General features: G+C 56.5%; 6 protein-coding genes and 2 long non-coding RNA genes across 24 annotated transcripts; 4 read left to right on the forward strand and 4 right to left on the reverse strand.

Annotated features, from left to right (window-relative positions):
• Positions 1–18,397: 18,397 nt before the first annotated feature.
• Positions 18,398–38,602, reverse strand: DCAKD (dephospho-CoA kinase domain containing). 5 transcript variants are annotated; one of them, XM_036034036.1, is made up of 6 exons: positions 38,507–38,602; positions 28,133–28,197; positions 27,976–28,102; positions 27,345–27,548; positions 23,685–23,772; positions 19,429–19,720 (listed from the first exon to the last, which is right to left on the reverse strand). In XM_036034036.1, the coding sequence occupies exons 3-6, from the start codon at positions 28,085–28,087 to the stop codon at positions 19,429–19,431; spliced, it is 696 nt and encodes a 231-aa protein (XP_035889929.1). In that variant the 5' UTR covers positions 28,088–28,102; positions 28,133–28,197; positions 38,507–38,602. The 5 variants fall into 5 exon arrangements, with proteins under 5 accessions (XP_028375995.1, XP_035889929.1, XP_035889930.1 ...); XM_036034037.1 differs by having other exon boundaries at positions 27,976–28,096; positions 28,127–28,197; XM_036034039.1 differs by having other exon boundaries at positions 28,133–28,200; positions 38,507–38,600.
• Positions 38,603–42,386: 3,784 nt separating this feature from the next.
• Positions 42,387–47,008, reverse strand: LOC118502229. Its single transcript, XR_004904938.1, has 2 exons — positions 46,908–47,008; positions 42,387–44,567 (listed from the first exon to the last, which is right to left on the reverse strand). It is a non-coding gene; the product is annotated as an uncharacterized LOC118502229 (long non-coding RNA).
• A 116-nt stretch (positions 47,009–47,124) lies between these two features.
• On the forward strand, positions 47,125–81,562 carry NMT1 (N-myristoyltransferase 1). Of its 4 annotated transcripts, XM_036034029.1 has the most exons (13): positions 47,294–47,462; positions 47,707–47,760; positions 61,664–61,772; positions 64,860–65,004; positions 69,717–69,835; positions 70,363–70,454; positions 71,261–71,377; positions 72,137–72,307; positions 73,122–73,230; positions 75,503–75,673; positions 76,268–76,435; positions 77,449–77,586; positions 78,175–81,562. In XM_036034029.1, exons 2-13 carry the CDS (start codon positions 47,747–47,749, stop codon positions 78,193–78,195), a joined length of 1,374 nt encoding a protein of 457 aa, XP_035889922.1. In that variant the 5' UTR covers positions 47,294–47,462; positions 47,707–47,746; the 3' UTR covers positions 78,196–81,562. The 4 variants fall into 4 exon arrangements, 3 of the variants coding, with proteins under 3 accessions (XP_028376683.1, XP_035889922.1, XP_035889921.1); XM_028520882.2 differs by lacking the exon at positions 47,707–47,760 and having other exon boundaries at positions 47,125–47,462; XR_004904937.1 differs by lacking the exons at positions 47,707–47,760; positions 78,175–81,562 and adding an exon at positions 76,669–76,790 and having other exon boundaries at positions 77,449–77,558.
• Positions 58,226–71,976, reverse strand: LOC118502230. The gene is made up of 3 exons (XR_004904939.1): positions 71,620–71,976; positions 69,391–69,399; positions 58,226–58,238 (listed from the first exon to the last, which is right to left on the reverse strand). It is a non-coding gene; the product is annotated as an uncharacterized LOC118502230 (long non-coding RNA).
• PLCD3 (phospholipase C delta 3) lies at positions 80,943–101,776 on the reverse strand. 3 transcript variants are annotated; one of them, XR_004904936.1, is made up of 16 exons: positions 101,473–101,776; positions 91,620–91,781; positions 91,291–91,519; positions 90,858–90,987; positions 89,688–89,916; positions 89,167–89,368; positions 88,851–88,995; positions 88,047–88,199; positions 86,631–86,774; positions 86,373–86,523; positions 85,525–85,641; positions 84,386–84,552; positions 84,079–84,214; positions 83,830–83,979; positions 83,275–83,624; positions 80,943–81,537 (listed from the first exon to the last, which is right to left on the reverse strand). XR_004904936.1 is itself a non-coding variant. In XM_028520252.2 (15 exons), exons 1-15 carry the CDS (start codon positions 101,627–101,629, stop codon positions 83,536–83,538), a joined length of 2,361 nt encoding a protein of 786 aa, XP_028376053.1. In that variant the 5' UTR covers positions 101,630–101,776; the 3' UTR covers positions 82,921–83,535. The 3 variants fall into 3 exon arrangements, 2 of the variants coding, with proteins under 2 accessions (XP_028376053.1, XP_035889920.1); XM_028520252.2 differs by lacking the exon at positions 80,943–81,537 and having other exon boundaries at positions 82,921–83,624; XM_036034027.1 differs by lacking the exons at positions 80,943–81,537; positions 101,473–101,776 and adding an exon at positions 97,754–97,843 and having other exon boundaries at positions 82,921–83,624.
• A 178-nt stretch (positions 101,777–101,954) lies between these two features.
• ACBD4 (acyl-CoA binding domain containing 4) lies at positions 101,955–109,498 on the forward strand. 6 transcript variants are annotated; one of them, XM_036034031.1, is made up of 11 exons: positions 101,955–102,099; positions 103,490–103,642; positions 103,761–103,896; positions 104,142–104,262; positions 104,333–104,417; positions 104,699–104,819; positions 105,134–105,220; positions 105,521–105,591; positions 105,680–105,758; positions 106,446–106,582; positions 107,765–109,073. In XM_036034031.1, exons 3-11 carry the CDS (start codon positions 103,803–103,805, stop codon positions 107,939–107,941), a joined length of 972 nt encoding a protein of 323 aa, XP_035889924.1. In that variant the 5' UTR covers positions 101,955–102,099; positions 103,490–103,642; positions 103,761–103,802; the 3' UTR covers positions 107,942–109,073. The 6 variants fall into 6 exon arrangements, with proteins under 6 accessions (XP_035889924.1, XP_035889926.1, XP_035889927.1 ...); XM_036034033.1 differs by lacking the exons at positions 101,955–102,099; positions 107,765–109,073 and adding exons at positions 103,279–103,389; positions 109,082–109,498; XM_036034034.1 differs by lacking the exons at positions 101,955–102,099; positions 107,765–109,073 and adding exons at positions 103,279–103,389; positions 109,082–109,498 and having other exon boundaries at positions 105,683–105,758.
• A 4,066-nt stretch (positions 109,499–113,564) lies between these two features.
• On the forward strand, positions 113,565–117,207 carry HEXIM1 (HEXIM P-TEFb complex subunit 1). The gene has a single exon (XM_028520137.2). The coding sequence runs from the start codon at positions 114,375–114,377 to the stop codon at positions 115,452–115,454; it is 1,080 nt and encodes a 359-aa protein (XP_028375938.1). The 5' UTR covers positions 113,565–114,374; the 3' UTR covers positions 115,455–117,207.
• Positions 117,208–122,254: 5,047 nt separating this feature from the next.
• HEXIM2 (HEXIM P-TEFb complex subunit 2) lies at positions 122,255–127,747 on the forward strand. 3 transcript variants are annotated; one of them, XM_036034042.1, is made up of 3 exons: positions 122,255–122,679; positions 124,211–124,323; positions 126,736–127,747. In XM_036034042.1, exon 3 carries the CDS (start codon positions 126,814–126,816, stop codon positions 127,519–127,521), a length of 708 nt encoding a protein of 235 aa, XP_035889935.1. In that variant the 5' UTR covers positions 122,255–122,679; positions 124,211–124,323; positions 126,736–126,813; the 3' UTR covers positions 127,522–127,747. The 3 variants fall into 3 exon arrangements, with proteins under 3 accessions (XP_035889935.1, XP_035889933.1, XP_035889934.1); XM_036034040.1 differs by lacking the exon at positions 122,255–122,679 and adding an exon at positions 123,032–123,467; XM_036034041.1 differs by lacking the exon at positions 122,255–122,679 and adding an exon at positions 123,032–123,375.
• Positions 127,748–135,885: the final 8,138 nt, after the last annotated feature.

A 135,885-nucleotide genomic window follows, 5' to 3' on the forward strand; every position in this document is an offset into this window, starting at 1 on the left:
TCCCCAGGGGACCCTGGGTAGGTGAGCCTGGTCCCTGCCTCAGGGCAGAGTGCCCCTGCCCCCTCCCACTGCACTTTGGGGGGCCATGACCCCCATCTCACCCATCTCCTGGCTGGTGGGTGAGAGAGGCTTCTCAGGAGGATATGCGAGGGTGGGCTGGACGCCCGGGGGGTGGAGGAAAACCAAACTTGGACTCCCTAGGGACTTCGACCTGCCAGCCAGGTTGCTGCTGGAGGAAGCTGTCAGATGCTTTCCATCGGAGGGGCCTGGGAGCGGCCCGGGAGGGGCCCCAGCGAGAGCTTAGGCACCCCCAGGTGGTGAGTTCCTCCTGTTACAGGGACAGCCACAGAGAGCCTGGGGTATGGGGTGGGGGGAGGGCGATAAGGCAGAGGGAAGCTGGATGCTCCCCGCTGCTGGAGGCGGGTGATCAATGTCAGCGCCACAGCCCCACCCCTTCCTGAAAGGGGCTGGAGGCGCCGGCTACTCACCTGCCACTCCGGAGACCCGGGGCATAAACAGCTCCAGGAGTGGATTTCAGCTCAGCTTACCTGGGTGTCTTTTTCTCTACTGCGTTGAAGTATAATTTACATACAATAATATGCACACATTTTCAGTGTTCAGTGTGATGGATTCTGACAAATTTATACACACACACAAGCACCGCTAAATCAGGACGCAGAACAGCTTCATCATCCCCAAAGGCTCCCTCGCGCCCCTTCCCCGGCGATCCCCACCCTTCTCCCCACCCTTCCCCCCCGGCCCCAGGCAACCACCGATCTGCCTTCTGTCACTACGGGTTAGCTTTGTCTGCTCTGGAGTGTCACAGAAACGGGGCTGTGTGACATGTACTCTGGGCGTCTGGCTGCTCCTCGCTTTCCAGAAAGGGATCCATCCGCGCTGCTGTTTTGTCCGCGCACAACGCTTCAGCGCCGGGGAGGGTCCCATCGTGTGAACACGTGACCGTCTGGCCGACGGTCGGCGGGCACCTGCGCGGTTTCCCGGTTTGGGCCGCTGTGGACAGAGCTGCTGTGAATACGCGTGCACGAGTCTTTACGTGAAAATATGCTTTTTTCCTCTTTCTTGGGGAAATAGCTAAGAGCGGAATGACTGGATCCGCTGGCGAGGGTGTGTCTCGTCGACCCGCTGTTTCCTGAAGCAGCTGCATCGCCGTGCATTTCCACGGCCGGTGTGTGCGAGTTCCCGTGGCTCCCCGGCCTCACCAGCCCTTTGCTCGGTCAGCCTTCTCGCGAGCGTGTCGTGGGAATCGTGGTTTTACTTTGCGTTTCCCTGATGATGAAGGATGTTGCGTATCTTTTTCACAGGCATATTGGCCATTCTATATTTTCTTTTGACCATTCTGAAGATAGATTTTGTCTGCTTATTATCGAGCGGTACGAGGAGTTTGCTGGATACTAGCCCTTTGCCGGATACGTGGATGGCAAGTACGCCCCCCAGGCTTGCCTTGTTATCTCCGCAGCTGTCTAGACCTTGACTGCTTGCTCCGAGAGTGCAGTCTGGAGTTACTGAGTCTTTCTGACTCCTGCATCAGCAGGTGGGGAGAACAGTAGATCCCACACAGAAGTGGCGTGACATTGAACTCAGTTTGTGTCTGTAAAGTGCCTGAACCAAGCAGAGGTTCTCGACTCACGGTGGCCAGTACTGCTGTTATTCTCAGGGAGTTCGAGGCCTCTCCTTCCCCTCTCCTGGATCTGGCCCTGACGGAGTGATCTCTCTGTCATGGTCATCTGGCTCCTGAGGTCCCATGGGCAGCCAAGGCAGGGGCGGGATGGGGGCGGGATGGCCAGTGCCATCATTCTGTGTGACGCTGGGCCTCTAAGTCATCCTGGCTATTGGCCAGACACACAGATTCAGGGACCACAGGGGCTGGGCCCAGGGGTCCCCCACCTTGAAGCTTCAGAGGGAGGAAAAGCATCTCTGGGGACCCACAACTCCCACCCGGGGACCCACAATTGTGCATGCACACCCACAGTCCCTTAGTCTCCAAATCTACACAAGCACACGCGTGCCGTCCCATCACACCCCCCCTGCCACCTGCACACACTCAGACACTCACACCAAAAGCGAAACACAGTGAGCACCTACTCCCAACCCCCGCTGCCACTGATCAAGAGTGGCAGGCTCGCTGGCCAGACCATGTATAATTCAGAGATTTGGCCCAAAATAGTTCTCTTCGGGCTCAGCCTCCTGGATAGGGGAGGCGGGCCGGCGAGAGCAGCAAAAGGAGTGGGGACAGTGACCTCAGCCCTGGGGAAGATCCTAGGGTCTGCCTCTCGCTCCAGGGGCCTGGGCGGAGCCTGGGGAGAGTGGGGAGCTTGAAGAGCCCCCTGCAGGGCTCCCCACCATGTGGAGGGGCCCCTTTGTCTCCTTTCCCCACTCACATCCCCACATCCACCCACCTGGAAAGACAGGGTCCCCTGAGGGGCGGCTGGGAGAGCCACCAGGCGAGCTGCCACCTCCCGGGGCCCAGAGGCCCCACCCGCACATCTCTGGCTCCCCTGACACTCCCACAGGCCCCCGGTGAGAGGGATGCGGCTCGGTCCTCCAGCGTCTTTGTCCCGGGCCTCCCGTCTCCATCTCACCAATCCATTAGTTAAGTCCACAAATATTTACTGAGTACTCACCCGGGCGAGGCTGGGTCGTAGGACAGCGGAGGGCACTCGGGCTGTGTGGACAGAGGCTCACAGCTTGCTGAGGAGGCAGGACATTCACAGAAAGGACAAGCACCGGTCAAGGGAGGGACAGGCCGCAGGGGTCACGGGCAAGGGCTACAGGGAGGCTTCCTGCCAAAGGCCTGCCTTGACCCGGGCCTGGGTGGGTGGAGGGTGTTACTCGGGGAGATAGGCAGGCAGGAGGGGGTGGTGTGAGCTGGGTGAGGGGCTGGGAGGGACGAGGCTGTCTGGGTGTTAATAATACTGGCTGGTCATGCGAGGGCGTCACGGGTCTGGCCTGGTGTGTCCTCCATCCTTCCACAGTCGATAAGACAGTGACTTCGCCATATTCAATCCCTGGGGGTCCCCACCGAGGTTCTCCCCCTCATGGTGGTAACCTCTCTGCCTTCAGTCAGCCTGTGTGGGTTCACATCAGGACGTCGCTGCTGCATCGCCCCATGACCTTGGGTAAGTGACTTACCTGTACCTGTTTCCTCACCTGTTCAGTGGGGTTAATAGTAGTCACTACCTCATGGCCTCGTTGAAGAGATCCGTGAGAAAGGCGCATACGGCCCTCAGCCTTGCAGCCATCCAGAGGGCCTCCCACGTTCTCCCACACACCGCACACAGAGAGAAGGACTATCTTCAGCTAGAAAACAAGAGGGCTTCCTGGCAGAGGAAGGCTTTGAGGGAGGATTTGATTCGTGGTACCTGACTGCAGTCACCTAGCGGCGAAGGGCCACGGCCCGCAGTGGTGTGGGGGCCGCGTCCCGTGGCACCCAACTCTCCCACGATGCCACGGGAGTCCCAAGGGCCTTGATTCCACTTTGCTGTGGTTTCGCCCTGAATAGTCGGTGTATGGGTTGCGTTGATCCGAAGTTCTGGTGGGGCCCTTCCTCCTTTCTGCCTCTGTCCCCCCATCCATCGCTTTGGGCCCCTGTCCCCATCTCTCCATCACTCCCTGCCTCCACCTCTCTTAGTTTTGCTCATTTTGTCTTTCCCGAGTCTCATCCGCCCTCCCTCCCTTCTTCCAAGTCTCTCTCAAGTTGCGATCCCATCTTTCCTCTCTCTGCTTTGCTCTCCAGGGGCCTCGCTCAAAGACTCTGTACTCTCTTCCTGGGACTGGAGGCACCTGGGGCGGGGGCTGGGGGGGGTCCCTGCCCCCGAGGGGCCCACCCCTGGCCGGCCATATCCATCAGGGCTTCCTTCAGGGGGAGGGAGACATCAATGACTCTCCTCCCAGCCTCGAGAGTGCTGCTAATATTAGCCCGGGAAGGCAGCTCACTGATGGATTAGGAGAAATTAAGGATTCAAATTCTGTAATTTGAATCGAAGGGCCTTGCTTGCTGACAGCTCATACTTCCCCAGAAATTAATGAGTGAAGGAGGGACGGGCGGGATGGCAGCGCCGGCTTTCCTCTGTGACAACATCATCTCCTCCCGTGATCCGTGCCTTTGAAACCCCCCTCCCTGAGCAGGCACCTGCCTGGAGGGCCGGGGTCCTATTTGTCAGCAGATCTCGTCCCCAGATCCTCATGGGTCCCAGAAATTCCCAGGCTCCAGGCTCCAGCCTCCTCACACCCAGCACAACCCCGGCTTGGCGCTCCCGCTCAGAGAGAGGCGAGGGGGGAGGCTGGGATGGGCAGGCTGCACGTGGGGCAGGGCAACCCTCGCCTCCCGCTCACCCCGGCTGTGGGTGCGGGCCAGCACGCATCTGAACCTGTCTTCTCCGGACCCCAGTCTGTGACATGGACATAATAACCGCCCCCCACCTTGGGGGTGTTGTGAGGTGCAAGGTGCAAAGGATGGTTACCATCTCTCCCTCTCCCTCCCTGCCTCTTCTCTCTGCGCATCTCCGCTGCACTGCGGGCCTTCAGGGTGCCTGGCAAGGGCCTCACAGCCAAACCACGCCCCGACCTCCACTGGGGATTTGCCCTAGTGCGACGGAGGGCTCCTGGGCCTCCGGGGCCTCGTTTCTTCACCGTCTTTTCCGCCAAGCCTCGAAGTTCCAGGGTATCCCAGCAAGGGGGTGTCCTGTCTCTCAGACCACTTGCCAGCTTCCCCAAGGCCACACGTACTGGCCCTGTGCCTGGCACTCAGTAGGTACCCAATAATTAATAAACAAATTTAATCAACACCTCCTATTCCCTTCGTGCCTACCTCACTGTCCCCCAGCCCATGCCCACCAGGTATCCCGTAAATGCTGGCTGCTGATGGGCAGGCGCTGGAGTCTGCCAGGGCCCAGCCAGGCCCCCCGGGGTCCCCATGCCCGTGTCCTGGTGGGTAGCCACACCTGCTGTAGGTAGCCCCCCAGGGCACCTTCTCTGAAATGGCACCTTTTAAGCAATTTTCTAAAGGGTTGTTGGCACAGGGTTTGTGAGGGTGACTTCACCTTTGGACAAACCCTGTCCCCGCCCTTGCCCTAGTTCCGGGCTTACTCTGTCTACTCGGCACCTGGCTGAACCCCGGCTCACGGGTGAGGAGGGGCATCCTTAGTGGGTGGGGCAGACAGGTGCTGCAAGGTGGGAGCCCACAGGCCCCCACAGGAGTGGCCACTGAGGAGGTGGGGCTGGACTTCCTCCAGCCTCGCGAGAGCCAGGGTACACGGGGAACCAACAGAAATGGCTCCCTTCGGAGCTGGAAGGGGCCTCAGGACCAACTGGCTCTTTGACATGTGGGGAAACTGAGGCTCGGAAAGACTCATCGGCCATTACATCCCAACTGTGTGTCCAGCAGGGAGAAAGCCGGCAGGGTGACCCCCAGAGCAGATAACACCAAATCCCTCGAGAAGGCTCTGCAGAGTTCTGGAAAATCAGATGCTCTTTCCAGTTCTGCATCCTCGGGCTAGTGTCTGAGCAAAGGTTTTCTCCCAGGTGGGCTGGGGCTAGAGGCCGAGGAGGGAGAGTGGCAGAAAAACAGCTTTTTAAGTGACTAAGAGCAGCGTTGGGCAGGAAACACGGCCACTAGAATCCTGTCCCTTCCCCTCTCTGCCCCCTCCCCCCACCATCGTTCTTCCCCACCCTGCTTTCCTGGGAAGCCACCCAGTCAATGTCCCTTTCCCTGCTGAGGCTCGCCCGGATCCAGGCTGACCCCGAGGGAGGGGGCGCTCGGGGGAGCAACTCAGAAGCACCCACTGACCTTCGAGGCTCAGGGGCTGGCGGGCTCCCGCCTGACGTCCCCGTGCCGGCCCCGCGGCCCCCGGGCCCTCCGGTGCCCAGATCACCTTTTCCCGGATTCAATTAAAACGGTGTTGGGAGCAAGGCTGCAATAATTACATAATCATTTTCTCCAGGAAAGTCACTGGCTGGAGCTTGATGTGAAAGCCGGGCTGGAAATTGAATCTGAGGGGCAGCGGCAGGCGGCAAGGGGCCGGGGTGGTGGTGGCTCCTCGGGGGTCGGCTGTTCCCGGCTGCGACCACCTCCCCTGCATGGGCAGTGGGGGTGTCACAGCCCCCACGCCCACTGTCCATCACGTCACCTCCCTCAGGCCCTCAGGTCACACACGTCCTGGGGGCTGCAGGGCTCCCAGGCCACAGGGAGTGGGGTGGGGGTGTGGGGACAACAGGCCCAGAGCCCTAGTGCCCTCAGACTTTCTCAAGTCAAGGACCTAACCCGCCCGGAGGGATTGAGCAAAGCTGGGACTCCAACTAGGCCTTCTTTTTCTTTTTATTTTCTTAAGCTTTTGTTTATTTATTTTTAGACAGAGTGGAAGGAAATCGGTGGGAGGGGGGGAGAGGGAGAAAAACATCAATGTGAGAGAGAAACATTGAGTAGTTGCCCTTTGCAAGCCCCCCGACCGGGGACCGCACCTGCAACCCGGGCCTGCGCCCTGACTGGGAACAGAACTGGCGACCTTTCGCTTTGCTGGTACGATGCTCAGCCCACTGAGCCACACTGGTCAGGGCCAACTCTCGTAACTCTGCAGCCAGCGCTCTGTCTCCACCCCAGGGCTCCTGTCTCCCGTGAGGGGAGCCTAGTACCCACAGGTTCACCCTCTCCTAGTCCCTGCCCACCCTCTCCCGTCCTGTCCACCCCCCATCTCCTGCAGTTTCCTGGGTGGGTCCCCCCACATTCCCCGCATGCAGCGGGAGCCCTGTGCTCCCCCAGCTGAGATGCCCACGCTGGGTCGCACTGTCCTTTGCGGTGTCCTTCCTCCAAGCGCTAGCCTGGGGATCAGAATATCTGCCGCGTGTGGTGGCTCGCTCACTTCTTCCTTCTTTCTTATCTCCAGCAAAGACTCCCTGTGTCCTTATTTCACGTGAGGCCCCGAGGGGCAGACAGAGCAGCAGTGGCCCTCGGGTCCCCGTGGCGGATGGGATCGCGTCGACCACCGAGTCAGCTTGAGAGAAGGGCCCTCACCTGCCTGCAGCTGGGGTGGGTGGGTGGAGGGCTTCTGAGCGCGCTCCAAGCCGAGGCCTCGGAGCCCAGGACGGGTGTGTTTCCCCAAGGAGAGCTCGAAGGCTGGGAAGCAAGGTGCAGCCGGGTGCGATCTAGGGCGAGCTGAGGTCTCCATTTCTTTGACTCGAGAACGGACTCCCGGCTCCGGCGGCCTCACGGGATTCCGGAGACCCATGGATGTGGCTGTGCTCTGAGAGACGGAACATTCTGTTCAGCCGAGCATTGTGAATGGAGGGCGCTTGTCCTCCACCCGAACCAGGGGGCAGAGTCCGAGGGGGGCGTGAGTCGGTGGGCAGGGCTGGGGGGAGGTGGGAGGAACAGGAGCGCAGGATTTGCTCTGAGGACCCCTTGTGTTTCCTTGGGACTGGGCGCCAGTGACCCGGCATGGGGGTGCCTTGACCACAGGACAGGGGGTCCTGTGTGTGGGGGGAGAAACTACAGAGTGGGCAGCTGCTGGCAGGGCTAAGCCTGGCCCCTGTGGCCAGTGTCCAGCTTCCACATACAGTACCTTCTGGGCTCGGGCACGCCCTGAGAGTCAAGGTGAGATTCTGACGGGACCTAGTCCCCTCCCTGAGCCTCCCAGCCAATCAGTACCTGCTCTGCCCTCCCTGCCTTCAGCGGGGACTCTGGAACAGACTGGCTGGCTAAGAGAGAAGCCCCTCTTCCAGCCTGGCAGAACCACCCACCCCCAAGTGGCTCTGGAGGAGACCTAGCCATAGGCAGGCTTCGGGCCTCCCTCTCGAGTGGCACCAACCCCTGGGCATCCGGCCCCTCGGGCCCTGCTCAGCCCATGCGTGTGGCCCCAGTGCCCTTCCTGGCACAGCTGGCCTGGTCAGCAGCTGCAGGGGTGAGTCACAGCTCTCATTAGAGCTTAATTAATCAATTGAGTTAATCAGACAGCTGGGATGTGCTGTGGTTGCAGATGGGGTCAGGAGAGAGAGAGAGAGCCAAAGCATGAAGGGCCGGGTCGGGGGATCTGGGGCTGCCAGGGTCAAGGCTGGCGGCGGAGCACGGTGGGCTGGCGAGAAAGGAGGGTGGTGGCCAGGGCTGCACCTGAGGTCCCTGGAAAGGAGGCCGAATGGGCTCAGCGAAGGCCCACGATGGGCCACTCTGAGAGTGCCCTTTGCTGGGGGCCGGAGGCAGGGCCTCGGGAAGGAGAAAGCAGAACCTCTTCCACCCCCGGCTTCCTCTCTTGTTTTGCTTTTTAAAGATGATTTATTTATTTATTTATTTATAGAGAGAAGCGAAGGGAGGAGAGGGAGAGAAAAATCGATGTGCGAGAGATACATCGAGAAACATTGATGTGCAAGAGATACATCGGTCGGTTGCCTCTTGCACGCCCCTAACTGGGGACCTGGCCTGCAACCCAGGCGTGTGCCCGCCCTGACTGGGAATCGAACCAGCGACCTTTGGGTTCGCAGGCTGGCACTCGATCCGCTAAGCCACACCAGCCAGGGCTCCTCTCTCATTTTTTGCCTGGTCACGTGTGTCTCTGGAAGCTGTCTGAAATCCTTATTTGAATGGAGGGGGGGAAAGAGAGAAAAGAAACCCAAAAAGGTGTGTCTTCACATTCCCCGTGATTCCAGTGATGGAGGAAACCAGATGTCTCCTGGGACTGCGGACAGAGACCCAGACTCAGAGATAGGAGAGACCTCGTCTCTCCGGGTGAGTGGCTCGGGCTCTGGACATCTGGGCGAGGGGGGGGTGGGGGATGGGCAAGGGCCAGAAGGACCGGAGCCAAGGTTGGGCCGGAGCCCAGGAAGAACACGGGGAGGCAGAGAGTACTTGAGTGAAGTTTACACTGTGATTTGCAAAATGTTGTTTCATCTGTTTTTTCTTACACCTGACCTTGGAATTTACTTGGAGGGAGGTGGGGTCGGGGTGTGGACAAGACAGGACAGGACGTGTGAGGGTGGGACAGAGAGGACTTGTGGACATGGACACACCCCCACAGACCCTTCCCTCCAGGGGCTTACAGTTCCCACGGGGCGACAAGCTAAGTGCAGTCTCGAGTGACCCAGAGCCTGAGGCTGTAAGAAATAAGGGTCCAGGGCCTGAGACATGCAAGGAACTATGGGAGATGGATTCAAGGAGGGCAGGTTTTTTTTTTTAAGATTTTATTTATTTATTTTTAGAAAGGGAAGGGAGAGAGAAAGAGAGAGAGGGAGAGAGAGACATCAATGTGCAGTTGCTGGGGGCCATGGCCTGCAACCTAGGCATGTGCCCTGACTGGGAATCGAACCTGTGATGCCTGGTTAGCAGCCTGCACTCAATCCACTGAAATCCACTGAGCTACGCCAGCCAGGGCAAGGAGGGCAATTTTTGAGGAGGCTGTGAAAGGCTTCACAGAGGGGGTGCATGTGAGCCTGGCCTTGCAGATGGGTAGGATTTAATTTTTTTTAATTGATTTGAGAGAGAGAGAGGGGAGAATACGTGTATATATGCGGGTAAATGTATATGTATTTGTGTGTGTGTGTGTGTGTGTGTGAGCGTGTGTGTCTGGAGCAGCGGTTCTTGCTCTTTAAGGAGTCACAGATGCCTCCGAGCCTTGACAAAAGCTTAGACCCCCAGCTTAGAAAAACTCATACTCAGGGGGCATGACACCCGCAATGACAGAAGACAGGAGGTGCATTCACAAATCTTCTAGAGCCCGTTGAGGGACCTCCTAGCACTCAGATCTCTTAAAGCCCCAGCTCTCCCCTAGCTGAAGAGTCTTGCAAATGCTGTAACCGAGGGCTCGCCGTGGTTCCCAGGACCTGGCAGGTGTGCTGAGGGCATGAGATCCGGGGCTTGGTGCCTCTCCCCACACCCTTCCCCTGGCGGGACAGTTCTGCAGCCAGAAGAGAGTAGGGGGTGGGGATTGTGGGTAATAGCAGCTGGGGCCACTTGGGCCCAGGCACGAGAGTTCCAGGATGCCAGGCCCCTTCCTTCCCTGGCTCCCAGCACCAGCAGAAAGCGTCAGCCCAGCCCTGGGAGGTCTGTGTCCCTGTCAGCACCGAGCATCTTTCACCTTGCTCAGAAATAGGCTGCCCTGGCTGGTGTGGCTCAGTGGATTGAGCGCGGGCTGAGAACCAAAGTGTCACAGGTTTGATTCCCAGTTAGGCCACATGCTTGGGTTGCAGGCCACAGCCCCCAGCAACCGCACATTGATGTTTCTCTCTCTCTCTTTCTCTCTCCCTTCCCTCTCTAAAAATAAATAAATAAAATCTTAAAAAACAAGAAAGAAAGGGGAGTGTCCACCCCAGGTCCTGCCCAGCAGAACTAGGGACCTGCAGTGGGCTTGTGGAGGGACCGTCACGACCATCAGTCCGCCCCCCCACCCCGGGGAGTCTGCAGCAAGGCATCATGGGCCCCTTGAGTCGAGGAAATTCACCCCACACACAAAGGGACGCTCTGCCTTGAATTCCACAGGGGCACACTTTGTCCTCTGCCTCCAGGGTCCCCTCCCCGCTGTCGGAGAGGCAGCAGCCCCTTGCCTGTGGGCATCGGATTCCAGATCTCTGCTGGCCCAGCACGGTAGCCAGGCACCACCCGTGGCAACCGAACCCTTGGAATGTGGCTAGTGCCACACATGAAACTGACGGTATTTTAAACATACTGATCACATTAAAAAATAAATTCATTTCCCCTGTTTCTTGTGCTTTTTCGATGTGGCTACCAGAACCCTTAACAGCGCGTGTGTGGCGGGCACTAGGTTTCCATTGGATGGAACCGCTCTAGACACCAGCGGCCCCACCCCCTGTGAGGTGTTTGGTGCAACCTCACAAAACCTCTGAGATGAAACTGAATGTCAAACGCAATTGAAAAAAAAAAGTAAACTTTGTGAGATGAGAGGAATGGGGGTTACGAGCCTTCACGCTGTGGATAAGGAAGGTGGGACTCCGGGAGGTCAAGTGACTTGGTCAGACTCGAGGGGCGGAGGCCGGGTTTTCCTGAATGTGGAATGGAGACCACCTTCCAAGGCGATCCAAGAGGTGCCCCTTTCTCCACACGCTGGCGCCGAGCCGCTCACCTCCCCCGGCCCCTGCCACAGCCCCTCCTCTCCCCTTCACCCGCTCTGGGAACCTGCTGGAAACTTCCCCTGACAACCCTGTTGAGACATGGCCCTTGGCCCTCCGCTAAGGCCAGAGTCTAATCAAAGCCGGTGCCCTTGTCCTGCCAGGACAAGCATGCTCCTTTGTACCTGCTGCCCTTCACGTCGGTGCCCAGGGCAAAAGAAGCCATGGCCACTGCTCCCGGGGACAACCCCGCCCCCACCCCACCCCCATCCTCAGCCTGGGCTCCACCCCTTCTGCCTCCTGCGTATACAGGAGTATGTTCAATGAGGCTAAAGGATTGTTTCTTTAATTTCAACCCCCCCCCCCCTCGCTGTCCTTAGTCCCTGGAACACGATAAAAATACCCAGCATTGATCTTCTTTTCTTCCCCTTCTGCCAGGGTAATGTTTACCCAGGTGTCAATCAGGAGAAGAATTTGGCTTCCTAATTTCTCTTCCCCTCCCCGGGGGCTGCGTGTCTCCCTGCCTCGCATGGACACTGAGCTGGAATCAAGGTTACTAATAATCCCCCAGCACACACAGACACTGAGAGCACATATATTAAAGTCACATATTGATTTATATTTTCAGGTCCCTCTGCCTTTCTGCCCGGCCTCAGCCTTTCTCTCTGCCAAGGAGAAAAAAAGAATTACACAGCTATATTTATCACCAAGATGGTTCGTGTAAAGAGCATTGTGTCCGAAGGTAATGCCCACCCCTCTCCGCCCTCTTCGGGGATATTTTTTAGAACGAGTGTGGCATCGCCTATTCATAAGCATTTATCTTTTGGTGTCCGTTCTTTAACTTTCCCGTGAAGGAAGTGGTGAGAGATTTAAGGTTGGCTGTTGGAAGGACTTTCTGGCCTGACAAGCGGTGCCTGCCACCCCCAAGGAGGCTGGTGGGGTTGTCTTGCCAACAGAGATACCCCTGTTGTCGGTGGGGGTCAGGCTGGCTAGGAAGCTGTGGAGAAGGTGGGGCAATGGACTCAATCACTTTTAGAGGTTCCCCGCCAGGCCACAGAGGTCCTTGTGATTCGTGGCTCGCTGCCCACGGACCCATTCCACAGCTGGGAAAACCAAGAGGCTGGGGAGTGAGTGCACTTCCCCCTGGAGCTCCGTATTCCACGTCAGCCTTGGCATTCCGTCTAGACTCCGAGCTTGTTGGGGAAAAACCAAACGCTTTCCTCCAGGCCTGGGCGGCTCCTGCCCTGAGGAGTGGCGATGGGGCACGGTAGTCTGGGAGCAGGCGGTGGCGGAGGCCAGGAGGAAGCCAGTGCGGAGATTCTTGTTCTTTAAGGTGAGACGGGGGAGGAAGGGCTCCCGGAGCTCTGAGCTCAAACGCCTGCCACTCTGTCGGGCGGAGCTGCTATTTAAAAATGCCCAACTGTTTGACTCTGGTTCCCTCAAGAGGCCCGTGGGATGGAAACAATGTTGAGCGTGGAGACCCACCTGCAACCTCTCACCACCTTCTGAATGCCTCCGGGGGAGTGTCCTTCCCACTCACATGCATCAGCTCCTTTATTATTCATAGCTGCTCTGGGAGGCAGAGGGTGTCGGCCCCATTTTACACACGGGAAAGCTGAGTTTCAAGAACCTGCCCAGCCTCACACGGCTGGGACAAGGCCAGCCCCCACCACTGCCGGGTTTCCTGATCCCCCTGCGGGGGCGCTCAGCCTCACCGATGCGGCAGAGGCCGGCTACGGCGGCCTTCAGGCCCCTGCAGCCTCCGTCCCTGGCCCCGCCCGTGGCCCTGGCTCTGGGCTCACCTCCAGGCCCAGCTAGACTCTCCATCCTTGGTACCGAGGCTCCTCTTCTGGTTGTGCCCAGACTCGCCGGGGAATCCTGACCCCGTCCTGCTGCCTCCCCAGCCTCTGCCAGGCACGCTGGGCGGCCGCCGGGCTGGCTGCCCGCTCCTTTCCCTTTGGTGTGTTCCAGTAACTTGACTGGGTTGCTTCCAACCAGGGTCCCTCACTTCATTCTGGAACCTACTTTACCCCTTGGCCAGGACTGAGAACTGACGTCTGCGGGCGCCACTCTGTGCCGCCCAGGGCAGGGTGATGCCCTGCTCGTTTGTGACCCCACAACAGCCCTGCCAGGGAAAGGTAGAGCCCCGGATTACCAACGAGAAAACCGAGGCCGAGGAGCACAAGGGACTTTTCCTAGGTCACCCAGAGGGTAAAAGGTGTTACAGAGATTCCGTCAAGTCCGTGTGACCCAAAATCCCAAAGTCTTGGCTTTGGAGCTCACTCCCACCGCCGGGCTGTTCCCCTCGGACAGTGCTGGTGAGGGCCACGGAGGGCGGGGGTGCCAGACAGCTCAGGGCGCGGCATGAATCAGCAAGGAGGACCCTCCCGGATAACTTTTCCCATTGAAAATCTGTTTCCCTCGCAGCCACGGGTGATGTATGGCTGGGGCTGATGAGAAACGTGCAGCGGAATGGAGGCAGGCAGCGCGGGCGCCCGGGCAGCCGGGCGGGGGGTGGGGGGGCAGCGCGGCATTGAGATTCCGCGGGACGCGGAGGGGGCGGAGGGGGGCGGGGCGGCGCAAGCCCTGACGCGGGCCGGGTAATTGATCTGGAGGTGCCAATTTGCAGCAACTAAATATTTGGTTTCTGCCTCTGCCTGCTCCGCACTCTGCTCAAACAAACTTCAATTAAAAGTGAAAAGGGAGGGACGCTGGGTGGGGGGTTTCGGCGGGCCCGGTCCCCTGCGGCCTGATCGATGGCATGGAGCCTGCGGGTTGCGGAGCGCTGCGGCGCGCGGGCGGGGGACCGTCGTCGGCCAGGGCGGGGAGGGCGGGGAGGGGCTGGCGCCCTGTTCCGGACCAACGGGCGCCCGGTGCGCCCGGCCCAGGAGAGGCAGCACCTCGAACCTGGGGCAGTGGCTTAACCTCATTTGGCGGAGCAGAGGTGCCCACTGTGTGCCGGGAGCGGGACACACGTAGCGCTAGCCGACACCCCCACTCCGGAGGGCCAGCCCTGTGTGCAGGAAGCGGGGAAGGAGCAAGCCCAGGGCGCTGCACCCCCTCTCCCAACGCGCCCACCACAGGAACTTTGATGGCGGCCTTGCCCTTCACTGAGCGGCCCTCCCGAGAGCTGCAGGGTGCCCAGGGCCCCCGGGTGCTGAGATCCACCCCCTTTCTTGTCTGCTTTCAAGCCGACGGGAAGATTCCAGGAAGAGATTAGTCTACACCGGGTTGGCAAAAGCCATGAGGGTGAGTGGGGCCCAGGCTCCACCCTTGGAGAGGTCTGAGGAGACAGTCTGGGATTGGGGAGGGGCGGTGAGATCCTGGGGATTGGGGGAGGGTGCCTAGAGACGTGGCTGCAGCCCGGAGCAGGGGAAGGGATCTTGGGGTCACAGTTGCCTCTTTTTGGGGCTTCAAGACACAGAGACGATACTCACTCACTGGGTGAAGTCAGTGCACAGGGAAACGACTGTCCCTTGAGAACCCTCCAGTACTTTGAGGGAGAGGCCCCAGGACTGGGGAGGGGAGCTGAACGCTGGTGCAGGGAAGCAGGGGGCATCTCAGGGCCTGCTGGACGGGCAGCTTGGGGGGTAGTTAGGACAGTTCTGAGAAAGATATGATGAGGGGTGGGGTGGGCACGAGGCATCCAGGTGCAGACAGACAGAAAGTGGAGGGCATGTAGAGTCCTTTCATCTGAGAGAGCGTTTCATGAGGGCCGGAGTTGGGAACGAGGCCGAAGAGCTGGGAGGGTGAGTCGGGAGGCCGCTGTTTCCTCTCATGCCTCTATGCCCACGGGCCGGAGTGAAAGAACGGCTTCTACGCTCACCCCCGAGCCACGGGAGGCTGCCGCCGGTGCACTCAGCTGCAGGCTGCAGCCCCTTCCTTCCCTCTCCCCCTTTCAACCCGCTCTACCCTCCCCCAGGGTCCCCTTGGTTCAGGGCTGGGTGTGGGAGCACAGGTCATGCCCCAGAGGGCCCCAGCCTCCAGGTGATCGGACGGCCCTGCACAGCTCCTCTGGACCAGGGAGGCCTGAGGGCGCCCCCGTTCCAAACACAGGGCTCTGGGGGAGACTGGTCTCCCCTTTCTGCCCCCCTTCTACTTCCAGCAGTTGCCTCACAACCCCCCCCCCCAACCTTCCTCACCAGCCCGCAGCCCCCACTTGTCTCTCTTTGTTGCTTGGGGCACCGGTTCATCATCACAGGTACGCTGGATCCGGGAGCCTCCCCGTCCACCACGACTCCCCCTCCCAGCTCCTCCCAGGGGCTGCCGCGTCCCCGGCCTCAAGCCCCTTCCCAGCCGGTGAGCCGGGCGCCTGCTCCCTCACATTCCCGTCCTCCTTCCCGCCCTCCCCCTGGGCGCGGAGCTGTGGAGCAGAATGATTTCCTGTAATTGGCCAGCAATCTGGCTGCCCGACTTGTTCTATCGACATGCTGGTTAGCTGGAAATTGTATTGGAATCTGAGCGACAGGGCGGGGAGGGGCGGGTGGGGAGCAAAGAGAAGAGGCTCTTTGGGCCTCCGCTGGGTGCAGCCTCAGCTCCGTGGGTGGGACGGAGGAGCCACAGCCACACCACCCCTTCCTGGGAGGAGCAGGAATGCAGCCCACAGGACTTCGCCCCTTCACTTTGCTCTTTCTCTCTCGCCATCTCCGAGGTGGAGGCGGGGGGGGGGGGGGCGGGTGAGGAGGGTCTCCCCCACCCCACCACCCCTTTGTGCCCTTTTGCCAGTCATCACGGCCACCCCATTCATTCCCACTCCGGGTTGTAGGGCTGGTTCCTCCTGACCTGCAGTGTCTTGGCAAGAACTAGTAGTGGTGTCCAGCAGGCACGGCTCTCCCTCGCATCTGATTTCCAGCCACAGATGCTCATCATGGAGTGTCCCTAACTTCCCCCTGCCTGTCCCCAAGCAAAGAGAGGCCAGACATCTGGAGAGGTGAGTACTAGATAGAGAGACGGGGTGTCACTAATGGGAGCCGTGCAGGCGGTGGGAGCACTGTATTGGGCATCCAGGAGCTCTGGACCCCGTGGATCAGCCTCTGAGCCTCTGCAAAATTCTAGCTCGGCCTCCTTCACAGAATGGGGAGACTTCAAGTGGATCACCACGTGAACACGCTTTGCAAACTTAGAGCTCTGAGAATTATCCTAGGACCAGCTGGGCCGGGCGAGGGAGGAAGGCTGGAGTGGGGTGGTTTTAGGGCCTGCCTGCCCACTTTGTCCCCAGCAAAAATCCAGTCTGCCTGCCACCCTCACTGGAGTGTCCACTGCTCCGCGGCTGTGTGGGGGTGGTAAGGCCCCGAGTGGAGAACGGAGCGCAGTGCCCAAGCACGAGGCTGCAGGGAGAGAGGGCGGAAGCCAGGGGTCTCTTGTCCTGCGAAGGGGGGGCGGGTAGGGCAGGATGAGGACACCACCCTCTGCCCTGCAGTGCTGGGTGAGCAACACAGCTTAATAAGCACCGGGGGGCCAGGCAGCGCACACCCTTCCCCCAGGGGTCCCGCCACAGCCACTTGGTGGGGGATCAGAGGAGGCTCAGCCAAGAGGGAAGCAGCGGGACACCACAGGGACTGAACAACCATTTCAACAGCTCCCACCGCAGAGGTCGGACCCCCAACCCGGGTGGGTGCTGCCACCTGCCGGCAGGAAGGGACGACGCCCTCCAGGGCGCAGGGGCTGGGGCTCCGGTAGCAGCTTGGCGCTCGCTGCTCCCGGGGCTTCGCAGCCTCACAGGGGGCCTACCCAAGGCGCCACGCCCCGCGGGAAAGTCGGCCGTCTTCTAAGCCCACCTTGGGCCACCGAGCCTGGGAAAGGGAGGCGGCGAGGAAGGCGGCATGAGGAGGCAGGACGGGAGCTCCGGGGGACCGGGGAGCTCTGGATCCCGATTTGGCCGCCCGGGGAAGGTTGGCTGTCCTCTGGCATTCTTGCACCAGACTCGGCGGACTGGGTCAGGAGAGAAATTCTTTGGACCTCTACCGTCTGCAAAAGGTTTTTACTGTCCTGCACGAGGTCCTTTGACGTGAGCGTCACGATGCCCACCTGGTGGAGGAAACGGGGGCCAGGACGCAACCCCAGATCTGCGGCTGCCGGGAGCTTGGGGGTGCAGTGGGCAGAACCCTGAAGCCTGGCTGACCCCAATCAGATCCCCCCCAGCTCCCTGGGCCTGCAGCCGTAACATAACCAATGTTACGTCACCTCTAGGGCGGTGATGTCCAGCTTTTCATCTCATGGAACGCAGATTACTAAAATTCTGTGGCACGCCAAAATATATTTTTTGTCAACCTGACGAAAGTTGGTTGTCATTTGTATGATTCATTCACACCAGACAACTGTTGTTGTGTTGGCTGTGGTCATTTTCTCATTTGACCATCTAAGGGAAAAAAGGTCAGTGTCCCCGACTAAAACAGTCAGGTATTTGCACGTTTTAAAAATCCTGGCAGCAGCCCTGGCTGGCATAGCTCAGTGGATTGAGCGTGGGCTGGGAACCAAAGTGTCCCAGGTTCGATTCCCAGCCAGGGTACATTCCTGGGTTGCAGGCCAGAACCCCTAGCAACCGCACATTGATGTTTCTCTATCTCCCTCCCTTCCCTCTCTAAAAATAAATAAAATCTTTAAAAAAAAAAATCCTGGCAGCGCACCAGGGGAAAGCCGCTGCTCTGGGGTGCTACACACCCAGCGAAGTGTCCCACACACCGCAGGCATCCGTGAGGTCATTTTCTCAGTGACCAGGGTAATAGGACACCCTGTTACCTCAACGGGGGGCCATACCTTTCTTCCTTTCACCCTGCACGCCAGGTCCTGCTAAACCTGGGAAGCAGCACCCGGCCTTTCTCGCCCTGCCCCGGCCCCACCCCGAGGCCCACCCCAGGCCGGCCCAGTCTTTGCACCTGGGGCTTGCAGGGAGTTAATGATCTGGTCTCTGAGGTACGTGAGCAGCTCTGGGAAAGGGGGCACTAACTACAGCCGCCACAGCACTCACATTTGTCACACTCATTTCTGGCCTTAATAGGCTGCTGGCCACAGGACCGCCACATCAGCGGGTCTGCCGGCTCTGGGGGCGGGAGCCGATGTCAGCCCTGGCCTAATTGGGCTGCGGAAGGAAGATGGAGCACGCGGGTGTGACGCTGCCCCAGTGCCTCCACCCGCCTCTCGCAGGGGGCACCTGGGCCTAGCTGGAACCGCCCCCCCCACCCGGGTCCCCAGAAGTCAGAGGGTGACTGCAACTCCGGGAGCCCGGGCTTCAGTGTGGGAGGAGGCCAAGTGTGACCCAAACGGCATCGGCCAAGTCTGTGCGAACTCGAACTGGCCCGCGGCGCTGGGGGAACAGCGGCAGCACAGGGCGCTCCAGATCAACACACTTTATTATTAAGCACCGACGGCGATGCAGGCTCCGCACCGGGAACAGACATAAATAAGACAGTCCCTGCCCGCAACGGGCGCCCAGTCTAGTGAGAGAGACCAGACCAGCAGTGTGGGGCTGATGGCTACACTGCGGACTCAGACGGAACATGGGGATGGCGGTATCCCAGAGCACCTAGCCCAGCCTGGGGCTTCAGGCCACACCTGAGCTGGGAGTCAGCCAGTCACAGGAGGGAGAAAGGGGGATTCCGGGTCAGGGAAGAGCGTGGTGAAGGCACGGAGGTCAGGAACAGTCCGATGCCCGTGGACTACCAACCAAGAGTTCAGGGCTAGGAGTCTGTGGAGGGGAAGGGAGAGAGTGGTGGGAGGTGGCGAGCAGGGCGAGAGGAGTGCCGGACAAACGCCGAGGTGGGACAGTGGGTCCTCCCAGAAGGGGCCGGGCCTCTGCCCACCACTGCATCACCCGCAGGGAACCTCACTGTATCCTGGCCAAGGGCATCAACCCAGGGAAGAGTCAGGTTTGGGGGTGGTAGCCTGTGGTCCAAAATGATCTGCCATGATTCACGAAGGTGGTTTTGGCCACAGTGGGGCGTGTGCTAGAGAGGGTCCAGGCCCAGGGAGCCCCCCACTTTAAACACTGGATGACGGCCAGACAGACAATGTTCCTTACCCCCGCCCACGTGTAACAGTTTCCCATGATTGCTTCCATGTCTCGTTGTGGACACTGTTCCGTAGGTGGTCCCAGAGCGAGGGGTCCCGGGGAAGGTGGGAAGGAGTATCTACCGACAGCTGTCTCTTGGCCTCAAGAGAGAATGCGCCCCGAGGAGGGGGCAGCCCAGTGCAGGGCTCCAGCTGAGACAGAGAGACAGAGAGAGAGAGAGAGAGAGAGAGAGAGAGAGAGAGGGAAGGAGAAAGAGAGTGTGTTGAGGGGGGGTGAGTGGAAACGGGAGGCATTCGTCACCTAGCTTCAGCCTCTGAGGACACTGAGGCTGGGGCTCCCTGCCCTGCCGTGCCCAGCTAGGGGGAAGGCAGGAGGTAGCGGGTGAGCAGGTAGAGGAGGCTGGCGATGCCGGCCAGGCCCGTGAGGACCCCGAGCCGCAGCGGCAGGTACTCCAGAGAGCGCTCCAGCTCGGCGTGCAGAAGGATGACCTGGCGTTTGGTGATGCTCCACTCGCCCGAGTTGTCCAGGACGTGGCGGGCCATGCGGGCTTTGTCCTTCAGGGGCAGCTGGGCGTTGATGCGAGCCTCCGCGTCCTCGCGGTTCAGGTTGTTCCGCCGCATCAGCCGCGCCAGCTGTGTATCCCGGTCACTGCAGACAGGGCAAAAGGGCTGATCAGGCTTTGGAGGCCTCAGCCTCCTCCGCCCCAGCAAGTTACAGGGGTGGGCAGCCCCCCCTCTCAAACCAATTTAGGGTCCCACAGCCAGAGAGGGAAGCCCGCTCCCACCTCACCCTGCTCCTGGAGGCCCTGGTAGCACGACGGGCTCAGTGTGCAGGGGAGGTGGGGAGGCTGCAGAAGCCTCTCCCTGCCAGCTGGGAACTGTGCTTGGCCACCAGACCGGAGACTCCCCAGTTACAGGACGGGAGGGTTTGATCGCCCAGAATCAGCTACACTCTGGGTCCCTGGGTGCCTGACCTTTACCCAGAAAGGCCTGTGCCTGTAAGCTGCGTGCTGCCTGCACTCTCCCGGGGGCCCGGGGCCGCCGCATCAGAAACAGATTCCTGGCCCGCAAAGACCCTCTCTCTCCTGGCCTCCCCACTCCCACGTTTTAGAGTAAAAGGGTCATGATGAAATGGTGGCTGCTGTGCTTGAGGCCACCAATGAGGAGGGACAGGCAAGCCCCAGGATGCTTCTAGGGCAGCAAGGACTTGAGAACGGGGTCCCCTCGGTCCTGGGACAGCAGAAAGCCCTCCCTGCACGAACGCTGAGCAACCCCCGTTTCCCGGTTCCAAAGGAACTTCAAAGGGTGCCCCTTCGGCCCACTCCGATACCACCGCCCGGGTCCTTCCTCTGGGAACTCCCTGTCCCGTCTACGTCCAGAGGAACCGCCCGCTGTGCTCCAGGACAGGGTCGTGTCTAACTTCCCTCCAGCTCCGTGACCACCTAAGCCCCTCAATGGGGACAAGGGGAAAGGGCGGCAGGAGCCACTTTCTGCCATTGGGGCCCCTCTGCTTTGCTGCTGGGCCTGAGATTTCCCAGGTGTAACATGGAACAATAGGTCCCTACCATCTGGTCCTCTTTAGGGGTGGCCTACACCCGAGGGACTCCTGGGATGTAAAGACAGACCTTCTAAGGACAGACATAACCTGAACACCAGCTAGTTCCATTTCAGAACAAAATGCTACAGAAAACCACTTCTGGCTGGCTGATCAGGAGAGACCTTTCAGAAGAGATGGCATTAGAAACGTAAGTAGGACTTCTGATTCCCTTTGTTACAGCGCAGCGTGCTGTGACGGTCACGGGCCAATCCCTGCCTGGCCGAGACAACAACTGTCTCCAGCCTTAGGAACACCTCTGGCCTGGGGCTGGGAGAGCGGGCTGAGAGCAGGGCCGCCCGAGGGTGCACTCCTTAGAGGGTGCAGCCTCGACCAGAGGGCCTCCGGGCTGCGCAGGCAGAGCGCTCCCGCAGGCCTTCCTGGGGCTCAGACACAGGCCCATGTGGCTGCTTAAAGCTTTGATGCTACTTATGGTAATGAGATTTTTAAAGATTTATTCATTCAAGCCCTGGCTGGAGGAGCTCAGTGGATTGAGTGTGGGCTGTGAACCAAAGTGTCGCAGGTTCAATTCCCAGTCAGGCCACATGCCTGGGTTGCAGGCCATAACCCCCAGCAACCGCACATTGATGTCTGTCTGTCTGTCTCTCTCTCCCTTCCTTTCCTCTCTAAAAATAAATAAATAAAATCTAAAAAAAAAAAAAAGATTTAGTCATTCATTTCTAGAGAGAGAGGGAGGAAGAGAAACATCCACGTGTGAGAAAAACATTGATCGGTTGCCTCTTGCACACCCCCAACGGGGCAGGGACCTGGCCCAAAACCCAGGCATGCGCCCTGACTGGGAATCGAACCAGAGACCTTTCAGTTTGCAGGCTGGCACTCAACCCACTGAGGAACACCAGGCAAGGTGGTAATGAGATTTTTATCAACTGCTTATTCCATAATTGGCACATTCCTCGAAAATACGAATTATCACATTTCGGTCTAATCATGCTTTAGTAAATGCCCCATGTCATTTCAAATGCACCGGGGGGCAGTGCGCCAGTTACAGGTGCCCACGAGGAGAACCCCACTTCTGTCCAGTGTGGATCCCTTTTATGAGAAGCAAATCATCACTCACTCATGTCTCTGGCATCCCTCTGGAGTCACATACCCACACGTGCCAAAAGTGGGGGAAAAAAACAGCAACCAGGACTTTGGCAAAGGTCCTCTGGCTGGTGGGTGGGGCTGGAGGGTCTGCCGGAGAAGGGGCAGAATCCACGCAGCCCCAAGCATGCATCTGCCAGGAGCCACGGCTCTCTGTGCCCCTGGCCAGCAGGCCGACCTCGAGGGAGAGGGCCGAGGGAGAGGGCTGGAAGGGGGAGGCGGCGAGGGGAGGTGTGGAGTTCGGGGGAGGGGGGCCGCAGATGCAGCCTGTTCCCTTCTGTCCTCTCCCCTCCACTCAAGACCCATTTTTCTGTCTGCATCCCTTGTTTCCAACTGCATTCAGACTCTTAAGGCTCCAAGGCAAAGAGAATTCCAAGTCTTCACGGAGCGTGCTTGGCCTCAGGTCACAGTCTTTCACAAACGGGGAACAAAGAACCCGGAGAGGCCGCAGTTTTACATGGAGAGACGTGGGGCCGAGCGGGAGCCACGGGAAAGCCTGAATCTCTACGCCAGGCTCAGCAGACTCAGTCAGTGTTTTTCTCTAGTCCTCACCTGAGGGCATTTTTAAATTGATGTGAGAGAGAGAGGAAGGGAGGGAAGGAGGAAGGGGAGGAAGGGGAGAGAGAGACAGAGAGAGGGAGGGAGGGGGAGAGAGAGTGGGGGGAGACAGAGACAGAGAGAGAGAGAGAGAGAGAGAGAGAGAGAGAGAAATTGCCCTGGTTGCCTTCCCATACATGCCCCAACTGGGGCCAGGACCCACGGCCTTTTGGTCTAAGGGATGATGCTCCAACCGAGCCATACCAGGGCCAGACTGGGTTTTATTTTGTTTTAAAGATTTTATTTTTAGAGGGAAGAAAAGAGGGAGAGAAACATCAATGTGTGGCTGCCCCTTATGCAACTCCTGCTGGGGACCTGGGCCTGCAACCCAGGCATGTGCCCTGACTGGGAATTGAACCAGTGACCCTTTGGTTCACAGGATGGTACTCAATCCACTGAGCCACACCAACCAGGGCCAGGCTAGGTTTTAAATGACAGTTTATGACAGGGAGCTGGGGGGCAGGGGAGAGGGAGGGCAGGGCAGGGCAGTGCTCAGGGCCCTGCGCGCCCGGGCCCTGTCTCCAGAGCGCCGGAAACCTCCCCTGCACCTGTCTCCTGAGAGCTGCTGGCGCCCACCTCTGAGCCCACCGCGCTCGTGGGCGGCGCCCAGGGAGTTTCCGGGAAGCAGACACACTGGTTCACGCTCTCACCCCGCTGGGACTGAGACTCATGTTCTATGACAGTTTGATCCTCCTCTGTCTGTCAACCCTGGCTTCTGGTTTGCTTCATGCCCTCGGGGATTCCGAGAACAAAGTCCCTTCCTTAGCTGGGCTCTGACAGTCCCTCCCTGCAACCTTCCGTCCGTAGGTGTTGCCAACGGGAGACCCTGGGCAAATTCAGTTACCTCTCCATAGGCCCCGCCCCCCCGTTTTCCCTTCTCTAGCTCGGGAGTATCAACTAATAATGACCTGAACACCTCATGTGGAAAGGTAAATTCGGCGAAGTAATAATAAGCATGGAGCTGTCTGGAAAGCTGAGCAGTGCCAGAGCAGGGAGGGGGACCCAGCAAGTACAATGTGGCAGCCCAGGGCAGGGCCGGGCACCCGGGGCAGTGCCTCCAACAGCCAGCAGGCGGAGCCCTTCCCAAGCACTAGGGAAGCCTAGGGGTCCTCCCTTTCCATACCTGCACGTGGGCATATCTGGACTGGGCACAGGGGGTGGTTTCTGCAGACTCTGGGTGCTGCTGCCCCAACCCCCCGTGCTTCCTGGCTGCCCTGTGGGGACAGGGCACGGCGGTGTGCGCTGTTTCTCAGGTGCGCGCCTTCCTTCAGGGGTCCTCCTCTCCAGCCTGCCCGGCCAGCGCGTGCCGCTCACTCACCAGTAGACGACCACCGTGTGCTTCATGTATTTAAGCAGTTTCTTGGTCTCAAACAGCAGGGGGATATCCAGAATCACGTAGCGGTACCCTGGGGAAAAGCCGGGAAAGCCACAAGGTCAAGTCTGCAAGTGCAGCGAGGACTACCCATGCGTGGGGCATGGGAGCAGAGCCGAGGCCACTGTCCCCACCACTGAAAGCTCCCAGCGCAGGGGCAGACCTCCCCAGGGTAGGCGTAATTCCAACGCCAGGCAGAAGAGAATGCTGCAGAAAGTCCTTTTGGGCTGGAGGAGCAGGTAAGGCCGTGTACAAGAAATGTCCTTTCTACCGGCCTTGCAAGGCAGGCAGGTAGGACTCCTGACACCTGCAAACGAGTGGGTGAAAGGCAGGGTTTCAGGAACGGGGACCGGCGCGGTCCTACTGCTCTGGCTGAAGTGGGGGCCCTGGGCAGTGTGAGGTGAAACTGGCGAGCTGGTCAGGGGAGGCACAGAGCACTGAGTTCACCTTGACCTTGAACCCAAACAGTTATTTCTTTCTTTTAATTAATTAACTTTTAGAGAGGGAGAAGGGAGGAGGAAAGAGAGGGGGAGAAACATCAATGTGTGGTTGCCTCCCATGCACCCCCCCACTGGGGACCTGGCCCACAACCCAGGCGTGTGCCCTAAGAATCGAACCGGCAACCCTTTGGTTTGCAGTCCGGCGCTCAATCCACTGAGTCAACCAGCTAGGGCCAGAGTTATTTCTGAGCAGGGGAATGACACAGCCAAAATTGTAGGAGACTGAGAAGAGTTTCCAGGAGTGGGGGCCCTTTTCTGCCTTACTTCACCCACCTTTGCTTTAAAAAAAAAAAAAAAAAAGTCTCCCTCAAGAGCCAGCCCAAGCCCGACTCCCTGCTGGAGGAGAGTCCCGTAGGGCTGCCCCCACCAGCTCTCCACGAGGGGCTCACACGGGTGGCAGCGGCAGCCGCAGCCCCAGCAGGAAAGCGCTGCTGCTTGGACAGGCCTGGGGGTGCCGCGGTCGGTATGACCGATACTAAACCACACTGGGGTCAGAGCACTGGCCGCCCCGCACGCGCTGTGAGTGGGCACACCCCTGGGCAGCCCGCCCGGGACTGCCCGGGACTGCCGTGGGCCCCGCTCCCGGTTCCCTGACTGCCGGCGACCCTGCGCAGGGGCAGCCAAGCCGGCGGGTCCCGGAGCAGGAGGAGGAAGGAGCGAGCGCCGCCCCTGCCCGGAGACCCTGCGGTCTGGCCTGGGTGGTGTCCACGGCCAACTCTCAGCCGCAGACCCAGACACACACGACACCAGCTCCAAGACAGTCACAGTGAAACGGGCGCCCTGGGTGATGCGGGGAAGAGGTGCCAGCCGGAGTGGCGGCGGGGTCCCCTGTTCCCCAGAACCTGTCACCGAGAAAGCCTTCCGCTAAGCGAGGGGTCAAGAGAATGCACCTTGATGATGGGCTTGCGGCCCCCATTCTCACCTGTGACTCGGGCCCCTGACAAGCCCCCTCCGTGCGAGTGAAGGCAAGGACTGCCTGCTGCCCGGGAGCATGGGGGGGGGGGGGGGGGGACAACTGCATAGGTGAAGCCAGGCAGCCCACGCAGCGCCCCTCACCCAGACCCTCACTAGGTGCTCCGTAAATGACGGTCGTTATTGCTGCTGGTCCCCGAGGAGGGAGCCTGCAGCGCCAGCACCCCCGCGCCCCCCCCAAACTCGGCGCAGGGGCCAGGGCCGGATCCTCCCGGGGCCGCTTATCTCTCCTCCCGGCTCCGCTCCCGCCCCTCCCTCTGCCCTCACTGTCCTTTCTCCCCGGCCCCCTCGGGAGCCCGTGGCCAGCTCTTCGGTTCACCGGCAAAGGGTATTGGGCTGTCACATCCCTCCCGCCTGATAAGCTCTGCCAACTATCCTGACTCTATTAAGACATCCGTCTGCCTACACAGAGACCTCCCCAACAGCTGGGGATCTTATCTGACGTTTGATTATACCGACTCTGACAGTTGTATTTGTTCCAGTCATCAGGGAGACACTGGGACTGTGGAAGCCACAGCTGTCGTCCCCATTTTTCACCTTATCGAGCTGAAAAGAGCTTTCTGGCTTTTATTTAAGTGGCGGTGGCTGGAGAGAGGGGAGGCTGGGCGGGCGACACTGCGGGAGAACTTCGGAGCGGTGACATTATCTGGTGTTTAATTTCATACCGGGAAAGCCACGGTCGCCTCAAAGCCCCGCAGAGGGGCTTGCCGCTGGCCCGGGAGTGCGTGCAAAAGGGCGGGAGCGAAAGGCAGAAGGCTCTGCTCCCGGGCGGGGGGCAGGAGGGGCTTCTGGCACAGATACAGGGGCAGAACAAAGGAGGAATCTACAGACTCTCCTTGAGGGGGAGAGAGGGGAGGGGGGGAGGGAGACGGGAGGCGAGGTGCTGAGATGCAGAGGAAAGTGGTCCGGCAGGGAGGGTGCCTGGAGCCAGCCTCCACCCTGGCCAGAGCTGGGGGGAGGGGGGAGCGGGAGGGGGGTCTGCATCATGGATGTCTGTCTGGCCAGAGCGGAGTAGGGTTCCCCACTCTCTCTCTGAGAACTTGGCACCTGAGGAAATATGGGGTTTGGCCAGGACTGCAGAGCAAAAGGCAGAAGAAAACCCAGAAGCCGCCCTCGTCCCCCCGGCAAGGAGAGGCTCAGCATCAGAGCGGGAGGAGGGGAGGCGAGCAGCCGGGCCTTCTACTCTGAGGCCCAGGCTGGAGGCCGCACATGCCCAAGGCTACAGGGGCCCTCGGCCAGCCTCCCACCGGACCCAGGCCACTGGCCTCTCCCTAACCACTGCGGTGATGGACCCGGTCGTGGACAGTGACAGGTCAGCCCTGCCCAACGCCGTCCCGAGGAACAGGACCTGGACTGCGGCGCACGGCTTGGGAAGGGCAATGGCTGCAGAAGGTTCCTGCCAACTGACCACAGACCCCAGCTGTCACACTCTCCCCTTTGTGCAGCCCCAGCAAGGCCCCTGGCCGCCCCTGTGTGAGCCAGGCTGACTCCCCACTGAGCCCCAGGCTCCAAGGCCTTTATCCCTCACTCAGAACCCTCCCCCACCTGCCCCGGGTGTCCCTGACCCTCCGCAATGCCCTGTCTGTAAACTCACTGTCCTGGGAGGCTCGACCAGCCAGACGTGACTCTGACTGTGGTCTCTAGGTGTGGGGTGACGGACACTCACTGACTCGGACTCTCAGTCCCCCCGACAACTTTGCAAGGCTGGCATTAGCAGCCTCACTATGCACGTGGGGACACGGGCACAGGGGTCTGGTGTCTGACGAGGTCCAACAGTAAGAAGCTATGAGGGCCAGGCCTCGAACTCGGGTCCCGTGACCCCATTACCCACCAGCTGTTATCACCCCCACCCCTACTAGGAAAAGCACCTTACTTCCTGAGGATCACGGCCCAAAGGCCTCGAGTGTCTGTTCTCAATAAACTGTCAGCCTCCTTGAAGAGCTGGGTGATACGTGCTTCTTTCTCTTGGGGCTGCTGTGGGACTCTGCGTGGGGGTGGGGGTGGGGGCGGGGGCCGACGAACCGCGTGAACTCTGTAGCCTGGCTGTCTAGCTCCCTGTCCACCCCCTGCCGGCCTTTCGGCAGAGAAGGGCCCTGGCCCTGGAAGGAGAGGGCTTTGCCCACCCCCGTCTTACCCCGAAGGAAGTACTTGAAGGTCTCCTTCATCATTTCCTTGCGGATCTCAGGGTGGGTGATGGTGTTGAGCAGATGTCGCCGGTCGGGCTGGTTAAATATCAGGTCCCCCAGGACCTTGCGGTTAATGTCACCATTCTCCAGCAAGACCTCGGTGCCGAAGGCCTCCACGATGCGCCGGTGGGCGAGGCATCCCGGCTGGACAACTGTGGTGTGAGGAGGAGGCTGGGTCACTCTAAGCCTCCCGGCCGGCCAGAGGACCCCAAGGGACTGGAAGCAAAAGGACAGAGGGACCCAGGGGTGCTCCTCTCAGTTGAAACGGGAATGGATCGAGGGGAGGGGAAGCGGTTCAGGAAGAGAGCAGTGTGCACAGAGCCCCTCCCGTCGGTCACGAGGTGAAGTGAAGGAGGGAGACGTCGAAGGGGAGGCGGCAGCAAAGAGCTGGACAGGCATGGGGCCGGGGGCATCAGACAGGGCGCAAAGGAAAGCCTTCCCACGCTCTGGGGCCTGGGGAGGCCTCAGGAAAACGGGGGAGTGGCCTCGCCTTCCTCAGGGAGACCTTAGAAAAGGAAGCACGGGCAGCCGCCACTCACAAGCCCACAGCCCGACCCCCCAACTGACCCCCCAACTGACCTTGCCGGGCGATGACGTCGACATCGACCACCGCGCACCCCAGCTGCTGGAACACCTGGATGACGGAGCTCTTGCCCGAGGCGATGCCCCCCGTCAGGCCCACCAGGAACATCTTCCCAGGGAAAGGCGGTCAGGGAGACGCAGACCCAGAAGCTGGACAGTCCCTGGAGCAGGGCAGGCTCAGCCAACCAGGATGGGCCACCGCAGGAACGCCAGGAGGACCTGCCGGTCGGACAAGAGCGGGCCCGATCAGTGCTGGGGAGGAAGGCAGAGGAAGGGCAGGGAGGCGGCCCGGCCGGGCCGTCAAGGCCAGAGCGTGGGGAGCGCGGGGTCCATCCTGGAACAGAACACTCTTTCAGGAAAGGCCTCCAGCATTCTTTTAGAAACACCCATGCCGCCCTGGCCGGTGTGGCTCAGTGGATTCAGTGCTGGCCTGCAAACCACACGTCACCAGTTCGATTCCCAGTCAGGGCACATGCCTGGGTCGCGGGCCAGGTCCCCAGTTGGGGGTGCGTGAGAGGCAACCGGTTAATGTTTCTCTCTCTCTCTTTTCCTTCCTTCCCCTCTCTCTACAAATAAATAAAATGTTTAAAAAAATATTTAATGTATTTATTTCAGACAGAGGGGAAAGCAGAGAGAAAGAGAGGAAGGAAAAACAAAGTATGTGGTTGCCTCTTGCGCCTCCGACTGGAGACCTGACCTGGCCCGAAATGCAGGCATGAGCCCTGACCGGGAATCCAACTGGGGAGTCTGGCTCACAGGCCAGCGCTCAATCCACTGAGCCACACGAGCCAGGACAAATAAGTAAAATCTTAAAAAAGAAAAAACAGAGCCCTGGCTGGCGTAGCTCAGTGGATTGAGCGCAGGCTGCGAACCAAAGTGTCGCAGGTTTGATTCCCAGTCAGGGTACATGCCTGGGTTGCAGGCCATGGCCCCCAGCAACTGCACATTGATGTTTCTCTATCTCCCTCCCTCCCTTCCCTCTCTAAAATAAATAAATAAAATCTTAAAAAAAAGAAAAACAAAACAAAAAAAACCCCCACTCATAAAGGCAAACTTAAAGCAGCCTGAATTCAGCAAGATGCCGAGGAGGCAGAAGAGGTCAGGTGCTATAAAGCAGACCGTGCTTCCGGGAGGTGGCAGGAACGGGCATGGGCATGCTTCCACAGCAAGGGGACACCTGTCCCTCTCTGGTGAACCCGAGGCACTTTCCAGATGCCCACGGAAGCCACTCGCCCTCCCCAGCCTCCACGTCCTAGTGCGGGACACGGAGGCCCACGGGAAGGCATGGTCTGCCCGGCCCACCCACAACCGGCATGAGGACTGAGCAGCTCGTCTAGAACAAGACGAGCAGTCCCCCCTCGTCAACCCAGAAGCGGGTCAGATGGGAGCCAAAATAGCTGGGGCGGGGCAGGCAGGGGGAACTCTGAGCCTGGTGCGACTTGTGGCTCTTGGACAGTGGCAGCAGCACAGCACAAAGGTCAAGTGCACATAGGTCAGGCACATGGACCTCTTCAAAGCCAGCTCCCGCTCACATGCTGTGCAACCCCAGGCAAGTCACCTCCTCTCCAAATCCCACTTTTCTCATCCTTAAGACGGGGTGACTGAATCTGTCCCATCCACAGGCTGCTGTGCAGACAGAGTGGGAAAATGCTCGTGAAGTTCTCGGTGCACTGCCGGACCCAGCAAGGGAAGTGAGGGTGGAGGTGGGGTGGGAGGAGGGGGCACAGTCAGATTGCAAGAGAAAAAGATTTTTATGAAGTTATGTCCCCATTCCTGCAACCGAGACTATCCAAGAACAGATTTTTTTTTAAAGCCAGGCTGCATTACCTGGGATAAGCAGGGTTATTTAGCATGTCTTGAACTTCGCTCCCAGACTGAAAGAAATTTAAATGGAAGGACAGGTCTTCCCATCCTTCCTTCAGCATCAAATCGCGTCTCCGGAAGCTTGAAATCTGCCACAGGACTTGGTTGTCATTGTTGTTGCTAACGAGCAGGTTTACTGTCCTAACTACACTCGTCTCGAGCTCACGCTGACATGACTTTGCTCCCGAGGCCACACCAAATGACGGGGGGAGGCAGCGGGTCAGATGTGAGCTGAGCGGATGGGTGGCCTAGAGCAGCGGCGGGACCGCCCCTCAAAGTTCGGACTTGCCCAAGCTCACTCTCACCCAGGGAAGCCAGGGGCGGAGCGGGGAAAATATCCACCGGCCTCACCGTCCACACGGAGAGACCTAACTAAGTTATTAGCCCGTTTACAAAGCACGGCTTCTCGCTCTGAGACTGGACGCATCCCCAGGTGGTCCTTCTCCAGCTTAAAAAAAGCAAGAGTTAAGGATAGGGTTCAGTTGTCCAAAAGAAAAAATCATCTACTCTACTGAAGTTTGACACGGAGAAATCAGCAACAGTGTATTTATTTGTTTATTTAAATTGATTTGAGAGACGGGGAAGGAGGAGGGAGAGGAGGGGAGAGAGCGAGAGAGAAACACGGACTTACTGTTCCATTCATTTGTTGGTTCCTTTACTATCCTGACCGGGATTCAAACCTGCAACCCTTGAGCATCAGGACAACGCTCCAGCCAACTAAGCTACACGGCCAGGGTCTCTCGCAACAGAATGTTTAATTCCAACTCCTTCCTGTTATCTCCACATCAATGAGTCTGCTGCTCTTTTGCTGAAGCCCAGTCTGGAACAACGGGAGTGGGACTTGAGAACAGGGTGTAAAGGGGCAAAGGCCAGTCCTCGTCCGGGGCCCTAACCTCTCAACAGGGAAAGCAGGCCACTGTCACGGGCCAGTGGGGCTTCGCCAGAGTTGGCTGACAGGGCCTAGAAAGCCGTGTGGCTAAGACGTCACCCCCTGCCCACCCCCGGGACCAGGACACTCTCGAGACCTGCTGAGCCAGAATCCTGGGGATGGAGGCGCCCAGGCAGTTGTGCCGCGACCACGGCTTGGGACCGACTCCAGCTCTTCCCTCACGGCAGCAGCGCTGCAGCTGGGAGAGGGGAAGGCCCTTGCCCGGAGTCATGGCTGTGAGCGGGGCCTGGATGGAATATAAGGCCCCAAACTCCGAGTCTAGACCCTGCCTTTCTGCACTAGGGAATGAAATTAATTTACCTTTAGAATAGGACAAAAAGGACAGGCAAATCAGTTCAGAGCCCAAGAAAAATGATCCTTGATCACAACAGGATCTGCTCACGAGATCAAGGATCCCTCAGCAGAACAAAGGCGGGGTCTCGCAGGAGCAAACAGGGCGCGGAGGAAAATCCAGGCTCAGCACTGCCCCAGGCTCCAGGGGTAACCTAATGCGTGTCTTCCCTTCTCTGCGCGCCCTGCACGACCACCTGCAGACACAGACCAACAGCTGCTTGGCCTCCGTCGGGAGGGCCAAGGGGACGGAGAAGCACGGGTCCAGGGAGGCCCAGGGCCCCTGCTCACAGCGGCTGGACAAGCAACAGCTGCTCCCGTCCAGCAAGCCCTCCGTAACTCATTCCCTTCCCCACCTGCTGACTGAGCTCCTCTGGGCTTCGCAGCACGATGCCAGGGAGCTCCCGAGCAATCGAAGGACAACACAGGTCTCGCCCCTCAACGGAACTGGAGAGACAGGCAGGAACAAGTGAAACCCGCTGACAGGTGAGCAAGAGGAGTCACCTGGGTACTATTCCCGGGCCCAGGGAGGTGTGTGTGGTTTGTCCACTGGTCTGCCCAGGGAGGGAGCTACCACCAGCAAGAGCCCGGTGTCCCTCATAGCTTACTAAGAAGCAAACAAAGGCTTAGGTTGCAAGCCGCCTCCAAGCCCCACCCTACCCTGTCCCCGCAGCTCCTCCAGAGGCACCCAAGGAGAGGTGGCCGCCTCTGCTAACCTTCCACGACCCTTTTCCTGCTCGGGCTTGAAAGGCATCACTGTCCTGAATCTGCTCCCTTCTCCTCGTTCCACTGCCATTTCCACACAGGCACTCCTACGCCTGGCTCTGATCCAAGCCTAGGAAACTCCAGAAAAGGTCCAGAAGCCCAGGCTGCGCCCCAGCCCACTGAATCCGAATCTAGGGTGAGACCTCACACCCCAGCCAGCCAAGCACCGGAACCCCTGCTAAAAGGGGAAGTCGTGGGCTGGAAGTGGAGAGGCCTGGGTCCCAGTCCCTGAGCTGGGCCACAGAGCTCCCTGCAGGACGCGGCCTCCCCAGCCTGGCCCAGGGTGGCAAGGTTGGGGTGAGCTGAGCCCCAAACATCTGCCCTTCTCTGAGCCTTGGTCTCTGCACCCATAAACGAGGGAGGGACTGGACTTCCAGGGCTAATACCAGCATCAGCTCCTGGGGGAGGCGGAGAGTCACACGGGTGCCTTCTTTCTCCGAAAGTGCTCTTCCCAGAGCAGTCAACAAGTGCTCGCTGGAGCAACCAAAGAATGACAGGGCCTTGGGGGCCCAGGAATCTCCCCGCCAGCACCCAAAGGTGTTCAGAGAACTGGCTTGGCCACGGGAGGAAGGACAACACCGAGCCCCGTGGTCAGAAAGAAAAGCTGATGCCCGGTGCAAGACGAATGGCAGCCGTATTCCAGAGCCCTCCCCCGGCCTGGGATTCATTGGCCAAGCTGGGGCTCCAACCCCAGGGAGCCACGTGCAGTCCTTTCTCTTCCCTCATTCTCCACGTGTGGGGAGGGGCAGCAGGGGGGAGGGGCAGCAGGGCGCAAAGAAAGGGAAGGCCTGGAGTCAGAAGCGGCATCTAGACTGGGAAGCTGGGCCCTCTGAGTGAGCCTCTCCAAACCGCCTTTGGGGTTTTACCCCTTGGGCCCCAACAATCTGGAGGAGACAAAGAAAACCCTTTCGGGGAAGAATGGTCTTTTTTAGAATCTCCCCTGGCCATGTTTCTTAGGGGAAAGTAAGAGTGGACGCAACACAGGCTTCCGGACGAGCGCCCTGCAGCGCACCGTCTGTGGAGTTCTACCCACTAACGGAGCCACCAGCACCTCACGCCCCGCCCTCTGCAGTCTCCTGTGCCCTGACCCCTGGTCCCTGCCTATGTCTCCCAAGGCAGCCGTGGTCTGGGCTTAAAGGACACCTGATTATGTCCCTCTCCTACTTAAAACCTTCACTGCGTTCTTCCTCCTCCACCTAGCCCCTCCCAGAGGTCTCTGGGCCCCGCGTGACATGCCCTAAATCACCCCTGTGCTTGTCATGCACCTGCCTTCTGTCCCTGAAGGGGCAGGCTCTTTCGTCCCGCAGAGCCCCCTGCCTGCCACACTCACCATCCGGCTAACTTGATTCACTCCTTCCACCTGTCCGGCCCCAGAAACTGTTCAAAACAAGAGCACCCGCCCCCCACAAAGCTTCCACCCTTCGGCCCAGGAGGGGTGGGTGATATAAACAGGCAGCTCACGTGGGGGGTGGTGCTAAGGTTCCGGGGAGGGGAGGGGGTGCTTCAGACGAGGGACAGGGCTCGCTCTCTGAGTGGGGTCCTAGAAGCAGCAGCGAGCAAGCCACTGCCCCTTCCAGACCAGGCCCTGACACCTCCCACCGCCTGTCTTTCTTTCCTGGGCACCCACCGGACTTCGCACATGGACAATATTTGTGTCACCGTTTCCAACACGGTGTATAAAACCAGCTCCGCGAAGCCACGAGCTGCGTCTGTTCTGCACCCCTTTGCCTCCAGCACCCAGCGTAGCGTCTGACGTCTGTGTGCCGCCTACCAGGTGAGAGACACTGGTTACGTTACCGCGCCTTTCTGCAGTTCAGTCTCTTCATCTGGGAGACGGAGCCAATGGCACCTACTCTCGGCTGCCGTGGAAAATAAATGGGTTAACACATGCCAAGCGCCTAGAACAGCCCCTGGCACACTCTAAGCACTGAACCAATGTTCACTATTAGCTCCGAGAGAGTGTTTGAGAACTGTAGTAGAAGGAATGACGGAATGCCCAAGGAAGGAGAAGGGAAACACCTGGGTCACATTCTCCTCTCCGGGGCAAAGGGGAGGCCGGAACCAAACTGCCGGCCTGCTCCTTCTCCCCTCAGTCTGTGCTGCTCGCTGCCAGTGAATCCCTCCTGGGGGGCAGGGGGGAAGGAAACCACACACCTGATGCGTCAAACAGAACAAGGAATTGTCATTTGAATGGATCCTCTTTCTTTGCTCCCTTGGGACTTAGGTTGGAAGTGGTTCTGTGGCCTTGCACCCCCCCGCAGCAGCACACACCTGTGGGCGCAGGAGCCGGGCCTGGCTCCCTCATTAGCTGGCGGCGTCCCTTCCTCCTCCTCCGCGGCCTCTCGGGATCTCACACTGGGCACGTCTGACCAGCCCAGTGCTCCTCCTCTGAACTGCACTCCAAATGGGGGAGGTAGCCATTTTGCGCCAATGATCAATATAATCATTCATGAAGAGTCACTCCCTGCCTTGGGACCCAATTATTTTCTTGTGGAAGCAGTGGTTGCAAAAATATATTGTTTTCCAGTTAACTAGTAAGCGCTATTTTTAGCTATGGTCTCCCCACTCCTAATCCTGTATTATTGGTGAGAGGCTGCTGTTTAAACCCGCGACCACGTCCCTCGTCTGCTAAGTCTATTAGAAGTCACCCCCCTCTCCAGACTGCCCATTATCTGAAGGTGCTGGCAGGCGGTCTTCCGCTCCCTTCTCCCCTTGCCCACAGCGAGGGGCGGGGGAGGGACAGGTCTTTCTTCTCGAGCCCTTGGCGAGCACACACCAGCACTCCAGGGAGCGCTCGCAGGTGAGTGGGGAGGCTGACTGGCCAGACTACTATGCTACTATGCTGGCGGCATTGATGCCAAAAAAGGGTCAAAGGGGATGCCATCTCTCAGGAGCTCTGAAGCCATCGGGGCCTTGGCTGCCACCTCAGCTCCGTCCTTGGACAGCTGTGTGGCCTTGGGCAGCACGCCAGCACTGTGGGCTTCTGTGAACGTGGGTGTAAGATGGGATCAACAGTGACTACTCGCAGGGGTTTTGTCCAGAGCAAATGAGGTAACACACGTCATGGTCCCCTCATCTTCTGCAGCTCAGTGTGCGGTCAGTCTCTGAAGTCAACTCCATTTCCCTAAACAGCATCTCCATCCTTTCAATTGCTCAGGCCAAAAACGTGCGTGTCCTCCCGGCTCCTCCCTCAAACCCATCAGTGCCCCTGCCAGCTCTGCTCCCACCTTCACAACCAGGTCGGACACCCAGTGCCACCTACCACTGCCATCTCGCTCCTGCAGTAGCCTCTGCTCCCAACGGTCTATTCATTGAACAGCAGCTGAGCTACTGTGACCCTGGAAAAAGGCAAGTCCGATCATGCGACCGCTATGCTCAAATCCCTCCAGTGGGTCCCCTATCACTCGGAGCACAAGCTAAGTCCTTCCAGGGTCCTACGGGGGCTTCGTGACATCCGTGGGTACTTCCTCTGCAGGCATCTCCCGCCACTCTCCCTCTCCAGCATGCCCCTCCTGACACGCCGGCCGCCTTGCTGCTCCCTGGCCATGCTGGTGCACGCCCACCTTGGGCCTGTGGACACACCGTTCCCTCCGCGTGGAAAGCCCTTCCCCCAGGGGCCTGTGTGGCCAACCCCCTCCTCTGCCCCACTGTCACCATACCAGAGGCTGTCCTGAACATATCAAACAGCACCCCCACTTCTCTCCTTTCTCCTTGTGTTCCACTTTTCCTCACAGCACCTCAGTTCCCCTCTCCCCAACACACCGAGCGCCTGCGCTGATTTACTGGAATCGGCCTCTCTCCCCAGAACCCGGGCACAGCTGCAGCCAAGGTGCTTAAAACAGGGCCGGCAAGTAGCAAGCCCTCGAAAGACCTGCTGAATACGTAAAGCCTGGAGCAAAATTTCCAGCTAATAGGTAAGCAGGAACTCAACATTCATTATTTTAAAATAAGAGCATATATGGTCTAGAAAGCCTACTATGAGAATCGCAAAATCTTTTTACATCACTTCCCACCCATGCCTCCCTGGGCTGACAGTATCTTGGGCTCACAGATAAGGAAACTGAGGCAGAGTGCCTGGGAAGGTATACTTCCCACCAGGCAGGAACCAGAGCAGCCACGCACAGAGTGCTCTCCATGTGTCAGGGACATCCTTGATGCCACCTAATCGACAGAACCACCAATGAAGCCAGTTCTTCGATGTACTCCCATTCTAAAAGTGAAGAGACGCAAGTTAAAAGAAGTTAGGGATTGGCCCACAGTAGTTCCAGGTGGTCCTCATACCGGGGAATGAGAAGCCGGGATGCATTGAGATTTTGCAAGGGGCACAAACGCACAGTTTAAAAGGAATCAATTTCAACTCAGTTCCACGCCTTCTTCCTATGGGAACAGGCCAGCCATGGTTTTTGCCTGTAGGCTCTCCTTTCCCAGGCCCCCCATTCCTACTTACCCACCTCCTGCTGCTTCCAAAAGGGGGAGGGGCATAACTACCCCCCCTAGGGCAAATCTTACTAAGGTGCTTTGTCCCACTGTGCAAAATACCCCCGGCCACACAAAGGGACAATTCAAAACATCAGTATTCGGGCCCAGACTGTGAATGCCTATAGTCAACCCTCCTGCTGAGTCAGGTGGTTTCCAAACCTTAGCTTTCAATCAAGTTAAAGGAGGACCTAAAAGAGCTGCCCGCTGACAAATTGTTAATAAATGATTTCAATAATAGATCACTGTGATTTTTCTGGCCCATAACTCAGAAGGTGTCCAAAGAATTGAGTAATACTGCCACGGCAAAACGCCTTTAATTCCCGTGTATTTATTTACACGAACCAACTTTGTCAACGTGTACAGCTACGGAGTAAAAAAGTGGTGCTGATTCCAGCAGATACCTATGGGTGAATGCGTGAACTAAAACAAGAAGTTCCACTCAGCGTAGGAAGAGAAGCATTTCACAGAGAACTTTTTATGCTTAAAAATGATCAAAACTAGTTAATATATTTGTTTTGATCAACTGTGTATTTTAAATTCTAAAACTCAATCTCTAGGAATATGTTTGCTATGACCACAACACAATTTTCAAAAATGTTTTAATTTTTGTAAGTATTTGTGTTGCAGATTAGCAGGGCGACAAATGAAAGGCTTTCAAGCCTAAAATCTATTTTACTAGGAAGTATTCTGTGGAGGAAATAAAGTGGAAATATGAGTTCAAGGGTGAAAAAGGAACAATTTAAACCTTCAAATGTTCAATAAAAACTGATCCATGGATTTTTCCCCCAAAGAATGAGGGAAATCAAATCACTCCGGTATTTAGGTTCCACTGAAGATTTACATTCCTGACGTAACAGTTTTATTTTTTAAATGTCAGTATTTACAGTGAACTACAAGTCATGTCCTTTACAACTACTGAAACCTTCAGAGAAAAATTTTAGCTACCTAGAAAGGTGCAAGCGGGTAGCTTTCAAAACAAACTTAAGTCCCCACCCCCGCCTGCCTGCCTTCAGCTGTGAGCCCTAATCTTTTCTTCTAATGGTCCAGGCAGAGAAAGGCTCTGAACCCTGGAAACATTGTATCCAGGGCAAATTCTGACTGCTCTAGATAGAGGAGGATTTGGTGGGAATTCAGGCCCTGCTAAGATAAAACCACCCAAACTGGCCTGTCCACTTTCTCTTCATCAGCCGGCTCTCTCCGGCACTCCACCGTTTTCCAGGCCTAGGCTTGCAATCGCCAAATCAATCTGATTTGTTTACATAAAACCAGCTCCCCCATCCCATATTCAAAGTCTTCCATTTCCTGAAGTTTAAAACTAGGACTTAATGTGAACACTAATTTGGGTGATGATTTTCCCGTAAGTGAGGAAGAAAGAAAAATATTTTAAAACTTCATGAATAAAGTGAACGCCAAAGGTGCTAACGCCTCCATTTGGGAAGCTGGGAAAGGACGAGAGGCCGGCGGTTTGGCCGCCCTCTCCCTAGTCGCCAAGGTCGGGGGGAGGGGTCTTCACTAAAACTTTGCAAGCAGTCTGGCCTCCGGGGGGAGAGAAAAGCGGAGGGGAGCCCGTCCTAAGAGTGAAGATGACCACTCAGCAAAACAGCATAGAATTTTGCATCCATCCACCCTGAGACGGGTATCATTCTCATTTTTTTCAGACGAGTAAATTCAGAGTTGGAGTGGTACCCAAAGTCAGAGAACGGGAAAGGGCAGAGACTGGATTCAAAAATCAAGTTTAGGAATGACCAGAAAGCTCTACAATAAAATGGCTCTGGTCTGAAACTGGATTTGAACCCACGTTCTCCGCCTCTTTCTGCTTGTAAACCTTTCTCCGCAGCTGTGAAACAGGGAAAAATAACACTTTGCTTAGTAGGGTTGCTGTCAAGGCAGTGAGCCGTAGATGTAAAAGTGATCCAATGGCTGCTACATAGTATGTGCTCAATAAATTGTAATCAAGGCTTGAAAAAAAGGCGCGTACTCTTGGACCCCACCACGACTGGCGCGCCCAGGGCCCGGCCCAGCAGCGGGACGCAGGCCAGGCGCGGGAGGAAAACAAAGCAACCCCCGGGGCCGCCCGCCGGCCCGCCCACTTCCCGGGGCTCGGGCGCTATCACCCACACGCCCGCGCGGCGCGCTACCTACCCGGGGCCTCTGACCCGACCTGGGCCGCCGCCGCTCTTCCAATCTTAGGAACGCTTACTGAATGACTACCGCGGGCAGGCGGGGCTTCGGGAGCACGCGCACCGGAAGTCCTGTCGGCGGAAGGGGCGGGGCCTCTGCCAGCTGGGCGTGGCCGGGTAACAGTAATCCGAGAGCCCTGGCCAGAGTGTGGACGTTAGAGTAATTCCTCCCTCGCAGCCAGAGGCTTCCCACGCGGGAAGCTAGGGGGCGACTGGGAGTGTACTAGCTTCAGATCCAGGCCTGGCCATCGCTGGCTGCGCGGCCTCTGGCAAAGGTAATGAAAGCTATGGTCGTTAACCGAGCCTCCCTTACCTGGCAGATCCTACGAGCCTACAGATTACCTACCGATTCTGTAGGAATCATCTCATTGAATTTCAACAGCCCTCGAGGTGGATACTGTTACCATCCCCATGTTACACAGGAGGAAACTGATAATTTAGAAATTAATCAGTTCGCTCTGTCTTACAAAGTCGGTTGGCTGCAGAACTCAGATTCCGTTCCTAGAAGTCTATCAAGTCATTGAACCTCTCATCCTGTCTCCCGTAATAGACCAAGTAATCGCTGAGTCACATGTTGAAAACAGTGGAAATACAGAAGCCCCCCTTTATCCGCGGTTTTGCTTCCGTGGTTTCAGTTACCCATGGGCAACCTCAGTCTAAAAAATATTAAAGGAAAAATTCCAGAAATAAATAATTCATGTTTTAAATTGCATGCCTTTAAGTAACGTGATGAAATCTCCCATCCTGCTCCATCCCACCCAGGTTGTGAATTATTCCTTTATCGTTTAGCCACACTATCTACATGTAAGTAACTTAGTAGCCAACTCAGTATCAGATCAACTGTCATAGTATCACAGTGCTTGTGTTCAAGTAATCCTTATTTATTTAATTTTTTTTGCAGTGGAGAAATATTGGCTATTTTATTCTAAATGACACCACCCAGGAGAATGGGAAGCTAATGTTCAAAAGCCCAAAACTCCCCGGTGGTATATAGGTTGCAAATTATAAAGGGCACAATCACAAGACACCCTAGGATAGGGGTTTGGGGTCATGTTGGGAGCTGATCAGTCTTAAGTAAGGGTAATAAATCATTCCTTTGGGTCTGGAGAACAGTTCTGACAGCTGTTCCAATGTTCTTCTGTCTGGTTTCATGGTAAAATAGCCAGGGGTCACCCCACCTTAGGGCACAGGAGCTGAAACATAATTTAGGCCAAGATATTATCTGTAGCCCTGGCTGGTGTGGCTCAGTGGATTGAGTGCCAGCCTGAAAACCAAAAGGTTGCCGGTTTGATTCCCAGTCAAGGCACCAGCCTGGGTGGTGGGCCAGGTCCCCAGTGGGGGGGTGTGCAAGAGGCAACCGCACGTTGAAGTTTCTCTTCCTTTCCAGTCTCTCTAAAAATAAATAAGTAAAATCTTTTTTAAAAAGATGTTATCTTCAGCCTGACAGAGGTCTGGCCCTTGTGACCATTAGTCAGATCCAGGCACTGTCTTCTGCGGCCTAGGGGGTTGCTGATTATCCCAGGGAAAGGCTAAATTTCTAAGGGGCATAGAGAGAGAGAGAGAGAGAAGTGATTTTTAGAGCTATGATTTAAAGCTAAAATTAATCAGGTTTCAGGTTTGTCTAGTATGGAGCTGATCTGTTACTTCAAATGTTTAAAAGCTATCACAAAGGTCAGAGCATGAGGAAGCTGAGGTGAAGCCATCAACTAGGATAGAGGAGGTGGTCTATCCTGGAATAGCAGAGGGTCTCAGCTCTTCCTCTGTGGCAGCCTCACCACTGGGGTCTCTGCTGTCCGGCTTGCAGTTCAGTGATGCCCGCTGACTCCCACCGATGACCTGTGCACCAAGCACTGAGCGTATTCCACATTCCCCCTTTGCTCCCAACTTGAGCTATATTTCTGCTTTGTCAGAGGATGTTCTTCAACTCTTACCTCCACATTTGTTTCAGTCTCAGATTTAGAATCGAACCTATTCAATTTTCATTATCTGTTCTCTTGCCAAAATTTCCCAGTCATCTCTTAATGGGATGAAACTTGACCCCTAGTAGAATCCTCAGCAAGAGTTCTTGAATAGAAAATGTCTTGAGAGCCCTGGCTGGCGTAGTTCAGTGGATTGAGCGCGGGCTGAGAACCAAAGTGTCACAGGTTCGATTCCCAGTCAGGGTACATGCCTGGGTTGCAGGCCACGGCCCCCAGCAACCGCACACTGATGTTTCTCTCTCTCTCTCTCTCTCTCTCTCTTTCTCCCTCCCTTCCCTCTCTAAAAAATAAATAAATAAAATCTTAAAAAGAAAGAAAAAAAAAATGTCTTGAGTTCTGAAAGTTTTAAACTGAAATTCTTAGCTCCCATTTTTTACTGGAGTTTTTAAAAACGTTTCTTCACTCTTACTCTCTATGATCTTGTTGTGTAGTCGATGCCACCTGATTTTCATTTTTTTAAAATAAGTTTTTATTTTTCAATTACGGTTTAAGTACAATATATTAGTTTCGGGTGTTCAACCCATATAAACGATTAGACACTGACATAACTGATGAAGTGCTCACCCCGGTAAATCTAGTACCTATCTGACACCATGATATTTAATAATTACTTAATCATGGCCCCAAAGCCCGGGAATAGTGATGCTGGCCATTCAGATACACCAAAGAGAAGCTGTAAAGTGTTTCCTTTAAGCGAGAAGGTGTGTACGTACAAGAAAAAATGTAGCGTACCTGGGGACTGGTGCTCTCTGCGGTTTCGGGCATCCACTGGGAGTGCTGTGCCCCACAGACGGGGGTGGGGGCTACTGCACACAAGAGCACCTGACGGTGCCTCACCTTCAGCGGGCGGCCCTTTCCCTCTCCCTAAACTGCACTTCTGCGCTCTGCTTCCTTTACGGTGGGAGTCGGGTCTGCCTTCACCCTCGGTATCCCCAGTGCCTAGCACCGGGCCCAGCGTGGTGGGGAGGGGCCCGGCACACTGAGGAATGACGTGATTCGACATCTTCCTCTGCTCACTTCGGTTACTGAGACCTTTCTCCTTGACGTCAGCAGCACGGGCAGCAGCACCCACTAAACAGGACTGCACCCCGAGATCACGGGGCCCATCGGGTCCAAACACCTTTTCGGTGTGGGACTCCCCTCCACGTCATGGTTCCCGTCCGTGCTTGGATGCGTCCAGTGTCGGGAGGGAACTCCCTCGCTGATTCTGGAGACAACTCCGTGCTGTCTTCGAAGTCCAACCTTTCTTCTAAGGAAGAAAGCTCTGCCTTAGACCTTCCCTAGTTCTGACCCACGGGGCCCCGCAGAACCAGATGGAGCGGCTCGGCCCCCTTCCTGCATCACACAGCTCACACATAACCGAGGTGTGTGGTTCCGAACCTCTTCCCTGCTCCAGGCTTATCAGAGGGATACCCCGGTTCCCATCAGTACTAGTGGGGGTTGTCTTCTCAGGAGGCATCCTCGTGGTCCAGTCTGTCCACGGCAGCTGCACGCGGCTCTGGGGCGGCCCCAGAGCGAAGGCTGCAGGGCTGCTGCGGGCGCTGCCGCCTCCGGGACCTTCTCAGCTCGCACACAGAGCCTCCATCATTCGGGCCGCAGCAGTGAACCCTGAGCTGGCTGCAGCTGCTCCCACGATCGCACTTCACCCTGACAATGACCGGCATCTCGGTCACCTCTGTGTCCTGGGCCTCTAGCGTGACGCCCGGAATAGAGTGCTGCCCCCAGTGGCGCGTGATGCGCAACCCTCTGCATCCAGGAGGGATGACTTCTTTGACTCCTGGTTCTTATAATTAAACTTACTTTTCGGATGTTTACTTTAAATAAATATTAATGTGCAATTAAACTTACATTGTACCTTACAAATACCATTAATATTTATCCTTTATTAAACAGCTTCAAAAAAAAAAATAAAACTCCTAAAGGTTGTCACCAACTAGAAGATAAAGTCCAAACTCCTCAGCCTGAAACCTAAGGCCTTCTATAACTCGGCCCCCGATCTCCGCGGATGTCTCCCCACGGTCCCCTTGGGAAAGGCCGAGGAGGATGGGAATCTAGTTATTGCACCAGACTTCTTGCTAAAACATCGGGTTCGAGTCTGGACTCACACTAAGTAGCAGTGAAACTTGGGGCAAATCATCGGACTCACTGTTTTCTCGTTGTAAAAACGGGACTAAAACCTGCCCTGCTCACTGCGGAGGGTCGAACCAGGCAGCTGGCGTCAGGGGTCAAACAAGACCGTGAGTTAGTGCACGTTGTGGGCAGTGCAGCCTTGTGCAAACGTCAGGGGTGACTACACGGTGTTCCGGCCTCGACCCTTTGCTTGCATCGTTTCTGCCCCCTGAAGGTTTTACCCCTTCTTTCTCACCACTCACTTACTCACTCACTCACTCACACATTAATTAATCCAACAAAGACGGAGGGCCCATGGGATGCTGGGTCAAGGGATACAGGGGTGAGGAAAATCGTCTGTTCTCTACCCCCACAGAACGTAGGATCTTGTGGGGGGAAATGGTTACAAACAAAAGTAAAGCTGTGACTTAAGTGTAGGAGCGGGTCCATAGGACCCCCGCTCAGAGACTATAATGGAGGGTGCAGCAATTAAGCTGCCTCCAAGGCCACGTTCAAAGTCTGCTTTCTCCAGGAAGCCTTTCCTGACAATGCTGCCCCAGAGAGCCGCGCCCCTCGCCCTGCCCCCAATTTCAATGAACTCATCTATCTAGCTCATTTCAGCATATCCCATCAGGCCTTGATACAATACTTTGTTTTCAAGTGAGCCTGGTTGTCAGGATTTCACTGGAAGTGAAATTCTATGTCCCAGAATTCCCCTCTGGGCAGGGAATGCATGGTGCACTCTCTCCCACAGGACAGCACGAGCAGAAGGCGGGACCCACTGTGCTCCAGGCTCAGGTGTCAGGGGGTGTCATAGGAAGGAAGGGTACCCGGCCCGAAAACAAGCTGCGGCAGAGATAGGACATGGCCAAAGACCATCCCACCCCCTGCTCCTCATCTCGTGCCTGAGCCCACCAGCCCTGTTCTTCTTCAGAGGAGAAAAACTCTTGCCTAGGACATCCCGTCGGCTCCCTAGAGCACCATCTTCCTCCAACAAAAATGTGATTCTATCTGTCCCCAGCTAACAATCGTCCGTGGGTCCCACGTCTGCAGGACAATGCCCGAACTCCTCGGGGTGGCACCCACATGCTCTCACGGTCTGACTCCTGGATACTCTCCAGCCTCAGCATCCAAAACGCTCCTCGCTCGTAGCCCCAGTCGCAGCGCTCTTGTTGCAGCGCCTCAAAAGCACCTTACGCTCAGGCAGATGGACTTTGTAGACCGTCAGCCTAGAACATCCACTCCGGTTCGTCTGCTTCCCCTATGAAAACTCGGCTGTCTTTTCCTCCAGGACCCCTTTCTCCACATTAGGAGTCCCTTCTGCTACCTCCTGTGTCCCCCACTCTCCTACGCAGTCTTCTGGGACAGTCTGGGCACTGACCCACTCAGGGAATGGAGCCAGGGTGGGGACTGTGTTGTTCTAGCCCTGTTCTCTAGGTCCTGATGTTACGAGAGAGTTTTCCTTTGATTATTAACAGTAGTAATGCTGACTTCCTGGGAAGGGAAGTGATTTACAGGTATGGACGGTCCCAGACACTTGACGAAGAGTTTTGTGTACACTGTCTCGTTTTACAGACGACAGTATTCAGGCTCAAAGAGGTTCAATGACTTGCCTAAGGTCACTCATTAGGCAAAGGCAGAGCCAAGATTTAGAACCCAGGCAGCTCTCAGAATCACTCTAACCTACTGTACCCAGGAACTACCGTGATGGGATAATGGAGGTGTCCTCACTAGGAGCCGATTCTTCCAGAATCTGCACAGTCTCACAGGCGCATCCCTCAGTCACCCTCCGGGCCCTGCTGTATCCCACTTCCTTCTTACAACGCTCCTGCCAGAACAGGTGGGTAAGAGGTGGGTGGGGGACTCCTCAGAGCTAGATGGGGGAATCCCGCTATTCTAGTGTGCTGACATGCTCAGAAAGCTGGGAATGTTTACCTTGGAAAAAAATAAGAATTTTAGGGAAGCAGCTATTAACTGTAGAAAATGTAACAACTACCTACAAGGACACAGGATTATATGTTTCTACATAACCCCATAAAGCAGAACTTGGCCAATTTTGCACCAATAAGAACTGTGTGAAAGAGGAAGGCTGTCTCTTAGGAGGGAGTGGGGAAGGACACATATGAGAACTCTTGAAACCCCAAGAAAGCATTCATAGACCAAATGTAGGAAACTCTATATTGCACTGTGACTGTAAGCGCAACAATAAACTCAGGCACCAAAATCACATATGGTGATATTCAGTTACCGAGTGGTCATTAAATAAAAAAGTCACATACACTCAATTTATTTTTAGAAACAAAAAGTTTACATTTTATTGCAGAGAAATCATGGATCCTACAACATCTGAGAAGATTCTAACTTGAAAAATCCTAAGAGAGAGGGAATGAGAGCCTCTCTTAGATCCCTTCTAATTCTGAACTTCTCAGAGGTGCTGCATTCCAGAACTTTGGCCTTGTGCTTGCATTCTTTTTTTTTTTTTTTTAAGATTTTATTTATTTATTTATTTTTAGAGAGGGAAGGGAGGGAGATAGAGAGAGAGAGAGAGAGAGAGAGAGAAAGAGAGAGAGAGAGAGAAACATCAATGTGCGGTTGCTGGGGGTTCTGGCCTGCAACCCAGGAATGTACCCTGGCTGGGAATCGAACCTGGGACAATTTGGTTCCCAGGCCGCACTCAATCCACTGAGCTACGCCAGCCAGGGCTTGTGCTTGCATTCTGAGCTCAGTTAGGGTCCCACTGCCTGCCTGCTTGCCTGCCTGCCTCCCAGGAAAGGCTCACCACAGAGCAACGCCTGCTCAGTTTGCAGTAGCACGCAAGGCAGACTGCCTCACTCAAGCTTCGAACCACGAGAATGGCGGGGTCCACAGAAACCAGCACCTTTATTCCCTCTGTCACGTGTCATTAGCTTTCACGTAACCTCTGTGTGTCTGTGAGAAAGGAAAACGCAGGGCTGGAAACTAGAACACCAGACGTGGGTTCTGGTTCTGCAACTAGATATCATTGTGATTTTTTTTTTCCCCAAGCACAATTTTCTTCAAGTCCCAGTCCCTACCTACATCACAAGGTCACATGAGCTACAACAGGTGAAACTAACACACGGAAAGCTTTACTATGATCACCTCTGACCTCTTCCACTCGCCCGCAGCTGCAGGTAAGGTGGCAGATAAGGAGTGTGGGGGATGGCTCTCAGCCTGAGCAGGTGTCTTTGACTGCCTTCCGAAGTCAAAGATAAGTAATTGGAGATTACCTGATTTGAATCATATTTACTTCTGCTCTGGCCACTGATATAAAAACTAAGAATTGACAATACTTAGCTCTGTTTTATTTGTTTCCCTGAGGCAGAGGGGAGCTGTTTCTGACCATGGTGAACGTTTTTCCAAAGCAAAGATCATTTCCCTTTTTGGCCATGAAGTTCTCTGAGGTTAAGAAGTTCCTTCCCTCATCACCCACCGCAACCCAACCTGAACAGGAAACCTCTCAGAACCGGAACCACGCCTTTGAGCTGTCTCCTCCAAACTCATGTGTATCAGAGCACACTTTCGATTTTCAGCAGAAGCTGCGTTTCCCTGGTTTGCAAGCTGTTCACCTGAATCAAGTTTCTAAACAACCAAACAAAACTCAGGTGTGATTAGTCAATCACAGGGTGAGACCCAGGAGGCTGAAGCATTCGGTCAGGGCTAAAAATAGATTAAGATGTTGCAATTACCTTCTCATTCCCGGTTTCCCCGAGTAAGATGTATGAGACCATGGAATTTTTGTAATGGCAAGGAATTAAGCGGGCCTAAGGGCAGATTAAGATTCATATACTGATTCTGTCACTTATTAGCTATGTGACTGCAATTTACCAACTAATCTGAGCCACGTTTCTTCGTCGGTAAAAAAAAAAAAAAAAGGCGGAATAGAGCCCACATGCTAGGTTTGTTGAGAAGATTAAAAAAGAAGCTGGAAAATCTTTACCACAGAGCCTGGTATATAAGGGCTCATTTAAGAGTAATAGTGGAGGGCTGCCGCGGAGGATGAAAGGAACGCTGTGTGCGGAAGAGCTTCGTGGACCGATACCTGGAGGTCCAGAAGAGGGTAGGCTTGACGGGGCAGTCAAGTCTCCCGGGTCTGAATCAGGGCTCCGCACACCACCATCTACCATCTCTCGGGAGGCCTTAAGGAAGGCGGCCAGGAGCCAACCTGGGTTCTTGCAGGAAAGCCCCTCTAAGAAGGCCTGATGCATTCAGGCTGCCGGTGGGACACGCCCGCGGGTCTCAGGCTCTCTTACTTACCCGGAAATGCTAACAGTTCTTAACGGCAATCGATAACGGCTCACCTATGGCCCAGGCACTAGCAAGGGCAGGCTGAGGTCAAAGCTCGGATTTTGGAGCCTCCACGGACGAAACCCAAAACGAGCATGGAACTACAAATCCCAGCATGCTATACGATCCGCGGGGTCGCAAGGGTCAGCCTTTAAAGCGCGGCGGAACGCACAGGGCTTCCGAGCGCCGCGGGACCCCGACCCAAGACAGCCTCCCCCTCGTAATTTCTGGGTATTGTAGTCCACCTCGTTCCGGTTTCCCGGGAATGAACCGCGCCTACTTACGGCTCGCTTCGCCACAAAAACTACAAAACCCAGAATATAGCGCCAGTTTCCCTCGTCCAATAGGAGCCCCCCTTGTAGCGAGGCTTGGAGGCCGGCCCTCGGAACAGAAGATGGCGGACGAGAGTGAGACAGCAGTGAAGTCGCCGGCCCCTCCGCGGCCGCAGATGATGGAAGGGAACGGAAACGGCCATGAGCACTGCAGCGACTGCGAGAACGAGGAGGACAACAGCTACAACCGGGGGTAAGGAGATTCTCGGAGTTCAATTCCTGTCCAGCTTCCCACAACCTGGGTCTCTGGGGTGCGGGGAAGTCACCGGGAGCTTAGTGTAACCCCGCCCCCATATTCTCATTGGCTGAGACATTGAGATCCTGCCCGGTGGTTGGTGTTTGTCCTTGTCGTTTACCAGAGGTGGATGCCTAGTATATTAAGGGCCGGAGACATTCAATACTTTTATTATATAAAAGTTCTTCTGTGTGCGCTTCAGGCCCGTCCTGGGAAAAGAGCCTGTAGGATGGTGGTTTTAGATGGCACAACACAGGTCAGTATAACAGTACAGTTCAAAGGGAATGTTAACTTAGGTATTGTGCGAACAACGTGACCAGCAGTAAATGAGTAATAAAACGTTTCGCTGCAGTTCATCTTCAATGAGGAAATTCAGGCTATACAAACCATAATTATATTGTAAAATGTTGCTACCAGAGGATCTCAAGGTTTAAACTCACCTTATAAACCCTGCGTAATTACTGTATGATAATGTTTTGAGGTATACAGTGCCTGTTGCTCCAAATCCATGTTTCCTGAACAATAGATAATTAGGTCTTCCAGCATATTGCTTCTGTTAAGTTTGCAAAGTAGCCTCAAGCTTCACGAAATTGAGCGATGATACTTCTTGGAGCGTGTTTGGAGGTGGGTTTAGCACTGCATCTCCTGTACTTGAGGGTGTTGCCTACTAGTAACTATTTGTTCCTTCCGCAGCAAAAATGTTTCGAGTGTTCGCGTGCTGAGCTCTGTTCCCAAATCAGTTTTCACTCTTGTGAGCCACACCCTATCATTCCTCTTTCTTCACATTGTTACAGTGGCTGAAGCTGGCGCTCACTTTCTCTATATGTGTTTTTTTAAAGGTAAGGTCAGGAGAGACTGTTTTGTATGTATAACCTCCGCCGAATCTGTGGTCTGATTTTTGTAGCCATCTTGTCATTTGCAATATTAATGGTATCCTGGAAGTAAGGTAGGGTTGAGATCTTTGGATAAACTTTCTAAAAAATCCTGCTGTCTTGTAGAGATGGGAGGACATAGGATTATTAAAGCGGTTTATAATCTTCCAGTGATGAACTCTTAGGTTAAAAGGTCTTTTATGTCCTGGCTGGCGTAGCTCAGTGGATTGAGTGCAGGCTGCAAACCAAAGCATTGCAAGTTCGATTCCCAGTCAGGGCACATGCCTGGGTTGCAGGCCACGGCCCCCAGCAACTGCACATTGATGTTTCTCTCTCTCTCTCTGTCTCTCTCCCTTCCCTCTCTAAAAATAAATAAATAAAAAATTTAAAAAAGACCTTTTATGTTATTTAAAAATTTTATTTTTTAATTTATTGATAGAGAAAGAAACATCCATTTGCTTTTCTAGTTATGCATTCATTGGTTCATTCTTCTGTGTGCCCCAGAGAGATTAAACTGGCAACCTTGGCACATTGGCAGGACACTCTGGTGGGAAGGTAGAGGAAAAGGAAGCTTGTCAAATTTCATTTCACGAGACTATGTTCTTTTGGTGTAACTCACAACAGGTTTAATGCGGTAAAAGCCTAATTTTGAAGTTTGAAATTCCTAAGAAGGAAAAAACTGAGAAAGAGGAAGTAGGAGGAAGAGGAAGAAGGGAAAGCGTAGCCCTTCTGAATAGAGATCCCAGTTATAAACGGGAGTTGTTGAATTAGAAAGTCATTTCAAAAGTGAAAGTCCAGTTTCTTTGCTCTTTGCGTAGTTACTTTTATTTTTTTCCTGCTGAGCTGTTCTGACTAGTGTCTGTAGCTCTGTAACGGGTTCTGTTCTCTATAACCTGTGAATCATTTTGCAGAACTGCGTGCCAGAAAGTTCTGTTTTATTAAAGTACAACAACGTGGTAACCTTCGAAAACTCTGAAGGCGTTTCCTTTTTCAGTGACTTTTGTTTTGTGTGTGGTCGTGGTCTGGGTGGGCAGACCCTGAATGTGGAGGTCTTTCTGATAAAGGGGTTCGGAGGTGGCAGGTGGGAAACGGAGGACCCAGTCTAGAGTGCAGAGTCTAGTCCTGGCACTTAGGTCCCGAGGGGGAGTCGGCAGGTTTCCATTGGTCGTCGGAGCACAGGGTGCTGGGGAGAAGCTGTGTGGCACGGTGGGGAGGCGCACACCGGTGAGTCATTCAAAGCCTGGTTCTGACACTGAGCAGTCCTGTGACCTTGGGAGAGTTGCTCAGCCTTCAGTTGTAGGGATTAAGTGAGATAAAGTCTGGAATGCAGTCTTCCCCTCCCTCCTACTGTGTCTTCGGCTCTTCCCTGTCCTCCTCCCAGCTCGCCTCCCTGCCCTTGTCACAGGCAGTGGGCTTCGGAGCTTCTATCATGACACTAGTTCAGTGACACAGGGGTCCAGTCTTTGCCTCACCTGGCTGTAAGGTGCCTGAGAAGAGGGTGCATGTCTTTGCAATGCCTGGTACTTAGTTTGCATTACCGAGTGTTCGCTGGCTGGTTGAATGGCCAGTGTTCAAGTTCTTAGCCCGGTGTTAGTGGAGTTTCATTTCTCCTCACCGGGGGGAAGGATGTCAGATTTTTCCTATACACTTTCTTTCCCCAAATAAATCTCATTGTAAACCTTACTACAGTTTTTGTGAAGTATGTACAGAAATCAAAGGTCCTTGAGTTTATTGTGGTATTCCAGTTTTCCACTGCATTTTGGCTTCTTGAACATTTTCTTGTCTTGTATTATTCAAAATGTTTTCAGAAAATGTTTTGAGTTCAATGAGAGCATCTCCTTTTGGTGCGAATGATTCTCGAGTATAATAGGCAATTAGTTAATGATAGTCCACACCAACCCTTACTCTCTCAGGCTTTTCTTTCAGGGTGGGCTCCCAGTGCCTTGTGCTAACGAAATGAGCTGCGTCCATGCCCTGGAATAGTAGAAAATGCAGCTGTGCCAGCTCCTTAGGTTCCTTCCTGTGTCAAAGTTTGGTTCTTGGCTTTTCTTGTCATGCGTTTCTCCCCTGACCAAACCTTGGGTGAGTATACATTTCATATGTGTGTAAGAACATAGGTGTGCACATGCGCACATATACAGCACGTGTGTGTATCGATGTGTCCGTCTGCAGTGTTTGTGTCGGCCGCTGTTTTAAAAATTCGCTCAGCAGAGGAAAGGAGCAGCAGTTTCGCCGCGGTCACCTGCCTGACGTGGTCAGTCCCCGACAACTGAGAGGAGAGGCAGGCTGAGGTGACTTGTGTGCCACATCCTCCTGCAGCTCCTGCTTCACCTGTCAGGTTTAATTTGCTTGCTTGTTTTCCCGGAAAGGCTTTCCAAGAAGTATCACCACGGAATAAACCTTGTCAGCTGGCAGATTGTTTTTAACCTCTCTCTGTGGGGCTTGGTCTTGTGACTCCCCCTGGCAAAGATTGTATCAGTTGGTTGGGGTGCACCCCTGGAAAACAAGCTGCAGGGGGCATTCCAGGGAGAGGGGCTAACATGGGGGTGGTTGTCGCAGGTGGGGGCCAGTCATCTCGTTACTGGAGGTGTTGGCTGCAAGGTGGCACCAGTTGTTACCAGAGAGGTTGGACCTTGGTTTGTGAGTTTGGCGAAGAAAGCATTCAGACGCAGGAATTCATATTGTGAGGGAAAATTACAGAGGTGGTAGAAGTGGGCCAGCTGGGCTGCGTAGGCTCAGGAAACAAGTTGCAGAAGCAGAAGGAGGGCCTGCGGAGCTCTGGGGGGGAGGGCGGCGAGATAACGCTCCAGGGGGGGAGGAGAGGGGGAAGGAGAGGTGCGGGTGTGTTCCCAGAGGGAGAGTGCACTCAGCCGGTGGGTTTTAATTTTTTAAAGATTTTATTTACTTATTTTTAGAGAGAGAGGAAGGGAGGGATACAGACGGAGAGGAACTGTGCGGTGTGTGTGCGTGTACAAGAAAAACAGATCAGCTGCTTCTCGCACGCCCCCAACCAGGGACCTGGCCGGCGGCCCAGGCCTGGGCCCTGACTGGGAATCAAACCGGCAGCCTTTTGGTTCGCAGTCTGGTGTTCAACCCACTGAGCCACCAGCCAGGGCAGATTTTAATTTTGGAGCACCAAATAGGTGGAATTTATCTGAGTGTTTGGAACAGGAAGGAACCTTTAAGCTGTTTTGTTCCTGGGATTCTTTTGGAGTCTGTTTTGCCACGTTGTCCACACCGTTGAGAAGCTGCTAAGCCCCAGGACAAGAACCCTTTGAGAACGGGTGTCTGCTTTCCCCCTTCCCGTGCTCACCCACGGGATGGGTTCAGGTGTGTTCTGACAGGTCTTCCTCGCTTCCCAGTCATGGGTTACTCTCCCTTCTGAGTAAACTTAAGGGAACAGAAAGGTCTTCTGAAAGGAATTCCGTAGGCTATCCTTGTTTGCTTTTTTCCTTATTGTTCATATTCTCCAAGAGTGGTTCTTCCCATATTTATTTGATGGCTTATGGCTGTGTCTAGCTCTTGGCAAGAAGAAGCCTTTTTAGTTTCTTTTTCTTAATCTCTCCCTTCAGCTTCGGTTTTTCAAAACTAGATCAAAGCAGAAATGAAAAGAGAAACCTCATCACTGATATCAAATAAGTGTTCTAATTTTATTTCCCAATTAAGTGGCAATTAAAAAGAAACTAATCAAGAGCTGCTTCAAAGAGAAGAGACTGGAAAGCAGAAGAAATGAAAAATAAATGAGAGCCTATTTCTGGGAGACCGCTGCTCACAACTCACCAGTTTTGCTGATTTGCCACATTGTTTGATGGGCTCGCTCCAGAACTTCCCAGCTTTACTGAGTCTGCAGTTAACCCTTTCCCTGCGGGGTCTGTCGCGTTTGGGACCATAGATTCGGCCACTTTGGGAGGATGACTCTTTAGTTAGCCCGTCCTCTAACTGTTTTTTGTTTGTTTTTTAAACCTGCCCTGCTAGCCTCTCTTCTAATTCCTCAAGGAAGGTGCTTTTGTGGTTGTTGCATTTAAGGCACACAAAACATGGTGTTTTCTATGGAGAGTGCACACACAAAGAAACTAAAATTCTTCAACAGGGCTAGTCCTTCGCAATTTTTTCTCCTGCTGCTGACTCTCAGAGGCCTCTGAAGAGGATTCGCTGTTAAGTGTGCAGTCAACGTTATCTCTTGTCTTTCGCTGCTGTTACTGTGGATGGGGCACTCGGACACTGTGCTCGGCCCTGTGCATGGATTATCTCAGCTCGCCTTCAGTGATAATTGGTTTAGCTTTTGTGGTGAGGCTTGGGATCTGCATCCCCACCTCTCCCTTGGACACCCTGAAGGAGCCATTCTGGATTTAGAAATTTCTCTTCCCTACTGTGATTGACTTCTTCATCCTGACTCTGAGAGCGTGAGTTTTGTCTTCGGATGTATTCCGTCACCCGTGGACTTCCCCTGACTGGGGCGCCAGTTGGTGATGGAGGTGGCTGGCCCCTTTAAACTCTCCTTGATGGACCAGTATCTATTTCAGGGGTCATTCTACGGTGTGAAATTGCTGCCAGCATTGAGACATTGTTCAAAAAATTACTGAAAGATGGTCTCCGAGTAGCATTTGGTTTGACCTGAGTTGTCAGTGTACAGTCCGGCTCCCCCCGCCAACCCAGAGGATGTGGCGTTCACATTTCTGTCTCGTTCCTGTTCTGTTGAGTATTGTCAGAGCTTCTGTGGCCCTTAAAAAAAAACCCACAAAAAGTGTTTTCTTCCACGACAGGAATTGCCTTTTTCGCCCTCAGAACTGTAGCTGACTACCCAGGAGGGCGGAGGGTGGGAGTGAACACAGTCTTCTGTGATCCCTTCCTACCCACATCTGCGGTTCTTCTCACAGGCCCCCTAGGGCGCCTTGCTGGCTGTACGAAAGTGTTTTCTTTTCCCCTGTCATGAGGGTTCGCAAGCAGGATTTTCTGTGAATAGCTGGTGGGTAGGAGTCTGCAGAGTGCACGAAGTGCGATCCTGCGGCCGCAGCAGGAGGGCGGATAGGCCGCTGGTGCTGATTCACGCCCCGTGGCTCCCACCTGGGCACCCCTGCAAGTGCCACTGCGATCGTCCCTCACTGGGCCCGCCGCGTGCTGACGGGACTGCTGTTGAACGCGTGCACCTCGTGAGTGACCGATCTGCGGAAGGATGTCCTGGTGTTGGAAAGAACTGAGAGGATACTAGAGGCTAGAATTTACTTAGTAAGCTTCTCTGGAAATTTTGAGTTTTAGCCCAAAGAATTGCTCTCCAGTTTTTGGGAGTAGAAAATGAGTGACTGAAAAAGGTGAATTTTATTTTCTGAACTCTTTTTTTTTTCTGTTGATCTCACGATCAAAGATAAACCTGTGGTCTGTGTTTAAGACATCGGAACCATTTGATGTAGTTGCAGTGGAGGGAGGAGATGACAAAGAAAATTGATGAGAAAGTTGATAAGTTGAAATCTTAACCAGTAGTTCAAAAGGACACAGCTTGTCCTGTGGAAACATCACTAAAGAGGTTTTCTGACCCTCTTTTAAGCTCTAGCTGTTCAGAGTTTTATTTTAGTCTGTTATACCTGTGAAGCATCCTTCTAGCCCGTGTTTATTGAACTCTCTTCTTTAAAAAATGTTATTGAACTCTTTCACAGAGTTTTTTAATTTCCTGATTAGAGAGAGAGTGGAAAGAGAGAAACATCGATTGGTTTTTCCATATTTATTGGACTCTTTAAAAAATCCTTATTGATTGACTAGAGAGAGGAAGGGAGAGAAATATTGATTTGTTGTTTCATTTATTCTTGCATTGATTGGTTGCTTCTTGTGTGTGCCCTGACTGGGGATCGAACCCGCAACCACTCCAGCCAGCAGAGCTAACTGGCCAGGGCTTGTTGAACTCTTAACTGTGTGTTCAACTCAACTGGAGATGCTGTGGGAAATGGCTGTATAACATGCGGTCCCTACGCTTAGGAAATTTTCATTTCATTGAGAGCCAGGAAGCAGCACATTATTATATATAAAGTATTAAATTACTTGGGAGACCATAATCTTAAACAAGGCAGACATCAAGGAGAGCTAGAGTAAGCAGGGGAGGGGGCTCTCTGTTTAATAAAACGTGGCTCTCTCTCCTCATTGCCTTCCGCGCTCTCCTGATACAAACATTTGTTTAGGGCCCTGTGTGATGAGCAGTGTTCTTCCGGCTCTGGAGACGCCCAGGTGAACTCTGTCGTGGTGGGAGGAACAGGCCAAGTCTCTGGGGGTCGGCGGCTTCCCCCTGGGTGCTGTTGGTTAGTTGGCAGCCAGTTTGCCTCACGCCTTGGGTCTCGGTTTCCTCTTCTAGGGACAGTGGGTTAAGCCAGATGGCACTAAGGTTTCTCCCAGCTGCGGGGGGCGGGGGGGGGTTAGTGTGCACGGTAGCAGCTTGTGGTCCCTCGGCCACGCACCTGCGAGTGGACTTGGTCATCCAGGGGCGCTGAGGGGAGGCCCGCGCTGCGACCCTTGCTGCTCCTGTTGCTCGTCGTCAGCTTGCCCTTCCCTCCCGCCTGCTTCCAGACCCTGGCCCTGTGTTCCGTTTCTAGGAAGGAATGCCGGAATTTCGTTCCCACCTCCTTCCCCAACCCTCACTTTCTATCAGAGCACCATAGGGTTTCTTCTTCTGTGTTCGAAGTTAGAATATTTTGGCCTTCATTTAAAAAATGACATTTCTTCATTGCTTTTCTTCCATTTCTAGGGCTGTCATTCTGCTCATTTACCCCACATTCACTAGGTTGTTCATTGATGACTTGGGTTGATCAACTTCACTTCGGAATGTAATTTCCAAATTTTTAAGGCGAACACCCACCTCCCTTTCGATTGCATGCACACACCAATCCCTACCCCACCCTCCAAAAAAGAAGGCAAATTTCACTAATTCTCTGCTCGTTTGTTTGGAACCAAATAAACCAAAGTTGGATTTTGATTTGCTGTATTCCAGGGTTTGTTAAGGTAACTAGCAGGCTTGGAGAACTGGAGAGATTTGTGTCAATTTGCAGAATCTCAGAATGCCCTGTGACAACTACCCAGTGAGTATGGACTTGATGTCCCTTTAAAAATTATGTTGAGCCCTGGCTGGTGTGGCTCAGTGGACTGTGCACCAGCCTGTGAACCAAAGGGTTGCTGGTTTAATTCCCAGTCAGGGCACATGGCTGGGTTGCGGGCCAGGACCCTAGTAGGGGGCATGCAACAGTCAACCACACATTGATGTTTCTCTCCCTCTCTTTCTCACTCCCTTCCCCTCTGTCTAAAAATAAATAAATAAAATCTTTTTGAAATTTTTAAAAAACGATGTTGAATTCTTAGAGAAGGGCTAGCCTGGCTTCTGTGGGTTCCTCTGTTTTGGTTCTCCCCAAGTCCAGATTGAGGCCATTCTTTTGTGAAATGATACTGGCTTCCTAATGCTTCTTGAAAACCTACTCTCAAGGTCTCTGAGCTTGGTTCCTTGTGAATAATTACAATCACCTTAAAAGCTGACCCTAGTGGACTCCTCGGAAGCCCCATCTCTGAGTCTGTTTGGGGTGTTCACTGTAAGACGGGGGCGGGGGGGGGGGGCAGGCTCACGTGTCCGCATGGGTGTGGCTCAGCACCTGGTAGCTCAGCAGAGACGACTTGAAAGGAACTTCCCTTTGTTCTTGGGCTGTGTCTGGGCTTGGTGTGCGAGCTGGGACGGGGCTGCTTCTGTGGCTGCAGGTGCAGAGTGAAGCCAGAACAAGGAAACGGTTTTAGTTTGGGTCTTGAACTTTGGCAGGAACTTGTGCTAATAACTCATTAAAAAGAGCCAGAGTTCAGCTCAGGATCCTCCCATCAGAACGGGGTTGTTGAGTGTTTCCTCTGAATGGCGTTTTAGTGATTTTGCGCACTCGTGAAGACGTCTGAGGTTGAAGGAAGTAACGTCTTCTCTTTCCCTCGTGTGAACTGTGTTTAGTGGGTGCCCTGTTGATTCATATATAGCAGTGTTCACCTTGACCTTCTTGGTTCCTTTTTCCATAGAATTATAAAAAACGATTCTTATGGTAATTCATGTCCGGGGACCAGAGAATGTATTCCATAAGCTGGAGTGAAAAAGGATTTATAAATTGTATCAACTGTGGGATGCTGGTTTGTCTCCGAACATCAGCCAATTTTTAAACCTTGTAATGCTGCTTATAATCCCGAGATCAAAGCGAGAATGTCTCTGGAATAAGAAAACCACGTAGAGTTGTCATAGGCTACAAATGGGCCTGTGTGTGATAACAAAATTGAGTTATTAAGAGAAAAAATTATCTTCAGGGCGTAAATGACTTACGGTTCAGTGCCTATTCTTTTTATGGCCTTGGGGGCTTTGCTGCATGTCTGGTTTTAAGGAGTTCACCTTAAAATCCCCTTCACCCCTCTGAATTGTTATCGGTTTTTTCCACGTTGTGCCTTCTGTGTCTCATTATTATACTTTGTAGGAGGGTGCACTTGCACATGGACTTCATGACCTTACGTTTGCACTAAATGGGCCTCCAGCTTTCCCTGGATCTCCCTGGTTTCACAGTCTTTGCATCAGGGATCCGATGAGGGGTCTGGCCAGGTGGGCGCAGGCAGTTAGTTACTCCCGAGCAGGAGGGGGACAGGGTGGGTGAGCTGGACTGGACCTCAGTGTCATGGGCCCAGGGAGACGTTGGGCTTTCAGGCATGGGAGGGACACGTGGTGAGTCCCGTTTCCACAGAGGGGAGTCCCGCAGCTGTAAGTCCCACGGACGTGGTTCCGAACGATGCAGGAAGGTTGGGAAGTCAAGGAGATCCAGGAAATACGGGAGGTGACTTTAGCCCACATGTAAGGTCACGAAGTCTGGGTGTGAGTGCTCTGCCGGGGTGAGGAAGAGAGCAGCCTGGAGACACCGCGCAGCAGGGAGAGGCGGCGCGTGGCTGCAGGCTGCCTTCTCCTTGCACGGCGTGGTGTGGCGTGATGGTTAATGTGCATAGTCACCCCCAGTCGTCGTGAGACCATGAAGGCTTTCTGAATTATAGAGTGAAGTTTCAGTGGTATTGACCACAATGTGTGGAAAAGGTATTTTATACTGTCTCAATCCTTTGGAACGTGGTTACCCAGATCTACGGCCAGAACAGTGTTCTGAGCTCAGCAGATGGAAGGTTCACGGTCCTCTCGGATTGGACTCCGGACTTGAGAAGCTATAAAATACACAGGAGACAGCTATGGTTTGCAAATCGTACTTGTCCGTAACGGTGCATCTGAACTTGACAGACAGCTAAGTTTCTTGCGTATAAAGTTCAGCCATTGAAGTGTTTGGGGTGAGAGGTGTAATGTCTGTAACTTACTGTGAAATACATTGACTAAGGTGGATGAATGAATGGAGGGATAGGTGGACTGACATGTGATAAGATAAATATAGCAGAAGAACCTAGGTTAAGTGCAGAATCCAAGTGGAGACATGAGTATTTACCATAAAATTCAACTCTTGAATGTTTGAAAACTTTTATAATAAAATGATGGGGGGCACCTCTGCTGTTTGTTCTGCAGACTGTAAAGACATGTCAGGTGCCTTTTTGTTTTGTCTCAGACGATCCAGTGAAGGTGACATCAGCCTCATTTTACAGGTGAGAAAACTAAGGTGCAGAAACCTTGAATAATAAGCTTGAGGCCACTCAGCTAGTGGGATGAGCTGAGCCTGGAACCGAGGTCCCCTGATGAAGGAGAGACTGTGTAGCGGTAAAAATAACGCCCAGGCCCCATTGGTGATCATCTTTGGAGCCAGGCTCAGAGAAGCAGCCTGTTCAGAGAGGCGTGTGAGTCACCCGCTGCCACTCCTGGCACGCAGACGCGCCGAGTCTGCCCACCTCCCTGCTGATTTCTTCGCCGGGTTCTTGTTCTGAAGCACGACCAGCACATCTGAGTGGGTCAGGACGCGCTCTGAGTTGTTGGCGAGTTACAGAAAGAAATCAGACTGAAGAGACTGTGCCTTCACATTAACTCCAATTACAAGTCATTTACTCTTTTTTTTTTTTTTAAGTCCCTAACCTTACATATTTCCAGCTGCTCTGGCCCAGGAATACATCTTTATTCAAAAGATGTGAAATCCCCTGGCTGGCGTAGCTCAGTGGATTGAGCTCGGGCTGCGAACCAAAGCACTGCAGGTTCGATTCCCAGTCAGGGCACATGCCTGGGTTGCAGACCACGGCCCCCAGCAACTGCACATTGATGTTTCTCTCTCTCTCTCTCTTTCTCCCTCCCTTCTCTCTCTTTAAAAACAAAACAAAACAAAACAAAAAGAAACATGTGAAATCCAGAAAACATGCAGCTATCTGCAGAAGAGAAAAACATTACAGTAGCTAATTCATAAAAGTTTTGGGAAAAAACTAAATTCATTAAGCTGAATACTTCTGCAGAGTGAGCGTGGGGCCACAGCTCCCCACCTGAGGCCTCCTGGCTCTCCGTGGCCGCCTCTAGGTCCCCACGACCGGAGTGCCAGCAGTGGCTTGCCGCCGCCTGTGTCTCCTTCCCCGATGTCTCACTCGCACAGATCGGCATACGGAGCCCTTCTTCGATGAGCTCCCCCCAAAGTGGGACAGGTCCAAAGTGTGCCCTCTGGTCCGGGAATCCTGAGTGGGTGCCTGCCCCTTTAACAGGTTTTCATGTCTAGGGGACCCCAGCTCTGAGGAATAGGAGAGAGAGAGAGACAGACCAGAGTGCTCTGAGGGAGAGAACACTCCAGAAAGAAAACCCAGTTAAGTGAAATGTTTGCTGTGCAGTAACCCCAAGTGGGACTTGGAAGTGCGAGCAGAAACCTCAGAACGTGGGTTCAACCCTCAGGTGGTGGGTCACTCGGATCCCTTCCAAAGGCCCTCCTCTGCCCGTGTCCTCACACAGAGCTTTGTTTTCCCTCAGCGCCCACTTCCTCTCCTCACCCCCCAACACACAGACGCTGCCTCTTCCTGTCCAGAGAAAACGCTGATCATCTCCCGAGCTCTGCCCCCCACTTCACTGGGATGTGTCTGGGAAGTGCCAGGAGTGACCTGGGGCCCCCCGGCCCCCCACAGGAGCTGGCCGTGAGAGCTCCTCTGCAGGCCCCTGCCACCTGGGCTCTCACCACAACGACGGGCCCACTCTTGGGCTCCCAGGCTGTGCTCGTGCGTGACGCCTTCCCCACAGTCCGCCCCGCAAGGGCCCGCTGTTAGAGCAGACATGCTGGTGACTGAGGAGAAGAGGGGGTGACGCAGGGGCCACAGTCGGGGCGGGTGGTGCCTCTCCCCTCTGCGTGCGCCTGTGGACAGCCAGCGGAGGGGTGCAGGCAAAACCGGCGCTGCAGCTGGGGCAGCTGGAGGGCTTTGCACCTGCACGCCTGTGCTGGTGGGCGGCCAGCAGGTAGGGCTAAGTCAGAGCCTGGGTAGGGCTTCTCCCCAGTGGGAGCCTGCCTGTGGGGGGCTGGGGAGCCCCTGACAGAAGTGTCGCCCACCATCAGCAGGAGTAGGGCTTTCCACCTGTGGGGACGAGTTGCACAAGAGATGGGCCTGACCCTGGTCCCCAGAGTAAACCCACGTGTGGTTGGCCGGGAGGGAGGGGTAGCTGAAGTCATAGTCACGCAAGAGCAGGTGGTCTTCAGGGTGGCGTGTCCTTGAGCCAGGTGCGATGAAGCTCCACCTAGAGTCCCAGTGGAGCTCTGGGCAGGTGGCTTTGTGATTGGGGCCAGCTGGCGTGCCAGGTGGTGGCCACTGCTGGAGAGGCACTCCTGTGTCTCATCTCTTTTTGTCTGGGCTCTTCTTCAGCCCTTCTTTCTCCTCCGTCCCGTCCCTGGGTCCCGGGACCTTTCCTTCGCCTCTGCTGGCAGCTGTGGGGCTCTCACCCTCTGGATCCTGGGGCTCCCACCTCCCACTTTTCCCACCCAGGAAAGAGCAGGTTTGGCGCCTGAAAATCCCAGAGGGAACCCAGATGAGAAGCTGGACCCCACAGCGTAAGAGTCCAGTAGATGATGATGATTTTTGACTTTTTAGTGGGCGAGTTCCAAGGAGGATGGCAGAGCGACATCAGTCATTACTCCCAGCCTGACACTGCCAGCTTCCGTCTGCGGTAGCGGGAGCTGGTGACGGCGGTGGTTAGGGGAGCTCCGGGCCACGGGGTGAACCTGAATGTTCATCAGTCAGGTGGAGAAACCCCAGAATCAGAACTGCTGCCCTAAAATCAACAAGAACCAGAAGAACCATTTGGGAGCAAATGTATTGAAAATGTCAGAGAATCAATATAATGCATGATTTGTCTCAATAAACATACTGAGACACAACACAAACAATAAGAAATGGTAGGAAACAATGTGGCCAAGGCGCTTTTTGCTGCATTCAGTGGGTGTGTCACAGAGAAGGAAAAGGGCACGAGGAGGCCCCCATCACCACGCTCACACGCACGCTGCGCGTGAGCTCTGTGGCGGGAACGTCTGGATGCCTCACTTCCGCCGACATTCCTAGTGCTGGGTCCTGCCCGTGGTGCTCGCCCGGTCTCCACCGGCCCACAGTCGTCCTCAGTCCTGCAGGCCTGCTCTAGGCGTTCTTCCGGACCGGTGGGCGGTTTTGGCCGCAGAGCAGAGCTGCGTTAAATCGCCTGTCCCCTGTTGCCCCCCTTTCCGGTACTGCCTGGCGCTTTAGGTCCAGCTGGGGAAACTCGTTAAACCTGGGGCACTGGGAGGCTGGAGTGCGTGTGGGGGAGGGTTTCCACAAAGACCACTCTTGGCTGTCATCCTTTTATTTCGCTTTATCGTATTTTTTACATTGGTTTGTGGGGGGGCGGGGTGTGGATTTGTGTTCCACTGTCCGTACATTCACTGGTCGATTCTTCACCTGCGCCCTGACAGGGATGGAACCTGCGACCCCGGGGCATCGGGACGTCCTGTCACTCTGCTAAACTTGGGGCTCTCAGGGTGTATCAGTGGTGTGAGTGCCCTGGTAACGGTTGTCATTTGTCTTTGGTGCCAGCAGCCTGGGAATCTAAAGAAAATAAACATATAAAACAAAAGCAAGAATAGAAACATTCCATTCCTTTCACACAATTACGACATTCCTTGCACAGCACTCCCTCCCTGGGAGCTCCTGGGAGTGGGGGGGAGCTGTGTCTTCTGGTGTCCCCCACATGCCCCTCTGGGGACCTGGGTTCTCTCGTCGGCTTCTGCAGCCAGCAGGCGTGACGCAGGAAGGTCTGGCTCTGTCCAGAAACTTCTTTGTCAGTGCAGCTTAAAGCAGGTGATTTTTTAACACGTTCTGCATCGGTGTTTCCTTGTTTTACAGTGGTTTGAGTCCAGCCAATGACACTGGAGCCAAAAAGAAGAAAAAGAAACAGAAAAAGAAGAAAGAGAAAGGCAGCGAGGCAGACTCAGCCCAGGATCAGCCTGTAAAGGTAACGAGGAGGCTCTGTGTGCTCGGGGCTGAGAGTCAATTTCTCACGTGAGAGCGTCAGGGAGTGCACGTGTGGGGCAGCTTGGATCCACAGTCCCCACTGGTGTTACTTCAAGGTGGAGGCGTTGCCGCCCTCTGTCCCCCTAAGCCCAGGTGACGAATCTGTTCTTATACGTCAAGACACGGCAGGTCAGACGCTGGCTCCCAAGCACGGTGTCCCGAGTGTGCACAGGCGCACCCCTGCAGGTGGCGCTGCTTGGGGCGCCAGACGGAGAGGGGAGTGACTGCGCTGTGCGGGCCCGCGGTGCCCAGCCGGCCGTCTCAGGCCCCTCCCTGTGGGAGCACAGGCCTGTTCCGTGTGAGGCAGACCCGCAGGCATTGCGCGTGTTCCTTGACTGCAGCGCGGGTCTTTGTCACGGAAACCCCGGGTCTCCCCGGAGAACCACTGACCCACCCCCGTGTGTGACCTAGGACTCACAGACCGGAAACCCAGAGGCAGGGGTAAGGATTGTTTTGTTTTGTAAATAAAACTACATTAAAAAAAGAAAGCCTTTTATTTCAGGTAAGTACCGTCCTCTTTAAAGCAGGCCCTGGGGAAAGTTCAAAACATACCCACAATTCCTTTTTCGCATTGCCTTCCGAGCAGTTTGTAAGCCTCACCAGAAAATCGGTCTCATTCTAGGTACATACACTTGGCTTCATGCTCCAGCTTCAGTCTTCTTATGGAGATGGGGCTTGAAGTAATTTTTTACTTTTTTGTCAACATCAAATCCCCTGTGAAAATACTACCACCCTCACTGACCGCAGTGTTGGCTGGGTTCTTGCCAGGCACTTCAGGATCCCTACAACGGTATTAAAACGAAAGTCTTTCCATTTTAAAGACGAGAGAGGTGGCCCACTCAGGTCTTCAGTCGGGAGTTCTAGTCCAGCTCGTGCTTTGGCTTGACGGGAGTTGTTTGGTTGGTCTTCTGTCTGCGGGCGGGTGCTGGGTGGTCCGGGGGAGTTTGAGCTCGAGCCTGTATCAGAATGGTTCTGTTCTTTGAAACGAGAAAATTTTGATAGTACTATTTGCATAGCTCTTTCATTTTCCTTTTATGAGAGTGATGAAGTTCATTGTAGAGAATTTGGGGGCGAAACTTACCAAGAGGAAGAAAACTAAAATCAGCTATAATCCTCTGGACGAAAAAGGGGCGCCCCTTTAAACCTGACACGCTCAGGGGAGGCCTGCATGGTGGGCCTCACAGACTCGGACCTAAGGTGACTCCACAGGAGCGTCCGAAGTGAAAACTTGTAGCCAAAAGCGAGTCACAGCGAGTCACAGCGAGTAGTCAGGTCCAAGGCCAGTGTCTTCCCTGGCAAGGTCAGTCTTTACCTTAACTGAGCCTTTTGTCGTTTTGCATCTAGATAACAATGGAAAAAATACCACCATTATGGACCACAGGGTTGGCTAGGTTCTTGCCAGGCACTTCAGTGTCCCTCCAGCGGTATTAAACCTTCGGGACAGTATTAAACCTTTGGGGCGTCAGGGTGGTTTCACTCCACGCCCTCCCCACCTTTCCCCTCCCCGTCCCTCATTGTACCAGAGCAGAGACCACAAAACCCCTCATTGTTATTGTGGGTTTTATTGCTAACTGTCGTATACCCACAAATGTAAAAGAAGTATGACTTTTCATTTTACTTTTTATCCAGTCCCAGAGATTTCCCTGCTTTGCCTTCCCCTTCCCTAATCTAATTATGAATGGATTTCCTGTAACCCCATATGCTTCCTCCTCTGATTGTAATGTATAAAATAAGGTGCAGGCCTGCTTTCTCCGGAGCACTTTCTCCATTGAGACTTTGCTTCCTTGCCAGTTGTCCTCTCTTTGGCTCAAATGAACTCATAAAAATTCTCTACAGGCTTAAACGTTTATGACGTCGACAGTCCTGCCTCCCAGGAGTCAGCAGTGTAAACATACTGGTTTATAACCTTCCTTCCCTTCGTGATTTAACAAAAAAAAAAAAAAAAGAGGAAGAAGTAAAGCATTAGGAAAAATTATGCATATTTTATAATCATAAGCCTGACATAAGACCCAGAAACCATAAAGAAAACTTGACAAATTTAAACTTCTCTATAAAAGTCAAAAGATAAATAGTAAACAGGGAAAATATTTGTAATACATGAATCAGTCAATTTAAAGTAATGAAATGAGTTGGCAGTTCACAAAGAAAAAAATATAAATGCTCAGTCAGTGTATGAAAAGATGATTAAATTCACAATGAAAGAAATGAAAATTAAAGCAATATTTTTTTCCCTCCTAGATTGGCAGAGATTAAGATTTGGTAAATCTAATGGTAAGAGTCTGGAGAAACACATGCTCTTGTAACACTGTTGGTTGGTTTATTAACCACTAATTATAATCTCAAATGTGCATATCTGTTGACCCAGCAAGCCTCCTTTCTTAGACCTTATCCTGCAGGAGTTCATGTCCAAATGAACAAAAATCAATGGACGAGGAAGTTCACTGCAGCTTGTCTGCAACACTGAAGAGCAAAATCACCAAAATGCCCGTTGCTGGGGGTTGGCTACATACACTGCGGCCCACGCACAGCAGTTAGGATGGGCAAGTGCGTGTGGCCGCATGGAAAGGTCTCTCAGACACAGTGTTTGAAGAGGAGCCGCTTGTAGAATAATACTGTATGGTCCGATTCTAGTGTTTGAAATTGTGTGTGTTTGGAACTTGCAAGCAAAAGCATCTGAAATTATGTTTGCCTCTTCTCTCTCTACTTCCCACATAAAGACGGTTGAAGACAAGGGTTACATTTGAGGGATGGGATTTTTTTTTTTTTTTTTTTTTTTTTTTTTACTTTTTATGCGTATTATACTTTTCCGCATCGTTTGGAACTTTGCACTGAGCACGTAGTACGTCTGCCGTCACACATCACAAGAAGGGGACAGACCCTGTAGGGAGCACCCACGTCATGGTGCTCTCTCCAGCTGTGCAGCACGTGACTGGCCTCTGGGATCAGAACAGGAACCGTACCCCTGTGATTGATCAGAAATGCTTGTTAACAGAGTGGGCCTTCTCTCTCCCCAACTTTGTCTGTCCAGATGAACTCTTTGCCAGCGGAGAGGATCCAGGAAATACAGAAGGCCATCGAACTGTTTTCAGTGGGCCAGGGACCTGCCAAAACAATGGAGGAGGCTAGCAAGAGAAGCTACCAGTTCTGGGACACACAGCCCGTCCCCAAGCTGGGTACGTATGCGCTCTCTCCCCAGTCGCAGGGGCAAGGGGCGGGTCATAGCTGTGCTGAGGGCTCCTCACTGAGTTTGTGGGGGAGGACAGTCGAGTCCTGGGGTGCCTTGGTGGTTTTTAGAGGATAGTCTTTTTTTTTTTTTTTTTTTTTTTTTTTTTTAGATTTTATTTATTTATTTTTAGAGAAAGGGAGAGAAACATCAGCATGTGGTTGCCTCTCACATGCCCCCCATCTGGGGACCTGGCGCACGACCCAGGCATGTGCTCTGACTGGGAATTGAACCAGTGACCCTTTGGTTCGCAGTCTGGCACTCAGTCCACTGTGCTACACCAACCAGGGCTAGAGGGTAGTCTTGAAAATGCAGTGTAGGAAAGGCTATTGTTCAGGGACCTTTTCTCTGCACGGTAGCACACCCTGATTCTAACACACAATGATTCTTTCGGTGCATCATCATTCAGCATAAATCTACGAAGAAAAATGATGTATTGGCACATGACAAGTGGGGATATCTGCCCAGGGGTGTATCTTTTCACACAGATTTTGTAAAGAGACTGTCTTGTTTGGGGAAATGTTGAATCCTGGAATGGCCAAGTCCCCAGTCTCTTCCCCTAGTCTCTTGCCAGTGCACCCTTACTAAATGCAAAGAAATTTGACATTTGGCTTAGCAGCAATGGTTCAACAGCTGGAATACCGTATGTAGGTTTGCGATAATGAACCCTTAAAGGCTGGGACAGGCAAAAAATCTGAAAGAATCCCAGAAGAGACTGGACGTAGCGGAGTTGGAGATGCCTCCCGGGACGGAGCCCCAGCTAGACTGGACGGCTCATGTCGGGGGGTCATGCTGACGCAGTTCCAGGAGCCGTGCATCATGGCTCTGGGCCCCCTGCAAGCCCGCTCCCATTTTCTGTGACTGGGAAGGTTAGCGCGTTGGAAGAATGTGTGTTCCAACACCAACTGTGAGTGACCGTCAGGACATGCATGTTACTGCTCCCCTCCAGAAACACAGTGCAACTGGACAGTGAATTTGGGGGGGGCAGGGAGCAGGGCCAAAGACTGGTGAGGGACAGCTGTGCCCGAGGACATTTGTCTCCAGAGGTGGGGCCTATGCAGTACAGAGCCTTGCTGCAAAAGTGTGGCCTCAGACCAGCAGGGTGGCATCGCTTGAGGGCTTGTAGAGTGCAGACTCTTAGGCCCCGCTCCAGGTCTTTGGAATTGGAACGTGCAGGGGATTTGTGTCCACTGAAAGTTTCAGGAGCTCTGCTCTAGAGCGATGCAGTTCTTGGACAGCTTAGTCCCAGTCCAGAGGTAAGCTGAGGTGCACCCCCTGCAGGCAAAACACTGCCTGGAGCGCTACGAGCCGTGAATCAGCAAGCAGGCAGGCACTATTCCAGAACCCTGTCCCAGCCCATCGACCCTGTCTCTCTCGGGCTACCCCAGGCACCTAGGTCCCAGGCCCACTGGCTAAGCCCTCCAGCAAGGCTTTGGGTCACAGTAATGCTGCTCCTCGGGCGTTACTAGTAGCCGGGCCCAGTGACCTCTCCCTCTAAAGGGAGCAGAAAGAAAGCAGAGCCACACGCTGTGCCTCTGAGTGGAATGCGTGGAGTTTCATTTTGTGGTGATTGCCAGACACGTTAGTCCAGTTCTCAGATGGGGTTTGGCGTTTTGGTTTGGTTTTACTTTTCATTGGAAATTTGCAAGTGGGTAGCTTAGCCCCATTTTTTTACAGACAGCGGGACTTGGCGATGAGGCGAGTTAGGTGATGGGTTTCTGTTCCTCTTCAGCCCAGTTGCTCTTTGTCCTTCGCCTCAGTTTCTCCACCTGTCCCTGTAGAAGGTGCAGCTGTTCTGTTTTCAAAAGGTCGTGAGAAAGCCACGTGCTTGCTCACGGGGGCCCCGGCACACTCGGGAGGTGCAGCGGGCCCAGTGCTGTTCGTGCCGCACGTGCCTGCGGTGCGCGTGTGTGGACGAGCCCGCGCCCCGAGCGTCTCATCGGTCCGCCTTTCAGGCCCTCGGCCCTCACGGAGGGTGACGGGCTCCTCTGTGGCCGCGAGCCGCCCGCAGAGAGCCCCGAGGGTCAGGTGTCTCTGGGCTGCGTGGCCGATGCGCCTGCCTCGTTCTGCTCCCGAGCGCCCCCGGGGCTGTGTGGTTTCTGGCTCCTTGCTTTGTGTTTGCCGCTGGAATGGCGCTGATGGTTTTAACATTCAGGCGTTTCCAGTGAGCTCTGTTTGCAGCACTCCCACCTTGCTGTGAGAGTTGTATTAGATTGTATTCCACTGAAGAGACCCAGAATTCTTTAGAAATTTAAAAGTCGTCCTAAATGCCCCCATTAAAGGCTTTCTAAACAGCAAGTGTTTTAGGCTATGGAACAGTTCTGTGTGCTCCCAGGTAAAATTCTTACCTCCTTTCTCAGATCATGCCGCTGTACTTTTTAAGTCACCTGTGTCCGTTTCGTGTGCCAGCTCTTGCCACGGAACTGGCGCGCTCCAGATTCCGTCAACAGGTGGTGCAGGAGAGAATGGGAATGCTTGTCGCACGCAGTGCCGGTCCTGTGACCAGCCCTGATGACAAGGGTTGGCCTGGAGATGATTGTAATACAGCTAGCCGTGCGCCGCGTAGTGATCTTCTGATCAGCGGCAGATCACGTATGCGGTGGTGGGTCCGTGAGACTGTAAGGGGCTAAAAAAGTTACTGTGCCCAAGTGGCATCGCCGCACGGTGAGCGCGGCTGCTCCTGCGCTGCCTGTTGCTAAAGTGTAGCGTGTGCAGCTGTGTGCAGTGTGTGCAACTGCGTGCAGCTGCGCGTAGTGCCTGATACTTGACAGTGGGGGTAAATATCAGTGCTGCCGATTTCTGTGTTTACTGTGTATGGTTATTTGAGAGTATACTCTATTTATTTATTTATTTAAAAAAATATTTTATTCATTTATTTTTAGAGAGGGAAGGGAGGGAGAAAGAGAGAGAGAGAGAAACATCAATGTGCGGTTGCTGGGGGCCGTGGCCTGCAACCCAGGTATGTGGCCTGACTGGGAATCAAACCTGCGACACTTTGGTTCGCAGCCCGTGCTCAATCCACTGAGCTACGCCAACTCTATTTAAAAGATTGTTTGCTCTGAAGCAGTTCACCGCGTTATGCTGACAGCAGCCTTACACATCTAGTGTTTACATCTCGATTCCGTTGTTTTCTCTGGTGCCTGACCTGATGCCGGGTGGTTTTGTGCAGCAACGTGCCGTACGGGCTGGTGGCTTAGGGACAGCGGGCCGTGCCGTGGACCCTCGGCATGTAGCAGGTGACACCGTCTGGGTCTGTGTAGTTGCAGAGCTCTGTGCTGTTTGCACGACGACGCGGTCACCCAGTGACACCTTTCTCAGCAGGTGTCCTCGTCGTCAGTGGTGGTGCCTGTGCGGTGGGGAAGCCACTGGTATCCTGGCCGTGGAACTCAGGAAGACAATAGTAAAAAATTCTGAAGTTAAATGTGTTTTGGAAGAGGTGCAAGTTCAGTATATGACAGGGAACAGACTAGCACCTAGATGAGGTGACAGTAGCGATCCTCGGTACTTTCCGGGGTCTAGCCCTTGGCTTTGCAGGCTCAAAAAATTTCACATGGTCGTGAATTGGAAGCGGATTCACTTATATTAAACTGCTTTGCTTTATGAGTAAGTTAAAAGGTCAGTTTCTAAACGAAGCAAGAAAATGTCACCTCTGTCCCCAGCAAACCTTTTGAGGGGCCAGACTGCAGTGGGTAGCGTCGAGTGAGAGAGAGTTGGGTGATCAGTGCCAGTGGCCTGTCCCCAGCTCACAGCCACAGGTCTCCGTTCTGCTCCTGGGAGGGTCTAGAGCTGCCCGTCGCACGTAGGGACGATACTATTGGGCCAGGAGTCTGAGAGCCGGTCAGTGTGAGCTCAGCGTCTGGTGCATACGGTGCCCTCTGTTGGGGGCGGACGGTGTGCTGAGTGGGTCCTTCCGGAAGGCTCTGTCTTCAGAGTGGACTAAACACTGCATTCTTCCAGTGTGAACAGCAGTGAGCTCTGGATTATAGAAACGGAATAACACCAGTGGCCAAATCTGAGTGATTGAGTCGCCCAGCATTTATCAGATGAGTCTGATTTGCCTGGGGGTGGGAGCTGGGGCTGTATCTTCTGAGCACCCCCAAGCACCGCCCACGCACCCCGCAGAGGAGGGGTGCCAGAGCCTAACTTCCCGGCAGCGTTGGGGGGACTCGGTGATTCAGCCCAAATGTGCTCTCAGACTCTGCAGAGTCTGGCAGCAGCAGGGAACCGGCCCACGGTGCTGAAAGCTAAGGCTGGCGGGGCCAGGATCCAGCCTGGCGCCTGGATGACGCCGTCTGGTTCGGGAATGGGCCCAGGACGTCATCGTTGCTGCTGACACAGAAGCAGCCTTGTTGCAGCTCCTTACAAGTCCATCTGGGTCAACGGGCCAGGGCCATGGCAGCACTGCTCGCCCCCGCCAGCAGGCAGGAAGCCAGATCAGTCAGCTGTCACTCGGTAACCAGAGGGAGATGTAAGAGGATTCCCAACCACCCAGCCGCCTTGGACCCCGGTGATTGTTCTGAGGTTTTGCCGTGAATTGGCCCTCAGTTAGGGGCCAAGGGTAGCTGGAGAGACGGTCTGCAGTTGCCAAGCACAGGGTGTTCTTCGGGGTGGGGGGGCTCCTGGGGGCGGACGGCGAGGCTCATGGCTGTGCCCTTCTTCCAGGAGAAGTGGTCAACACGCACGGCCCCGTGGAGCCCGACAAGGACAACATCCGCCAGGAGCCCTACACGCTGCCCCAGGGCTTCACCTGGGACGCCCTGGACCTGGGGGACCGTGGCGTGGTGAGTAGGCCGGGGCGCCCCTCTCTCGGGGAGCCCTGCAGTCGCACAGACACAGCTCCTACTCGGGCCTCCTTCCCGGGCTCTCTGCAGAGCTGAGCCACACAGCTCGGAGCTGACCCCCGCGTGGCTTGCCCCTGGGGCCTGCCCGCACCTTCGCAGAGATGGCCCTGGGCTGCCCTCTGCAGCCGCTCGAGGCGGATACCCTTCTCTCACGCTTGCATTCTCCCTGTTCGTTCGTTCACTCCCTTGTCTTAACGAGGGAGTGGTTGGTTGCTTGGGTGACATTCTTGGTCGTCTGCCACTCTGTGTGCCTAAGTCTGCCGTTCTGCCCCTTGGTGGCTCAGCGTCCTGCTCCAGCCAGGGTGCTCCTTCCAGAAGAGTCCCTGCCATGTTGGTATGGATAGGATCATGAGATCAGACGTAGTTTCTGGTGGTTGGCCCTGTCCTCCAGCAGACCTGGAGCCCCGGGGTGGTGGGGTCGGCCCGTCCGGCAGAACGCCGCTAAGGCAGCGCCTGTCTCTCCGCAGCTGAAAGAACTGTACACCCTCCTGAATGAGAACTATGTAGAAGATGACGACAACATGTTTCGGTTTGATTACTCCCCGGAGTTTCTTTTATGGTGAGTTGTGAGGGCTTTCTTACGGCTCTCCGCCGAGGCAGAGAGCAGACCTGCCACGGGGCATCCGAGTTTGTACCCCCCGAGCCAGCCTTTGAGTGGCACGTGGGTGTGTGACTTCTGAGCTCCCGCGTCTGGAGCAGGCTTGCTCCCAGTGGGGCTTGGAGTAGAGACCTTATTTAAGGCAGAATGACTGGGTGAGGGGGCTTCGTGGAATTGTTACCCAGGAGAAGAGATCACCTGGTATATGGTGATTTTGTGTAGGAAGGGAAGGAGAGGTGAAAGCCACTCAGTTTTGTTTTTGTTTTTTTAATTAGAAGAGTCCTTTTCTACGCGGTTCCAGAATGTGCTCAGTTGTGTGGGAACGGCCTTGCCTGCCTGAGCCGTCCGTCCTCCTGGGCCGCCGCACTCAGTGTCCAGAAGGGCGGAGGCGCGAGGCTGGCATGCAGAGGGCTGCCCGGTGCGGGCTGGCGGAGGCCAGTGCTCCGGGGGCTCCCCGGTCGGCTCCCAGCCGTGGGACCTGCTGGACTTGGAGCCAGGGCGGCCTGTCCTCTGGCCTGAGCTGTCGGAGTGAGGGAGCGTAAAGAAACTAGGTCGGGCACGAAACCCCACTGTGGCAGCCTTGGGTTGGTGGGTGAGTCAGCCACGAGGGCTGAGCTGCGAGAAGGGGCTGTGGCTCAAGTCCGTCTGTGTCCGGGCGGCGTGTCCCTCAAGAGAGTCCAGGTGCTCACCCCAGGGAGGTGGGAGCAGGAGTTAGCACCACCCTCAGCTCTGCGGGACTGAGCAGCGGCAACTCGTGTCTGTTCCAGGGCCCTCCGGCCGCCGGGCTGGCTCCCCCAGTGGCACTGTGGGGTTCGGGTGGTCTCGAGTCGGAAGCTGGTCGGGTTCATCAGCGCCATCCCAGCAAACATCCACATCTATGACACGTAAGCACCGGCACCGCCTCCCACGTCCCCACCGTCCGGCTCAGGCTGGGGGGCGGGGTGGGGAAGAAAAACAGGTACACGTGCCTTCCTGGAAAGGAAGAGGGACAGTCCTGTGAAGGGAGGGGTCTCGGGCCCCGGGAATGGACGCTCGTAGTGAGAACCGCCCGTTCCACTCTGAGTTGTTGCTGGTTCTCTCGTCTGGGAGCTGGGCTGGAAGAGGGCCTTGCTGAAGGCCTGTCCACTCAGCGTTCACTCTTGTACCAGCTACACGTCGATGCACTTGAGCGGCTTCAGCGATAGGCTGGAGCCGGTGTGACTCTCACTCCGGTGGTGACGGGCCTCGGAGCTCCTCCTTCTCCCTGAAAACACCAGAGCCTCCTCCCATGGCCTCTGGGTTCGTGGGCCGTGGGTTCCTCCTGTTGGTGTCAAACCCTCACAGTCCTAGAGTAGCCCTTGACTCTGAGTTTCCCTGCCTGCCAAAGGTGGGGCTCCCCCAGCCTGCCGCCGCAGCGTCGTCAGGGAGATGCTGGCGGTGCCTTCAGACAAGCAGCTTGCTTGAGGCCCACTTGACCTCGGAGGGAGGGTCTGTGTTGGGGAGGCAGCGGCTCTGCGCCCGGCGGAGCACTGACCACCAAGAGCAGGCGGCGGCGGAGCACCTGCCCCGGCTGGAGGCCCGTCCCTGGGCGGTTGGCGGCATGTACTTGAAGGGGCTGCCTCACCTGTTGAAAGCCTGGTCACTTTTCTTTTCTCCCTCTCTAGGGAGAAAAAGATGGTGGAGATCAACTTCCTGTGTGTCCACAAGAAGCTGCGCTCCAAGAGGGTGGCTCCAGTCCTGATCCGTGAGATCACCCGGCGGGTCCACCTGGAGGGCATTTTCCAAGCCGTTTACACTGCCGGAGTGGTGTTACCAAAGCCTGTGGGCACCTGCAGGTAGCCGTCCCTGCCTGCACGCCCCGAGTGCTGGGCGGCTGCGCTGGGCGAGGGGCCGCGTCGCCGTCCGTCACGGCTCTGCCTCCGCCCAGCGCTTGGCGGGGAGCGTGTCGCTTCTCCCGTGTTGGTGACGGAGCAGAGGGGCTGTGGGTGCCCCAGGAGCCGGGGAGGGAGCGTGGGGAGGGGAGGAGTTTGTGGGAGCAGCAGGCTGGGACGTGCGTGCCCTGTCCGAGGGGGTCAGCCTGCCAGGGTTTGTTTTAGGGTAAGCCCAAATCTGGATTTTCGTGGTAAATGTGCGACAGCTCCAACGGTTGGCTCAGGTTTGTTTTGAGTGTTGTGTGGGCCCAAGAGCGCGTGTCCGATCCCTGTGTGACCCAGGGAGAACCTCTGGCTCAGAGAGCTGTTGGAACAATCGCAGTCTGTACCTCGGGAACTTCAGAAGCGAAAGCCGCAGACAGACACCGCAGGGGAGGGGGGAGGAGGGGAGTGAACACTCGGGGAGAACAGTGCTGCTTTTCCACGGACCTGGAGGAGCGGGGGGTGGGGGGGTGCTCTTCCCAGACAGCTCCTGTGACGGGAGGTGTTTGCAGCCGAGAAGTAAACACGGGGAGAGGGGAGAAAGGAGGTCCAGGAAGAGCTCTGTTCTCGGCAGCGGCCCGGCGGGGTGATTGGGGCTGGGGAGCTGGGCACTGCTGCTGGCTCAAGAGACGTGTCTCTCGCGCCACCTGCTGGCCATCTGGGAATCTCCGCGCCGTTGTCCTCTTAATGGCACTTGCCAGAATCCTCTGAGGACAGTGCGTTTGTGTCCCCACAGGTACTGGCATCGGTCCCTGAACCCACGGAAGCTGATTGAAGTGAAATTCTCCCACCTGAGCAGGAACATGACCATGCAGCGCACCATGAAGCTCTACCGGCTGCCAGAGGCCAGTGGCGTCCGGGGGCGGGGCGGGGGAGTGGTGGAGGGAAGGGAAGGGAGCGGCCCTTTGAGCAGGGGAGGGGACACAAAACCGGCTCGCCCCATGTTCTCCAGATTCCCAGACTTTCCATTTCCGTTGCTTCTGTCGTTTGTAATAAGGGTTTCTAGTTGGACCTTCTCCGTTCCCCTGTGCCCACAGCTGGGCTACTTTTCTGTCTTTGTGGATGGGCCGAGAGGATACCTCTCCCCTGCACTTGCACCCTAGCGAGCCCGAGTAGGAAGGTGAGGCCGCCCACCGGGCGGCACTACGTCCCAGGGCCCCGTGTAAATCAGCCATAGGGCTTCTGCCGCGCCCTCTGCCACGCCAGGGGGAGGACGGATGACCCGGGCTCATGAGGGAGGCCCAGACTCCAACCCCAGCCCCTTCCAGACTTTGCCATCGAAGGACTGGCCACCTGCAGTGAGCTGGTTCCTGTTCCGGGCCTCGGTTTGCCTGGTTTCCCAACCAAACAGATGCTCCACGTTCCCCACCTGCGCCTGGTTTCGGGGTCCTGGTGGGTCCTCGGAGCGCTTCTCTTCCTCGGAGCTCCCGCAGGGGACCAGTTACTGGGTGCCTGCTTATCGGGGGGCTGGGCTCCTCCGCCACCCGGCTGGTCGCTCCCCCTGGGATCGGGCTAATCCACCAGTGGATTGGGGTCATCAGCGTCCGGTTTTGAGGGACCCCTGCAGCGCAGTTGGACACTGACCCAGTGAAAGCAGATTTGAGGGGCCTTGGTGGGTGTTGTCTTCTGTTACGACAGCTTTGCCCTGATTCCTAGGCGGGCAGAGATCGTTCTTAGGTGCCCAGCAACCAGAGGATAGAGAACGTCTCTGGAGCTCTCTGCCTGTGGGTGCAGACCCCCAGCATGGCTGCACTGTCCGGCCGGGATTTGAGGTGTCACTGTGGGAGCTGCCGTGTAGAAACAAGTCAGTAAGCGTTCCCTAGAGACATCAGGATTAGCGAGGAATCTTGGCAGCGAGAGGTCCTAGAACCGCTGTTCTGAAAGCAGTTCTTACATCAGGCAGTGGCTGAGGGGCGAAGCCTCAACTGCCCCGTTTTCAGATGTGGCTGGCCCCACCTTTGCAGATTGCGCCTTTGGGGACGCTCTCCCAGCCCCAGTGCTTCCTTCAGGGCACCCCACGGCTTTGTTCCGCTGAAGCACTCTAAGAAAAGTTGTGGGCTGGGATTCCGGTTTGAGATTAAGTTCCGGGAGTCTGGTGCTTCCCTTCTGAATTTAACCTGCACGAATGTCCTGCCGGGGAACTGCTTGCACAGGGGGGTCCAGGTGGGCAAGGCGAGCGCCCAGTGCCGGTGTGCTGGCCCAGGGGCCCCACAGCGCCTGCAGCTGGGAGCCCGTCCCAGGTGCTCTGAGTCTGCAGGGGAGGGGCCGGTGCAGGACGAGACCAGCTGCGGTGCTGTGGGTGCTGTGGGAGGAGCTGGGGAGGGCTCAGAGGGCGGTCAGGAACGGCTTCGCTGCAGCCCAGGAGCAGCGCTGGGGTGCTCAGGGTTTCCCTCCTTCTTGGTACCTCTCACGTTTTGGGCTAATTCTTTTTTAATTTATTTAATTGTATTTTAAGAGTTTATTTGTTTTTAGTCAGGGGAAGGGAGGGAGAAGGAGAGGGGGAGAAATGTCAATGTGTGGTTGCCTCTCACACGCCCCCTACGGGGACCTGGCCTGCAACCCAGGCATGTGCCCTGACTGGGAATCGAACTGGCGACCCTTTGATTCACAGGCCAGCACTCAATCCACTGAGCCACGCCAGCCAGGGTCGGCCAGGTGGTTCTGTGTCCTAGCGACTCTCCTGGGCACGTAGGATGTTTTAACAGCATCCCAGCTTCTGGATGCCAGCAGCACGTTTTGTGACAACTAGAAATGTCTCCCGGTACTACCAAATGTCCTCTGGGGGCGAGAGGCGCAGTCAGAACAGCCAGCCGGTCCGGGTGGAAGGTCATGTTTCTTAGGAAGACGGGGTGAGCCGTATGGGTAAGAAGTTGAAGCAATAGCCTTAACTAGGAGGGAAGGGCCCAAAGACACTGGAGAGGCAGGCCTTGTGCCCGATGGACATGGGGGAGCAGGCATGGCCAAGGGTGACCGAGGAGTCTGTCTTGAGGGCCTGGGCGGATCTAGGGTTGGGTAGGAGGGGGTCAGCGTGAAGTTTGTGGTGCTCCCAGGACCCGAGAGGAGCCGAGACGCTCGCAGTCGGCAGTGCGCCTGACGCGGCCTTTGTCTCCCTTGCAGTCTCCCAAGACCCCTGGCCTGCGACCAATGGAGAAGAAGGACATTCCAGTAGTGCATCAGCTCCTCACCCGGTACCTGAAGCAGTTCCACCTGACGCCGGTCATGAGCCAGGAGGAGGTGCAGCACTGGTTCTACCCCCAGGAGAACATCATCGACACGTTCGTGGTGGAGGTGAGCGGGGGCGGGAGGGGGGGGCGTCCTCAGGCGGCTGGGTTTCTAGGCTCAGGGACTGCGGAACCAGTTGGTGGGCGTGTGGGCGCCCCCGGCTCCCTTGACCACCTGTGCGTGACCCTCCCCAAATCAGAGAGTGGAGTTGTAGTTCCCATTTGCTAAAAGGATGCCCTCGGGAGTTGGTGTGGGCCCTTCTCCTTCCCCGCACCCCAGTCCCCGTTGGTGACCAGAGAACAGAGCTCCTCGTAGGTGAGCCTGCAGCCCCTGCCTGGCCCGGCTCGCGGTGGTGCTGGCCGAGCACTTGGGTCACAGCTTGGGGGACTGTGAACTGCAAGGTGTCCCTGGCAACGCTCAGGCCAGGAAAGACAGCGGATGGATTCAGCCCACAGCCTGGCCTGGGCTTTCCTCCTGGCTCTGTCCTCGAGTGCCCCGGGCGGTGTGTTTTCCCCCGCTGCATACTCCGTTCCAGTCTCCGTCCACTCTTGCAGGGGGCACCCGTAGGTGGTGTGAGAGCAAGAGGAAACACTTTGTTCCCAGACCACAGGATTTTCGTGCCTGCGTGACATTGCTTCCTTTCATTGTCTTTCCTTTCAGAACGCAAACGGTGAGGTGACAGACTTCCTGAGCTTTTACACGCTTCCCTCCACCATCATGAACCATCCGACCCACAAGAGTCTAAAGGCTGCTTATTCTTTCTACAACGTTCACACCCAGACCCCTCTTCTAGACCTCATGAGTGACGCCCTTGTTCTCGCCAAAATGGTGAGGGGCGGGTCGGAGGGAGGGCCGGGAGACCCGTGGGAAGGGGCAGGGGCAGTGGAGTGGCGGTGAGCACAGCTCAGGGCGGCGGCTGCCAGGGGCTGGGGGCTGAGAGCCCGCCATGCCTCCTGCTCCCCTCAGGGAGGACCCAGCAGGTCTCAGCAGCGAGAAGCTAGGAGGGAGCAGGGAGCATCCGTGTGCAGTGAAGGCATTGAACTCCTCCTGATTTATTTCAGTGAGTTTCGTTCTCACGGGAGGCGCTGCCAAGGAGCCTGAATAGCCAGGCCTGCTCGGGCAGGAAAGGGGTTCTCCTTGCGACTCCCCCCGCATGGGAATGGGGAGATTGGTCTCTGTCGTGGTGAGTCATTGGAGCTGCTGACCGTAGAGCGCGGGGGAGGGTCCAGGCTTCTCTCACACAGCGAGGTCACCTTCAGTCAGCCCTCCACCACGGGTTCCGCCTGTAGTGAGCCCACCCGCCGTGGGCCGGCCAGGCGACGGACACTCCCGTCCCTGCCCTGGGAGCGCTTCAGATCGAGGCGGCCAGATGTAGGAGGCACCTTCGCCACAGCCTCAGAGCCGGCATATCAGGTGTCATGAGGTCACAGGGTGTGCACCCAAGGCCTGAGAGTCGGGTGTCCAGGGAGTGAGAGCAGCGCGAGTGCCGACAGGAGCAGCTTCTCCGAGAAGGGGGTTCAGGGCTCGGTCTGCAGAGAGGACTGTGCAGGCTACTGGAGTGTCTCGGGGATTTGGCAAGGAGCGACGGAGCAGGGGCCTGGACAAGCGTGCTTGGAGGGGCACTACGGAGAGGCCGGGCAGGGTGGCCGCGAGTGCCCTGAGAGCCGTCACTAGCGAGCGGCCCTGGCGGGAGCTGGGATTTAACGTGGAGGCAGCCGGAGTTGCGCAAGGAAGATGGCTGTCTGGTCGCCTCTAGAGCGTTCTGGCAGGACAGGAAAGGGCGGGGGGGAGAGGCAGCTTTGGCCTCTCGTCACCTGCTCTCGCTCCCTGCCGCCCCGCAGAAAGGGTTTGACGTGTTCAATGCACTGGATCTCATGGAGAACAAAACCTTCTTGGAGAAGCTCAAGTTTGGCATAGGGGACGGCAACCTGCAGTATTATCTCTACAATTGGAAGTGCCCCAGCATGGGCGCAGAGAAGGTAGGTAAGCGGCTGGGCCCGCCCGGGTCAGGAGTTGGTGGAGCAAGGACAGGGCCCCAGGTCGGGGATCCCGCATCAGCCTGGGCCCTAGTTAGCTGGTGTTTGGGGCCCCCCCCAAGTCCCCTCCCTCTGACGGCCAGATGAGCAGGGTCAGTGCTGCCCTTTTAGCGGCCGGTGTGAGGGTGGCAGAGGGGTGGGCTCCAGAGCCACCCAGCACCGTGCAGGCCGAGTTGCCCACGGTTAGCCAGGAAGTTTAGAGTTCAAGGTTTGAAGACCCTGTCCCCTGCTGGGCTGCTGGACCCCGCCAGCCCTTCCTCCACCAGCTCCCAAGGGAGCCCGGGGCCGTGGGCGTGGTCGGCAGTTGCAGAGTAACTGCGTGCTGGGGGGAGGCCCGGTGCCCCGCTGTGGCTCTCCCTGTGGGGTGTGGTGAGTGCGTGAGGCCTTGAGTGGAGGCTCGCTGTGCCTCCGCTCACACGGCCCGGGGGCGCTCTGTGGGCTGGCACGTGGCCCTTCGGGTCCAAGTGGGGAAGTGGGAGAGGCTCCAAGCTCCTGTCACTCAACCCTGCCCCTCCCCATTGGCTCTCCTAGGTTGGTCTGGTGTTACAGTAACCAGTTGCCAATGAGATTCTGGATAAAGCCACTGAGAATTCCAACCGGGAAATGGAACCCCACCACTTGTTGGTCCAATTTTCACAAACGTGAGAATCCCTGGCAAAGGGAACAGAAGCGAACCGGCTTTACCAAACAGCCACTGGATTTGACGATTGTATTGTGATGGCGCGGGCTGCGCGATGCCACCTCGGCCGTGTCTCTGGTCGCCCTGTTTTCCAGTTAATCACATCCTCACGCAGCCGCGATCAAGGGAATGCAGCTGCTGAAAACTGGCTCGTGATTGGCATATTATGGAGTTAACGGGTGAATAATAAAAGTATATATATTATATATATAAATATTTTAAATATCTTTCCTGTTCCAAATGTACAAGGATGTTCGGTCTCCAATGAAAAGCTGAATCCAGGTCATTCCTCAAAGTCAGAGTCAAGGACAGTGCCGTATGCACACATTGGTACAGCGCCTTCCTTCCTCCTGAGAGCAGGCACTGGCTCCTCTTGGGGGAGCAGGAGAAAGAGGATGCGGGTGTTTACCCAGTTCCCCTCCTGAGTCAGCTGCACTGGTTGGCTTCGAGAGTGCGGGGTGCGGTGGAGGGACTGCGCCAAGCTTGGGGGGGGCTCAGATCTCGCAGGCCACAGGCGGCGTCCTGGGTGGGGCCGGCCCTACTCAGGCTCGCCCGCAGGCCCTGGGCGTGTCCCGCGCTCGGAAACCGGGCGCCGTGGCGCCCTGGGGACGCAGAGTCCGTTGAGTCCCTCCCTCCATCCTCTTGGCCTGCTCCCTGGTGGAAGTCCTGCCGACTCTCCAGCAGCTGTTGCCAACCTTACAGTCACGGGCACCCTGAGAGACTGTTTTTCCACTCCCACGGGTGACTGGCAGCTTGAAGGGGACTTCTGACCTCCTTGTAGCATTTGAGACCTTGAGGAGACCGTGTCTGTACCATCCCTGGTGAGCTCGTCTCCGAGCAGGGAGCCAGCACCCTGGCGGCCCTGGGGCTGCCCAGCAAGGGCGGCGTGGGGCCGATGCCCAGGTGCCTCCGGCCACCAGTCCCTGGCTTGTGCCTTCCAACCCACTGGCCACCTCTTGTCCAAGACACACACAGTTCGAGGAATGGTGGTTAGACGCCAGTCTGGACTTGGCAACAGAAATGGTTCTGTGTTGCCATGGTCCCGGCGTGACTTTCACGGAGGCTGTTTGGTGGGTTTTGTGGTGGTGGTGGTGGTGGTGGTGGTGGTGTTTATGGATGCTGCCGGGTTCCCCGCCAGGGATGGAGCCCCCAGGCATGTGGCCGTGCAGGCATCGCTCATTTGTGCCCAGCCCGGTGTCAGGGAGGGTCGGGCCGTGGAATTGTCAGCAGCCCGCATCCTGGCTTCTGTGTGACTTTTGCTGTGGGAGAAAGTGAGAGGGTGGATTGCATGGCGTGGGGCTTTCCTGGCTGCTTTCACCTCTCGGCTGCTTGCAGGGGAAAGGGAGTCATAGCCGGGCTCGGCCTGGCTTCCTTCCTCGCTGAAGCCGGGCTCCGCAGGCCAGCAGAGCCGGGTGTCAGGCTGTTGGTTTCGGTGCGGTTCGCCAGAGGCTAATCCTGCGGTCCCCAGAGCTGGAGGGAACCCTGCGCGTGGGAGAGCGGCTGTGCTGCCTGCTGGGAGGCAGCCCGCTCTCTGCGGCCCGGCCTGGACTCCCGGAGAGGCCTGCATGGGCCTCCCTTCTGTCGTCCCTGTGCTGCAACCTGCGGGCACCAAAGATCACGGCTGACCTTCGACTCCTTGACTCCAAGATACCCAGACCAAAGAAGCTGCTGTTCTTAGCAAGAGACTCACCGCATTCCGCAGACAGGAGGAGTCGGAGAGGCCGGGGCTCGCCTTCCAGCCTTCCAGGTGTCAGACCCAGCGCCCCGAGTCACCCAGCGGCTCGCCCTGTTCGGGCTTGAAGGATATCAGAGAACAATGAGCCTGCCTCTTGGCTACCTTGGGCAGGACCTGGGACTTGGAAATACTCCCTGGCAGAGGCTCGGTCAGCTCTGGGCCAAGCCCCAGCCCGCACTGCCTGTGTAATGTGGGATGCTCGACCGCCCCTGGAGAGGGCTTGGCCTCCGTGGACCCAGGTCACGGGATGGAAACCGCGAGGCCTGTGGCTGCTCCGAAGAAACAGATCTCCTGGAAAGGCCTCGGTGTCCCCTCCAGAGCCGCAAGGCCTGCTCCCTGGACTCTGTTGTTCGTGGTGGGGACCCTGCCCCACCCTCAGCATCACCCTCAGGTCTTTGGGGGTTCGCTCGGCGGTTGCTGCGTCAGCCTCCTTTTTGTCCACACAGCCCTTGGGCTCTTCACTCAGCCCCTTGCAGGACTTGTCCGCGTGCTCGGAGAGAGCCATCATTTGGGGTTCAGGGCCTCCCCACAAGGAGCCTTGACTGGGGCAGGGCGGTGCAGCTGTGGCTGGTAGAACCAAACAAGGGAAGGACCCGGGGCCTCCTCCCCCGGGACCTGCCCCGGGCGGCTACTGTTGGACAGCCTCCTGGGTGCGGCCCTCACTCTGCGCCACCAGTGCTCCGTGCTGGCGCCAGGCGGCTGGACTCCCGTGTGTCTGAATGTTATTTCCTGCCTTTGGACTGACTGCATTTGACCCCCGACGCCGTGGCCAGTTCCCACGGCCTCCTGTCTCTGCAGGGAGAGACCTGGGGAGGGAGGAGGCCTGGGCTCTGGACAGAGGTCTGTGTGGGGCTGGTCTGTGTGGGGCTTGTTTCCCAACCCATGCCCAATTCCGTAGATGCTGACCTCTGGCTTGGAGGCTGGCCCACACCTAGCCCCTTGGGACCCTGCCTGCACCTCCCTTCTGATTGCCCCGCCCCACCCCACCCTTACTCCCCGGCTCACTGAGGCCCGAGGGTGGGTGACCCAGTGGTCTTGAATTCTTTGCTCAGAGATGACCAGCATTTAGCCAACCCACGGGGTGGCCCAAAGGCCTGGGCAGCTTCAGGGCAAAGTGGTCTAGAAGCAGGGGGGAGGTGCTGCCCGGCCAGGGGAGGGGGTTGGGAGTGTGTCTCTGGCCAGGGCCCACCTGCCAAGGGGGCAGCCGCCTTCTGGCCCGGCCCACCTGCTCGGACAGGAGACCGAGGCTGGGGCTCTGCCCTGCTGCTGAGTGAACGCAGCCCGGCCTGCGGGCTGCCCCTGGGGAGCCTTAGTGGGGCAGCTGCGGTCAGTTCAAGAACCTTGACTGCGGGCAGGTGCGGCGTCTGGGACGGGGGAGCTTCACCTTTCTGTCTTGGCTTTTCTCTGGGCTGCGGGCGGGGCATCCATTTCCAGGGTGGGGGAGGAATTGCCTTGTCCGCTCGATACATCTCACTTGTTTCTAATAAAGGAAGCAGCTGAATAAACCCCTCCTGCCCTCCTGGTTTTCCTCTGCACGGCAGGTGGGGCGGGGGGAGGCTGGAGGGCCCCCTCCCTGAGAGTGAGCGCCCTGCAGGGAAAGGCTCTTCTTGTGGCTGCGGCACCTGGCCGCTCCTGAAGACGCTGGGCGAGGCCCTCGGGGCAGACTGGGCTGTTCCCCAAACCCCTGCCCACCGCCAAGGGGCCGGTACTGACCCAGCCTCACTCGGCGGCCGGGCTCTGTGCCCGCGCCGGGCACCGTGGCAGAGGCGCGCCAGCCCCGGGCCAGGCTTCCGCAGCCGGGGGATCCGCCCCCTCGGGCCGGGCCGGGCACCGGCCCCCCCCCCCCCAACACACTCGTTCAGATGCCACATCTCCCCCTGTGCCAGGGGTCCGGCGGGTCTGGGGAGCCACCAGGGCCGCTTCCAACACCACAGGCCAGCCGGCCCACTGCCCACCTGCGGGAGGGCCCCAGGCTCCGCTGCGGACTGCCCGCTCCCTGTTGTCTTCCTCTGGAACTTTGGAACTTTTAAAAACTTTTTAAAATACATATTTTTTAATACATACAATTTTTTATCCTCACTGAGGACATGCTTATTGATTTTAGGAAGGGGAGGGGAGGGAGGCATCAGTGAGGGAGAGAAAAACACTGATTGGTGACCTCACAGGAGGCCTGACTGGGCACAGACACCTGCGGCTTCGGTTTGCAGGGCGATGCCCCGCTCAGGTGAGCCCTGCCCAGGTGAGCCCCACCCAGGTGAGCCCCGCCGGCTGGGCCGCCTCTGGGACTGTTGGTGCAGTCCCTGACCCTGTGCTCCTTCCAGACCCCGTCCGTGGCTGGTGCCTCTGAGCCCCCTTCCGGGGAACCCGGGCCCTGAGCCGCAGCCCGAGAGGGCACCACCTGCGTGGGCAGCTGCCGTCCAGCTCTGCCCTTGTCCCGGGTCAGTGTGTGGCCTGACAGGACCCAAGGGGGCAGGGCTCCACCTTTAACCCCAGAAAAACACCTCTCTGCCCGTCTTCTCTGGATTCTGTCACCGGTGTCTCTGTGGCTCACGCTCCTCGTGTCTTGGGAGGCGGCCGGGACAGCCACGGCCTCTAGGCCTCCACCTGAAAGGCTGCTTGGCTGGGGGAAGGCGAGCCCCGGGTTTCTGGAGTCCATCTGCCCCGCCCAGTCCGGAAAGTCGGGGGCCTGCCCCCAGCCTGCAGGGCCGTGAGAGCTCTGTCCCAGCGGAAGGCCGTCCAGCCGCCTCCCCAGTGGAGGCCCCTCCGAGGGTTGGTGCGGGCAGCTCGTGGTGGGTGTCCTCCGTCTGCGACGCTGGCGGCGGTGTTAAGCTAAGAGGGCTGGGGGCTGTTTTGAGCCGTGGGGTCTCCTCCAGCACCCCTGGTCGTCTTAGACGAACTCACACCCGCTTCTGTGGAAGGGCCTGAGGGGCTCCGCCCCGTGCCTCCTCATGGGCCTGGCTGTGGCCTCAGGTGCTTGGGGTGGCAGTGGTGAAGGAAATTTCCTCCTTTTTAAAAATAGTCCTGTTCTCCTGTCCTCTCCAGGACGCTTCTGTGTCACGAACTAAAACCCACTTCTTGGTGTCCCCAGGGCGCCCAGCCTCCGCTCCTCTCTGGCTTCAACGAGAGAAGGGAGCTCAGGTGCAAAAGCTGGAGGGAGGCGCCCAGGAGAGCCTGAGGAGGGGGCCCTGGAGGTGGGCAGAGGGGATGAGGCGCTTACGTCCTGCTCCCAGGTCTTCTGGCTCCTGGCAGCAGCAGGCCTGGCTTTCCGTGGGCCACAGTGTGGGTGGGCCGAGGCCTTGAACTGGGGCCCTTCCCAGGGCTGCGGGGCGGAGGTCAACCACCGGCCTGCAGGAGGGGCTGCGGCAGTGGCAGGCTGGGTGGGCTGGCCCCCCCACCGCCCAGGGGAGAAGGCCTCCGCGGTGGGTGGCACACAGACTGGTGTCGGCAGGCAGGTCCCCGAGGTGGGTCAGTCGGGCCTTCAGGAGCGCTGGACTCGGATATGGACGAAGAGCGTGGCTGGGGACAGGGAGGCCCCGTCCTTGGAGAGCAGGTGGATGTGACGGTACCCTGCGGGGAGAGTGGCCGGGCGTCAGGTCTGCCGCCCACCACCCTGCAGGGCTGTGCAGGGCGCGGCCCCCACCCCACCCCACCCCTGGGGGCTGAGTCCCAGCTGTGGGGGGAGGGGGGCCTCCTGAACAGCTCTCCCCGGGGAAACTGGAAGCCCCGAGGTCCAGGCGCCTGTTCCTCCTTCATGCCCACCCTCCCCACCAACCTGGCTTCAGGCTGCTGAGAGGCAGTGTGAACTGGCCCACAAAGTCGTTGGGGGACGTGGTGTCGTAATCTTCGACCACGAACCGCACCAGCGCCAGCTCCGGGACCCGCAGCTGGAACTGCAGGGTCTGCCCCCAGCGGGGGTTGAAACCTGGGGCGAAAACGGGTTTGGCGGTCAGAGCCGGCGGGCCCCGCCCAGCATCCTCCGCGGCCTGCCCCGCCCCCCGCCCCCACCAGCAGGCCCCCTCACCGTTGTTGAGCACGTAGGTGGTTTCCTTGCGCGCGCAGTCCATGGGCACCCCGTGGATCTCAATGCGCACCAGGGGGTCCACGATGGAGCTGGGCTTCTCCGCGTTCAGCTTGGGCAGCTGCTGTGCGGTCAGCACCTGCGGGGGAGGGGGAGGGGCTTCAATCTGGCCTCCGCTGGTTCCCTGTTTGCCCTCAGCACCCACCCAGGCCTCCGACCGCCCTCCCGCCACTTCAGGCCGGCGCCCCGAGGACGAGGGCCTCCGGAGCCAGCTCCCAGCCCAGTGCAGGGCGCGGCCCAGGCTACCAACCTGCACGGTGAGAGTAGTTCTGGGGGGCCCCGGGCTCTCGGGGTCGAAGTCCGTGTCGGGCTGCCGCAGGCACTCGGGTTTCAGGACGTAGCCACACTGCCCGTTGACGAGGAAGCGCCCGGCGTTGAGGTCCATCTCGTAGCCTGGCGTCTGGAAGTTCAGGGCCACTGCGGGCAGGGCGGGGTCAGGGCAGGGGCTCTTCTTAGCGGCCCTCTCACTGACTGCGCAGTTTCAGGAGCCTCACGCCCTCTCCCCCAGACAGACCGCATGCAGAGGGCTCAGTTCCTGTCTAAGGAGGCGCCTGGGCCCTACTGTCTGGGGAGTGCTGCCCCCCCCACTGTGGTGTGGCCAGGGGGTCCAGCCCCCCACAGCCAGCTGGTATCACTGAGGCTGGAATGTGGGGCTGAGTGGGGCGTGCTGGAGAAGCGCCCAGAGCCCAGGCCTGAGGTTTCCATGCCTACGCAAGGGGACCACACTCCCCCCAACCCCCCGCTTGGGGGGCCCAGCATGGGATTGCCGGGGGCCTGTGTGTGTGTGTGTGCTGAGGGAGCATGTGAGGTGTGGGGAGTTTTAACTTCTACAGAGCCTGCTCACAATTTTTTAAAAATTTATTTTTTTTATTTTTAGAAGGGAAGGGAGGGAGAAAGAGGGAAAGACACATCGACCAGCTGCCCGAGGCCTCTCACACGCCCCCAGCTGGGGATGTGGCCTGTGCCCCGACCAGGAATCGAACTGGCAACCTTGTGGTTTGCAGGCTGCTGCTCAATCCAAGAGCCACACCAGCCAGGGCCCTGCTCACAATTCTGTAGTAATTGTTATCATCAACAAAACACTCTTGGCCCTGGCCTGGCAGCTCGGTTGGTTAGAGCACTGTCCCAATACGCCACGGTTGCGGGTTCAATTCCCCATCAGGGCACATGCAAGAATCAAACAATAAATAAACAAATAAGTGGAACAACAGATCGATAGTTCTCTCTCTCCCTTCCTCTCTCTCTAAAATCAATCAATAAAAATTTTTTTAAAAAACACCTTTTCTACCTGGAAAGCTGTGTGGCCCTGTCCCTGCGGGGGCCTGCCCTGCACGCCGGAGGCCACCCACAAAGCATCGGCCACCCGCTCGCCCCTGCTGCCGCACGCACCCAGCTGGCACCCCGAGTTCCACATCTCCTGGGGGCTGTAGTTGGCCGAGTTCATCCGAAGCCCCAGCGGGTAGACACGGGTCAGCTGGTGGGTGTTGTGCCTGACGAGGCTGTTCCCTAGGGGGAAGTCCAGGCGTGATTGTTACAGGCTCCTGGGGTGTCCCTCACCTGGAGGGCCTGTGAGCCCTCCCCCAGTGCGGACAGCTGGGAACAGGCCGAGTTCCCATCCCCAGCTTGCCCTGCTCCAGCTCCTCCTCTCTGACCTGGGGGTAGGGGAACCTCCTGAGGAGGCTGCTGAGTCTAGGGAGGGGCCCGTCCGCCTCCCGCACTCCTGACTCAGCGCCCAGGCTCCAGGGTGACACCCCTTGGCTCTCGTCACTCACCCACACGCGCCCTCCAGCACACCACTTCCCTGACCCTCCCTGTGCGCCGTGCCCCTGGGCCTTCGTGCAACCCAGTCACCCGCTGCTTCCTCGTCCTCCCCTTCCTGCCAGGTGTCTTCTCCGCCACGACTTGTCTGGGAATCTTCCCCTGATCTCACCCCCTTCTGCTGCCCCTCCACAGGCCCCATCATGGCCCAACTGCACCCCTGCATCGCAATCACCCAGCGACTCTGGCGCCACCACTAGGCCGTGAGCCGGGGGAGGGCAGACAGCAGACTCCCAGCTCCCTGGGCCGTCTCCCCGCCACACCTGCCCGGCCTGGTGCTGGCCACGTGCTGCGTATCCGGCCCCTCTCTGGGGTCCCCCCCGACCTCTTGACTGCCCCCAGACCCTCTCAATTTCTTTCCCCGCCATCGTCAGGAATCCCCAGCCACAAGCAGGCTACAGCCCCCAGCTCCTTCCTACCCGCCTCTCGGATGAGCTTCTTGGCCTTGCGCTCGCTGAGGGAGCTGACGTGGCGGGGCTGGGGCGGCACAGGGGCCGGGCTCAGGGTCCGCAGGCGGGCGGCACAGCAGTATACCACCAAGGCTGACAGCTCCGGAGAGATCTGCTTGGCCTGGGGGACGGGCCTCTCACTCAGGGGGCGTCCTCCTTCCTCCCCTCCCCTGCCCCCTGCCCCAAGCCCTGCCGCAGTCCTGGGCCCATCCAGCCCACCCCACTCACCCCTGGCTTCTGTTCCACAGCCTCTATCCCCTCTTCTTCCTCCTCCTCTTCCTCGTCCTCCTCCCGGTCGGAGAGAACCCGACCATCCTCGCCCCGAGCAGCTGGCAGCTTCTTCCCCTTCACCAGGACCCGGCCCTTCAGCTGCTGTAGAGACCAATAGGGGGGGATTCAGGCCTCTGGCCCCGGTGTCGGCCGGCTGGCCGGTCATTGGGCCACCCCTGTGTGTGAGGCTGGCTGGGGGTGAGAGGCCAGAAAAGAGACACAAAGGTGAGTGGTTTCTAATAGAAAAAAAAAGGGGAGGAAGTGGCTAAGGAGGTCCCGGCAAGCATCAGAATACCACACAGCAGCCAGTGACATGCAGGAGGCAACTGGGGGAAGAGAAGTCGCCCTCTGCAAACCAGACCTCACGCGAAGGAAGAAGTGCAGGACGTGGGGTCGCGTGGTCTTCCTTGTGTAACATTTGAAAGGGACGAGGGCTGTGGACCGGGGTGCGTATGCGTGGGAACCTCTGGAGGAGACCACGAGAAGCTGCTGAAGGTGGTCGCTCCCCGTGAAACACGGTGGGGGTGAGTTCCAGTGGAAGAAAACTCCTTTTCCTTTGCATACGCTCGTGTATAGCTTGAATTTTTTTTTTACCATATGTATGTTTTTATGTACAATAAAAAATTATACGCCCAAGCCCTGGCTGGCGTAGCTCAGCGGATTGAGTGCGGGCTGCGAACCAAAGCGTCGCAGGTTCGATTCCCAGTCAGGGCACATGCCTGGGTTGCAGGCCATGACCCCCAGCAACCGCACATTGATGTTTCTCTCTCTCTCTCTCTCTCTCTCTCTCTTTCTCCCTCCCTTCCCTCTCTAAAAATAAATAAATAAAATCTTTTAAAAGATTAGGAGTAGGAGGAGAGGTTTCTCAAGGAGCCAGAAAAGGATACGTGTCCTGATGGGGGCAGACAAAATGCTGTGGGGTTTGGGAGGGGAGGAGGCAGGACCGCCTCCGGCCAGAATGCAGGGCGGTGTCTAAGGCCCCAGGAAGAGGCTGGGATTCTAAGCAGGTGGTGCCTGCAAGCCGGGTGGCTGGGAAGGGAGCTCCAGGTGCAGATGGTGTCAACCAAGGACTAGGAGGCGGGACTGGCTGAGCTCGCAGGGACTCTGTGGGCGGCAGCCAGGCAGAGCAGGGGGTCAGGGTCAGGTCACGGAAGGCCTTGAAGGCCAGGTGAGAGGTTGGGGGGGGTTTGGTCTAGTCCAAGTTGGAGGGCGGGAAACTGCTAAGACCCTGAAGCAGCAGATGTCTGATGAAGGGAGGGGCAGGAGAAGGCAGAGAGGGGGAGGGGCCGGACCCAGGGAGCTGGCACAGGCGGGGTGGATGGTGGACCGCAGGCAGACCCTTCCCCGCCTACGCTGGGGCTCTGGGAGCATCACCTCTGGGGACGGCAGCTCTTCAGGGTTCTGGGTGTCCAGGGCCTGCGTCACCAGCATGTCCCCTAGGATGGTGCGGAGGTGGCGAGCCATAACAGCCTGCTGCTCCAGCCCACAGTGGTTCTCAAGGGACAGGATGACGGGGTATGGGGACAGCTGTTGGGGGGAGAAGCCGCAGCTCAGAGTCCCTCACTCCTCTCCCCCTCCCGGCACAACCAGGCCCCCTGCGACATGCAACCCCCGCCCCCTGCAGGACAGGCGAGGAAGGCAGGGCTCTGCAGAACCCTGAGGGGGGGGGGGGGCGGGGGGAACCTGAGTCAGCGGGACGTGGGGCACACGCTGGGGTCGGTGTGCTCGTGGAGGGGCAGAGGTCAGGTATGGGGCCTCGGGGAAGGGGTGGGCTGTCTGGGAGGCTGAGGGCGGCTGCAGGAATGGTTTTCTCTTATAAACACTCCTTCCGTGGCCATGACATTGACCGTGTCACTACGAGGCACACTTTCCCCCCCTAGTTCGTTTGTTGGCGGTAAGATTTGTGCAGCTCCACCAAAACCGCTGTTTTATGCCGGCGCTGTGCTGCGCTTCTCTGACGGCTTGCTCTCTGGGAGTGATGCCTGAACCGTCCTTCCCTCCCCCAAGGGCTGCTTCTGGAGATCGTGGGATTTTAAACATTTCCTGGGCAGGAGGGTGGGAGAAGCAAGCCCCTCGCTCATTCCGACCCCCTGGCCGGCCGCTCCAGCGGTGCCTGGGCAGTGGGCGGTTCTCCCCGCGGAGGGTTCTTCCGCAAGGACGCAGGGCGGCGGGGCTCACCGAGAAGGCGTGGTCACGCACCACCTGGACCACGTCCCGGAAGAGGATCTTGGAGGTGAGCGTGTGGCCGTGGTAGATGATGGGCTCCCCTCCTGGCCCCTCCCAGCAGTCCAACTCCACGCAGCGGCACCCCTGGGCGAAGGCCCTGCAGACAGACGGACGGACGGACAGGCAAGGCGTCACGCGGATGTGGATGGCACAGAGGCGGGGTACAGGCTGAGCCAGGTGGGTTGTGCACGGCGGGAGCTGAGTCCCGCCTCCCCACCCAGCTGGGCCCCCAGGAGTGCTCACGGCCACCATCCCCCGCACTAGGTACCTCACGTAGGCCTCGGTGCTGCTGGGCCCCCCGATCTGGGAGTCGGTCAGATAGGTGTTGTGCGAAGAGGAGATGAAGTAGTGGGCGAGGGGCTGGCCCATGTCCTGGAACACGCACGTGTGGGCCGGGTCCAGGGCAGCCCCCTCGGGCGACAGCAGGTACATCATGAAGCCGTCCAGCGTCATCAGCTCGTGCTGCTTGGCTGCAGGGACGGGCAGAAGACAGCGTCGGGCCCCATGGGGGAGGGGCCCCTGCCCCCACCCCCAGATGCCCCCAAAGCTCACTGCACTCGGTAATAACGGGCTCCTGTCTGCTGACGGGACTCGACAAAGTTAACCCACTTCATCTCTAGCCGAACCCCGGGAAGCAGGTACATTAATATGCCATTTTACGGATGTGGCGGCGGAGTCCGGAGGAGGCAGGACAACTTCCCGCGATGGTACCCTTTGGCCAGGGACAGCGGAGCCCGCTCGGCGGGGGCCCAGACTGCGCGGCCCGCAGCCTGTCGGCCGGACGCCCACCTGTCTCGTTGAGCTCATGGGTCTGGATGAGCCGCCGCGCGCGGGCCAGCGTGGCGCCGTCCTCGCCCTGGTCCTCCAGGAACTCCAGAAGCTCCGGGGCACTGAGCACGCGGTCCTCGCCCGAGTACCGGTGGAAGATCTCCTCCAGCTCCGGGCGCTTCAGCAGCCGCAGCAGGAACTCCTCGATCTCGGTCCCCTCCAGCCGCTCGTTGTTGGAGCGGTCACACTCCTGGGAAATGGGGTGGGGGGAGAGGCTCAGAGGAGGGGACATCCCGGGAAAGCCGGCCTGCACTGGCGTGCCGGGCATCTACCACGGCCGGGGAGGTGGGGGTCCCCCTCCTCACAGGTGGGCCACCTCAGGGCTGGCGAGGCTCTGGTCTCACCCGAGCACACGCAGCTGGTGACCCGCAGGGTTGGGATGCTGAGGGCGGTCCCCTGGGCTCAGCGCCTATCCCTCCGCACCGGGACCTAACCCGAGAATCCAGGTGCGGGAGGAGGAACGGTGACCTGGGGGCAGGCCCGAGCCCCGTGCCACAGCTCTCCCTCGGGTGTGCACACATGACCGCCCTCACACCCACGTTCACACCCGGGGTTCACGAGCAGCCCCAGGGCCAGGGAGGGTCCACGTGGAGCTGCTGGAGGGGGGGGGGGCGGTGCAGGTATCACAGGCTGGTCACACATGCACACGGGGGCCTGCCACGTGCTCTGACTGGGCCAGGGACGCAGGGCCTGAGCCCTGCGCCCTATCTGCGTGGCCACAGGTGTGGAGGTGCTGCACAGGCCACGGTGGGGGGGGGGGTGCACACGTGTGCCTGGGAGCCGGCTCCTCCCTTTGCTCCCAGGTGCAAGTCACACACGGTCACCCGTGCAAAGGGTGTGCTGTGGACTTAGAGGAAGGAAAACTACAGCTTCGCTGCTCACTCGGGAGGGGCAGGGAGGACCTCAGGCCCTGGGGGTCTGCCTGACAGGACGGACAGAAGCTGGGCCAGTGCTGCCATCGTAGCCTCAGGCCAGGGTCAAAGGGTAAGTGGGCCCAGCTGTGGCCTTTCTGCTGAGAGGGGCCCTCCCTCTCTCCACAAAAGCTGGGTGGAGAGGAAAGCTAATGGCTGAGAGAGCAGGGCCCCGCCCCCCAGAGCAGAGGTCAGAGGCCGCAGTGGTGGCAGGGCCCACCTTGAAGAGGCGGTAGGCGTACATGTCGTTCATGTCTACATTGAGCATCCTGAGCAGGCTCTTGATCTCCTTGAAGCTCATCTTGCTGTCCTGATTGGAGTCCGCCCGGTGCAGGTAGGAGTGGATCCAGGTGTGGGTGCTCAGGAAATAACCAGCAACAGCTGACGGGAACTGGCAGGCGTGCCTCCCCCACCTGGCTTTGGGGGCTTCCGGGGGCGGGGCCCGTGGGCGGCCTGCGCACGGCAGCGGGCTGTCCTCTGCGGGACTGGGGCTCCTCAGAGCCGGGAGGCGTGTCACCGCCCTTAGTTTTGCAGACAAGGGGCCAGGGACTCCGGCTCAGGCTGTGGGCCTCCGAGGGGCAGGGCATACCTGCCCGCGGCTGGGGCCCCCAGGGACGGGCTGGCCCCACCCCCCACTCTCCAGGGCAGGATATTGATCCAGGCGCTCGCGCTGGCTCATGGCATCCAGGCGTGTGCGCAGCTTGGCCAAGCCGCGCACCCAGCGCTGCGCCTCCTCGGCCGTGGGCGCCACCAGGTCCAGGTTCTTGCGGCGGCCCTTGAAGGCGATGGTGAGGCAGCGCTCGGGCGCGAAAGCACCCCCGAAGCGCCGCAGGCCCTCGGACTGGTGCCCCTCGCGGACGGCCTCGATGTGCTGCACGAAGACTGCGGGGAGGGGCGGCCGGGTCAGGCGGCGGCCTGGCAGGGCACTGTCCCACCTGGGCACTGTCCCTAGCCCACCCGGTGCCCGCCCCACCCAACTCACAGATGTGCTGCGACGGCGCATGCGGGATGCGCCGCTGGAACCACACACTCAGGCCGTCCTCCTGCAGCCGGTACAGCCGCTCCTTCTGCCACGTCCGCGAGCGGATCTTGCAGAGCCGGGAGCCCCGCAGCATGGCGTGCACGTCCTCATCCTCCGTCAGGCCTGGGGGCGCGGGACCGGGGCATTAGCACGGGGCCCCCCAGCCAGGACCTCCTGCCACGCTTCCCCCAGTGGGAGCTGCGGCCTCCCTCCCTGAGCCTCTTCAAACCCACACAGGACTTTCCTTAGTGGAACGTGCCCTCAATACCGGGTTTCACCCGAGGCTTGGTGCGCCCCACCCAGGTTCCCCTGGGAGGTGTGCCAGTCACAGGCCGTTCCCGGCAGCAGCAGTCTCCGGAGGCCCTCAAAGCGGAACCACCCCTCTGGCGGGTCATGGGCCTCGGGCCCCGCAGTCCTCCTCTCTGCCGCCCTCCTCCAGGACGGCTTCTGGCCTCCAAGCCCAGCATCTGTGACCTCCTCACAGGATGTGAACCCCTGACCACCAGCAAGAAAGTAGCCTCCTTATCTAACCTAGATCTCTCTTGCTGCAACCCAAGCTCCTCACGCTGCTTTCCCAAGGAGAAGGGACGGCAGAGGCCACTCTGGCTCCAGGATCACAGATCAAAGCCTCCAGGACCTGCCTCGGCTGACCAGAGGCCGCTCTCCAGCTGTCCCCTTCATGCCCCGGTGGGGCCCCGCTGAAAACACCGTCTCCTATGACCGCCGGCATCTGCCCAGCCACCGTCACCACCCCTCTGCCCACGTGTGCTCTCTGGCCACAGTGTCCGCCTTCCCTAACAAAGCAAAGTGCTTACAACGCACCTACAGCGCACACCCCGGCCCTGCTTGTGTGTTAACGTGATTTAACATTCAAGGAAACAAGCAGGGAAGCTTCCGCCACTGGCTGGGATTCTAAGGCACGGACGGAAGTGGTGGGAACAGGCCGCAGGCCCCGGAGGTCGGCTCCAGAACACGCACCCCTGGGCACCGTACGGAACCCCTACCCCTCTGCTCCTACCACCCCCCCTCTCCCCTGCCCCACCTGCCCCTGGGCAGGACGGGCAGGGAAGAGCAGCATTTAATTAGTTGTTTACTTTATACTAAATTTATTCTAATTTTTAAAAGGTGCACCCATTTTTCCTACCCACCCCAACCACCAGCACCCCCCCTCAGGCAACCACCAATCTGCTCTTTGTATCCTGAGCTTGATTGCTTATTTATTATTAATTTTTAGATTGCACAGGTAAGAGAGACCACGTGGGTATCTGTCCTGCTCTGTCTGACGTATGACACTCAGCACAGCGCTCTCCAGGTCCAGCCATGTTGGGGCGAAGGGCCAGAGTTCATCCTTTTTCGTGGCTGAGACCGCGTACCATGTGCATACACCACATTTCCTTATGCACTCCTCTCTCAACGGGCACTTAGTTTGCACCTTGGCTATTGTAAATAATGCTGCCGCAGGTACAGGGGCGCACCTGTCTTTCTGAGTTCGTGTTTTCGTTTCCTTTGGATAAATACCCAGAGGTGTGAATGCTGGACCGTAGGGCAGTTCTATGTTTAATTGTTTCCAGGAAACTGCACACAGTTTTCCGCAGGGGCTGCTCCAGCTCCCGCTCCCACCAACACCGAGTTCCCCTTTCCCTGCGTCCCCGCCGACACTGGTCATTTCTTGTCTTTTGGATGACAGTCCCCCTACCAGGCGGGAGGTGAGATTCTGGTTTTGATTGGCGTTTCCCTGGTGGTCAGGGACGCTGAGCTTCTTTGCATGGACCTGATGGCCAACTGTGAGTCTTCTTTGGGAAAATGCCCAGTCAGATCTTTTGCCCATTTTTAAATTAGATTGTTTGTTTATTTATATTTTTTGCTATGGAGTTGTCTGAGTTTTTCAAATATATTTTAGATAGTAGCCCCTTATCAGATGTATGACTTGTAAGTATTTTAGAAGGAGCAGAAGTTACATTCAGCCTTCTGGGGAGTCAAGTCCTAACTGTCACTTCCCGGGAGCGCAGCCTTGGTGGCGCCAATCTGTGACCATTCTAAGCCTCTTGTTCTCCATTCATTTGCCAGAGACCACAGTAGTGCCTGCTGCAAAATCTGAAACTCGGCCAGGATGCCGTCCGCCCTGCGGTGCCCGCCCTGCTTGGGTCCGCCTCCACGGGGGCCGGAACCACAGGTCTAGGGGTCTGGGGACAATTGTGGGAGCCCGGCGAACTGTGGGGCCCACACCCTTTGGGAGGAGGTGGGCAGCCGGAGGTGGATGAGGGCCCAGAATTTTCAGAGAACCAAAGTCTGGGTTTGTAGTGAGGCCTCCTCCTTTTTCAATGTTGACAACTGAATCAAATTGAAGCAACGAAAACCCCAAAACACCACTGTGTGGGCCGAAGGAAATGGGAATGTGGGCCTCTCTTCCTCCCTTTATTTCAATGAGCCCCCCCAAACTGGGTTTGGCATAGGCTGTGTGCCCCAAGGCTCCTGCATGCCCGGCTGTGGACCCTGGAATCAGGTCTGAATCCCTGGGCCTGCCTCTCTCTCTCCCTCTCTCTCTCTCTCTGCCTTTGAAGTACCCTCCCCCTTCTGTTCCTCAAGGTCCAGCGCAGGTACCACCTCCTCCAGGAAGTCGTGCTTAACAGCACGTTTTGCTTTAATTAAAACAAACATCCCGCCTAAACCGTCATTTCAGGGGACTTGAACAAACTCAAGGGCAGGGATGAGACGGAGGCCCTTGCCCCAGCACACGCCCGAGAGCCAGGCCCGCAGCCCGCGTGCTCCGACAGGGGCGGCGGAAGGACAGACAGCTGTGGGCACTGAGAGCGCCGCCCCCAGCCCTGCCCCGGCCGCCGAGTTCAGAGCCTCGGCCTCGTGGGTCTGGGTTCTCAGCCCGGGCTGGGCCTCACCATCACCTGTGGGAGGCCGCAGAGCCCACGGGCCCGAGACTCTCATCAAGCGGGTGCGGGCGGGGGCCTGAGCATCTGTGTGTTTAAAAATCCACCCTGAGACTCGGAGGGCAATCGGGGTATCGGGGGCAGGAGAAGTCTGCCATCCTTAGGAGGCTGAGGTCCCCCTTGAGGACAGCCTGTGGCCCCACTGGCTCCAAGGGGGCTTCTCAGGGTTTAGACCGTGGCCCTCTGGACGCGTCAGTGCCCGCTCGGTGCCCCCTAGCCGGGAAGGGCAGGGGGCATGTAGCACGCACCAGGTCAAGAGGCCCAGCGGGCCCTCAGACCCCCATCCCCACATCTGGGCAACCTCTGAAGTCTCTCCTCCTGAGACACAGTGGGGTGGGGCAGGACGGTCAGGGGAACCTGCCACTGGGCCCAGCCCCTCAGCTGCAGGAGGGGGGAGGGCGCTCATCTCCATGACTACCAGACTCTGCAGCTGCAGCCCTCCCCGACCCCCCCCCCCCAACAAGCCCACGGCTGGAGGGCAGGTTGGAAGGGAGGGGCGCACAGTGAGTGACTAAGGCCAGAAATGCAGCTGAGTCACCGGGGCCTGCTGTGTCCAGAGCTCCCTGCAAACAGGACCGGAGACGGGCGGCCCGAACTCTCGACCAGCCCCCCCCCCCCCCCGCTGGGACAGGTTCCCACGCTGAGGAGGCCCCTGCTTCTGGCCTCAGCCCCAGCTGCCCCATGGATCTGCAGTCTGTCCACCCAACAGACGCTGGCCCCCGGGCCACACCGCCTCTTGGGCCACACCATCCCTCAGTGGAAAAGCCAAACAGAATGAGGGTGTAGGGCCGGGCCGGGCCCGGTGCTGAGTCTGCTTCCCATTGCTTGAGCCTCTGAACCGTGGGGTAGTGAGGGGTGTGGGGTGGCAGACAAAAGGGGTGGGACCAACAGCGGTGAGGGGGTGCACCAGGTCTGGGCAGAGATGCCGGGAAGGGCCTGGCTCTGTGCCCAGCTGCCCAATAAACATTCGCAGGTCCTGCCAAGCCCAAACCCACGTGCATCTCCTCCACCCCATTCCTACCTGCTCCGAGCAGGCGCACGAGCGGCCCGCCTCCTGTGATTTCTGGGGGCTCTCTGTCCCTCCGTCTCTGCCTGGACGCTGGGCTGGCAGCACCACGGCTGCCTGGACCGAGCAGGCGGGGGACAGATCGTGACATGACAGCAGGAACAATGAGGACAGACAATGGCCAGAGTGTGGAAACCACCCGGGTGTCCGCTGACGAACAGACAAGCAAAACGGGGTATTGTCCGTACAGCGGAATATTATTCCAACATAAAGGGAGCGAAATATGACCTATGCTACAACAAGGATGAACCTCGAGAACATCATGCTGGCCCTGGCTGGGGAGCTCGCTGGGTCAGAGCATCGTCCCGACACGCCAAGGCAGCGGGTTCAATCCCCGGTCAGGGCACACACAAGAATCCACCAGTGAATGCATGAGCAAGCGGAGCAACAAATCAACGTCTCTCTCTCTCTCTTTCTCTCTCTCTCCCCCCGTCCCCCCTGCCTTCCCCTTCTCTCTAAAATCAATACATAAAAACATAAAATAACAAAACAAAACAAAACATGATGCTAAGGGAAATAAGCCAGACCCAAAATGAGAAACGTTGTACGATTCCATTTACACGAGGCACCTACGATGGTCAGAGTCATAGAGACAGATCGGATGTCACTTATACTTCAATTAAAAAAAACATCCCAGGCAGAAAGTGGACTGGAGGCCCAGGGGCCGCGGGATGGAAGGAGCAGGGAGTTACTGCCGGATGATTGCAAGTTTCTGTTTAGGGCGACAGAGAAGTTTCTAGACTAGATAGCACACTGTTGTGAACTGTAAATAATGCCACCGAAAAAGCCGCTTAAAAGTGGTCCCCGTGACCAATTGTATAGTATATACGTATTTCAACATGATGTTTAAAGAGCACTGATGTGGTATGTCAGAGCCCACTGTACACGCTGAGTGGGTGAACGCGAGGTGTGAGGACTCTCCAAAGAGAGGTTGAAGAGGCCCGGCGTGGCCGACCCGTCCCGGGGCGCGGGGCAGGGACAGGAGACGCCGGAATGCGTGCGAGCCGGGGTGGCCTGACCCCAGTGAGGGCCCCAGTGAGCTAAAGCGCATAAACACTCCATCCGGGGCCTGGCCCGGAGCGGGCTCCCGGTAAACGAGCACAAAGAAGGAAGCCAGGCGGAGACCCGGGAGGGGCGGGGGGCCCAGGTGTGTCCCACTGTGTCTGTCCCCCTCGGCCCCGCGGCCTCCAGCCGGCCCCTTCCCTTCCCTTCCCTTCCCAGTGCAGACAGAGGGCAGGGTGCAGAGAGCAGGGTGTGGGAGGAGTGGTAGGTCTCTGCGAGTATGTACAGGGTGGTGTGTGCACACAGGGTGTGTGCCCTGGTGTGTGTGTGTGTGTGTGTGTGAGTGTATGGGGCTGGCGGGCGGGAGGAAGGTGGGTCGGCCCGGGAAGGAAAACAGACCGTGTTGCACTCGCACCAGTGCACACTCAGGAAGCGCACACGGGGCTCCAGCAGGAATGCGAGACGCGCAGGGAACAGCGGCAGCTGACAGCTTCATGCCAATGGGGGAAGGGGAGCCAGAGCAGCTTTTCCTGGTGGCCGGGGCCACGGGGCTCTGGAGGGGACACACAAGGGCGAGGGGCCCCAGACACTTTCCCAGCCAAACCCTCTAGCCCCCAGGCAGCCCGGGCACGGGCACCTCAGGGACCCAGCGTGCCCCCCGGCCCCCGCTTGCTGCCACACCCAGGGCGAGAGCCCAGCAGAGCTCCGCGCCAGAGTCCACAACATTCCTCGGAGAATCAAAACAGTGAGGAAAGGCGGGCGGCGCTACCCCTGCCCCTGGGCCAGGCACGGTGACAGGAAGGTGGCAGCACCCTGCCTGGCGGGCCTGGAACAGGCGTGGGGCTGGTTTGGGGGCCGAGGCTGTGGGCGGGGACTCGCCAGAGCCGAAGAAGGAGAAGAGGCTGAGGTCGGGGGGAGGGGATCACAAGGCAGGGCACAGTCAGCCCCCCAGTCCTGCCTGGAACGCTCCTGCCCAGCCAGGAGGGACGCCCTGACCCCCCCTCCAGCCCACCAGGCCAGGCACCCACCAGCACTGGGGGCCGCTCTGCAGACCCCCACCTGCCAGCCGGGGCAGCCCCACTCACCCCGAAGCAGACACCCTGGGCAGCCCATCGGCGGAGCCCTCCTGCCTGTGGCACCCAGCTGTGCGTGCAGGCCGGGGAGGGCGGGGAGCGGGCTCCTGCCCACTCAGGGCTCTGCTCACTGGGCGGATTAGGGACAGGGACAGGGATGGAGTGGGGCGGGAGGAGCTCCCTGTCAGAAAGGGGTTCTGGGAGACGGGGTTGTCAGATAAAAGTCGGGGTGCCCGGCTAAATGCAAATTTCCAACAAGCCACAAATCCTATTTAGTATAAGTTGTCCCAAATCACTCGTTTATTTGAGATTCCCATTTAACCGGGCATCCTGTATTTCATTTAGCGAGCCTATGAGGGCACCCCTGGGGGCTGGCACGGCCCTCCCCAGGAAAAATCGCTCATCCACTCATCCATCGCGTTCGGGGTCTGGACTCTGGGCCCGACTGCCTGGGTTCACGTCCTCGCTCAGCCACTTCCTGGCTGGGAACCTCTCCGAACCCCAGTCTCCTCATGTGTGAGACGAGGCTCATCCCATCGCCTCCCTCACGTGATCCTGAGTGTTGAATGAGCTAACATGCTCGACGGCCTCGGCCCAGCGTTGCAAAAGCGCAGATTGGTATCCCTGCATTCTGGCAGCGGAGTCACCACGGAAATCTAGGCTTCGGCGGCCGGCAGGCAGGCAGGCAGGGCAGGCAGAGGCTGCGTGGCCTGGAGCCAGCGACTGCACCCCTCTCCCCGAGCTTCTCCTCCGTGGGGCGAGGACAGCCGCAGCGCCTTCCCCTGGGGGCCGACGCTGCCGGGATTGCGCCCCATCCGGGCTGAGGCGGCCTCAGCACCTGGCCGACCTACCGCAGGTGCTCTCGGGGCTCCTCTCCGCCCTCTTCGGCCGTGCCCTCGCTTCCTGGGGGGGGGGGGGGGGTGGCGGGCCAAGGTGGCAGCCATCCTGGGGCAGGGACAGGAGAAGGACCCCGAGCTCCACAACTGACTCCCACTCAGTGGAGGTGGCCCTGGCCCCCTCCTCCCCCTCGTCCTGGTTCTCCCAGGGTGGTCCTAAAGGCCCTTGGTTTTTCAGGCCCCCCTCCCAGCCTCTGACCTCTGAGCCACTCCCTGACCAAGTATCTACCTCTCCTGACCTGATCTGAAATAAAATACGTTCTGTTAGCCTAAGGGGTGTGGCCACGGCCATGAGGGTCATCTCGGGATTACCGTGGAGGTGAGTCCGGGCCTGGGTGTGGACAGGCCGAGGGTGTGGGCCCCGGACACCTGGGCTTCCTGGTCGCCCTGTCCCGAGACTCAGTGAGGCCGGGGACGGGGCATTCCCCCGACACTGGACATTCCTCTCTGAGCAGTCACGCAGCAGGACATGGCAGTGGCGAGGAGGCAGGGTGGCCAGGTGACATTCTGACACCCACACCGTGTGACGGTGTCACAGTGACGGTGTCCCGTGCCACCTTACGCAGCCTGGGCTCGGCTGCAATTATTTGTTTACATGTGACTCCGGCCACTGAGCTGTGCGCCCCCTGAGGGCAGGGTACTGTTATTCATCCCTGCGGCCCTGGCCCCTGGCCCCGCGCCGGCGCCCTGATGGGGCTGAGTAAGCGGGCGCGCAAAGGAGAGGCAGACAGGTGTGCAGGCCAGCCCCTCGGCCCGCCCCCGGCAGCCAGAGCCCCTGTGAGTGGCTGGCCCCTCTGGCTCTCTTCAGTGGCACTTCAACTCCCCACGGCCTTCCCCGTCTCCCCAGGCCACCACGGCTCCTCAGCCCAGAGGACGGAGGACACTGACACCCGCCGGAGACACCTGTCCAATCCCACCGACTGCAGGGTCCAGCCCAGTCTAAATCCTAGGTGGTCCTGGAATCCATGTCGGCCACGCCGGCCCAAGTCTGCCTGCCCAGCTCACCCCGCAGCCTCCCTCCTACGGGTCTCCCCGTCTCAGCCCTCCCTGTCTCACCCCTGCCTTCATCCAACCCAGCCCTGCTGCGCACAGCTCCTGCCCTCCAGAGACAGCCCCTGTGAGGAGGGGCCTTGAGATGGGCCCACCCTGCCTCTCCCCTTTTGCCTCACCCTGGTCTCTGGCTCTCGGGTGCAGCCAGAGCCCTCGCTCCTTCCTCAGCACCTCACTTGCCCCTCCCCTCCTAGTCTCCTTTCTTTGCTTCATTGTCTGACCCCCTTCCTGATACTCAGGTCTCCAAGGGCCAGGGCGGTGCCCGTCCTATTCGTCGCTGAACCCCCAGGGCAGAGCATACGACAGGCACTCAATGAGTGTTTGTTGAATGCATGCCTGACTGACGGAGGGAGGGCGGAGATCATGTCCCACGTCTTCACGAGGAGAATGCCAGTCATGTTGTCAGGACATACGGCTCAATAAACTCAATGGAATGAATGACAGGAAGTCGCAGTAAGAAAAGGGGGGTAAGCCCTGGCTGGCATAGCTCAGTGGATTGAGCTCAGCCTGCGAACCAAAGCGTCGCAGGTTCGATTCCCAGTCAGGGCACATGCCTGGGTTGCAGGCCACGGCCCCCAGCAACCGCACATTGATGTTTCTGTCTCTCTCTCTCTTTTTCTCCCTCCCTTCCCTCTCTAAAAATAAATAAATAAAGTCTTAAAAAAAAAAAAAAGAAAAGGGGGGGGAGAGCACAGTAGCACAAAGAAGGCAAGACCGGCGATTGGGACATCTGAATTCTGCTCCAGATTCACACCGGTCTCCGGGGCAGCCCTGCCATCTGCCCCCTCCACTCCACCCCCATGTCTGTGTCTCCATCATGCACTGTTCTCCCAATGGCGGTTCTGGTCCACCAGTGTCACAGTGCTTCACCTTTGACAAAGCACTCACACCTATGCCGCCGTCTCTCAAGCCACCTGACCACTCAGGCAGCCCCCCCTCCCCCGACTTTCCCAGACTCGGAGGGGACCAGGCGCCGTGTGGAGTAACATGGCCTGCCGGCCAGCCTCTGCCTCTTACTAGCTGTGGGGTTGTACGCAAATGCCTCAACTTCTCTGAGCCGGTGTCCTCGTCTGCGACACGGGGACTGTACCCTCTGCCTGTTGGGAAGGTGAAGACTGGATGACACCTCGCGTGGAACTACCTACCCAGTGCTGCCTGTCTCTGGAGGATGCTCAACAAGCCACAGTTCTATTCCCTTCCCCCAGGGGCTCCCCCCAAACCTGAGACGGGAACTCTGGCTTTCAGAGTCAGTGTTCCCACCGGTTAGAACAGTCCCCCCAGCGCTGTGCTGCTGCTGCTGCTGCTGCTGCAACCCCGCCGGGGGCCGCCAGCTTGGAGGGCTGGCTTGAGAGGTCAGTCTCGTCCACCACCCTTAGGCCCTTCTAAGGGCGGCCAAGAACCCCGGGGTGCCCTGGGACCCTCGCAGACCCCGGGAGGCGAGGGGCGTTGGAAAGGTGGCCGCCCCAAGTCTGTCTCCCTCTCCCCTCTCCCGCCCTCAGGGATCCCCAATCCGCACCCCTCGTCCAGGCTCTCACTCCAGCACGCCCCGCGGCCGCCTCCTGGTGGGAAACAAAGGCCATACCGGGCGCCAAGCTTAGGCCTGGGGACCGCGGGTGGCCGCAGGTGCGACCCCCAGATGGAATGATTCGGGCATTGCACACTTCGCCACGACCCCCTACAGCCTGGGAAGCCCCCTAGCGGCTCGCCGGAACACCCCGGCCCCCCCAAGGCCGCGCCGTGGGGGACAGTCCGTGCCCACCCGAGCCGCCCCCTCCGGTCACTGACCCATCTTCTTCAGCGCTCGAAGCCCGGGCCTCTTGGTGCCGCCGTCCTGGGGCGCCGGCGGGGACGCGACCGCGACGGACGCTGTGACCTGGGCCGGCCCCGGGGGCTCCCGGCGCCGGCAGCTCCTCCAGCGGCTCCTCCAGCGGCCGCACAGCATGCCTCGGCGGGGGCCGGGGCCGGGGCCGGGGCCGGGCCCTGTGTCTGCGCGCGGGGACAGGGCAGCGGGGGCGCCGCTCCGGCCCGGCCCGGGCTCTGCGCGGTTCCAGGCGAAGAAACTTAGTGGCGCCGGGAGGGAGTCGGAAGGAGTAGGTGTCGGGAGGAGGGAGAATAGAAAGGACGAGGTTCTGGGAAGGAGGGACACGGCGGGAGGGGGCGGGGCCGAGGATCGAGCCTGGGAGGTGCGAGGGGAGGGGGCGGGGACTCCAGGCCCAGAAGGGGTCGGAGGAGGGGGGCCCACCCGAGTCGGCCCCCTTCCCCCGAGTCTCCGTTTTCGGCCCCTGCTCGTGACTCCCCATTTGCCAAGCGGATCCCAGCCTCGTCGGTGACCGGAACCTCCATTAGGGGCACCGGAGGAGGGGACGAGGGTCGTCCTCCCGCACAGACACCTTTCCCTGGGCCCCGGACTCAGTACAGACTCAGGACCCCTCCCCACCTTCCCCAGTCCCACTGTGGGGGAGGGGGGGCCTCGGAAGGGAGCCAGGGGGAAGACGGGGTCTCCAGGGCGACTGGTCCCGGGTCAAGGTACTGGGTTCGGGAAAGCGGATAGGGCCCTGGGAGCAGAGCCGGGCGGCAGGGCAGCCCGAACCGGAGGAGCTGGGGAGCGGGAAGTGGTGGGTGGGGGCGCAGGAAGGCTCATGCTGTGACCTCATAGGATTAACCCTCTCAGCGCCCGGCCAGTGGCCGACCCCTCGGTTGTAAGAGTCTCGCGAGGTGGACTGGTCTGGAGTCTACAGTCGTTGGCAGAACTGGGTTCTGGGGTTCGAGGCTTGTGTGTGTTTGGGGGGGGGGGGTTGACACCCTCACCGGGCCCTTGATCGTCCCGGGACAGCCGCTGCACTCCGCGTAGATGTCTGTAACATCAACCCACGGTGGAGCATCAAGTGCGGGTTCTAGTGACAGCGTCCAGCGTCCACTCGCGCACTTGTGCATGAAGGGTAGGGTGGACAGGTGACTGCATGTGCGCGCACGTCTGCGTTGCCTAGTGAACGTGCCCTGGCTCGGGGGCGAAGATCTGGTCGCCCGCGGCCACTCCCCGCTGCCATGCCGCAGCGGCCCAGAGCGTGACATCGGCACATAGATTTACTAACTTTTTGCCTCAGGCTCCGCCCCATTCTTAAATATCCTGGACTCAGATTCCACATGCTGGTTTGGGTCCCCGTCCCTCTCTGGATAGTCTTTCTGGGATGCCAAGTGTTCGCCTCTGCACTTTTGATCCTGCAATTCCTCCCTCCAGAGGGACCTTCCTCATTCTTCTCCTGGCTTAAGCTTTCCAAAACAGCCCCGAGGCCCCTGCTCCAGAACTCCAGACGCCGGGACAGGACTCCCTATTGTATCCACAGCCACTGGTGTCTGAAGAGACCTGCGCGCAGCTGACAGACGTGATTCCACCAGGGGGCGCGAGTGCTCCGCGTTATTTCACTAAGTCCACCAGGAGGCGCTTCCGCCCGCCTCTGGCAGCGCAGGGCAGGATTCGCCCCGCCTGATTGGGAGAGGCGCAGCTAACTATTTGCATAATCTTGAAAGGGCCTCGCTGAGTGGCTGGGGCGTAAAAGCCGAATCTAAGATGGGCTCTCTCATTGGCTTAAATTCCCCTTCGCCCCGCGTCCCCATCCCGGCCACACAGGGCCGGGAGGTCAGTAGGAAGCCTTCGGCTAGTGGCGAGAAAGGACCCGGGTTACGGGCAGGGGGCTCTGCGGGGTGAGTGCCGGGCTGCCGGGCCGGGCCGGGGTACGGAGGCCAGGGTGGGAGGACTGTTCGTCCACCTGACTCCTCTTGGCTTGCCCATTCCCTTGTCTAGGAGTTGGAGATGAGCATTTAAAGGGGCACTGAGACCCCCTTACCACCTACTTCTCTACCCAGCCGCCGAGGACGGCGCTACCCACCCCAGTCGTACCAACGCTGCCTTGGGGTAGAAAAAGGAGTCTCCAGGCACAGCTTCTGACCTCCACGGGTATCTCAGGCCTCTCAGGAGCTTAGTTTGCCCCTCTGGAAAGTGGATCAGTGGCTTACGGAGGTGCGTGCCGGGGTGGACTCTGGAGGTCTGCTCACATAGAGGCTTGTTCTTGCAGAGTTGCTCAAAAGTAGGGCCTCGGTGCTCAGAGCAGCTGGAAATGGGTACCAAGAATAAAATTCCAGAACCGGAGTGCCAGGAACAGTTCCAGGCCGCGGTCAGAGTCATTCAGAACCTGCCTAAGAACAGTGATGGTGAGGGCACCGGGACCTGCATTGGGGGGTTAGGGTGGCTGGGGTCTGCCTCCCAGGAGGTTGTGATCCCTCCAATTTTTGCGGACAAGTCTCTGCCTGGGTCACTCGGTGGGTCCCCTCTGCCTCCTGCGCCTGGTAGAACGCTTACCATCTCTGCCCTCTCCTAGGGTGGCTCTCCCCCCCACCTCCATCCTCTTGGAGCTGGGGGTGATACTCTGCCCTCCACTTCCCAACTTCCTGCCCAGGCTATTACCGCCCCTCCTACGAAGAGATGCTTCGATTCTACAGCTACTACAAGCAGGCTACCATGGGGCCCTGCCAGGTTCCCCGGCCTGGGTTCTGGGACCCCATTGGACGATATAAGTGGTGAGCTCCCTACTGGCTGGGCAAACAAGCCTCAGCTGTCAACCAGCTTCTCATAGCTCTCTGCCCTCAGGGATGCCTGGAACAGCCTGGGCAAGATGAGCAGGGAGGAGGCCATGTCCGCCTACATCGCTGAGATGAAGGTGGTGGCACAGAAGGTAGGGAGGGACAGGCTGTGGGCTCCCCTCTGTCCCTAAGCTCCCGGCTAGGTGGCCTGCCCCTCGTCCTTCCGGTGCTGCTCCCGTTATGTTTCCTGACGTGGACCCCGGGTTGGAATTACCACCTTCATGCTGTCCCCTCAGCCCTGTCTCTGGTCTCTGACCGGGCACAAGGTGGAGGGTAAGCTGGCAGGAGCAGGGTGGAGGGGCCCAGCTCAAAGGGACAGGGGGGCAGGGGAGAAGGGGCTAGCTACTCCCTCAGGACACCTTATTCCCCACAGGTGATTGACACAGTGCCACTGGGTGAGGTGGCGGACGACATTTTTGGTTACTTTGAGCCCCTGTACCGGCTGATCCCTGACATGCCAAGGCCCCCAGAAACCTTCCTGAGAAGGGTCACAGGTCAGGCCCCCAGGATTGGAGCTCCGCAAGTGCTGAGTGGACTGTCATAGGTTCAGGCTGAAGGGGCTGCTTAGCTGGAGGGGGGCCTGGGGGCAGAGGGCTCCAGGGGATGTCCCTGTAAGGACCCCAGCCACTGCCCCTGAGGGGTGGGTGGGCAGAGGGCTCCAGGGGATGTCCCTGCAAGGACCCCAGCCACTGCCCGAGATGGAGCGGGTTTCAGGCAGAGTCCGTGGCTAATGGGAAACAGAGGTCTGATCTCACTGGGAGGTGCCAGCCTTCTACCACCTGCATCCCTGGGTGCTGTGTCTGTGCAGGTTGGAAAGAGCAGGTACTGAATGGAGATGCCGGCGCTGCCCCAGAGCCTCCCCGCCTCCCCAAGGAACCAGCACCCCCAAGCCCAGGTCAGTGGCTGGGCAGGAGGGGCAGAGAGCCAAACGCAGGCCAGGGTTGGGGAGACCTCTAGGTGGGTGAAAGGGAGGCTGGGTGCTATGCTGTGCCCATCACACTGCACGCCCACAGAGAACTCCTATGCTCCAGGGGAAGCCAGGGGGAAGGTTCTGGGACTCCTGTTCCAGGGCCTGCTATCTGGGACCCATCTGTGCCTCTTGCAACAGTATCTCTATTGCCTCTGCCCAGTGCTTTGCTCCTCCCCTCCCTCCACAGCCTCCCTCTTGTCGCTAACCTCCCTACGCCCTCCCTAGAGTCTCCACCACCCAGGGACCTGGACTCTGAGGTTTTCTGTGATTCTTTGGAGCAGCTGGAGCCTGAGCTGGTGAGCTAACCCCTTGTCCCCTCCTTCCCCTCCCTACTGCACCCCAGCTGCTCTCACTGCTCCCTTGGGACCTTGTAACTCATCTCACCAGGTCTGGGCAGAGCAGAAGGGCGCCCCTGGAGGAGAGCCCGACAACAGAGACAGCCCCGTGCCCCCAACAGAGAAAGGTGAGCCACTGCTTGACCCTTAACCCCCTTCTGCCCTTCCCCATGGTTCTAGTGCCGCTGGCTGCCCTCTTGGGGCAGAGATGAAAGTCCAGCTCTGGGCACTGGAGAGAGCAGCCTCTGCCCAGGAAGGGTTGCCAAACAGCCAGATGCCAGCCTGGATGGGCAAAGTCCTTGCTGCGCCTCCTCTTGCTGAGGGCCCTCAGACAGGAGCCATCAGGCCCCGAGTAAGGGCAGCTGGGGCAGGAGGGGCTAGCCCCACCCACAGCTACGGGTGCACGGCTTTGGGAGTCATTCCCTTTCTCTGGAGCTCCCGTTTGGGACTCTCAAAGGACAACAATGACTTCTGCCCTGTCCCTTTCTATAGTTTCCAGTGTGCCATGTCCTATAAAGGGCACTTTTCATAAATATTCTTTTGAGCTAGCAGTCCTGTGAAGGGGATGACAAGGTCTCCTAATCTTCAGATGACAAAATGAGGCTCAGAAAAGTTACTGACTTGTCCAAAGTGGCACAACTACCCTTGGTGGCCGGTCACTCAGCCATGCCGATGGGCTGTACCAAAGTCACACTTGGTACAAGGGGTGGCGCCCTGCTCTCAACTCTCTCTCCTGGGCCTGCCCCCGCCTGCCCCCACCCTCCCCTAGCTGAGTTCCTCCTGAGTCCTCCTCCTTACGTGTCTGCTCTCCACAGAGGGGTTGAAAGGCAGCCTGCCTGGGCCCCAGGAATTGGACACGTGGCTGGTGGGGACAGTGCGAGCACTGCAGGAGAGCATGCGGGACGTCCAGGGGAGGCTGCAGAGCCTGGAGAGCATGCCTGGCCCCGCGCAGGTGAGCCCCTCTCCCCCAAGACCCAGGCAAGGTTGGGGCAGAACTCCGAAGGCCTCTCTTCCGGGCTCTTCTTCCAGCCGCTCCTCTGACCCCACACCTCCACCTGCCCACGCTTGCCTCCTCTGGAGAACCGTGTACCTCGCCAGCAGGGAGCTCGGGCATCTGAAGTGCTTCCTCCTGGGAGAGTGGGGAAGCATGACCCCCCCCCACCACCACCACCCTTTGCCTGCCCTGCCTCCTGCCCTACCTCCCTTTGCCTGAAGAGACACTGAGCAGGGGAACTGATTCCAACAGGATGTGTCTGCTCTTTGCATTGGGGCTGGGGGCCCCTGTTGCTCCTCAGTTAGGACTTCTGTTCCCAGATTTAGGGTTTACTCCCAAACAATTCAGCCCTTACATCCCTTACTCCCTCCCCTCAACCGGATCCCCAAGATCCGTTTGCCCTTTATACCTCAGCCTCTCGCATTTCTGAAGTCCTGGCTGTGTGCTAAATACCATTAGTTGCATTAGCTCACTTACTTCACAAAACCACCCTAGGAAACAGGTGTGCATTTCCCTGTTACTGATGAGGAAACTCAGGCTCTGAGAGGCTGAGTAACCGACCTGGCGGCACACAGCCTGGAAGAAGCTCACAAAGCTGCTGTGCGGGTGAGATGAGGTCATGCATATAGGTGCTTCTCCAGTGCCTCCTGGAATGCGGTTCATTGTTATTATTAGCATTATTAGTAGCATTAAGTGACAGAGCTGTGCTAGTATTAGTAGCATTAAGTGGTAGGCCCTAGGTCTCTCTCCGTCCAAAACTGGCACCCACCACCACCTCTGAGTGGGTCTGTTCTTGAGGAGCCTGGGGTGGTGGCGGCAGGCGAGGGCTGAGTTGCTGGATGGGGGCGTCACTTGGGTGACCCCTGGTATAGGGACCCCTGGCTCAGGGAGTATCAACGAAGGTGACAGGGATTTCCTTACATCTACGGTGGCTAACATTTCAATGCCCCCTCCCCTGGCTTTTTAAAAATTTTGTGTACCTTTTCCTAATTGTATATGCTGACAGCTTTAAAGATTTCCGCCCTGAAATACTTGGGTCTGCATCTCTAGAAACAAAAACATTCCACTACCTCATTTTATCACACTGCAATCCCTTCATGCCATCACAGCCAGTCCAAACCCCAGTCTCTCCCCTTCCAGCTGCTCTGTCTGTCCGTCCAGCCCAGGAGCACATGCTGCAGCTGGTTCCTGTCCTTTCAAGACCCTTGTAGTCCAGACCAGTCCATGTTCCTTGCTGTCGACTTGCTGATGAGACTCAGCCAGTGGTCCTGTAGAGATGTCCCATTTTGGGGGGACTGCTTGCATCCTGGTGGCTAGTTCACATGACCAGGTTTCATGAGAGGCGAGGTCCTTCACACTAGGGGATGCATATCCGGATGTACGCCCATGAGGGATTCTAGCGTGGACCACTCCCATGGACGAGGGGCGACAGTCTCACCCCACCACTGTGAAGCCGTTTTGCTCTTGGAAGCGGAGCCAGGGAAGGTCTGGCTCCCTGTCCGGCCCGTGTATCACACGGGCTTGGACAACACTTGATAGGCAATCATTGTCTAAATCAATAATTTATTTAGTGGTTGCCAAGGGAATTTACTTTTAAATTCTTCTATTCCTTTAAAATTTATTAGCTGTTATTTTCGAGTAGTTGCCTTGATCTAGGAGTTCCCTGAAATACAGTGTCTTATGAAAAAGCAGAATAAGTGCTTAATCCTCTTTAATTCTCTTTTTAAAGTAAGGAGTTGCTTTAACAGCCTCAGTGGTGACAAATCTCCAACCTGCCCCCTCTTTGGGTGTCAGTGCGGACTCACGGATTTCACACTCAGTGTTTCGGGCAGCCGCAGCCACCCTTCTTTTCGGTGCTCAGATTGTCACAGCTCTGGTCCGCGGAGACCCTTCGGGTTGGGGCCTGTCGTGACCTCACTCATGCCTAAAAGTTTCCTTGCTTTCTGGCACAAGATGTCCCACATTCACCTCTGCCTTTCCTGCTCCAGCCCTGGAGCCAGCCACTTCTCCAAGGAGCCCTGGCTCCTTTGAGCAAAGAATATTTAGAGACTAAAATCAGAGCACTCAGATCCTCATTTGACATACGCGGCACATCCATTACAATGCGGGGTCTCAGGCCGCACCAGCAGGGCCACTGCTGTGCGCCCAGAGGAAACAGCCAGGAAGTCGGCCCTTCCACCCGCCCGGCAGCCCCTCCCTCTTCCAGCCCTCTGGGCACCGGGACTGTCCTGGAAGGAGGACAGGGAGTGAGTGGAGCTAATCTGTCAGGGACACACCAGGAACCCCGGGATCCCTTCCCTTCTAGTGGTGCAGATATGGGGGTGGGGGCTTCTCCGACCCAGTCCTCACAATCTTGAGGAAGTGGAAGCTCCCACTGAGTTCTGCAACCGGGATCCTAAGGAGGGCCCAGTCGGTGCTGAGGCGTGGGCTGGCCCCTGACTCCCTCCCTCCCTCCAGCAGAGGCCCCCATCCAGTGCTCGGCCTTGGCCCCTCAGGCTCTCTGGTCCTACGCTGCTCTTCTTCCTCCTGTGGCCCTTCATTGTCCAGTGGCTCGTCAGACAGTTTCGGACCCAGAAGAGGTGACCCTCAATGAAGGAGTCTCTGCAGCCAACAGAGGAGGCTGAGTCCCGTTCGGCCGTACCCTGAGCCTCGCTGGGTTTAGGAGAACAACATTAATCCCCGCCCCCACACCACCACCACCACCACCAATCAGTGTTTGCCTTGGCACACCACCCCTACTGGGGAAGGAACAAATAAGACCCCACCTTTCCCCGTAGCTTCGCTGGGATGCTTCTCCCCGCCCCCAACCCATCCCAGTTTTCCCTGGAAGGTTGCTTTTGCGGTGCACTTCTTGGGTTCTGGGTTGGCCTGTGACTCAGGGGCGGGGCTGCCGTGCCTCAGCCTCTGTCCTCCCCACCCCTGGGTCACCTGACTCCTCTACCCCAGCCTCTCCCTGTGGAGGCTTAGCTCTTGGGCAAGTTGGGACTTGGGCCGGGTCCTGGGATTGGTTGGCTGGGAGGCTTCGGGAGGGAGGCCAGGAGGCCCCGCCAAGCTGCGGGAAGGCAGGGGGAACAGGCCCCAGGGGAGGGGCGTGAGCTCCGTGTGCTAGCCTGCCTCTCCCCACACACACTCAGGACATCTTCGCGGAAGATTTGCTTACACATGAACGTTTCACTAAATAAAATAAAACCTTAATCTTCTGTCGTCAACGGAGTGAAGCAGAAATTGAGTCTGGAGCGCCTCCCCCACCACCATCCCTTCGGACAGCACAAGAGGCTACGGTTGGTGTTTCTAAGGGAGAAAACTGTCGCTCCTCTGTGGCCAAGTTTAGGAAACACAGAGCCCGAGGTCTTGAGAAAAGGCGGAAGCAGAGGAGAGGGGGGTATCACCAGAGGGGGGGAGCTGGGGCTTTGGGGGGAGGGGCACAAGCCACACCCACCACAGGGTCCGCGCCAAGGGCTCAGCCCTACCCGCCCCTCCCTGTCCGCGGCCCTGCGGGCCCTGGCGTTGCTCTGTCAGCACCGCAACACTGGGACGCCTCCCTGCTCCCCGCATTGAGCCCGACATCCTGGCCACAGAAGTACCCATTGCTCACCCCTCAGCTGCTCGCTCCCAGTGCCCCCTTCCCGTGAACCCCGTAGGGGACATTTCCCAGGGAACTTTCTGGAAGGTGAAGACCAAGCGGGAGCCTCCCCACGCTCCTGGCCCCTGGGCAAGGGAGCTGGGAGCCCCCGTAGGGAGGGCCAGAGCGCCTGTGTGGGCACAGACCTTTGGGTGATGCTGTCTGCTCGGTACGGAATTTTTCTCACTGCCTGAAAACCTGGCCTTCCTCTGATCAGCACCAGCCCTGCTGTCGAGGCTGTGTTGGCGCTGCAGAGGCCACTGGCCAGAGTCTCTACCTGTGGAGGGCTGCAGCAGCCTTGAGCCCCCTGTAGCTGCCACCACCTGGGACCCAGGGCCTCTGTGCCCCTGGGTGAGAAAGAGGCAGTTCTGAAGGCCCTTCCTTGGAGATCCTTAAACTCCTGAGTTATCTGGGTCAACTCCTGTCCCTGCCAACTCTCCCAGGCTTGGCCATCACTTCCAGGCTTGGAAGCCGGCACTCTTTGATCCTCACTCTTTTTCTCAAGGCTCCTTTTCTCAAGGCAGCAACCCCCAGAACAGGCACCAGGCCCTGTGGCTCCACAGTTGGCCGTGTGCTACAAGCAACAGCAAGGCAGCGAGACAGGGGCCAGAGTGGTGCCAGGGAGGCAGGTGTGGGGCAGAAGCCAGCTCCACCACTAGCGCACCCTAGTTGTATGATTCCCGTAGGACTCAAGCCCTGGGTTGTCTTGTTTGCAAAATGAGGATGGTGATGTCTTTATGGTAAGGCAGTTCTGTGTTTAAAATGACCAGGGCATCCAAAATACCGGGCAAAGGGTAAAACACAGCTAACAGTAAGGTGCCTGACCTCCCGTTTGATAGGATTCTGGAATTCTACAACCTAGTAGTCTGGGCACCCCTCCCCGTGTGCCAAGTGAGCCCACACAGCTGAACCCCGTCCAGTAAACCGAGGCTGGGCTCAGCGGCACCTTCCAAAGCCCTGACTGGGAATACACACCAGTCCTCTGGAGTCTGAAAACGTGGTGACAGCCTGGAGGCCTGACTTCCAGGGTGAGGGGCAGCTCTTGCTCCTAAGGAACCACGTGTTCGACTGATGAAGCAGCCCAGAAGGCAGACTGTTCAGATGGGCTGGAGTTCTCGGGAGCTCAGGGGAGACAGGCTGGGATGGTCAATTTAACGCATCTGGCTGTACCCCAGGGGCACTCCTGCGTGCCATCTCCTTTTGCCCCCCCACCACCACTTTCTCACAGAACCATCTCTGGACATGATGCTTGCTCTTCATAAAATGCCTTTCCTTCATGCCACTTTGCCCAAAAACGATTCAGCCTTCAGAGACAGCCAATAAGTTACTTCCCCTTCAAACCTGTACGCAATTCCCGACTCCTAAACAGCTTGGCTCACAAACCCTACTGGACTTTTTGTCACTTGCCATTTTGGCTCACTGATTTGATGGCCTCTCTACACAGTCCATGAGCAGCAAGGATGACATTACTGGTCCCTCCTCTTTTTTTAAAGATTAAAAAAAATTATTTCTAGAGAGGAGAAGGGAGAATAGGAGAGAGGTATCAACGTGTGGGTGCCTCTCGCATGCCCCCAGCTGGGGACCCGGCCCAGGACCCAAGCACATGCCCTGACTGGGAATGGAATAGGCGACCCTTTGGTTCACAGGCTGGCAGCCAATCCACTGAGCCACGCCAGGCAGGGCATACCCTCCTCACAAATCTTTGTAAATGAAGGAGTAAGGGTGTTGTTAGGAAAGTAAAGGAACTAAATGCAGAGTTCTTGAGAAAGAAGGGAATTTTGTGTTTGTGAAAGAAAAATGGCACAGGAGGTCACAAAGACCTTCACACTAGCCAGAGTTGCCACTTAGTTGTCATGTGATCTTGGACAAGTCACTTAGTTCCTATGAATCTTAAAAACTTATCTCTAAAATGGAGACAGTAATTCCTACCCTGCCTGGGCGAACAGTGGAATGCAGTTGGAACGCTAGCCCTTGCTATTCAGGAAGAAATAAGAATGGGTCAATACGAATGTGGCAAAAAGGAGAAGTTAAGATTAAACCGGATTTTAGGCCTAAGTGATTAGGTCCAAAGGTTTGGGCTATTCCCAGGCTCTGTCCCTTGAGCAGATGCTTGGGATCTGCAAATTTTTCTCAAGAACAAGTTGTTTCTCTCTCCCCCTGAGTCTACCCCACAGTCATGAGCCAAAATCTCCTGCCCCCGTTTCTGGGCAAGGCCTCCTCCTCACTCTCTGGTTCTGCTTCCCTCCCGCTGATGCCCAGTGATGAGGAAGACCTCCTGTGGGTGATATCCCTTCTCTTTCTCTGTTAGCCAGGAGCGATTATTTAAATTCATTATTAATTTCAAGCCCCTCCCCAAATACAAGGTTCATTGGAGCGACTTCCCTGTCCATCTCAGGTAATGCTCCAGGTGGGATTGGAAATGAACAGACCAAGACATCCCTAAGAGGCCATTTTCTTCGATGGAAGCTGAGGCCCTTGGGTGCCGCCTTCCCGCCTCGGGTTCCCAGGGAACTCCAGTCGCACACCCCGCGCTTCCTGGTTTCCGGCCCAGGAGAGAGGCTCAGTCGCGGCCCACCATTTTGCACTGGTCCCTGGGGCGGTCGCGAGCCTCGGCTACATGTGGCTGGGCTCGGTCATTTTCGCCCCTAGGTCTGGAGGCCAGTGTGAGGGTGGACGTCACTCAGGACTCGAACCTGCTTTCTCATCTTCTGAGGCCTAGTCCGAGATTGATTGCTAACAGTCACACTGTCCCTTTAAGGCGGCACTTTTTATTCCTCATTTGTTTACTTCTTCATGCGCTTTTCGCTATTTCACAAAATATATTCAAATATCCGTCCGCAAACGTCAGTCCCAGGCACTAACCACACACTTTGAAACCATTTCTGTAATATTAAGAATCGAGAGTTACCGTCCCTGTGCCAGCATATCTCTTTATTAGATTTAAATTTTTTTTTATTTTAGGGACTACTTTTTAGGAATAAACCATTTTTTGTTATAGTTAACAAATGTTTACGATTTTCAGAACCCTTCCACTGAGAACAGAAAGCGGTAACAGGCTTTAAGACGCACCTTTTCATGAAAATATTCTGTGCGGGCCTTCTTAGATCATGGAATCTTCTCGTATTCCTGAAGGATAATGGTACGGTCCAGAACCCGCCCCATCTTCTCTGTGACTGGCTTTCCTCCCTCCGCGATACTTGTGACTCTAAGCCAATGGTCGCTCACGTTTCTCCAGCGAGGGATAAGGGATGGAGGAAGGTGGCTTGGCAGACGCCCCCCACGCGTTCGGAGATTGGCTACGTCGCACGGCGCGCAACGACAGCGGGCCCAAAAGATGGGAACTACGAGTCCCAGCTTCCTGCAATGGGGACCCCGTTACGCATGCGCATAGGCGGGGCGGACAAGCGTCTATATAAAAGTGGCGCAGAGGGCTGGGAGACAGCAGTTGGAAGTTGGCAGGTGGAGAGGCAGGTTGGGAGGGGAAGTTGGGGAAGGAGGCGGAAGAGGAGCTGTCGGAAGGGGGAGGGAGGAAAAGAGGAGGAGGTGGAGAACTGAGCTGAGCAGAGCATCGAGCCAAAGGGGAGATGAGTTTGTCTGTCCTCGGATGAGGCTCCGGCCCGGCCTAAGGAACTGGAAGCTCGGGTTGGAGCGACACCCGTGGAAGTGGGAGGAGGTGGCTCTGGGACCTTAACCCCTTGTGGGCTCTGCGGCAGGGGATTTAACCCTTTGTGGATCCAGCCCCTCGGAGGCAGCGTCATCGGGTCGTTTTAACCCTTTCGAGGCTGGGTTAACCCATTGGACTTGACCTCATCTTCTAGCCCACCAATTCCTCCTTCGTGGGGGCGCTCTGAGGCGAGGCGGACCCTCTCCATACATTACGTACTGTTCCTGCTGCTGCACCCCCTTGGACCTGCTAGCTGGCCGCGCTGTGGCGTTTAACCCTTTACTGTCTTGAGCTCCCCCAAGTTGCATTTGGAGTTCGCTGACAGGACTGGCTAAAGGCATCACTGCGGGAATTACCGAAGTGGACTCTGTTGGACATTTTTTAAAAGAAAAGAAAAGCCTCTTTTTTCCTCAAGGACTTCCAGCCAAAATTCTTCAAACTTCAAGAAGAGGACTCTGTTAGCCATGGCCGAGGCACTGTTGCCGAAGTATCAGCACCAGCTTCCAACCAGCAACTGCACAGGTGCTGATGATGCTGTCCAAGAAGAGCGGAACCCCGATCGCCCCCCAGACGCTGAGGAGCGGGTGCCAGCGGACAACAGTAGGTGGCAATCGAGAGCGTCCCCCCAGTCGGATGGCCGTCCAGGGCAGGAGGGGGAAGGGAGCCTGGAACCCCATTCGCCTGTGCAGACCCAGGTCTGTCCAGAAGCTGACTGCCCTGGAGCGGACGAAAGGGGTCAGAATGGAGACGAGTTGTCCGCTGGCGGAGCACCCCTGCTGGCAGCAGGAGGGGAACCCAGGCCCGAGGCCGAACCGCTCGCCCAGCCTTGTCATGACTCCGAGGCCAACAGGTTGGGGGCTCCTGCCGCTGGGGGTGAGGAGCCGTGGAAACAGCAGCAGAGACAGCTAGGCAAGAAAAAACATAGGAGACGCCCCTCCAAGAAGAAGCGGCATTGGAAACCATACTACAAGCTGACCTGGGAGGAGAAGAGAAAGTTTGACGAGAAACAGAGCCTGCGAGCTTCGAGGATTCGAGCCGAGATGTTCGCCAAGGGCCAGCCGGTCGCTCCCTATAACACCACGCAGTTCCTCATGGATGATCACGACCAGGAGGAGCCGGATCTGAAAACCGGCTTCTACCCCAAGCGGGCTGCCGCCAAATCCGACGATACCAGCGATGAAGAGTTCATGGAAGAGGCCGGAGAAGAGGATGGGGGCAGCGACGGGATGGGAGGAGACGGCAGCGAGTTTCTGCAGCGGGACTTCTCGGAGACTTACGAGCGGTACCACGCGGAGAGTCTGCAGAATATGAGCAAGCAGGAGCTCATCAGGGAGTACCTGGAGCTGGAGAAGTGCCTCTCGCGCATGGAGGACGAGAATAACCGCCTGCGGCTGGAAAGTAAGCGGCTGGGTGGTGACGACGCGCGTGTGCGGGAGCTGGAGCTGGAGCTGGACCGACTGCGCGCCGAGAACCTCCAGTTGCTGACGGAGAACGAACGGCACCGACAGCAGGAGCGAGGACCACCGTCCAAGTTTGGAGACTAGACTGCAACTTTTTGGGGGGGGAGGGGGCAAAGGGGACTTTTTACAGTGATGGAATGTACCATTATATCCATGTGTATATAAGACAGTGGACCTTTTTATTATGACACATAATCAGAAAATGCCCTGGCTTTGGTTGGTTTGGTAAATCTAGCTATGATGTAGCTTGCGTAATTTCTCCTGTTCTTTAATTATGTGAAACTGAGGGATGCTTTACTTTTCCTTTTAGATTTTCTTTTGTGTGTGAGTAATTTGACCAAGTTATAATGCATTTTGTTAAAAATTCTCTCCTTAAACAGAGCTATAAGGTGGCCAAATCTGAGAACCATTAAATTCATTCTAGTTATAATAAATTTAATATTTGTTAATGTTACATAGTTTTAAGTGTGATTTCTAGAGCTAATAAAATATATAGTACTGACTTATGCGATTGCATTTGGAGGGGATAAAGAAATTAAATTTGTTAAGTTTGGGAAAAAATCTTTAATGGAAGACTTTTAAATCTGTAGTTTCTCCTTGAATGGGTTTTAGTGTGCTACAATATACAGTTCAGGCAAATATAAAGATTTAAATAGCTTCAAACTGAAGTGTGCTTGCTTCTAGTGCCTTGGGTTTTTTTCCTGATGTTGGAGAAATAAACCAGTGTTGGGTGTTTGGGGAACAGGGTGGCTCCAATCAGTAGCTTAAAATTTCATTCTGCTTCTCAATAGCCATTCAAGAGTCTCAACAAAAATGTAAATCTAACTTGGCAGTTTGTTAGACAACTGACAGCCTCATTTCATTCCTACAAGTAGGTTTTTAGTAATATCCCCCTCCCCACTGAGGCAGGAAGGAGTTCCTGGATGCCTGGAAGAGGCTCTTGGTAAACCTACTGCTTAGGGCAAGCAATAGTTGGGTAACTTTGTGGGGCAACTCTTTCCATTAAGATGTTCAAACTAGGGGATATTGGATTTGTGGAGGAAATAGCTGTTTGGGGCATTCCAAGGACATACCCTAACTATCCAATATTAGTGCTCCCTATACCAAAAGAGAACAGGAGCTGTTCACCTTTCCACGAGGGTCAAACAAATTAGAAATGCCCCTTTACTACATATCAAACTTAGTTTCTGGCTGAGCTAAATTAACTCCTTGGGGGCAGAGTGGTTACCCTGCACACACTCCCTGTACAGCTGCTATTCTGTCTCCTAAACGGTGCTGATCGCAGCAGATTTTGAATAGTTCTAGTCTTGAAAATGCATCGAGGCCCTGGGAATTAACTTCTGCCCCCAAAATCAAAATAAGAAAGGCTCTTCCCTCCTGTCACCATGGATAGATACCTCTGTCCATCTTCACCTGCCCTGTTTCCTTAGGGCAATTGCATTACTCAAATCTCTAGCACAGGGATTCCTTAACTTGGGGTCCACAAACCCCACAAAATTACATATAGACTCATGTTACATGTACACTTATCTGGGGAAAGGGTTCCAAAGAATCATGAGCTTGTCAAATTTGCAGGTTAAATAAACCCTGCAGAGAAAGGGAAAAAAACCTCCCATTGAAAAGCTTCCTTTTGCAGCTAAATGAAAGAGGTGAGTGGAATGCTCCTTATGATGCAAAAGAAGCATACACAAATCAATGAATCAAAGGAAATTGATGGTCAAGACTGGCCCTCAAAGCTGGATTGAGCTAGCCTTATTCTGGCAGATGGTTCACTGGAGACAATGTATGATCAGTTTTTCCTTTGGCCTAAAAATGACATTAAATGTCTAATTTGAAAGTTTTCTTCGTGTTTTTAATATTCCTTCTATGACATCATGCAGCAGTCCCAGAAACCTGGTTGCTAGGTGGAAAAGCAGCAACACTGCCCTCTGGCTTCACAGTGCAGAGCAGAACCCTCATTTTGATTGCACTAGGATGCAGCAGTGATAACCTCTGATGATTTCAGAACCTCAGTAAGTATTTTGTTTCCCTGACACGTTTCCCTTGGAGAGACTCTATACGTACACTTTACTCCTAGGTGACAAATGCAGTGCCGTTTTTAAAAAATACAAATATTTGGTTTTAAGTAACTCATAAATTATTTTACCTTGAGCTATAAACTTTCTGAATTCTGCTTTCAAAAGGACTGGCATTTTACTATATTTATTACATTTATCTTCTTTGAATGATGCGGTTTATGTGAAATGAGTTTCCATCAACACTTCTATGTTGAAACACTTGATTAGCATACTGCTCTCAGGGCAGAACACTGAACTACCAGGGGGTTGTGATGACAAATGGTCCTCAAGTCCACGCTAGCCTTTCACTGAAATGCTCCCTGCCAGACATTTCAACTGAGTTGCACAAAAGACCATACTCACACATTAGCAATTTCAGTTGGTTCCCTTTTTAATACTAGGGCCTGGGTATCAAGCCAGGGCATAGCGCTTCCCAAACTTTGAGACAGCTGGTTGAACAGCTAGTAATTCTTTGAGTAAGGAAAACTTTTCCAAGGCTAGCCTGTAACATAAAAAGGGCTCTCAGGAGACAGGTCCCTTTAGATTTCAGTTCGGAGAGAAAAAGTCAGGGAGTCCCTGGTTTAGTTCTGAAAAACATACCAGGTATCTCTAAAGAGAGGAAACATCATAAAAAAATTACACCAGACTAGAGGTCAAAGAAGCAGGGTCCCAGGCATACCTCTAACATACTAGTAGTGGCAATCCTGGACACATCTCTCCAACTCTGAGCATCATTCTTCATCAGCTAAATGGAGCTATGCCTACTTTACATAAGGATTAAACAAGATAGTATAAAATGTGCTACACATGCATACGGCAGCTTCCCATTTGATCAGTATTTTTAAATTTTCACTTCATCCAGGATTTATAAAAATGTTATATAAATTTTAAAAAATGCTTTGCTTGGGGAAGTGCAAATAAATATATTTTATCCTAATGGCTTCATAAGAGAAACCAGAGTGAATCTAAGAAGTTAAAAAAAAATCCACAACCCAAGAATTTGCCATCAGAGAGTAAAGAACCAGCTATACCCCTGGCTGGATTTCTCCGCTGGTTGGAGCACCATCCCATGCACCAAAAGGCTGTGGTTTGGTCCCAGGTCAGGGCACAAACCTAGGCTGCCGGTTCAATCCCCTGTCCAGGCATCTATGGGAGGCAACCAATCAATGTTTCTCTCTCCCTTCTTTCCTCTCTAAAATCATTAAAAAAACAATCTCAGGTGTGGAATAAAAACAATAAAACGGGCCATATTTAGTCAAACATTAGGTAATACATTACAGGTGTCCCTCTGGCCACCTACATGCAGAACAGCTGGCAACCAACATTCACAAGTTTGAGAGAAAAGTTGGTTAAAGATAGTACTTGTACCTAGTTAGGTACACTTGCACATGTGTGGGTTTTTGGTTTTTTAATTTTTTAAGATTTTATTTATTTATTTTTAGAGGGAGGGGAAGGGAAGAAGAGAGGGAAACATCAATATGTGGTTGCCTCTTGTGTGCCCCCTGTCGGGGGCCTGGCCTACAACCCAGGGATGTGCCTGATGGGCAACTGAACTGGCAACCCTCTCTGGCTTTGGTTTGCAGGCCAGCGCTCAGTCCATTGAGCCACACCAGACAGGGCAGTTTTGGGGTTTTTAAATAAATTTTTTCACATTTGACAAGATCACTGGAATAAAATTCCACTTTACTATTCTTACATAAAGTGTAAATTATTGATGCTAGGATGAAAAGTAATTTTTAAAAGAGAGTATCAAATTCAGGACCTGAACGCAGTGGGGCCTGCTGACCAAACTGTAGTAGTCATACTTTGCAAGTGGGACAAAATCTGTGGTCTAGCAGGCAAAGAATCAATCTTTGCCAGCTGTCGTTGAATTTGGAAAGCTGACCACCTCATTCTCTCTCGTTGAAAAAAACAAAGCCTGGGTTTAGACAGATCAATGCTGTAGCTCTCACAAATCCTCTGGACTAAACTTTTTTTTTTTTTTTAGGGACAGTTCAATTATTAAAATTCTTTCAAATGGTTGAGATGCTTCCTAAAAGACAGGAAACTCTCAGTCTTTTGAAATAGTGTGATCATTCAATACAGCACCAAGAGGAGTTAACATTGGCTTACAGTCTTTTTTTTAAGAGCAAACATCAGAAGGGAAGTGTAAACACTCGTCTGAAGTCATATTCTACTTGACATATTCACTGACTCTGCGTGAAGTGTTAAAAAGCCCTGGGTCTGTGGTGAGCAAAAAGTATATCCCTGAAGGAAAATGTGGGAGCTTTACAGCACTCCGTGCAAAAAAAAAATTTCAGAAAATGATAGCTACTCTTGTAAGCTACTCAGCTGAACTTGTCCTAACCTCCACAGTCAGCGGAGGAGGTTAATTTGAACTTCTGAAACCTGCTCCAAACATTCAATTCTGCACATATGTATGGATAACTCTAGTACAACTTTCAGGCAAGGGCAGAAGACCAAATTGGAGGATGAAGAAGAATGTCTGAGAAGTTAGTTCTACCCTCCTCTCTAGTTACTACTGAAGGTGTACTTAATAGTAAACATTTAAACAACTTAGACAAAAGATAGAAAAGAATGGTAAAAGCTAAATACAAAGAATAAAAAATTGTGGAAATCAAATAGTTCAGAAGCAAGCACCTTCACCCTGAAGAGGACTGCTACAAAGAATCAATGAATCCTGCTCACAAACAGCCACTAGTCCCCAAGAGTGGGCTGTCAGGCAGGTGTAAAATGTCCAGAACTCCATAGTAACAACTACTTGGTACCCTGACAGCCTGACCCTCCTTCAGCCTGTCCGAATGGGCACACTCTGTACTGCCAGGGGCACATTTCGGTAGGGCAGGCCTCCCAACTACCCCAAATAACCTTTGAAGTGTAAGTTCTAAAGTGCCCAAATAACAAAGTTATAGGGGGTTAGACAGCTACTGAAGATTAGTTACTCTTCAAGGTATTTATGAGGGAGGCAGCACTGATTCCATTTTCAAATTAGGAAACAGGCATACCTAATAAACTCAATAAAAAAATAAATGTAAAAAAAGGAAGCTCAGACATATACAATACAGTCTTGTAGAATTTGTCATAAACTATAAAGCAACTCGTCTGAAAGAGGAGGAGGGAGTCGAAGGTCTGGTTGAACATTAGATGAGTAGACTCAGCAACAGAAGTTTGGCCTAATCTTCAGGTTTTGGCCTCCTGCCAAGCCAAGTCAGTGGCAGCACACACAGAAACAGAACTTGGAGTTCCCAACCTCCAATCCTATGTTTTGTTCCGTCAACAAACTTGCTTTATTCCCAACTTTTCTTATTGAGGAGTGGAAAGCTTATTGGCCAACTTTAAAGAGGATAAGCTTTCATTTTTATGAGTAACAAATTTCTGTCCCTGGTATGCTCCACTTAGTTACATCCAAAGGTTTAATGGAGGGTGAATCACAAGAGTCTGGGATCCTCCTCCATTAAATTCTCCATAATCTCCAGACTCCCCTTTCAGCTCCTGTGACTGTTTAACTTAACTCCTACCAAGTTAGTGTCAACTTTTCCTAACTTAAATCTGCTCACCTTGAAGAACAGTGTAAAGTGAACATGACGTTAAGCCAAATCAACCTACAGTATGAATTGAGTGTACTAGTCCCATTTCGGACTAAGTGGTTCAAATTTTGGATTAAGAACCAGTCAATGGTGATCATATCTCCACAATCCAGTTCTAAGACTTCCTCTGAAAACACTCGGTAGGTGGGGAAATAGTTAAAGCTACAGAACTGTGACTCTCACAACTTTTTAAAAATTTACTTTATTAATAGGAGGCACAAGGATTCAGTTCTGAAGAACCTTTCAACGGTCTTTCTATTGAGGCCAAAGGCTCAGAAACGACCTATCTGTAACTGGCACTGGGACTCCTTGTAAGGTATCTTCTGCCTGGCAGGGGAGCTCGGTTAAGGAGCCTCATCCTGATACGCCAAGGTTGTGGGTTCCACCCCCAGTCAGGGGGGACACACGAATCAACAAGGTACCCTCAAAGACAAAGTTCACTGCTCAGTCACTCCCCTAACTTCAGAATCTACCTATTTATATTTTTAAATGACATTTTTGCAAAATTAAGCTACCCCTGAGCTATAAATCTCCCTGAATTGAGATTTCCAGCGGTAGGAAACAAGGTAGTTTAATCTGTAATTCAAAAAAGACTTTCACATCAAACGTCAATCTTTAAGAAGCTACTACAGCTGTACTGCCAGGCTATTTTCTTCAGAGTGGGTCTCCCCTACCTCCAAACTGCAATTTCTGCTTTGGCAGCATCTAGGATCTACAGAAGAGTGTTTTTTTTTTTTTTTAATTACTTGAAATTTCAAAATAGAGGTTTCCTAGTAACAATGCACTAATGGCAAAATATCCCCCCACTTAGTTTAGTTTGTGGGAGAAAAGTTCTTCAAACTGGAAAGAATTTGTAGTCTTACAAAGATTACAGTGGAATTCGTTCCGTTTTTTTTTCCCCCCTCCAGGAGGGCAGACATTCCTCCAAAAGTTTAGGGAGAAGTTATGGCTCAGATTTCAAAATGCAAACAGATGTTCCTGAAGCATCCGAAACGGGCCACTCCCCTTTTACTCCCAGAGCCATGGCAACTCTGAAGTTATTTTGTGTCCCGACCCTGTAAAGGGCAAACACCCATACCCCATCGGTGTCAACTTTCAAGACAAGTGGGACAGCACACTTTCGGAGTTTCCCAAAGTGGCTGGCAACGTGCGAACTCAGGTCGTTCAGAGAATGGGCGCTGATGGGATGAACCTTGAGGACCAGCGTGCTCAGAGATCTCCAGGCATGGGGCTCGTGGAGGTTCCCACGTGCCCCTACCTTGCTGGTCCCAGGGGAGATTAGAAGTTGTCACAGCAGGAAGAAGGCTGTTGCGCAGCCTTGGGCCGCGGGACAGCCTTGGTGCATGGAGGAGGCGGGGGATGGTGGTGGGTGCACCGGGACGTCTCGGAGTCGCCACCTGACTGCCAGGCGAGAGAGACGCGCGGCCAGTGCTGCGACCTCCGCCCTCCCCCGCGGCCCATCTTTGGAATCTGGCCTCTTCCCCGCCTCGCCCGTTGGGGCGAAGTTGGCGAGGGGTTCCCGCTACGCTGGGCCTCGCCGCCATACCCAGGCCGAATGGGGCTGGGAAAAGAACTTCGCAGAGCTGGGCCGCATGATCTACGCCCCAGGGGGAAGAGAACCGTTTCACTCGGTCTCTCCCTAACTGGGGTCTCGGGAAATACGCGGTAATTACCCAAGAACCCCGCCCTCTGTGAGAGGCGAGGCTGCGGGCTGCCGGGACGGTTTGAGGACCAGGCCCTGCCGGGGAGACGCCAACCTTCACCCCCCCCTCAGGCCCCCGGTCCCACTTCCCGCCGTCTCCCGGCGTCGCCACTTCAGGCAGCCCACTCGGCCCGGCCTCTCCCCACGCCCGGACCACCCCCCACGGGGTGCTCTCACTGTGCAGCGAGTCCCTCCGCTGCCTCCTCCCAGCCCAAAATGGCGGCGGCGGCAGCCACAGAGCCTTCTCGTCGCCTTCCTCTAGAGTTGAGGATCCCTCCGCGCCCACAGCCCCTCCCCTCTCAGCCGGATCTATTTTCTGCCTAGTAAAGATTAACGCCATCAATGAACTCTTTAATTGAGCTTGGAAGGCGGATTCCGATTGTGCTTCCGCCAGCCGACGTTGACAAACCTGCCTTATTGGCAGGCGAGCTGACCAATCAAAACAGGCAGAGGAGACCGCGGGACAACTCCCGCGTAAGGGTAGTTGGGTTTTGAAGTACCCGGCAGAGCTGTTGACGTGACAGAATGTGGGTTCTCCTTCCAAGGCCAGGGGAACTACAATCCCCAGCAGGCACCGCGCTGTCAGGCCGTTCCCTTCCCCCCACCTTAGTGCCTGAGCGGCTTGACCAGACAGCTGCTGCAACTGCATGCAGCAAGAGGTAGGGCTGAGGCGTTGGGAATTGCACAGACAGGCGATTGCACAGAAAGGCACACGGGTGTAGTCGTGTGCATAGCCCTTGGCAGCAAGTAGGTCAGTTCCGCCTTTGCAAAACCTCTTTCCCGGACCATTTCCTCTCTTGCAAGGACTCCATCCTTATCCCAGTTGGGTTTCCCTCCCAGCTGCCTGTCATGTGAAGACCTCGTCCCCTTTCCCTCCGTGTCCCGCCCTGAGAGGAAGGAGGGCGGCAGGCCGGGCCCCGTGTGTGGATGAAAAGGCCTCAAGTCCCAGACTCAGCCCAGGCCCCAGCCGTGTTTCTCGAGGCACCGACGACTTCTGGAGCCCAGCCTGGGGAGGAGTTGGGGGCCGCAGTGAAGACTGAGGCCTCGGGAAAGGGCCCCCTTTTGTAGGAGCCACAGACCCAGTCCACTCCGAGCCTCTCCAGGTCGTTGCCGTGCGGACATGGTTGGCCTCCGAGGCCGTCTCCTCTCCCACGTTGGTTGCTGGGGGAACAAAGCTCAGTCCCACCTTCCCCGGAGCCAGCCTGGGCCTCGGTGACTCCCAGGAAACAGTACAGGGCGTGAGCCTGGCCCTGGGGCCTGGGAAGCAGGGGACTGGGAAGATGGCTTCTTAATCCCCATTCGGCCCCCGGCGGGCCGGAGGTGTGAGAAGCGGGGCGTGGAGGTGGCCTTCGGGGCCCTCCTTTGAGAAGGAGGGTGTGCAGGTCGGTCCGGGGCCACAAAATGGCTGCCGCCGCCTCGGCGAGAAGTCCCCGGGCAGCCGTGTTCCTGCCGTGTCTCCTTTGGCGCTTAGGTTTCTGTTGTTATTTAAGGCAGGTGTCACTAGTGAAAGGCATCTGCTGAGAGATCTGGAACCGAAGAAGGTGGCCACTGGGAAGCAGACCGACCGTCACACCGAGTCAGCAGCAGCAGCCCTGGAGGAGGCCAAGGTAAGCCTCGCCCTTCCAACCCCCCGAGTGCCCCGGACGCGGAGCCTGCCGTCCGGGATCCCGGCTTCTTGTCCCAGATGTGTTGGCAGATTTGGAAAACCAGTATTTTTTCAATGAGTCCCTACTATGTGCTGGGCAATATTCCGGATGCTGAGTCTGTGCCATCTCATGATATCCTAGTAGCCCTTCAAGGTAGGACATTTCTTATTTCCATGTCACAGACGGTATGGTTCTGAGAGCTGAAACACCTTTTCTAGAACCATGCAGCCAGTAAGCAGCAGATCTGGGGGTTAAACTTAGGGCCTTCTGACAACAGAACCCTGCCTGGCGTTTTGTCCAGGCTAAGAACCAGGTCTGAAGCAGGGAAAAGAGTCTGAACAATTGGTTCAGAATTTGGGTTGGGGTGGGCTATAGGGTATCACCCAGGACAGACGGAGAGACAGGTTGTATGAGGCTCTCAGAATGTCACCTTCAGATCGGGCAGCAGGCACCCAGACCCTCCTGGCCCATGCTCATGCTCACTGCTGCCACCTTGCCCATTCTTCTCCCCTAGTCCACAACTCCCTGTGGGTGACGAGGGAGCTCAGCTGCTCTGACTCACCCTGCCCAGCCACTTCCAGTGTTTCCTGGATTTACTTAATTTGGACTCGATGGCATGCCAGGGCTAGAAGATTCAGAGAGGGCACATAGCATACTCACAGTTAGTGGTCCTGGTCGTGGAGGGACAGGCCTTTAGGAGGGGAGGCAGCATGTGGGGCCGAGGGCCGTGCTGCCTTGGGTGAGGGGCAAGACCATTAGGGGCATTTGCTGACGACAGTGGGGAGCAGGTGAATTGCAGTGCACACAGAACCAAGCCACCCTGCCTCAGAGTTCCCACGGGCAGTGGCCCGCCCCTTCCCGCGTGGGGCAGATCTCCGTCTCCTGTGGCCGAAGACACCGATAGAGACAAGGCCGGTCGCTCTTAACTGATGGTCTCCCTGCAGGTGAAGTAACAACACAACACAACACAGGCACTCCAACATACCTCCTTTTCCCTACAGTTCCCTCCATGGTCTCCAAAACCCACGTAACACACCTCCAGCTCTTACAGAGCTGCATGCACCCCCCAGTACGTGCCCTGTACTTGTATGGAGCCAGGCTCAGATGTCTCTGAACCAGGCTGTGCGCCATGAGCCAACGTACCAGTGGTAGTGGTTATTATTAGAATTCCCCAAACCACAAACTTAGAGCAATTCATTCCCCACTCCCCACTCAGCACTCCCACCCTCACCATGACAGATAACCAGATGCCCCGAACGCACACTGTCTTGACGGAATCCTTTGCACCTCTGAGATAAGTTCTAGAATTCTCTCGGCTGCAGACTGGAGATTGACCTTTCTTCTCTCTAGTTAGGTCTTCTTTCCTGCCCGTCATGTAGACGGATGGGAGCGACTTCTGCCTGGAATAAACTCACTCCATCTTCTTTACCCTCAAATGACAGGAGAGTCTTGGGTTCCAGTATCTTTTGGATCCCCTTCTCTTATGGGCTTTATGTCATTTCACGTCTGTTTATTAAGCACTTACGTTGGGCCATGCACAGGGATGCAGTGGTGAACTAAACAGGCAAGACACATTCTTATAGGAGGAAGTCAGATGGTAAATTGGAATGTACTGGTGCAACGTGGGATGCCAATTTTCACGTGATAGGGAGTTAGTGGGGAGGGGAGATTGGGGGGCTACTTTAGACAGGGCGTCAGGGAGGGCCGTTCCGAAGAGGTAACATTGGAACGAAGGAGGAAGGATGAAAGAGTCAGCTATCCAACTATCTGGAAGCAGGATCAGCTACACAATTTGTGGGGCTCAGTGCAAAGCGCACTTTATTCTAAAAGTATTAAGAAGTTCAAACCCTGGCGGGGGTGGCTCAGTAGATTGAGCATTGAGAGCGCCAGCCTGAGAACCAAAGGTTACTGGTTCGATTCCCAGTCAGGTCACGTGCCTGGGCCAGATCCCTAGTTGGGGTGTGCAAGGCAACCAATCGATGTCTCTCTCCCTTCCTTTCTCCCTCCCTCCCCCTGCCTCTGAAAATAAGTAAGTAAAATGTTTCCAAAAAAGATTTTTCAAGGTAGTGACAGCCGAGTGTTAAGCAAAGCATGGGGCCTTTCTGATGGGGAGGAGCATCGAAGTTACAAAGTGAATGCACAGGCGAAATTTCTGCTGTCCTTGTGAGTTTGCTTGGGGCGTGTTGGGGACAGACAGTAGACAGGTAAGCGATAAACAAATGGTCATAGAAGGGCGAGAGCTAGAGAGGGACAAGCGGCAGGGTGGGAGAAGTTCAGTTTTAGGCAGGGATGGGGGTGTGGAGGGGCACGGAAGGTGTCCGCCACCAGGGAACAGCTGGCCATGACCCATCCTCCCTCACATTCTGTCTTTAGACCACTGGCTCGTGTGGGAGCCCAGAAACACCCCCTGAACCTCATGACCCTGGCAGTTCCCTGCCCCTGACACCCCAGATGGAGAGTCACTCAGAGGAGGAAGATCATGGTGGCCCGGGCCGGAACGGTAGGGGTCCCCGGACCCGCAGCCCAAGGAGCTACTCAGTGGAGGCCGTGCTGAGCCGGAAGAAGCACCGCCGGCGGCCTTCCAAGCGCAAGCGGCACTGGCGGCCCTACCTGGAGCTGAGCTGGGCCGAGAAGCAACAGCGAGATGAGAGGCAGAGCCAGAGGGCCTCCCGGGTCCGAGAGGAGATGTTCGCCAAGGGCCAGCCTGTGGCGCCCTACAACACCACCCAGTTCCTGATGGATGACCGAGACCCCGAGGAGCCTGACCTGGATGTGCCCCGGGGGGCCTCCCACCCGGGCTCCAGTGGGGAGAGTGAAGCAGGGGACAGCGACGGGCGGGGCCAAGTTCACGGCGAGTTCCAGCAGAGGGATTTCTCCGAGGCCTACGAGCGCTACCACACGGAGAGCCTGCAGGGCCGCAGCAAGCAGGAGCTGGTGCAAGACTACCTGGACCTGGAGCGGAGGCTGTCCCAGGCGGAGGAGGAGACGAGGAGGCTGCAGCAGCTGCAGCGCTGCGCCAGCCGGCAGTCCTGTCGCCTGGTGGAGGAGCTGGCCGCCGAGGTGGAGAGGCTCCGGACGGAGAACCAGCGGCTTCGGCGGGAGAATGAGATGTGGCGCCGAGAGGGCAGCCTCGGCGGCGGCGGGGAGCCAGGCACCTAGGGGTGCCCCCCACCCTGCCCCTGGCCAGGATCGCCCACGTGGACAGTTCCGTTCCCCATGCGCTCAGGCCGGCTGGGTCTCCGGGGGGCAGGGGAGCCCGTGAAAACCGCTCCGGGCACCCTGCGCTCCCTGAGAACAGCCTGACTTCCACCTTGTCATTTTCACAGTTTGTTCTTTGATGTCATCTTATTTTTCACAAAGAAAATAAATGGTTTTGGTGAAATCAGGTGTAAGTGGCTGGGATCGATTTCACAGGGGCTCTGAAGTTCAAAGCACATTCATCCCTGATAGGTTCGGGCCGTGGGGCCCCAGGGCCCCCTTGCCCCAGGCCCCGGGGGACAGCAGAGTCTGCGCTGGGGACCTGTCGAGATCTCCAGCATGGCCCTGGCCAGTGTGGCTCCGTTGGTTGGAGCACTGCTCTGTAAACTGAAGGGTTGCGGGTTCGACCCCCGGTCTAGGCTCATACAGGAGGCAACCGGTTGATGCTGCTCTCTCGCACTGATGTTTGCATCTGTGTCTCTCTCCCTTTCTCTCTCAGAGAAATGAAAAAAATGTCCTTGGGTGGAGATTCAAAAAAAAAAAAAAAAGGTCTTCAGGATGCCTGAATTCTGCTGTGTGTCAGGGACCGTCAGACTACTCTTGAGGTTTTGTAGAGGGGGGGGCAGAGGTGAGAGGGGGCTCAGGTAGGAGCCCCTGCCTTCAGATGGAACTAGACTTAAGATGCCAGATCTCTGGGAGGAGCTGAGACTTTGGGGAAGGCCCAGGGTTTTTTCCCCAGTCTCTGTATTCTCCCCATCTTCCCGTAGTTAGGGGGCTGGGCTAGATGAGGTCTGGGTGCCTTGTGTCTCGTTGTCCCTGACCACCCTCAACCCCCCACATCTCCTAGCTGGGGGTTGGGCAGGAGGGTAGCCATTCATTTGCCCCCTTACCTCCTGGAAGGGCACTGACAAGTAAGCACTCAAGGGACATTTTCTCCTAATGGAAAATCCATCCAAGAGGCAGAGGGGGCAGTGAATCAATCCTGAGCAGAGCTGGTGGCCTGGCCTGTCTGGGGCCCTCTGTGCATCCATCTGCGCACCCTGCTCCAGCCTAGACGCCTGTGTGGTTAACTCCCCCTGAGGGGAGCCCCTCGTCCGCCTGTGCCTGAGAGAGCTGAGTCAGCCTGGGCCATGCAGGTGCCACCAGCATCCCAGCAGTACTGGGCTCCGGGACGAAGCTCGCACTTGGGCCCACCCTTGTGCAGACGCCAGTGCCTCTTCCATCGCCCTCCCCGGCTGGCCCACAGGACGTCAGGCCGCCGTGCTGGAGGAGGAAGTCGGTCAGATCACCAGTGAGCCTGTGCTGACGCTGCCACCGTGCCCGGGGCGGGGTGTAGGCCTGGCTCAGCTCCCTTTCCAGGAAAGCTCATCTCGACAGGCTACACCGGGCAAGAGAAGGGCCCGGGCCTGGGACCTGCCCGGTGGAAATGTTGATGAAGCCTGTGTGTTTGCCAGGACAGCTTTCGTGTCTGCCCCGCCACACCCAGGCCTCAGCAGCACCTCCTCCATCAAAGCCAGGCGAAAACAGCTTCTAGGAAGGGACGGGTGTCAAGACAACACCACCTCCCTTTCCTGTGGGGTCTGCCCCGGGACCCTGGCGGAGGGCTTTAGCCCCCCCCTTTGAGTCATCAGCTCCGTCAGGAGGGACCAGAGAAATGATTGTCCCCACTTTGCAGGTGGGGAGCCCAAGGCCCAGAGAGGGAGTGGCTTTGGGGGGGCTCCAGGAATGCTGAGCGGAGGCCTGCCTTCCCCTGTGGGGGGCCAGCCAGGGATCCACAGGCCCCTGGGCAGGCTGGGCAGCCCCCCTGCTGCTGCATTCCTCAGCTGGAGCCTGGGGGAGGGGGGGGGCATGGGCCCGGAGGAAGGCTGTTTACCTGGAGGGGTGTGAGTGTGTGTGTGTGTGTGTGTGTGTGTGTGTTGTGTGTGTGAGTAACTAGAAGGGAAGGGAAGATTCCAGAGGGCTGCTGGAGTAGGGGGATGGGTGTGGGTGTTGGGGGATGGGCGTGGGGGTGTGTCAGGAGGTGGCTTGGGCCAGTGTGTCCCTGAGTAGGCGAGAGCTTCACACGGGGGAGGGGACAGGTGAGAAGTTCAGCCCTCCTTGGCCCAGAAGCTGAGGAGCCTGGAGACAGAAAAGTTGCCGGCAGGCCCTCCCCACCCCCACCCCCAACACACACACACACACACACACACACACACGCAGTGGCTGAAGGGCTCCAGGTCAGGGCTGTGTCCAGGTGGGTTACTATCCCCAAGGCTGGTGCGGGCAGGACGGGGTAAGAAGAAAACAAAGGAGAAGGGCGTGAGCTGGGAACTGGTCGGGGCGCTGAGAGAGATTAGTGAGGAAGAGTCAGTGTCACCTCTTCCCGCTTCTGGTTCCCTGACCTCAGTGCCCCAGTCCCCACCCTGCGGAGCTGGGGGGTCTTCGGGCTCAGTCTGGGGAGAGGCAGCTCAGCTACCCCCAGCGGCCAGGCCCAGGTTCATTGTGGTCCCCCCTGGCCCCCCCAATCTCCTGCCCCCCCTTGCCCTCTCCCCTGCCTGGCCCTGAGGGCTGCGGGGCTCCCTACCCACCACAGTGATGTGGGCTCCAACTAGCAGTCCCCCACCTCCAGCACAGGTTCCCCCTTCGGTGGGGAAGAGGGGCTTGGACTACTCCCCTCCGCCCCACCCCCGCCACTGGCCTTTCCAGAGCAGACGCCCAGTGCCTGCCTTCCCTGGTGTCCATCTGCTTTCCAGGACCTTCTTAGTCCCCTGGGCCAGGGCAGGGAGGCCCAGAGAGGCAGGTATTTCACAGGGTGATTGCAGAAAAGCTTCCCACCAGCCCCGAGTACTCTGGCCTGGGGTCCTCCTTTCTTTCCCACCCAAGACTCCCCCACCCCAGGTGGAAACTGCTGTGTTCAGTGGGCAGACCGTGCCTTCAATGGGGTCAGGGAATGAGGAGAGGTAGTAGGGTGGGCAGAGGAGCTGAGGGGACAGGAAGAAGTGGGGAAGGGGGTTTGAGGTGAAGTAATTCAAAACGATGAAAGAGGGTGGCCAGGTCCCATTGCCTCTTGGGTGCAGGCAAGGATGACACTGTGCCTTTAAGTGGGGGTGCCAGCCAATGCCCTCCCCCAGCCAACCCAATCCGTGGGCACACTGAGCATGTGCAGGAGCTGTGCAAGCAGAGGGGAGGGAAGTGGGGGGACAGATTCCGGAGGGAACTCCTCACCCCACTACTTCCTGTAGCTGCCCCACTCTCCTTCCTGGGTCTGACAAAGGAGCCATGGTGCTCCTCCAAACCCTTCCCCCTCCCAGACCCCCCCCCCCCCCCCCCCGTGAGTGCTGCCCTCTAGGGGTGCTGGGGCCTGCGAGGGGAGATGGGCAGGCCCACTCTGCCCTGGGGATTCTCGGGCAGCCCCTTTGCTGCCCAGGGGTGGCACAGGAGCTCAGCCCAGTGACATCCTCACTCCCCTAGTGTGGGCGGTGGGTAATCTTCCTACAGCTTAACACGTTCGATTTCATTCCACTGGTGCCAGAGGCTTAAAAGATGCATGTGCCCGTGATGACTCTCTGGTCTGGAAATTAGAAACAGCTACAAAGATGAGGTCACTGCCCCTCCCGCCCCCACCCCCAGGAGCTTCCAGTCTATAACATCCGAGAGGAAGCCAACAGCTCGGAGGATGAAGACTTCCAGGCCTGCCCGGCCTCCGGCCTCAGCGCCCCCTTCCCCTGCCCTCCCTCGCTTGGCACCTGCCCACTCTTCTCAGTCCTTCACTCTCTTGGCCACGGGGACCCTTCTTTCTGATGGAGATGAGATTCACCTCGCGTGGAATTCACCATTTTAATGTGAACCATTCTGGGGCAGTTAGTTCCTTGACCATGGGCCCGACTGCCCCCACCCTAGCACCCCAAAAGGAAACCCCACCCCTACGAAGCAGCTGCTCCCCATTCCTGCCTTTCTCCAGCCCAGGCAGCCCCCCACTGTCTGCCTTTCGGCTCTGTGAATTTCCTTCTCCTGAATATTCTGGTGGTAGAGCCGGGGCGGGGGGGTGGCGGGGGACTGGTCTCTCGTGGCCCGCAAAAACACAGATCTCCCAGGGCCTAAGCAGAGGAAGGGAACACCAGACGGGCAGTCTTGCGACCTGGGATGGGACCCCCTTCTGCTTCTAACTCAGGCCCCTCCTCAACTCCTTTGTTTGAGGGGCTGGGGACTTCAGGCCAGTCCGGGATCCTGGGCCCTCCAGGGCCTCCCCCTGGCCAGGGGACTTCTGTCTGGGATTGTGTTACCTGGCCTGAAAAATGTAACGCCTCCCTCTGTGGTCCTCTCCGCTCACCCCTGCCAGGTCCAGCCACTCAAGGTGGCCCCAGGCACACGTCTCAGGGCTTGGGGTCAGAGGCCTGAGATGAGGAAACTTGGGCTTAGAGAGGTTGAGAAACGTGCCCAGAGCCACACAAGGCCTGTAGCAACCGGTTCTGATGTCGTCTGAGCTCTTGACTGCCTCGGTGCCTCTGGTCTTCCAGGAGATGAGTTCAGGAGTTAGCCCGGATGTCAGCTGTCTAGGAGGCGCTGGCCAATGGACGCGGTCATAAATTTTACTACTTTCGGGACATTGCGTAATCGTCGAGTGGCTCCCTTCCAGGGTGGTTTGTGGGAGTCCCTCTCACCCCACCTTCCCTTATCTTTTGGAGAGAGTTTCCACTTTGCCCTCTGTACCGGCCTCCCTAGAATGACAGCTTTTGTGGCGGGTGGGGGGGCTGCTTGGAGCTGAACCCTTGTGGCAGGTGGGTGTGGAAAGTGTGGCTCCTCTTCCCCCAAAGAAGGGGATGTTATTTGTTGCCTTCACCTGGGGCTCAGTTCTCCCATTTCGCTACGGCTGAATGTTCACCCCTGCCCCCCACTGCCCCCCCCAAACAGGCCTCTGTGGACCCAGGGACTGGAGGGGCCCGGACAGGCTTTGCCTGGCAGGGGGACAGGCTGAGCAGCAGCTGCTCCCAGTTGGCCGCCACCGTGAACTGGCTGCCTGCGGGCATGGACATTCCAGAAACCACCTGTCCCAGAGACCCCCCCCCTGGGCCCCACCCAAGATGGGGTGCCCGGCCAGTCCTCCAGGCCTCCCGCCCCAGCACAGCCAGGGTGGGCCCCTCTCCTGCTTCGTCCTCACCCCAGTGACCCTGAGAGGAAGTTCCCAAGGAGACTAGCAAGGAGCACAGTGAGAGCCACGTGAACTTCCAGAGCCGACCTCTGCCTCAGCCCCTCATTCCACAAAGAAGGAAGGACAGGGGGGTCTCCTTGGGCCCGTAGTCTTCTGTGGCTCCTACTCCTTCCAGCCCCCTCCCTGGGGTTCTCCTTGGGCCCCCGGAGGAGCCGCTCGACTCCTTTATCACAGTGTGAGGACACGGGGCGCTGCAGCCTCCCTCGCGATAGCAAGCCCTGGAGCCAAGCCCTGTGGCAGTCGGCTGTGGTGGGTGGGGGGCCTGGCTCGTCCCTCACTGTTGGGTCCCCGGGCCCCACAGTCCTTTCTGGCTAGTAGCCCTTTCTCCCTCTGCTTCTTGGTCCCAGCCTCAGCCATTTCCCTCTTAAGCCTTTGAAACAGAGGATCTTTTTTCTCTAAGCCCCTGGCCCAACTGCTCTCAATTGCTACTCACGTCAGCTGTGTTTGTAGCCACAGGCCTCAGCCTCTCCTTAGAGGTACCCCCGGTCCCAGGACCCCTCTGAACACCTCCGGCTTCCCTGGCCTCCCTGGGCAACGCTCCTCAGCTGCCTCCCCGCCTCTGGGCTCCCCCTCTGGGCTCCAGATGCTTGAGGACTTTTTTTTGTAACCCCCCCCCCCCCAATGGCTACACGAGTGTAGTCCTGATACTGTTGAAGACTTCTTTTTGCGGTGATTTGAAATTCCATGTTTGTGATGAACTCCCTTCACACAGGCATTTGTGAGTTTTTTGTTCTGCCGGTTCTCTCTCACTGATGGATACAATAATCACACTCTAAAAATTATTACAGCTGCATAATGTGCTCTAATGTCTGATAGCTCTGTTCTCTCTCCCAACTCTTCTTTTACCCAAGACTACTGGGTATTCTTGGATTTAAACTTCTTCTAGGGTACATGTAAAAGCGCCTTGTCCAGATCCTCTCCCACAAAGCCTATCATTATGTTACTGGACGGGGGGCCAGGGCCGGCCTGCCTAGGGCCAGCTGTAGTGGGTGGGTTCTTGACTTCGTGTAGGAAAGACTTCGAAACAGGAGTCCAGGTGACTGTGCGGGTGCATTTACTAAAGCTGGGGACAGTGACACCAGGAAGGGCTGAGCACGGGAGAAGTAACAGGAGGGCGGAGGTCAGGGGCTGCCTTAGCTCGCTGGGAAGGCAGAGAAAAGAGGCCTCCGGGGGCAGGTTCCGGGGATGAGCCCGGGACAAGCTGCCAGCTGCCATTGCCTTGGAGTTTAGGAGACACATGCTTGTGGGGAAAGAAATGGCTCAGGCTGCTCCCCAGAGGGAGAGGGTGTGAGTGGGCCCTGGGTCCTTTGTCTGGAGATTTCTTATCTCTTTTTTGCAGGCAGGAATCTCAGGTGGGGGGGGGGGGAGGGAGCAGCTTCAGCAGAACATTCTTCAGTCATGCCCTTTCGGCAGAACATTCCTCAGGTGTGTCCTTTCAGGGTCGTGGGCTCCTCTGATTGGTCAGTGACAAGGCAGGGTCTTTAGTCACTGCAGCTGGTACTGGCGTCACCCACCCGGTTTTGCTGCTTTCCAGGGCCTGGAGCGGACACACGACTGAGGCCCGAGATGGTATCTCCGGGAGGAGGAAAGGTCAGGGGAGGAAAGGTTACCCTGGGGGGGAAGTTCTTGTTTTCCCGGTTTTGCGCCCCCCCGCCCCCACCGTGGGACACTTCCAGGGAGGTGGGGGGTGCGGCAGCCTGGGGACCATCTGCACTAGGCTGTGAATTCCACAGCCACTGTGTCTGCTGACTCAGTTTCCCTATTCCACTTGCTAAGGAGTTTTCCCCAGCTTCTTACTACCCTGTCTCATTTCCACCTTTACACAGGTGTGTGGCGTGTGTTGGGTGGGCTCCGGCTCCTGGCGAATGCGTGCCGTCCACCCTGTCCTGCCCTCACAGCCCCACCCGGCTCCCGTGGACTCACACCGGGGGCGGGGGGGGGGGACTTCTTTCACGGAGTCGGTGTGTCTCATGGTCCGTCCTCCTCTTTCCTGCGGCCTTCTCTTTCCCAGCATCCCTGTCTTTTCCAAAGAGCCTGCCTCTCATGATGCACTCGAACCAGGACAGCTGTTAGCTTTGTCATCTTTGCCTCCAGCGACGTTTCAGGCTTCATTTGCCCTAAGACCCACTTGTTCGTCTTTCTGGCGGGCTGGGGTACTCTAGAGCTCTCCTCCAACGCCATCTTTCAAATGAATCGTTTCTTTCCTGTCGGCCTTCTTCACGGTCTAATTTTCACATCCGTACTTAGAGATGGGGAATAGGAGGGTGCAGGTGATCTTAGCTGGGTCTCTAATGACTTATCTTTGCTTTTTAGCTGCGTGTAAATACGTAGGTAGTTAGCTGTGCAGGTGTGGACAGAAATATAGGTATCTTGAAAGGGAGCATGGGAGAGATTTCTAGATGTTACCTAGTTTGATACCTATCTTTAGGCTGGATGAAATATCCTTCTAAGTCTGTGCTCTGTCTCGTATTCGAAACCGTTTTTAAGGGCACAGTTGAATGGCATCAAGTCCATTCACACTGCGGTGCCACCGTTACCCCCACCTAGCTTGCAACGCTTTTCTTTTCATCTTTCCACGCTGAGACTCTGCACCCATGTAACTTCCCGGCCCCCCGCCCCCAGGCCCTGGCAGCCACCATTCTTTTTTTCTAGAAGCCTTTTGATACAATTGCATCCCTGCTGCTTTCCATCCAGCTGGAGTGCAGGTTCTCTCTCTTTGCGGAAATCCTTTGTCCAGTAAATGATTGCTTCTCAACTTGACTGCCTATTGGAATGACCTAGGGGAGATTTTTTAAAGTTCTGGTGTCTGAGTGTCACCCCCAGAAATTCTGATTTCATTCTTCTGGGGTGTAGCCTGGGCACTGGAGTTTTTAAGGCTCCCCAAGGGGTGCCCCTGTGCAGCCAGGGCCGAGACCCAGAGTTCTAACTGTTCCAAATGTCCTCTCTGCCCAGCGTGTGTGGTCCGGGGTCCCAGGTGTGGGGTGCCACTCCTCCGCCCACACCCCTAGGAGGACTCCCGGATGGCATGACCTCTAGTGTGCCGCTGCCAGACGGGGGAGTCAGGGTGTTCGAGGAGCCTTGGTGGCCAGACCAGGGGATGGGCAGAGCCCACGTTAAAGAGGAAGGAAGACTATCTG

The sequence above is a fragment of the Phyllostomus discolor genome, chromosome 8 (genome assembly GCF_004126475.2).
Source record: "Phyllostomus discolor isolate MPI-MPIP mPhyDis1 chromosome 8, mPhyDis1.pri.v3, whole genome shotgun sequence".
Taxonomy (NCBI): Eukaryota; Metazoa; Chordata; class Mammalia; order Chiroptera; family Phyllostomidae; genus Phyllostomus; species Phyllostomus discolor.

Bases quoted from the DNA above. Each gene is read 5' to 3' on its own strand.
- DCAKD (XM_028520194.2), bottom strand. From the start codon at position 28,087: ATGTTCCTGGTGGGCCTGACGGGGGGCATCGCCTCGGGCAAGAGCTCC. The intron at 27,549-27,975 runs GTCAGTTGGGGG...CTCACACCACAG, and splicing joins CGACGTCATCGCCCGGCAAG to TTGTCCAGCCGGGATGCCTC. The intron at 23,773-27,344 runs GTAAGACGGGGG...GCTTTTCCCCAG, and splicing joins CTTCAAGTACTTCCTTCGGG to GGTACCGCTACGTGATTCTG.
- NMT1 (XM_028520882.2), top strand. From the start codon at position 47,203: ATGAACCGCGCCTACTTACGGCTCGCTTCGCCACAAAAACTACAAAAC. The intron at 47,463-61,663 runs GTAAGGAGATTC...CTTGTTTTACAG, and splicing joins GACAACAGCTACAACCGGGG to TGGTTTGAGTCCAGCCAATG. The intron at 77,587-78,174 runs GTAGGTAAGCGG...TGGCTCTCCTAG, and splicing joins CCAGCATGGGCGCAGAGAAG to GTTGGTCTGGTGTTACAGTA.
- PLCD3 (XM_028520252.2), bottom strand. From the start codon at position 101,629: ATGCTGTGCGGCCGCTGGAGGAGCCGCTGGAGGAGCTGCCGGCGCCGG. The intron at 86,775-88,046 runs GTGATGCTCCCA...TGGTCTCTACAG, and splicing joins AAGAGCTGCCGTCCCCAGAG to CAGCTGAAGGGCCGGGTCCT. The intron at 85,642-86,372 runs GTAGGAAGGAGC...ACTTCCCCCTAG, and splicing joins GAAGCTCATCCGAGAGGCGG to GGAACAGCCTCGTCAGGCAC.
- ACBD4 (XM_036034031.1), top strand. From the start codon at position 103,803: ATGGGTACCAAGAATAAAATTCCAGAACCGGAGTGCCAGGAACAGTTC. The intron at 104,820-105,133 runs GTCAGGCCCCCA...GTGTCTGTGCAG, and splicing joins CTTCCTGAGAAGGGTCACAG to GTTGGAAAGAGCAGGTACTG. The intron at 106,583-107,764 runs GTGAGCCCCTCT...CTCCCCTTCCAG, and splicing joins GCATGCCTGGCCCCGCGCAG to CTGCTCTGTCTGTCCGTCCA.
- HEXIM1 (XM_028520137.2), top strand. From the start codon at position 114,375: ATGGCCGAGGCACTGTTGCCGAAGTATCAGCACCAGCTTCCAACCAGC.
- HEXIM2 (XM_036034042.1), top strand. From the start codon at position 126,814: ATGGAGAGTCACTCAGAGGAGGAAGATCATGGTGGCCCGGGCCGGAAC.